General features: G+C 39.6%; 3 protein-coding genes across 5 annotated transcripts; all 3 read left to right on the plus strand.

The window, feature by feature from the left end:
* Positions 1 to 25,105: 25,105 nt before the first annotated feature.
* Positions 25,106 to 100,635, plus strand: epha6 (eph receptor A6). 3 transcript variants are annotated; one of them, XM_084936364.1, is made up of 21 exons: positions 25,110 to 25,840; positions 33,514 to 33,582; positions 39,962 to 40,026; positions 59,074 to 59,202; positions 60,229 to 60,378; positions 60,460 to 60,621; positions 60,722 to 60,950; positions 73,968 to 74,123; positions 74,768 to 75,118; positions 85,262 to 85,386; positions 85,728 to 85,890; positions 88,742 to 88,847; positions 91,807 to 91,877; positions 95,423 to 95,548; positions 96,125 to 96,310; positions 96,452 to 96,513; positions 96,610 to 96,819; positions 96,918 to 97,067; positions 97,226 to 97,419; positions 97,996 to 98,145; positions 99,832 to 100,635. In XM_084936364.1, the coding sequence occupies exons 1-21, from the start codon at positions 25,762 to 25,764 to the stop codon at positions 99,944 to 99,946; spliced, it is 3,048 nt and encodes a 1,015-aa protein (XP_084792490.1). In that variant the 5' UTR covers positions 25,110 to 25,761; the 3' UTR covers positions 99,947 to 100,635. The 3 variants fall into 3 exon arrangements, with proteins under 3 accessions (XP_084792482.1, XP_084792490.1, XP_084792496.1); XM_084936356.1 differs by having other exon boundaries at positions 25,106 to 25,840; positions 96,125 to 96,513; XM_084936370.1 differs by lacking the exon at positions 33,514 to 33,582 and having other exon boundaries at positions 25,112 to 25,840.
* A 2,063-nt stretch (positions 100,636 to 102,698) lies between these two features.
* arl6 (ARF like GTPase 6) lies at positions 102,699 to 111,082 on the plus strand. Its single transcript, XM_084936390.1, has 8 exons — positions 102,699 to 102,880; positions 103,739 to 103,892; positions 104,648 to 104,709; positions 104,865 to 104,933; positions 105,012 to 105,106; positions 105,279 to 105,408; positions 106,550 to 106,605; positions 109,930 to 111,082. Exons 2-8 carry the CDS (start codon positions 103,773 to 103,775, stop codon positions 109,953 to 109,955), a joined length of 558 nt encoding a protein of 185 aa, XP_084792516.1. The 5' UTR covers positions 102,699 to 102,880; positions 103,739 to 103,772; the 3' UTR covers positions 109,956 to 111,082.
* Positions 111,083 to 111,523: 441 nt separating this feature from the next.
* Positions 111,524 to 120,605, plus strand: slc5a7a (solute carrier family 5 member 7a). Its single transcript, XM_084936381.1, has 9 exons — positions 111,524 to 114,200; positions 114,973 to 115,198; positions 115,427 to 115,540; positions 115,856 to 116,011; positions 116,146 to 116,294; positions 116,485 to 116,628; positions 117,281 to 117,434; positions 118,310 to 118,527; positions 118,641 to 120,605. The coding sequence occupies exons 2-9, from the start codon at positions 115,015 to 115,017 to the stop codon at positions 119,313 to 119,315; spliced, it is 1,794 nt and encodes a 597-aa protein (XP_084792507.1). The 5' UTR covers positions 111,524 to 114,200; positions 114,973 to 115,014; the 3' UTR covers positions 119,316 to 120,605.
* Positions 120,606 to 144,179: the final 23,574 nt, after the last annotated feature.

Consider the following 144,179-nt stretch of genomic DNA (forward strand, 5'->3'; position numbering starts at 1 on the left):
AGGTTGTTTTGTTGCTTTAATTAATTTATTATTAACAATAATATGAAATTATGCACAAAAGGAATTACTAATATAAAAAAAGTGGTTTTATTTATATATGTTTATACATAAATATATGTGGTGGCCCCTAGAGACAAAGCACGTACAAACTCCAAAGCACATTACTAGCATGAACTGAACTTCCAAAACAGAGCTACCTTGATCACTTAAATTACACAATTGAAAGCATATGTGTATTGTTTGTGTATTTATACACAAGCACTCACATATATTCAAATAATTAAAAAAATGTTCATTTACCTGTTACTACCACACACCAAATCCGGTCGTTGGTACTTGCTGGCTTGTGTAGCCTCTAGGTAACAAACGCTGGGCCTAGCATCCTGGAGCACTTCTGTTGTGTTTGGTATGTGTTTTGAAGTTTGTACGTGCTTTGTCTCTAGGGGCCACCGTAAATATACTTTTATTTATTCACTCCACATAAAATGTAACAAATAAATCATATAATACAAAAACCAACTATTTACATTTCAACTTTTAACTATTTAAATTTTCAGCTTTTTCCTTTAAAACAAATTTAAAGTGAAACAACACAAAACAATGCAAACCACAACACAATTAAATATAAATTAAAATATGAAAACAAAAAGAAGATGCACATTCTCTGTCATATGGGCCTGCATGAATAAACTTTCTGAATCCTTTATCATCTGCAACCGAAAATAGTTGTGGATGATTACTATACCTTTCTAATGTGACGTTGTTGTCCCTGGCTCTCTTTCTCTCTCTCTCCCTCCTGCTCTGTTCCTGTGCTACTGCAAGTGTAACTACTGCTCCTCCCCCCCCCCCCCCTCTGCTCAGCACAAAGCACAAGGCTCGCATGCGAGAGAGAGAGGGTGAGAGAAGGGAAAAAAAACCCCACGGCTCGCGATAAGGAGCCAGCTCGCGTCATTCACGTCAAAGATCCGGCTCTAAGAGCCATTTCGTTCGCGACCGACACATCACTATTACCACTGATTAAATTAGTACTGGATCCCTGTGCTGCAGCAATAAATTCATTGTATTATGTCGATTTGTTTTCTTTTTCTTCTACAAAAAGATCTTTGTTTAGTTTCAAAAGTGATATTTTGACCGCTACAGACGTTTCAGACATTTAGTCTTTTACTGCTAACTGGAGTTTCCTGGTACAGTTTTGTGAAGTTAAACATTTTCGACTTGTTGTCTATATGTTGTAAGTTTTGGTTAGTCAAATTCTTTCAATTTTCTTTCCAGATGTCCTCAGTAGAGTCTATTAATTGCTTAATGGGAACTTGGTGGAACAGAAATGTTTTCAGTTTCTAATCAGGCATTATATATGTGATATGTGATTATAGAAAATACTAGTATTGTTTACAGTTAGGTCCATGTACTGGTTTGAGATCAGGTGACATTTAATAATGTTTCATTTCTTTCCTTTGAGAAACTCTTGGGCTGTTTTTGAAATATGCTTTGGATCATTATTCATTTGCACTGTGAAGCTCTGTGTGATCAGTTTTGCAGCTTTTGTCTGAATCTGAGCAGAAAGTGTGACCTCGTCACAATGTCACAATTCATCCCGCTACTTCGATCAGCAGTCAAGTCACCATTAAACTTGTACATCACACCTTCCTGTTCTTGAGTTTAACCAACTGTTTTCCACATTTCTGATTTTGCCTTTCCTGAAATCTTTGCTTTTTTCCTTATAGGTTCATATTTTTTCAGCCTAATCATGTCCTTAATTTGATCAGGAAATACTGAGGAAACAGGGCTCACCTGACAAGGAAGTGCTTGCCAGTAAAATATCCAGTTATATGTGAGCCTCTGACAGTGAGGGTCTATGTATAACTGGCTATAATGGTCAATAGTTAATGGAATAGTTTTGTTAAAGCATTTAAGTTTGAAAGTTAAGACTGTACTTTAATTGTACCTTTTTCACCTTTTTTCAGTTTTCATTGAAAAGAGGCCATGTACAATATTAACATAAATACTGACATTTCCATTGTACCAGAGCTATTTTACGTCTGCAGTCCCCTTGCCTCTTATATACAGCAGATCACAAAAATGTAATGTAAAAAGTCAAGCACAAAACACACAATACATCCACATACCTATAAGCCTCAAACAAGAAAAAACAGACATCAGTGTTTACAAGTCTGGCTCTCTTCCACACATTTTTCAGCCTGTTTTTAGAGGTGTTGATAGACCACAGTTCTTAATGATTTCAGTCAGGGCGTTGGATTCAGCTGAGGTTTTCAGAGAGAGTGCTGATCATTTTAAAGTGATTAAAAGATACAGTACACTATTTGTTTGAAAATATCCTTGTACTGTAGATTCTCATGCATGAAAGTTAATAAACTTGATTGTTTGATTTGAACACCGCAGTGGTGGAACACAGAGGCAAAACTAAAATCCAAAATCTTATGGACCTGTGTAAAACCTCGTTATGGCTTTCTATGTGTAGATTAACCATATTAGGTAGCTTGAGTGTAATTACAGTGATCTATGGCTCTTTTTGTTACTCACATCTTAACTGATGCGGGAGATGTTAAATGGACGATGCCATATATGTTTTTTCCATCCCTGTAGAAATGTAGTCCTACATCGTTCTTTGAGGAAAACATGATCACTGCAGGCTTTTTTCCCCCAATTAGCACAACTCAGTAGTCAGTGTGCTGACCAGACAAGTTCAGCGCCCGTCTTGTTTCAAGGGTTTCACAAGATTCACAACATGCAGAAGGTGACATGGAGGCCAATGCGGCGCATAAACTGAAGTCAGCAATAAGGCAGGTGGCAGAAGGGAATGTCTTCTATTTATCCTCCCTGTCGATTTTTTCTTTACCTGCCTTCCTGTCCCTTCTGTGCTTTCAGAACTCGCTATTCTCTCTGTCTCCTTGTCACTGGATGACTTTTTCCTCTCCATTCCTCTGTGTCTGTGTATTCTGGCTGTCTTTCTCTACCCCCTCCTCTCTCTCTCAGAGTCAGCCTTTGATCTTGCCAGTCCTAGCACACAGGTAGACAGTGATGCTGCATGGCTTTTCTCAGCCTATTAATGTCCTAACTCTTGCTCTGTCTTTTGCAGGGGGTCTACTGAGACATCATCTCCCCACACCACACTGCCTAATAACAGGACCTGGACACCTGTAATCACAAGTATAGTTCGTGTGTTTGTGTGTGTGTGATAGAGAGGAATAAGGTAAATGTAAATGAGGCACAAAAAGGTCTGAAATTCACATCAGCTGAAATAAATGTGGTGACAGCAATAACACTTCATATCAACGTCCATATCAGTGGCAAACAAAACAAACCATAGCCTGTTGTTTGTCTCCACAGATAATACACAGCTCACACAGCCCGATTGTAATATGAAGCTAATAATGATTTTGCTGCATATTAGAGATGGATACGATAAAAGTCTGTGAAAATATAATGACGCTGAAATGGAAAAACTGTCAGGAACGTATGAAGATTGATTTTGTAATTGTCTATCTTGTAAGCAGATGTAAATCCGGATTGAAATCAGCCTAAACTTTGAATCATCGGGGCATCATTGCATCATTCTGTTGCCTTAAATTTTAAAATTGTTACTGTTGTAAGAGAAATGTGAAGATACACACTTCTCTGCGGCAGTAAACAGGTATAATTAAGATAAATATCGATGGTTGTGGGTGCTGAGATTGCTTTCCCAGTGTCACCCCAAAAAATAAAAAACAATGCAAAGAAGTTTGGAGAGCTGCAGGTTTGGAGAACTGGCATTACAATGAAAGATGCCCAGCCAGGCTGACAGTTTTACCCTGCATATAAACAAAAAAGTTAAACCTGACCAAAACAATAATACATTTAAATATGATGCTGCATACAAATGTGCTCAAAGTAGCAAGTGTTTCCCTGTTAATTAAAAAGCAAGTACTCAATGATTCACTGTTGTGCTATGATGGGGAGCTTTTTTAAAGGATCAAATAAATTTAATACTCTGCGCACTTTTCTTTTTTGTCACAACCTGGCACCTTCCTTGCCCATTGACTGCTGGGATAAGGTGCTGCTGCTATAAGGTAAGCTGAATTCACATGTATTCAGTTTGAATCTTCTTGTCCAGTGACATGAATCGTCACAATTAATTTAGTGCACTCTTTTACTTTATGGTGTCAGAAACCGCAAGTGACACACTCAAAAATTTTGCTCATGTAAACAAACTGCCTGATGAGGTAGAGAACGCACATCTGTAAAGTGTGTCCTCAGCTGACTGCAGGTGCTATTCGTATAGGTTCAAGTTCTGCATGCATGTGTGCACATGCATCACAGGACCTGATGTAAGCTGCATATAGTTCTTCACAGCCTTGTGTGAATCTGTACCCTGTACTCTTTGATGCATTAAAAAGCAAAGCTGTTTTTGTGTGCTTCTCTTGTTTATTAAGTGGTCTCTATTTTGGTATCTTTAAGTTTGGATGGGAGAACTGTGAGTGAAGGTTATTTATATGTTAATATTATAAGCTGAGAAACTAAGATGAAAGTTCTTTTCAGTCAGTTAACTCTTTTTTTTAGTAAAAACTACGGATTAAAATCTAGAGGACAAAATAATGTGACAGAAATAAATAAATTCTGCATCTAAAATTGCTTTAAGATTGCTCAAATATGCTGAACTAAATACAGCCACATGAAAAATCAAGTACACTCTATGATTCATTCATTCGATTCAATCCATTTTTATTCATACACCACCAAATTCCTACAATAGTTGCCTCAAGGCGTTTGATATTTTAGGATAAAGACCCTACGATAGTAGAGAGAAAACCTCAACAATCAGACGACCGACTATGAGCAAGCACTTGGCCAGAGTGCCTCATTTTTAACCTGATGGGACGAGTTCATTGAGGTTTGCGTCATTCATTTATTCATACTTGTTATTAATCTCTGGCTCTCTTCCACAGCATCTTTTTTTATCCTGTCTTCCTTCTCTCACCCCAACCGTTTGCGGCAGATAGCAGCATCTCCCTGAGCCTGGTTCTGTCGGAGGTTTCTTCCTGTTAAAAGGTAGTTTTTCCTTCCCAGTGTCGCCAAAGTGCTTGCTTCAGACGTTTGCAATATAAAGCGCCTTGAGCAGACTGTTGTTGTGATTTGGCACTGTATAAATAAAATTGAATTTAATTTATACTCAGCTCTCTGAAGGTCCTGACACAATATTTAAGCCAGGTAGAGGTCTGGACTTTGACTGAACTAGTGCCACACTTTGATTCTTTTCTTTTTCAGTCACTGAGTTGTAGATTCGCTGCTGTACTTGGGATCATTGTCCTGTTGCGTGACTCAATTTAAATGTGAGTCAACCTGGCACCTTTGGTGCTAAAGTGTAACTTGAGTGTTATACTATGGGTAAGGAAGTTGTCAGACAGACGACTTCACATGTGTCTGTAGACTACTTTGATATATAGAAAAGTTCTTGGTCCACTCAATGACTGCAGGGTGCCCAGGTCTTGTGGTATTGAAACAAGTCCAGATTATCAGCCTTTGCTGTGTTTGGTATGTGTCAAATATAGCACTGTGTACTATGACCAAACACATCCATGCTCATCTGTCAAAGGGACATTGTTTTTGAAGTCTTGTTGTTTGTTTTGATGCATCATTGCAACCCTAATTTGTGCTGCCATGTTTGTTTTTGGCTGTCTCCTGGCAAACCTTCCAATTATAGTCTCTTAAAATTGAACATTTAACATGCTAACACAGGCCTGTAGAGTGAGGACCTCTGTTTTCATAAAGGTGCTCACACTTGCTGATGATCATTTAATCAAGATCATTTAATTACTTGAATTGTAGTTCTACTATTAATTCCTATGGAAGGCTGTAAGGGCGTGCTTCACTGTGAAAACTTTCTTTTACATGACTGTTATTATTCACAGCTGTATGTGAATCAGCATGAGCATATATACTGAACTCCTTGATGCATTATAATGCAAAATAGTTTTTACGTGTCTCTCTTGTTTGTAAAGCATTTTTCTTTTCTTTGTATTCTGGATTTTTATTATTGCGTCTCTTGGTTTGGAAAAGAGAGCTGCGAGTCAAGGTTATTTATATGTTAATATTATACCCTGACAAACTGTGATGAAACTTCTTTTTTATGCAGGGTTAGTCAAATATAACAGGAAACAAACAAGGCGAAGAAGTGTGGATTAACAAACAGGTTGGGAAAAACAAACATTTGAGATCTAAGTGTGGCATCAGATGACTGAACTGTGCAGCATGATAAAGATGATGCTTTTGTTCTGTTTTTAAAAACAGTTTCTGACGATTATTTTCCTATAATGGATTAACTGTTTTAGCCTAAAAATATCCATAGAATTTTGTTTATTACAGTCTCAAGGTAATGTCTTCCAACTACATGTTTTACTGCTGTATAGAAATATAAATATGACTTAAATCTATCCATCCATCCTCTCCCACTTTTCCTTACCAGGGTCACGGGAGGGCTGGGACCTATTCCAGCTACCATAGCATGAGAGGCAGAGTACACCACCACCCACTCACATTCACACCTCTGGTTAATTTAGAATCAGTCTGTGGAAGGAAGCTGGATTACCCGGAGAGAAGCCACGCACACAGGGAAAACATGCAAACTCCAAACAGAAAACTCTCAGATTTTCTGAAAATCTCGTGAAGGCAATAACTCAAAAAGTAAGTTACCTAGGATTCAAATTTATAACCTTTACTAAGCAAACAAACATCCATGTTTTCAAAATGTATCCTAAATATAATGTCCAACCCCTAAGCCTGAATTTAAGATTCTAAATAGATTAACTGACACTTTAAGATTTTTTTTAATCCAAATAATACATAACCCTAAATTTGCCACTGTTTTTTCCTCAGCTGGACAGTGTCTAATTGCCTAACCTTTGCACCACGCAAGCTTTCAAGAGAGTGAACACATAATGAAAAAAAAATCAGGTAGCGGGAAATTTGTTGCTAATTTTACAGGTTCAAATTAAGAAAATTTACAGAACATCAGTTTGATTCCTTTCATCTCACTCTGTGAGACAGTTTTACTTCATGTCACTTTTTCTCCCTTCTCGCTCTCCCTCCCTGCTGTCTATTCATCTTTCTCTCTTTCATGGAGTGATGGCTCAATTACCATTCCTCACACTCAGGCTTCAAAAGTGAACAAAATGAAGTAGGATTTCTTGACCATAAAAAAGAAAAAGAGAAAAGAGGGTAAAAAAAAGTTTTTTAATTTTCCCTTAATCCCCTTCTTTGGCTGTCAGAGTTCACTCAGCTCAGTAGTGAGTTGTGACACCAGTAATTTAAGAGGTTTCTGGGTTGGAGCTGAGCTTTGGATCGATTCAGTGAACTCAGTGCTTAATGAAGGAGGAGGGTAAAAACGTCTGAATGAATGTATGAGGGAATCAATTAGTCATAAACTCTACCTCCTATAAAAACTAATATGAAAAATGTAATATCATCTAGGCTTTGTATTAAAAGATCACCTGGTTTGAACAGTATGAAAGTCATGGTGGAAAGTCATTTGTCCAAAGCTTTTCATTCATCTATTTTCCTAAGTGCACATCCTTCTGCTTCCCTTTATATCTTCATCTCCCTGTTTCTGAAGTCCCTCCTTTACTCCAGCCTTAATCCTTTCTTTCCCTAAGTGCTAGCTCCCAGCCTCGAGCCTCGGGGATCCACACGACTTGATTGTGTTTTGATGTTCTTGTGAAACCTACAAGTGCACTCAGCACTCAAGACCTATAACATACATTTTGAAAACCGCTCACCCTGTGGAAAAGAGATGGAGGAGAATCCAAGAGTGTTTACCATTATTGTAGTGAGCACAACGTAAACACTAGCGGCTGCATAAATACTCACAAATCCCTATACATGCAAGAGGGAGAAAACATCCTGTAGTGATACCGATTCCTTTGTATCCTTCCTTTTTCATGTCATGAAATACAACCCCCACCCCTCCCCGCCTTTCTTTAATGTCAGGGAGTGATCTGCTTTAAAACCATGGAGGGGCCACGGTAACTTTAGATACACTTTTAATCATTGTAGTTAATTCAAAAGCACAATCATTTCTTAACCTTTACCAAAGAGTTCCACAAAAATGAATTTTGTCAGCTTGTCCACTGTTTGAAATCCAAGCACACGGGTGGTTTGAATTACTGAGGTGATTTTCACATTTATCCATGTTCAATTCACAGTGGAATTACTTTAAAGTTATTCTTCTTGAAAATAGTCATGAGGGCTTTAATAGTTATTATTAGATACTGGCTCGGGCATTGCTATGTGGAGTTTGCAAGTTCTCCCTGTTCTTGCGTGGGGTATCTTTGGGTTCTACTGCATGGGCCCACTCCTGAAGACCTTCTATGACTCTGTGGTGGCCTCAGCTATCTTTTATGGTGTGGTCTGCTGGGGCAGCAACATCTCTGCCGGGGACAGGAAGAGACTGAACAGGCTGATCCGAAGGGCCAGCTCTGTCCTAGGATGCCCTCTGGACTCAGTGGAGGTGGTGAGTGACAGGAGAATGGTAGCTAAGCTGTCATCCCTGTTGGACAACATCTCCCACCCCATGCAGGAGACTCTGACAGCACTGAGCAGCTCCTTCAGTGGCAGGCTGCGGCACCCACGGTGTGGGACGGAGAGATTTCGCAGGTCTTTCCTCCCCACTGCTGTCAGACTCTACAACAAAGACTTCAACTGATCAAACACACACAAACCCACACGTGTGCAATAAGACTGCTATAAGTGCAATTCTTTTTTCTGACAAAGTTGTACTTTTGTATTTTCTTACTCAGTTGTATATAGCATTTGTATTGTATTTTATTCTATTGTATATAGTATTTTATTTTATTCCATTCCAGTGTCTTCTAATTTCTGCTACATAACTTTGCACTTTTGCTGTAACAAAACAAATTTCCCACCTGTGGGACTAATAAAGGTCATCTTATCTTATCTTATCTTATCTTATCTTATCTTATCTTATCTTATCTTATCTTATCTTAAGTCATGACTCTAAATTGGCCTGGTTTGAATGTGAGAGTGTGTGATTTATTAGTCAGACTTGTAAACTTCTGCTGTGGCTGTACGCTGCCTCTTGGCCAGCAACAACTGTTGTAGGCTCTATTTTACCTACTTTTCTATGAAACTGACTAACAATAATAAAAATAAGCAAATTAGATTAGATCGTTTTAATATCACCAAACTCTATGGCAAGCCTGCTAACTGGTCTACCTCACAGATGCAAACAATAAGCACAGTGAGAATATCAGTGGACTACAGATGTATAGACCCTTCAGCTGTATTAGTTCAACTGGTAACCATAAGCAATGACAATACTTTAAATGCAACAAACAAGTTGTAGGTTGTGATTGTATCAATGTAAAATAACAAAAAAATTAAAATGATAAACTAATTTAATGTTGAGTCATAAAGGTTACTGAAACTATAGGAGTTTTGGTGGATTTTTGTCTCATTACAATCAATGTAATGTAAATGGTGCACATACCCCCTGGAGATGTTTTGACTAGTCACAGCAGAAAAGCCTCCATTAAGCTGCACCTTGTGACAGCGAGCCAGCAAAAACGCTACCAGAATAATTAAATGTAAGTAGGAAAATGGAATTTAGACATTGGTAATTGAATCATTCATAACTGTTCCTTTTGTGGCACATCAAATTAACCTCAGTGAAAAATCTCTTAGGTGACCATTTAGTAATCCCATTGCTGTAAAGCCTAATATGTTTAACCATAATATGAGTTTCCCAAGTTAATAGCAAGTACCAGTAACAAGTAGGTAGTGAAATATAAAGAATCCAAGTGATTTTCTTTTCTAATCCTCATCTAATACGCATATCCCCATGTGTAGCTCTGTCATTTGATTATTAGTCACAAAGGCATCCCTTGCTTAAAGACTGGTTGTTATATGAGGCACAAATATCACCATGTTCTGAATAACTAATATTAAGTGTAGCTGTTCTCCAAAATGTTATAATCAACTGTAACATCCAGGAAACAGTACAAAAGTGGATTTCTAAAGTTGAATGGACTTAACAATATCATAGTTTCTAATATATAAAGATTAATATGATCCATATTGTTCCATTGTTCCTGGAAACTATGGAGGCCATCTGATTGTCATAATCAATAAACCAGTTTAACATGATTTGAGCTTTGTGACTTAGTGGATTATTATGCTGCAAGCAGCCATCGGAAGATGGGTACACTGTGGTCATAAAGGGATGGACATGATCAACAACAATAGTCAGGTAGGCTGTGGTGTTTAAATGATACTTATATTGTACTGAGAGGACCACAGCCGTCAGCTGCTACCTGTACTGTTTCTACTAGCTCTGTTAATTTCTGTTTTCTTTAATACTGCCACTACTCTTCAGGTCTACGACTTCAAATCGCTGTTAAATATCCGTGCCACTGTTGAGGAACAGTACCGAAAGCCCCCAGGATGTGAGGATTTCCGTATTCCACCTGTGGTAGAAACCATAACTTTGTTTCTCCGCCGCTATCCACCTAGCCTTCCCCTCAGGAAGAAACACCACAGAAGGCGAGGGAAATGAGCCGGAATACTGGTCAAATTCATAAATTGCGTGGCGGCATGCATGGCGATATTTCCGGTGACTAATCCTTGTATTCTTCTTAAGAACCTTGCCCCGGACAACAAATGGTTTATCTCCTGGAGCTCCCTGGAATCGGCCCATTGGATTATAACGGTGACTCCACATTTTAATATCCAGCGCCCTCGGCATCCTTCCCCACGTCTTCGCAGAGCGGGAGTGGATTATCAAAACCCTCTCCCCCTATGCCGATCATCCCGGCCAGCGGGGCATTCCGCGCTAGCTAAACTGGCCCTGGTTAACGCTAGATCGCTAGCCAACAAAATCTTCATTTTGAATGATTTTTTCACCACTCGGAATTTGGACTTTCTCCTGGTAACCGAAACTTGGCTGAACTTGGGTGAGTTGAGCCCGTTCTCTGAACTTCTTCTTGTTCAGTCAGTCAAAGGCCCAACTCACAAACACGGTCATACCCTGGATCTTGTACTCTCTTACTCCATTGACACTGAAATCTGTAAAACATAAATTTTTCAGACCACATGCCTGTCCTATTTGAGTTTCCCTTTTTAGGTCAGCCTGGTAGATCTGTTGTGCACAAACTCCGATCTCATACGATCAATTCAGATGCAGATCGCTTCGCCCATTCCTACAAAAATCTAAATCAGGCATTACCTACTAACAGTACCACTCATTCGACCACTGATAGTCTGCTTTCCCTGTTCAACTCAGCTTGTCTGGAAATACTGGATTCCATTGCTCCTTGTACCATTAGGTATCTAAAACCTAAAACCCAACCGTGGTTAAATAATGACACCAGGGAATGCAGACGGGCATGTAGAAAAGCAGAAAGAAAGTGGAAAAATGACCGTCTCCAAGTGTCGTTTGAAGCACTTAGAGAATCCCTGTCAAGTTACCAGAAAGCTGTAAGAGCAGCTAAAACAAAATAATTTTCCAAGATCGTGTCCAACAACTGTCATAAACCTCGGATTTTATTTGGTATTACAAACTCAGTTCTTAATCCTCCCACTGCTGATCCTCATATAGCAGTGAACATAACAAGTGAGAATCTAATGAAATTCTTCATTAATAAAATTGTAGATATTAGATCCCACATTATTCCTCCCATTTCTGACCCAGGTGTTTATACTCCAACCTTGGCTGTTTTTGATCACTTCGAGCCAGTATCACTTTCATTACTTAACAAAGTAGACAGAAACTTGAGACCTTCAAAATGTACCCTGGATATCATTCCACCTAGGTACTGAAAGATGTTTTTGACACTGTTGGTACATGTCTGCTTTCTGTTGTCAATAGCAGTCTTCAGTCTGGGTCTGTTCCCTTTGATTTTAAACATGCTGTGGTGGAACCCATCCTTAAAAAGCAGAATCTGGACTCAACAGTTCTATCAAATTACCACCCAATCTCTAAATTGTCCTTTTCGTCAAAAGTTCTGGAGAAAATTGTCCTTCTGCAGCTCCAGACCTTTTTAGACCAACACAACATTGGTGTGTTTTGGTGGTTTTAAAACGCACCACAGCAATGAAACCGCTCTTTTAAAAGTTTCTAATGACCTTTTAACTTTTACCGACTTGGGAGATTCTGCTATTTTAATATTATTAGACCTCAGTGCTGCTTTTGACACAGTAGATCACAGGATTCTTATCTCTTGACTGCAACAATGTGCCAGAATTAAAGGGTTTGCTTTGGAATGGTTTAAATCCTACTTATCTAATCATACTTTCTCTAAAGACGACCCTTTTTGCGGGGTACCCCAGGGCTCTATCCTTGGCCCAATCGTTTTGTCAATTTATATGCTCCCGTTGGGATCTATTTTTAAAAAATATGGAATTTCTTTTCACTGTTACGCAGATGATTCTCAGATTTACCTTCCACTAAAATGAAAAACTGTGAATCCTCTGAAGGGACTGTTTGATTGTCTAGAAGATGTCAAGGCATGGATGGCTCTAAATTTTCTAAATCTAAATAAATAGAAAACTGGTCCTTCTGACCATTATGACCTTGGCCCCTTAGAAAATTATAAAAAAAAACCCTTTGCAAGAAATTTAGGGGTGATTTTGACAGCAATTTAACATTTGATAAACAGATAAATAATATAGTCAAAACCAGTTTCTTTCACCTTCGCCTAATTACAAAAGTTAAGCCCTTTCTCTATTTCAGAGATTTTGAGAAAGCGATCCATGCCTTCATCTCATCTCGCCTTGACTTCTGTAATAGTCTCTACTCTGGTGTCACCTCTTCATCAATTGGCCGACTGCAGCTAGTTCAAAACACTGCAGCACGGCTCCTAACTGGCACACGCAAGCAAGATCATATATCTCCTATACTTGCCTCACTATACTGGCTGCCAGTCAGCTTTCGAATTGACTTTAAGATCTTAACACATGTTTTTAAGTCGTTGCATGGACTAGCCCCTACATATCTTGCTGATCTCCTAACCTGGTATTCTCCCCCAAGATCCTTAAGGTCTGCAGACCAAATGCTTTTGGTTATCCCTAGGTCCAGATTAAAACACAGAGGAGACGGGGCATTTGCTGTGACTGCCCCCAAACTTTGGAATACATTGCCTTTGCATATCCGATCCTCCCCAACACTGGGTACTTTTAAAAGTCGTCTAAAGTCCCATTTTTATTCTCCGGCTTTTGATTCATCATGAGTTTGTTACTATTATTCTTTTTTATGATTTTATACTCTTCTAAAACACTATTCTGTTTTTTATGTTTATTGATTTGTCCATTTTATTGTACAGTACTTTGGTCAACAGCTGTTGTTTTAAAAGTGCTATATAAATAAATTTGAACTTGAACAATGTGCCAAGAAAATATCCCCTCACCATGGCAGGATGGGGCCATGCTTTTATGTAGTTTACGTTAAATTCGGACTCTGCCATCTTGATGTTACGGCCAAAATCGAGACTCATCAGACCAGACAACATTTTTCCAGTCTCCTGCCTGCATGAATCATTGCTTCACATTCATTTTCTTAGCTAACAGGAGTCACTCCAACTTTGGTCTTTTACTGGTGTAACTTATCTGTTTCAACATGATATACAGCAAAGACATCAGAATGTCATTCGGACTGAATAAGCGGATGGTAAGAAAAGAAGGGGATCGCGCTGCCAGAAGGCAGGAGTGTCTCAGGGACATGTTTACGGAGCCTGCACCTGGTGAGACAGACCCCAGCCTCTATGGATCTTGTACTTAGAGCATGTTCCTGTGCTGTCATGATTAGTGTCTCTGTGCTGTCTTTCAGTCCAGCTTTGTCCAGCCACTGGTAGGATTTCTATAACCCCCCATGCTAACCAAGCCTACCTCGGGTATGAGTGAGAGACAGAAAAATTAAGCCATACCAATTCGGACGTTGCCTGGATTAACATCAGGCGTTGAGGAACCAGGACAAACTGATGAGAAGTGGGCTACTGGAAGAAGAAGGCATAAGTGGGCAACATATATACATATACATATACACACACATATATATATAGTACTTATTTGGGAGTGATGTCAGTCCAAAATCCAAAAAGCACTGGGCAAAGCCTTGCATTAAAACCTTGAGAGTCCCAGCCAACGCAGTAAAGGCTCGAATCCAAAAACAGCCCTGATATTTCAAAGGTAACCTGCCTAGCACCACTGCTCCTTTCATATTATGCATGGGGACTGTTTCCTTGTTAAAATAAAACACCATGAGACTCTAAGTAATTGGGCCAATAATGACAATCATAGCTGAACATTAGCTGAACTGCACTGTGCACCAGAAATTAATGTTCTTGCGTACAAAGAGGTAGAGAGAGAGCGCATATCATGGACTGTGTACACCAATGTAGACGTGTTTTATTAAATTAGACATGTAACAAGTGCCTAATCAATAATCAAGAAGTTGTCACCCTTTCGAACTACGTCCTGAACTGGCACAATCAGAAATTAGATTATTTCTTAATTTATGTCAGCAGAAATGTGCCAACAAGCAACAAGAAGCGTAAGTGTGAAAGCCTTTCGGGAACTATCGGTCCAAGATTGAAAACAGACACAGACAGCCTTTTCTGTTGTTGCTGCTTTGCCACATTCATTATGCACAGCAAGTTTAAATGAATAATGCAGGTGACTAAATGGTTCTACAGAAGTAGTTCAATTATCATCATGAATAATAAATTTATTATTAAAAGGTGCTTGGAGATTTTAGTCACACTGTGAAGCAGTGTATAATCACTTTCCTAGACTTGTGTGTCAAATTAGCTCCTCTCCAGCATGACCTACACCAATTACAAACCCTCAGAATATCTCTTTTAACGCAGAGGGCAACATTTTCAAAAGTAAGATATTTACACACAAAAAAGAAAAATTACACTTTTAAAAAGGTGGCAGATGCATCACGATTGCTTTTACAGTCAGAAGCAGATTAGTTTAGCTCTGAAAGAAAAAAAATGTTACAAAATTGTGAAGCAACTACGACATCAGGATGTCTGAAGCAAAAATCAGGTTTATAGTTGTGAGAAATGGCTTTATTTCTTTTTCCTAGTTGTTCCTCTCCCAATTAAATGATAACATAAATCTTTTATCTTCTTCTACCATTTAAATTCCCTTCAATCCTTTTTCCTGGCCATGTTTTGTCCACTCCTTTGCCCATCAATAATCCGAAAATTAGAGGGATTAAATTATTAAAGAAGTTCCAGCTGTAGTTTTAATAGATACACGTTAGCGTTCCACATCACCCATTCATCATTTTTGCATACTGTACTCACTTAATGAACTTTTCAGGAATTCAGGTTTTCCCAGCATGCTTTTAGCAAGATAATGGGAAATGTGAGTTAGACCTTGTCGTATCAAGTGTCTTGGTTAGAACTTCAGCGCATTATCTTGGCTGTGTCTACTTGCCTAAATCCACTGAGCTGCAGGTATACCTAATAAAGTGTATTTTCAGTGTATATTTTTGAACCAGTATAAAGTTATTGTTTTGCTTTGCCAAAGGCAACCTAGTCCAATTATTCAAATCCAACACATTTAGTCTGATACACAAAATGTGTTGGATTTGCATTTTGCCCAATTAACACCTAATTAATGAGCATAATATAAAAATCTCAGTCTTCAACATAAAGTGAGGATGTATTGCAGTGCAGTGAAACGTTTTTTTCTCTGCTTTGTCGGATTTCCATGCATATGTTTCACGAACATTACAAAAAAGTCCAGCTGGAGAAAATAACTGGATATCACTGCAAATGTTATATTCTGAATCTTTACTCAGGCATGGTACAATGTATGACACTTGTTAAAGACAAATTGCAGACAAGTAAGGTTAATCATGTTAACTAAAAAGTAATGAGGTGGAAGATAAAGCGGAAAAGAAATAGCTGGCAGGAAGCAAAAAGAGACAGCGGGTCAAAAGAGCTGCCAACCTTTATTGCAACCAGTGAGCCAAAAGATGAATGTAAGTAAGGTGAGAGGAGGGCAAACTCTCATATGTTAGACTATACAAGAAAAACTGAACAAGTATGATGAAAATGAAGGCATTTTTTAAACAATACTAAGAGCTGCTAGCTGATCTTTATGCACAAAGTACTCAGAACCACAATCGCAAAGCTCATGTTAATGCTGCATTACACGTTAGAAGATCAATAAACCCTGTATGAGTCATCCTTCTGTGAGCCATAATTGCCCATCCATAAAGTAGATGCTGGGATTCTTCTTAGGATAAATACGAATTTGCACCGCTTACTAGAAGAGTCAGAGGTTCATTAAATTCATTAAGGTGTATGCTATAAATTATGAATATCTGTCTAAAATTTCATAGCTATACACTCAATACCTGTTAGAGATTTGAACCAAAGTGGCAGCAAACAGCAGCAAACAGCTGACATTTCTGTTAATTCAACTGCATCACTAGTAATATATCACATACAGCTGGTTGTTAACACAAATATCCAACCTGCTAAAGTTCAAATTGAACATCAAAATGGGGAAGAAATTAGATTTACGTGACTCTGAAAGTGACATGCTGTTAGTGACAGACTGGCTGGTCTGAGTATTTTAGTTCTGTTGATCTACTGATATTTTCGCACAAAACCATCTCTAGGGTTTACAGTGAATGGTCCGAAAATGAGAAAGTATCCATTGAACAGCAGTTTTCAAGGTAAAAATCCCCCGTTGATGCCAGAGGATAATGGACTGACTGCTTCAAGTTGACTGGAAGGAACCAGTAACTCAAATTAGCACTCGTTATAACAAAAGTCTGCAGACAGGTATCTCTGGTGTTGAAAAAAATTGAACCCTGAAGGATATGGATGATGGCAACAAAAGAGCACCTTTGGGATAAAATGGGAGATCCTCACGATGGATGTGCAGCTAACAAATCTGCAGCAACTGTGTGATGCTGTCCTGTCAATATGGACCAAAACCTCTGAGGAATGTTTCCAGCTCCTTGTTGAATCTGTGCCATGAGGAAGACAGCTCTAAAGGCAAAAGGGGGTCCAACCCAGGCATCATGTACCTACTAAAAATAACTGAGAACTCAGAAGAAGAGACAAAATCCATCCATCCATTTTCTAAACAGCTTATCCAGGCGCGTCATGGCGGGCCGAAGCCTTTGTGACAGTTCCCCAATCACAGAGTCGTAACATCACTCTCAAGTCCAAAAAAATTAATTAGGGAGATTTGTCATATTAGGGAGATTTGTTTTGTTTTGATGCATTGCTATCCGTGAATAGGAAAAACAGTATTGTGTGATATAAATTTAAAGGCCTTTGCTTGGGTACATGGAGGATCTGGCTTGCTGAGAGTTACTATGGTACTTTTCTCTCTGGTCAGCAAGAAGGCACAAGCCTGATGACACTTCTTTGCAGTATCCCCCTGGAGGACTGATACATGGGTCCCACTGGCTCAAAAAAGGGCCTGAGCTTAATCCTAAAGGAGAGAGAAAGAGAGAATGAGCCGGCAAAGGAGCTTTTCATAGATGTCAAGCTATTAACAATTTATCCAATAGTGCTATTTGGGCTTGAATAAACAGACTTACAGTGTTACACAGGAACATGCAAGCTGCAGGCCATCCTGGAAAATTGCTTTCAGTCTGACAATTTTAACACAGATGACTTCTGTTCAGAGTTCAGTTTTTGTGCTATCTGCTATATTGAAGAATAGTGTGTGCAAACCTGTAGCTATCAAATACTTTTGAAGGGCATGAAGCCTTTCACATCCTTTAATCACTCAGAGGATTCTGCATCCCACTGGGCCTCTTAGACACAGCTGCAATCCAATTCTTAAACCACAAATCTGGGCTTCCCCTCCTGCCACCAACATCGATCGTGTAACAACAGGTGTTCGTAGGTGCTCAAATGTGGTCAAGCATTGACTAAAAGCCTTTTTGAGCTTAAGAACAAAGGAAATTAGCTCAGTAGGCAGCGAGAGGGGGAACATTGCAGTTTATGTGATGTCCTCTAGATGTTTGATATCTCACCTTCTCTTTACTCCTGAGATGCTGAGCTGAATACGTAACACGTATTTGAAAGGAAGTTGAAAATTTTGTGAACTCTAAACCAAAGAAAGGTCTTATTTATTTTTTTAGTTGACAAATTTAAAAGTTTTCAGAGTATAAAATATAAAGATTGCATGCTGGATGCACTGTTCGAGATCTCAAAGTGGTCAAGTTAACATAGATGTTTTCATTAATTTAACTTAGTATTCATTTATCCTGTTTATTCCGTAATTCATCACTACATAAGACCTGTTGCCACTGATTTTCAGTTCAGTGCCTGTGTAATTTAGCATATCTCAGTCTTTTCTCCCTTTTCTCACCCCTCCACTAAGACCATTTCTGATGAGGCTTCAGTAAACAGTAGATGGATCGGATCTGGATTTGAAGGGACAGAATGATCTCTCAGGTCCTCTGTCAGGGCTTTGCTGAATTTTACTGTTCATCTGCTGTACATAGTTTTTAGGCCTGCCATGTCTCCTTTGCCCTGCATTTGTCCATGTTTTTTAAGGATACTGTAATTCTACCACTTCCACCCACACCTTTAATCAAAACTCTGAGCAACCCACACAAGACTAAGATGAAGCATTTCTTTTTGTTTTAACAAATTCTCTTAGATCTTTCAGATGATTTGCTTGTTGAAGTTGATTTTCATTTAAGAGCTTTATGTTCGCTACCTGATACACAGCGCTCCATTTTCAAGGTTTTTTTCCTTGCTTATGCGGAGATATAAGATCCATTTTTGTTAAAAAATTATAAAAAAGAAAACCAACAGAATTATAACAAACCAGATATCGATATTACCCCAATTAATTTGTTTTGTCCATTGTTTAACCTGACAAATAATAAAGGCTTAGAAACTCTGATTAAAAAAACAAACAAAACAAAACAAACAAAAATAGTAATTATATCCCCTCACTCAATAAAGATAAAGCCTCTGCTTCTACTGACTCTTAATGCTGTCACAGTGTTATTCAATATCTTAGAGAAGTTAAGGTCAGACTCAGTGTAGCCAACTTTATTAACACTCGTCTGCGCAAACTTTGTGATATTTCTTCTTTGGCGATGTGGCGATGGTGACTGATGTGAAGAGCGTCCTGTTTTGCATGTCTTTGAAAGGGCTGAATGTATGTTATCTGTACCGTGTCTATTTATTTTCACAGTTATAATTATTTTCCCAGGATCACACAAACATGAACAAGATGTTAATTGTGACCTTTCTGCTTTTGACTAAAATGAAACTTCCCCCTAAGGGGAAGTGAGATTTATCAAACATTACAAGCCTGCAAAAGGGCAGAATGAGCCGAGAATGGAAATTAAACTTAACGTACACATGACTTTATTTTCATAACCCCCTTTCTTTCAGCGCAGAGCTGTTTATTAGCAGCGGTAACTCGCTAAAATGTTGGTTAATAGTTATAGTTAAACAGTCCACTAAAGTGTAATGTTAAAAGTTGGATATGTCTGATGGTTTTATAACTTGTAAGTTCTTGGACTTGCAGGTGTAGATAATATTTTAAGTTTTGCAATACAGCCACTTCATAATAATTACAATTTTCGAAAGGAATAAATGTTAATGGAAAATGTAACAGAAAGGGCTGTGACTCAAAATGAAGAACATTTTGTTCCGACATAATTAAATTCATGATCTATAAAAAGACTGAGGTGCATTCAAAACAATGTGTAGAGAGGTGACACGGCCTTGGCGTGATCTGATGAAATAAAGAATAAATTTAAAAGAATAAATAAATAATAAAACAATCGATTCACTTTTTTGACATTTCGGTTTATGCACAGGTTACAGAAATGCAGAATTGAGTGATTGTTTATTTTCCATCCTGGGATTAGCTTTTTCCTCCTGGTACATGTTTTTATAATAACCTACTGGCCACCTGCCTTCAAGCGCCAACTTTAACTTTTACTAATTGACAATAAGTGGACTGAGGGCCAATAACAATCTATTACTAAATGGTCTGAGACACAGCTGTGCTACATTCAGCAGACCTGTGACCATGTTATTAGCACAACAAGGTATCAGCTGAAGCTTAATTGTAGCTGTTTGTCTGTAATGCTGTTGAATGGAAGAGTCTGGGATTAGCAAAGTTACTATACAATTCATTTTGTGGGGATCACAAATGCATGTGCAACTGTCTGTCACACAGTTGTTGAACTCTGGAATAAAGTTACTGAACATCAACGTGACAATGCATTTCCATCTATTTACTTTTTCGGGGGGAATCAGAGGCTGAAATCCGGCCTGTAGGGAACCCATGGATTACCCATGGATGACCTAACTGTATTCATTTGGATTTAATATGCCATTATTTCTTCAGTCTGCACACTGACTTCAGAGAAGTTTATGCATTGTAATTTCAGATCCAGTTAGGGGAAAATTAAATTTGTCTTTCTAAATCATATTTCCAGTACACAAAAATTGTTCATTTGTATGATGAACAAGTAAGAAACTTAACCTTTAAAGCATTTACGCACACATTCACACCTGCACCACAATCAATTTCCGTGCAACTTTTTTTTCTAATCATAGCCAATAAAAGAGTGTTGTCTCTCTGTTTCTGCGTCTGCTTCCCGTACATCAGGATAGCTTGTCATTTCTCTTTGCTGAGTGCTCCTCCTCCTTCCCCTAGCTCCACTTCTTCTTCTTCCCCTGTCCTCACTCTTCTGCATGACCAGTTCCATGTCAGCCCTTAATTGTGTTTTGATGTTCTTCCAGACCTGCAATTGAGCTCCATTCTCGCCAGCCAAAACAGAACAGACATTTGTCAATGCGCAGCTAACGTGAGATTCCCCACTCTCTAACACGTTATCTGCTGCTTTTATCCATTTCATCCTCTTTTCCTCCTTTCTCCTGTCCCAGTGTTATCCAACTTCTGTCTGTCTGTCCATCCATCCATCTATCTATCTATCTATCTATCTATCTATCTATCTATCTATCTATCTATCTATCTATCTATCTATCTATCTATCTATCTATCTATCTATCTATCTATCTATCTATCTATCTATCATCTAGCAACACTTCAGAGTTGTGCAATGAAGCAGTAAGATCAGAGAAGGATGAAACCAAAGACCTTCTTCCCCCTCTGGGGCCAATGTCACATGTAATAACTGTTACTTATAAGGCAAACTCTCTCTCTCTCTCTCACACACACACACACACACACACACTGTTAGACTGTCCTAACACTCAACTAAGCTCGGCTTGAGGAGTAAATATTTGTGCTGTGCAAGCTCTAGACATAGGAAGGCTCCTCACCTCAGCACTGTGCCACCAAATCATAAAATATTCAGAGAGAGGAAGACGGGAGGAGGGGAGAGAATGAGGGAGTGGGAGAATGAGAGGAAAAGAAGGATAGAGAAAGAGTGAGAGAGAGGGGGGGGAGAGAGGTCACACATAACAGAATGAGATGGACGGAGGGGAAGAAGTGCGGGCGTAGGTGGCTCGGTAAAACAGCACAAGATCTGAAGGGAAGGAGTGGGTTGTTTGTGGAAGGGAGGAGAAAGGGGAAAAACAGAGGACATGGTGAGGGAGGCAGAGGGAATGAACAACAAGGCTGAAGGGAGAGAGAATAAAACACAGAGAGGAAAGGTTGAAGAGTGTGACAAGACAGAACGAAGGCTAAAGGAGGAGAGTTGGAGAGGAGGAATGGGTACTCTAAAAGTAGAAGACAAACAAAAATGTAGCCTGACAGGCAGACAACATTAGGAATAATCACACAGCACAATGTGTGGTGTCCTACAGCAGAGGAGATGTGTAAGAGTAAATGGATTGCGGGAAATGATGCTCTAAAGCTCTTAATGGTCCCAGTCAGTCTGCAGCTGAAGAGTGATAATCCCTATCCAGGACTTAATGAGGGTTTATTCTTTCACAGGTCATTCTGTCCTGGGATCTTGAAAGACTTCTCACTGTTAAAGCTGCTCTATTCACAACCACTCTGCTCACTTTGTGACTTTGAGGAATCACTACACCACACTGCTATCCTTTTTGTAGTATTTGTTCTTGTGACTGAGTAATGTCTACTTTGAGTTAATCACAGTAATTTTACTAAAAAGCAAACCAAGGACTTTTAGCCATTTTCAGCCTTTATTTCATAAAATTTTATTTCCCCAACAAGGTGAGTCCCGAGGCAAAGGTGGTGTCAGTGCTGCTTGTTGTTATTGTTGACCCTCTAGTTGGCTGATATTCATGAAAATTAACACACAGGTGGAGCATTGTCAAAACAAGAACTAAAATTTCTGCAAAACTGCACCGGCCACACACTAGTGATTTACAGTTTTTAGCTATGCTGTCACAGCTATGGGTAATAAAGTCAGCCATTTAGATGGTAATACAGTATCTCAGCAACGATATGATGGATATTCATAACATTTTGCCAGTTAGATCCCCATGAATTAAAATAGCAGGTGCTTTTTCCGCTGCTGTGACCCTCAGTGGTTATGCTACGAGGGTCCGTCGGCAGTAATCAAAGAGACATGGGTTTGCTTGATTAAAGTTATCATGACTTTTACTTTTAAAAATCACCTGCTGTACAACAACAGCCAAGTAGTATTTCTTTCTATTCACACTTCTTCATTTGGCAGGTGCTTTAGTGTAAAGCCACAGCTGTGCTTTCGATTCAAGGTTGAATTGGTTGTGTGCTATTTTTAAAGTTAACACACTAAAACCATGTGCAGCAGGTAAAAGGTAAAGTTGAGAGGCGTTAATGATGCTGTTGTTACAAAAGGCAACAAGCCAACATAATTAAAACAATCACAACAGTGACATTTGCTGAGATAATTTGCCTTTGCACACATTCATTTGGTGTTTATACCATTTATGTATAATATAATAAATCTAAGAATTCCCCGTATGTGTATGAATGTTGTTTGCACTTCATTCATATGATCAATGTCAAACTTGACAGGGTTGTTGCTAGATATCATCAAATGTAAAGGTATGAACTGATAAAATAATAGTTTAAATAGTTCTGTAGGTTCATAAAGCCCCATCCTTATATAAAGCGATTCCCTCTCTGCCCATCACTTTTTAGTAGAAAACAAGTCACCAGTGGACACTCCGTCATCTGTCAGTCAACAATATCTACTCATCAACGTCACTTCAGAAGCAGTTATTTCACCTGTCGTTGCCACATGTCTCCAAATGTCATTGACATCTCAGGGTCTCTGGTGGCTACGTCAGCGCTAGTCTATTCCTGTGTGTACTCCCCTTTATGCTTGATGTCTCACTCCTCTGGTGCCTGCATACCGATGTCAGACAACATAGTTTATAGATTAAACCTCCACTCACTGTGACATCTAAATTCGCAGTCACAAACATGCCTGTAACAGTGACAACTGCTCTAGTTAGGAAATATTGAATATCTGCACCAAATTTCTGGGAAATGGATGATTTTAATGAGGACTCATTCTTTGAGAAAAAATTGTTTGTAGGAAAAATGCACTCACTCCGTTTGCTTATAGAGCAAAAATAGAATCATGAAAATATGGAAAGCAGTTACATTCAATTCCCTCTGCGGGAAGTAAATGGCTTAAAATTGACCGTTAGGATCAATAGCCACTAGTCTTTCAAACAGCAGTTCAAATGGAAGATACAAGAGAAAAACATAACGCTGAAAACAAGTGCAAATACTTTACTTTTTTTCTTTTTCTCTTTTTAAAATATATTGTAAAATATGGTCATTTTCAGGTATCACTGTCTGTGAGATTCAGGGGTGTTTCCATGATTTTTATGTGGTTGTTGTCAAGAAGGCTGACATGACTCCCAGAGACCTGCAGCAACATTATCAGAAGGCTTAAACTCTGTTGACTGGCAGTGTCCATATTATGTACATTACACTTTATAACGAACCAAGAAAGGCTGCTGTGTACAGCACCACTGTATCGTTAGTGCTGAAAGAAGCAGGCGATGTTACACTAGGTAACCACTTGAGTCATAGCCAAAGAACCAATGAGCTCTATATTTGTTATAAAAAACAAAGTTAAAGAAAGGGAGGTTAAAAAAGTTAATTTTGAAAGTTAATATTTTTTGTCTACTTAAAATTGGCTAAATTATCTAGAACTTTAATTAAAAGTAAATGCATTCTCTTAAACAAGAAGCCACTGACAGCAGATGTTCTCAATTCAGGATTCATTCTTTTGCCCTTTTTCCTGATTAACAACCTGATTTAAAAAAACTAACAAAAAAAAGCCTTGAAGTTGCTTTGGGTTATAAGAATTAGATTTACCAAAGTTAGTCTCAGTAATCATGGACAGGTTGTCAATCTATCGCAGAGCTAACATCGAGAGACAGACAACCATTCACACTCATAGTCAGTTTAGAACTGCCAGTTAATCTAACGGCATGCATGTCTTTGGACCGTGACGGGAAGGTGGAGTACCTAAAAAAATCATACAGGGAGAATATGCAAACTCCACTGAAAGGCCCCAGATTGGAGCACATTTACTCTCCCTCACCTGACCTGTAACTCTGGAGTCCATACGGTGATTATATCATCCCTCTGTCTGCAGACTCTAACAGTTGTTTCCACTATTGTGTTACAGCTTGAGGATCACAGGCCATTAATCAGGATGGGTCTTTGGAATCGAGATGAAAGTCTTCTCTACACATGTTTTATCCAGAGCTTACAGTGTAACTGTAAATCATTAATTTGGTTCATTTCTAATAAGACACCCACTGCAAGATCTATGTGTGTGTCTGTTTGAGTGCACATTCAGCCCATCATACTCTGCATTAACTTAAACCATATCTGTCTGCTTTCCTTCCTCCCTGACACCATAAATAGAAACTGCCCCAGACACATTACTATTCCAACAACATAATCCAATGCAGGTATAACCTACATCACAGCACAGAATTGATACACTAGTCTAATAATGGCTTCATATTTCCCTCTATATCCCCTAACGTCCCATGGAATCAATACCACAGCAGAAGCCGATGGAAATGACGCATTTTACATGATGTAAAGTGAGAAATGAGGTCACATATCAACAAGAACAAGTTTTATTTGCTTGCAAGGACTTGGCAGCTGAATGTCTGGTTGTGGTACAAAAAATCAGCTCCTCAGCCTGCGCCAGAGCATCCCTCCTATCCTGAGAGGAGGGAGAGGGAGCGCGAGATACACGCAGTGATACAGAAACACAACAGGGGATGCACCGGCTGCAAGTGAGGCGTTCGGGATTGTTCCCTTTTTCTTCTCTCGGTTGGGGATGAAAACACTGACTAACAAGCGCTGCCCACTGACTTTGCCACGCACACAATCGTCGGAACTTCGCTTTTGGACACTTTTGTCGTTTTGTGCGCTTGCAAACGTTACCCTGTGCGTGTTTTGAGGTTCACAGATCAATACTCATCGAATTAAGTATTGTTATCATTTAAGTTACTGCAGCTTAAGTTGTCGGGGTTTTGCGCACAATGACTGGCGGTGCACATCGCTCGTCTGCCCGTGCTCACACGGAGGTGTCCGGTATGCGTGCCTAAAAAGAGAGAGAGAGAGAGAGAGAGAGAGAGAGAGAGAGAGAGAGAAAAGGAAGAAAAAAGAACGAACTCCCGTGGATGCGACCGTGACCTCCTGAATCTGGATACTGGGTGGTGGGGGGGATTTCACTATCCTCCTTTATGATACAAACCTTACCTTTTCAGCGAGGAGATCTGTTTAGGAGTCTGTGCAACGTTTCACTTCTGAGCGCACTTGTCTGACTCAACGATGAGCTCCCGTGGGAAATACTGCGTGTTTTTGTTCTTGCTTAAAAGTATCCTGTCGGACCCGGGAACCTCAAATCAAGGTGAGTAAAGGGCGTCACAATGACCACACACTTAGAACAAGGGTGGATGCACCAAATTAGTCTCCTCAAACAAAAACACAACACGCACGCTCACACGCAAAACGCAAAGTACAGCCTTTTTCAACATTTGAGAACGTGTGCATGATGAATATTTAACGAAACAAGTTAATAATTTCTTCACCCATTAAAGCCTGACGGATTTGCTTTTTATTTGTGATTTGTGGAATTTTCTCTCTTATGCCAGCTTTCCGGCATTTGTCAAACAATAACAACAACATTAGCGTTTGACAAATGCCAGCTTCCCGGCATTTGTCAAACAATAACAACAACATTAGCGTTTGACGGATTTTAAAGTGCACTCTGCATTTGCAGCCTGAAATTTTCATTTTGTCGGCCGGACCCATAGATGTCAGTCTTGGTTTCAATACGTTTGTGTTTTGTCCTAATTAATGATCCTGTATTGCTTACAGCACACATCATCCAAAGGCAACATTAAGTCAGGAAGTTTTTCAGATCATTTGACTTAAAATTATACTATTGTTAATGTGAAATTTTCTAAACACTCAAAATACAGTCATTTCAGTGGAAAGGCACAGGTTTAAAAAGAATCAGCACTGCACATGCATTTCAGTTTCATAATACACAACACACCGAAAGTCACAGAGTTCAACTGCAAAAAACAACAACAAAAAAAAGATTCACACCATGGAGGCTGTCTGCTGCTTGGTCTACAGGCTGAAGCTCCTTGAGCCAAAATGACATCTTATTCACCTCCAAGTGCACAGAAACATCACCACAGCTATAGGAACCACTCAGTGCTACTGTAAATGGCAGCCCCTTATATTGCGAAGAGGATTCCTCTAAGGCAGGTGAATCTTATTATGCTGGGCCAGTGGTTGACAGTAGCTTCATCAGAATAGCTCTCCATATTTCAGGATTCATTTTCAAGTCATGCTGACATCAGTGTGCAGTTGCATATGTTTGAGAAAGACAGGAAATAATAGTGTTATTTCTCCTTCGTTGTGCTTGCAAGTCACATGGGTAAATGGTTGCCCTAATGCAATCTGTTCTTGACATCTTCCTCTTTGCACGTTTGCAAAGAGGTCAGTTTAATATTCCTTCCTGAATGTTTAATGTGTAGGATACACGTTTTCAAAGATGACAGGAGCTTCGGTAGCCAAATGTCAAAGTCTCCTTCACTACATTTTTCTGTCTTTTGTGGGAGTGTGTGTGTCTGTGTGTGTGTGGGCGCACACTCATTTTTCCCCACAGGATGTCTGTCTGCCTGTGGTGGTGACAGGCTTAAAGAAGAGGGGATGCACACAGGGGAAACTTGAAAAAATGACATCGTGAGGTGCTTAAAATGTAGTGTGAACAAGCTAATCTATGTTAGATGGTGCAATGTGTCTGAGTGAGTTTTCTAAATGTGAATCACATGTTTATGCCCTCATAGAAAAAAAGAAAATGAGAGTCAGAAGATAGTGTCTGTGGGGGTTTTAATTGAGTCATAAAACATATTTATTTTCTATAAAGTATATTGAAGATTGTTAAAGGGAGTGGTAAATTACCGTTTAAACTTAATTCTTCATAAATAATTTCAATCTGCTTATTTTCAAAAGAGAACCTTTTAGACGAGGCTCTCATACGGCATTTCTGTAAAGTCAGCGTTCTCACAAGAATAGGCGGTAATATGGAAGCAGCATTTTTAGCATTATAATGTATAGGAGTGGGAATTCAGCACAGACATCCACACTGTGGTGCAAAACTACACAGTTGATGTGCTGGTCAAAACAAGGCTATTTTGTAACATAATAGGTTAGGCTTGTTCTTAGCTAATGAGAGGCTCTCCAACTTGTGAGTAACCTTAAATAACTGTAGTTTGTAAGCAATTGAGCCTGACATGTTTGTGTTTCCAGTAAAGTATCTAATTCATTCCTTGGAGTCTTTCTTTTGTCAGTTTCGGTTTAGAGTCTAGAGTCTTGCTTTTATTAGATTCCTGTGGACAGCAGTTCAGCCATGGAAGTGTTGAGAAGAAGTGGATCCCAGACTCACGTGTCCCCCGCTGACTTAAATTAAAATTGCTCATCTGGTACATGAAGTAGAATCAGTCTGCAGTCTTTCAGATTGCATGACATACTCACTTTACTACATGACAAACTGCTAAACCTAAGCCCATATAGCCTGCTTATAGGCTCATTTCTACAACAAATGAATGCAGATGAACATGCAGAATCTCTAAAGGATAGGATTTTCACCAGAAGCTTTCTGTTTCTCTTTGTAGTCTCACTTCTACTGGCAAATTACATTTGTCAGGTAAACACTCCATGCAGAGAGTAAACGATTTTATTGGGAAAAATCTAGGTTTATTAATTTTTTTAACATACAACCTGTGGATGGAACAGGAACTCTTTTCCCAGGTATCCACTGGGAAGACTGGAAGCTCCAAACAGGTGTCTGTTTCCCTGAGGTCGTTTGGTTAGAATTATACTAGGAGAGTTGCACATAACACAGACAAGTTGTCATTCCTGTTATACTTCATTGAGGTCCACATGAAGGGTAGATAAATAGTTGGTGCACTGTTATGTAGTGTTATCACAGATAAGTCTGCATAGTCATGCATGCTTTAATTAAAACATGAGAATAATTATTCTAATGACAATTAACAATAAAAAAAAAAAGAAAATGTGTGTGTTCACCATCTGTGCCCTTTCCCACAAAGGGGTCCATAGAACAGATTAAAAAATGGGTAAAGTGAAAAGAACTGTAATGGTGGCTTGTGCAGATGCAGGTATTCAGCTCTCTTCTGCTGTCACCCTCACGTTTTCAGTTCTCTTAATCTATTGTTCATTAAAAAAATAGCAGCCTTCGTTACATATGCGTCAATTACCATCTTTCTACTATCTATCAGGGACTATGACATGGATCTTGTATTTGACGCAGTTTTTATCCTGCTGAAGATGTTGTGCACACCATTCTCCACAGGAATAACTGTCCCACTAATGAAGTGGCACGACCACGAAGAAAAGTGCAGGAAGTGGGCTAGGGTAACCGAGGGGTGGGAAATTAATTTTCCTCAAGGGGCCACATGAAAAACTGGGACTGTTTTGTAGGGCTGCACAAATAAGCTGAACTCAATTCTGCCTAATATTAATATTAATTTGATCTCTTTATAAACTATTACCGATGAGAATAAATATTACAATTAGCCAATTAAAATATGAACTAGGCAGAGGCAAAACACACACATTCTATTACCATTTAATCAACATGCACAACAAAAACAATTGTGCAAGTTCTTGCTGAATTTCAAATATTTTTACCTTTATACAAAGTGTTACCCTTTTAATTAATTACGTCATCTTTCTCAGTCTTATTTTCTATGTGAGACAAATTCAGTCTGTTTTGGGTATGAACAAGTGATTAAAGTCAGGTTCGATATCTGAGGTCGATATGGAAGCGCGATAACATCAAAAACTTTAGAAAGTTTTTGATGTATACCTTTCTTTTCACAAACCCGAGAATTTCAACTCTTATTAGGAATTTGCCAAGGCTGAGGAAACTGACAGCTGTGTGGTAGCCTATGTCACCATGTGCATTCTCATACTCCTCCAAATGTGAAATAAACTATATATAATTCAGTGCTTTCGCATTGGGGAAGTTAACTAATTTAGTTAAACAACATGGTTATTTTTAGCACTGATTTACACAACGTCTCCTGATGTATATTAAAATGCAATAATATGAATTAGAGCTCTGGGATAATTTCAGACACTTTTATTTTGCACTTGCTTTAACAGTGCAGCATTGTTCCCAGTCAGACTCGGGACAAACTGGCAGGTGTTAAAACTGATGGCTGTCTATTTCATAACCAGCCTAGCCAAGCGTGATGTTGCATCCATTGAGAAATCAGTCCCTGCCATATACTCTTTAAAGAGGACATAAAATGCTACATGTACAGAGGGTAATTTACACCAAGGAGCCCTGCTATCAAAAACTTACATAGATTTCAATTGTCTGTGAAGCTGAATTTAAGAAATAAATGTTGAACGTGAAAGTTTTTAGAACATATTTAGTACCATCTTGTGTCAGTACAGAACTTGACATCACTGGGTTGGTTGTTTGGCTGCAATCAATAGACTTACATTAGCTTATGTTACCTAAATAATAACAGAACTAATAATTCAGGGAAAAACAAAGGGACTAAACTAGATTGCATTGTAAGGGGATCACTTTTGTATTGGATGTAACAATGAGCTTTATGTTAAGAAACCGAGGATATACCGAGGATATCAACTTTCACTGTCTCTCTTTTAGCAGTAAGTGACTCTTTGTTGTTTGGCTAGCTGCACTGAAACACTTGTTTCCAACACCTGTTAGCTCTAATGTTTGCCTTTTCAAAGCACTTTATGAATGAAGATTGTGTGGAGGAGGGTCTGTTTGAGTTAGGTGACTCAAGTGGTTCACAGGACAAACTCAAGTCAGAAACTCTGATTTCTCCTCCTCTGGCCGGGTATACTGAGCGGCGCAATCAGCTGATGGGATCAGCACTATTTTATGAAATAAAATATTCTCTTTTTTTCCCTAAGCACATCCAAGCAGTTTATAACATAACAGGTTACTACACATCACACCACAGACATACTGTGTTTCTTACCAAAGCATGATGATGAATGGAATCAGCATATTAGCAGGAAAAATAGGTCGATGTGTGCGATGGACAAAAACATCCCCCCTAAAAACAGAGGCTCTGAGGAAGAGATACCACACTTTTTGGAGACATTTTTTTCCATGTCACATGTCACATATTAGAAGTGAGGAAAAGCAAAGTCCAAATTTAAGAAAAGGAGATTCCAATTTGGAGATTTTCTTTTTTTCCTGCAGACATGCTGATGGATGTTTGGATTGGATCAGCTGTGATTGTGTCGCACTCCAGCTTATCAGTCCAGTGACTCAAAAAGACACCGTTCTCAATTATAAAGTGCTTAACAATCCCGAACATTACGGCTAACAGCTGGATTTTCCATTCAAGTGCAGCTAGCCTAACAACAAAGAACTATTTACTGCTAAAGAGACAGAGGGTCCACTTTAACTGTGCCAGCTCCTTCATATTCTCACACTCTTTCACTATCCCAAGTACAAAGATACGTGCGTTGTGTGTCGTAGATATTCAAGGTTAACTAAAGGCCATTAGACACTATTGCATAAAAGTGATGGGCAATTTAACATTTTTCAGATGTGAACTTGTCAGATGACGTATATACACACTGAACTTATTGCATTTTTGCTGAAAATTCATCCTAAGACAAAAATTTATGAAAAAAATAAAGTCAACATCAAGCCATGATGAGCTGGTTCTGATGTTTCTAAACAAGAAAAGGGTGAAACAGAGATTTTGGGTTCACACAGTTCTCAAGAGAAGGCAGCAGCAGGAAGAATTTCATGGTTTGGTCCAGGAGTTTAAGCTGTACCCCGACTGCATTCGTACATATTTCAGTATGTCTGTGGAGCAGATTTAGCTCTTGTTAACACAGCTGGGACCACATTTGAGGAAGCAGAGAAATAATTTTGGAGAGCCGATTGACCTGGAGCAGTGTCTAGCTGTGTGTCTGAGGTAAAATAGTATTATTTTACTATTTCTATATGATTGTGTATTCAGTACTGGTGTGTCTTTGAGGTACACTTTGAGCTACACTTGTCAAATGCAGTGGTCTGATTGGTAAGATCTGTTTATTCACATGCAAAAATATTTAGCTTGGTTCAAAGAAATGAAAGGTGCATATTCATCCAGCGAAACCACGCGGTCAGAGGGAACGGCTGAATTAAGAATAGTTGAGCCTGAAAAATATTTTTAATGAAGTATTAATGGAATATTCACACGGATATTACTTATCCTGTAAGTAAAGGCCTTCAAACTCCAAAATTCCTGCAATGTCCTCTGTCCTTATGATAATTATTGTTATTATTGGTTCACCAGGAAAGAGCCAAATTCTCGAATGCATCCTTTTTCAGCATATTAGTGCATCAGAATCTAACAAACACACTTTGAGAAACTCCCTAAGAGATGTTTTTTGGGGATTTTGTAGGAAATGACAAATCTGGACTTGACTGCTCCATCCCTAGATGTGTAAAGCTTAGTAAAAAGTTCTTGTTGCTTCTGCAGATTTGCTAAAAAAGATTGAGATTCCCACTTTTCTCTTCGTGTTTAGTCTCTTAATGGTGATTCAAGTTGTAATCGTTAAACACAGCAATCTGCTGTTTACAAACTAACTAAGCACACAGCTTTACCTCTGTCTTTACAAATAAGTCCATGTCTTGTTTAAAATTCTACATTCTGTATCAATCTTTCTTCTTCTTGTTCTTCTTTTTTTTCTTTTTTTAAATGTGAGCTGACATCTTTCAGGGATTAGCAATCTCACAACTTCTATAAACATCTGTTACAATGCATTTATACTGAAGCTGCATTTGCTTGCATAAACATATGTAAATTTTTTTTAAAAAATATCGCCTTCAGAACAAAAGCAATGAAGTGAGCAATTCTGTGAGGAGTTTATCAAAGAGTATTTGATGGTTCAAATGGGACAAACTGAATGATTTATACTTATTTACATGGGAATCCTAATTTTCCATTGACCTCACATGGATGATCAGGGACAACCAAAGGGCCAGATGTGCTGTGGGGGACATATAATACCCATGATTGGGTGAACCTGTTTAAACCGGCGCTTCTGAGCCTGCTCCTTGTAGTTCCTGTTCTATTGTAAACAAGAACGAGATGCGACTGAGAATAATGATGCACAGTGTGACAGTCATTATAAAAGTGGCGCAGCCATAGAGCTAGATGCTAGTTTTGTTTACAGAGCAGACCAGATGAGGGACCTGAGGAACATTGAAAAACACAGCTGCCTGGACTGGGAGTTGTTATGTTCAGTTGCAGAACATTTTTTCTCTCGGATGAATTCATGACGGTGACAGCCATGGCAGTATTCCTCTGCATGCTAATGCTAAGCTAACACCAAAAAAGCTATATGATGGTAGTAATGATGAGCTGACAGGGACTTGAACCAGATCTTAAGCTGGTTATCCACTTAACTTTCCAACAAGAGGGAACAAGACCCAAAGTCTATTCTACTCAAATTATATTAAAATGTCTTATTTACACCTAGACCACATTTCCCTAAGTCTGACTCCAGCTTAAGTATAGTGAATCAACACCCCCCAACAAAAAAAAAAAAACAGCTATCAGGACAGTACAAGTACAGCCTGGGGAAGCCACCTCAGTGCTGCAGCACGATTTTGATAACACAGAGTGGGATTTGTTTGCAGAAGAATCAGGCCTAGAGGTACATGCTGGTTAAGTCCCTAGTTACATAAACTTTTGCACAGAAAATGTGTTAACATAAAAACACCTCTTAGGTGTTTCCTAGCCTGAGGCCATGGATAAACAGCAGTGTGAGGATACCACTCAGGGAGCGGGATGCAGATGTCAGATAAAGTGACAAACAATGAATCATGGGGAAAACTTTAAAGCGACATGAGCACATTGTGAACTATTTTTACAACAAACCATCCCACAGCATATGGAAAGGTTTTAAGTATAAACTGATGGACAAAAAGACCACCCAGTGATGACTGCAAGCTGTCTGACACTTTTCAGTTCTTTCCCCATTTGACAGACCAGACCAGCAAGTCTCCTCAACTGAATACCCCACCCTATGAGGACCCAACATTGGTCTTAATGCCAGGTGAGGAACATCTCACAAGTATTATCAATCAATCAATCAATCAATCTCTCGAGAAGCGTGCCCTGTCACAAATCAGAAGCATCTTCTACCACTAAGCTAGATACGTATAACTTTGCCTACCTCTCATCTCATCCTCAACTTAAAGATAAAACCGTTATATCAGTGGACTTCAGAGAGCTGCATCAAACACCATCATTCTTCAGAAATTGGTCAGCAAACTGCAAAAACCTGCATCATAAACTTTGTCTCTGACCAACCTCTTTCACTCTATTCTAAGTAAAGGGTACTTCACAGGGCTACATGGTGAGCCCAATGCTCTCCAAACGTTTGACCCATGACTGTAACCCCATTCGTGCCATTATAAAGTTAGTTGGAAACACAGTAGTGGTGCTTATAGGGGAGACAGCCTACTGCCCTGAGCTGAACAATCTCAGCATCACAACCATTCTACCAGCTGTGCAAATGTAGTGACGCATTTGTCCAGCTGATGATCATAAGGAATTAGACAGACAGATCATTAGGTGGTCATTCAACATGTTAAAAAAATGAAAGAACTGAATCTGTTTCCAAGGCCAGCATTAAAATAACAAATATAATAAAATGGAGTAAATAGAATAACACAACAACAATAACTGCACGGTGAAGGTGAACCAGACCCCCCAGACATAAACACAATTTGTGGCACTAAAAACATTCAACCCACTTCCTGTATGAACCTCTGCTGTGTGGTGGATGAAGGGCAACACAAACCACCTAAAAGACTGAGGAGCAGCTCATCTACAGAGCTCCATGCCTCCATCACACATGTCCTTGTGAAAGCACCGACTCCACTGTAGGCGATTACACATATGTACACACTGCACATCACACAGTACAAGTAGTAAAAACGTTCTAATATTGTCACTGCTGCTTCTTTTTAAGATTATGTATACTTCTACATTCTATTTATTTTACTGTGAGGCATGATTTTCAGTTTAGTTCAATTCAGTTACATTATATTTTTTTAATGCCAAGTCACAGCAGCAGCTGCCTCGGGGCACTTTATAAAAAATGTACAAAAACATTGAATTGTATAGAATTTCGTTGTCCGTAAACAGAGCAGATTAAAAGCTTTCAAACAAGTGTTAAACCTAACATAACAAGAAGAGGCCACAAGGTCAAGCTGCAACGGAGCCATGATTTCAGCTTGTGAAGAGATCCACAGTGTGACAGGCAAACATTGTGTTTACCTGTGTTGGTTAAACTATGATTAGACAATGAGTCCAGGAGTTTGAGTTCATTTTTTTGCCCTTTTTTTCCTCTGACCAATCAAAATAAAAATGCAAAAAACAAAGCAAATGTTCTTCCTTGATAAATGGCAAATCATTTATTGAAACTAGCATCTGGTACAATTACTGCCAATGAAATATTCACCAAATTAAAAACTCTTTTTTTCTTTATCCACTGATCTGCTTTGTACGAAGCAGGTATCTGACACGTCGTCCTTTCTATGGGATCATTTCATCTGATCAGCAGTAACATTTAGACAAACGCTGGAATGACTTTTTCAGGAACCTGCATCATCTGTGCTCAGAGTCAGATGAATTAGATGCTGCTGTCCACTTTTATTATCTCATAGAAAATAATGATTCATTTTTTTCCCAGTGGCTTTCTCTAACCACATCCAGGAAACTTTAAAAAAAAAAGCCAGGGGTCCTTATAGAACTGTCTGTCACCCTGGTGGAGCTCAGCCTTGTATCAGTATCCTTATCCTCATACCTTATATACATATCCTAAAATATTTAGGGATCCTGACTACTCAGTGTCTAGATAGTGTTAATGAACCACCTGCGAGGACACACACACACACGCACACACATATGCACGCATGCATATATGCACAGACATATTCTGCAAACTACTACTTAAAAGACAGTTTGTCTCTGCATTAGGCTTTCAAAAACAAAAAAAACCCCAAACCCATCTGGTCTGTGCACTTACTAGACAACAAGAATCAGAGGTCAAAGAAGGCTAAGCAACAGAGGTTCTTTAGTTCTTTACAACATAAAAGTGTTGGATGATATTCTTGTAAATGGAAATCTTCAAAGGAAGGTGCAGACAGTTAAGTGAGAAAATGGTAAATGGGTATTTCCTTACTTATCAAGCAATTGCAAAGCCTCTTTCAAAAATTCATGAGCTTGAAGTGTTCTTCTCCCCTGCCTTTGTCATCATTAGTCGTGTCTCGTTGCGTTACTGTCACCTGTAGATTAGTGAAAGACTGGGAAACCACTGAAAGGAATGTGCATCACATCGCCTTTTTAAAACAAGGACCGACTCTCGGAAAAACAGCCCCATGGCACTTCTGAACTCCGCAGGAAACCTCTGAGATGAAACAGCCTGCAACATAACTCCTGTAATGTGCAGACACCCAACGTGTCTCGGGTAAAGGAAGGACACAGGAGATCATTACACAGGATATTGTTTTACAGTTAGAAGCAGAAGTCCCCGATCACACTTTTGATCCCGTTCAGACCATCTGCTATGGCATAAAAAAGCGTTACAGCATACAGAAATATTAGAGCATGTTTCTGATTTCAGAAGGAGAATACTGTTGAATGTCCTGTCTGACGATGTACAGCCCTTTACCTTGGTATGAATAGCTGGTTACAGGAATGGCAGTTCCAGTTGCAAAGGTTTCATTGGCCGATGAAAGGAGATGTAACCAATCAACGTAATGCTTAAAATTACAGAACATACTCAAAACAGCCTGCCTTCAAATAGGGACAGCTCTTGTAAGCCATCAAACCCTTTCATTATGTTGCAGTGAGATTTGTCCCAAAAGCTTTGCAGAGCCACACCGTACATCTCCCAAAGTGTGCCGCTACAATAATCCGCTAAAAAAAAAAAAAACAGCTTCAGGTTATTATGCTTCTAAAGCAATGCACAGACAAAACTAATGTGATTTGGACTCCTGATAAGTGATTACCAGTGTAATTGTGCTTGCGTGAAAAACAAAAACGGTGTATCAAATTGCCTCCACTGTGGTCTTGGACCATTATTTCCTGGCTCAAAAGATAGTTGTGGAAGTTAATAGTTTCATTCCCACATTGCTATGCATGTATGTTTGTGTGTGCGCTTGGCTTTATGTATATGTGTAACAGAAGGAGAGACAGACAGAGAAGGGACTGCAGTCAGCTGAGCCTGAAGAAGTCACTTGGATGAGTGATGAAACTTTTCTCCCACTGAAAACGCTGCGTCCAGCTGAACAGAATCAACTTTTTGGGACAGAGAAGGGAGTTACTGGAAAATTTTGTGCTGCCAAACGTGCCGTGGAACATTTCTCATGATCATCAAAGACTCTTCTAATTTGGTCCAAATCAATATCTTTCTGTCTCCCTTGGTCTGTCTCACAGGCTCCCTCCCTACATCTCTCTATGTCCTCCTTTTGAACAGAGGCAAGGCCACCTTATTATAATTCAGACCTTAATTACCAGCTGGGAATCAAGGCTAAATGAAGTCTCTGTAAATACTAAAGTGGTTCATTAAGTCTCCCTCAAAGTGTATCTACTCTGGTTATCTAACTTGTTCTCAAAACAGTCACAACCCCATTAAATTAGTCCAGATTTGGCAAAGTCCGCCATACACTAGAGTGACAGGTCGTCTGAAGATGTGACTCTTTGGTCTATAATGTCGACCACTGAAGTGGGACATACTTTATTGATAGAGATTGTAATTAACTGGCTGTGTGGAGACAAAGGAAATTGCACATTCATCATATCAAATTGGCTCAGGGGGCTTAGCAAGGGCCAGATAATGGCTCTCTTCATGCCTGAGCCGTGACCAGAGTGCAGACAGCGAGGGATTGCTACATTTGTATACACAATGCAGCTGTGGATTCACACAAATAAACAGTTGTTAACATGCTCATGCAAAAACACCACCACTAACACTAATGCTGAAATCAGACTGCTCCGTGCTTTTGTCTTTTCAAATGGTCGCTGAGTCAGATTAGCTATTAGAGCATAAACTCTTGGCGTGACTCCATAATGGATGTGCAAAGGAGCAAAGGGACTGACCTGACGTCATACTGCTAATATTTTTGCATGTGATCACAGCTAAATGAACAAACACACTGTGTCGGAGGTGGGCTTTATCTCTTTCTTTTTCACTCACAATAGAGAGTGAGTGCGCCTGTGGGTAGGCGCTGTGACTATGCACTCACAGAGGTGATGTCACAGCCATAGATGGGATTTCATTGATTAATGCTCTTGACTGGAGGGGGGAACTGTTGTAAAGACTTGCAGAAATGGGATAAAATGTTGTTTCTGTTTTACCGTGCTATTTTTATAGCAAGAGCTCTCCGTGCTGCCATGGGTCACCGTCACTGAATACATTACACCTGTGAACGTTGTCAAATATTGCCCAAGAAGAAATTAATGGGCACCGCATTGGAAGTATGGAAGCACACTGTGAAGTGAATGTGAGTGCCTTTCAGCGTGAAATCATGGGGATCTCGCCACTTGCCTTATCAAGCACCAAAACTCTTCAGATTTTTAACATGTTCACAACTTATGCACAAATTCTGCGTTTTTTTTTAAACAAGGAGGTGCATGAAGAGGACACTAATCCATACACTACAATTACCACATATATCATCCCAGCTTCAACACACCAGCATTACTCTTATACTGTCAGGGGTGTTGTTCTGTCAAGCTCATGTCATAAACCGGGGGGCAAAGACAGGAATGCCATTTTAGGAAAAAACTATTTACTCGAGAATTTTTTGAAATTATTTTATTTTTTTAATTTTTTTTTTAGAATGAATCCACAGTAAAACCAACAAACCAAAAAAAGAAAAAGAAAAAAAAACAGGATGTTTACTTATGATTACAGGACAGTCTGTCCAATGAGCTAATAGAACTAATTTTACACAGTAATTTCTTATTATTTCTGCCCAAAGAGTCATGCTGACAGATGTTTTCCATTTATTACAGGAACATTTCTTTATCATGTAGACAAAGTGACATGCTGTTGAAACTGCACTTCTTTCACTCATAATAAGATATCTCAGGGAATAAATGTGTCGTTAAACATTGTTGCACTGACACAAAGGTGAGTTTCACTCGTCTCGCCCACCTAACATCAAAGTATGTGGCCCACAGTGTAAAATGTTCGACATCCCTGGTGTATGCAATGTTGTTTGGTGTACAAAACCAAACTGGAAAGCATCAAAAACGTGTCACAACAAGGAGAGCGACCCAGCAGCTGAGCTCTGAGGGCTTTTATAGACAGGGGTGCACATAAGTGGTCCGCAGGTGCGCATTCGCTGTCAAAATAAAAGACGCGCACCAGATAAGACGTTGCAATGCGCGTTTGCGTACATATAAAAGGCACTGTTTTTGTCCGCTAGAGTGGGATTTTCACGGCATATTCTGCACCACATCTGTTGTGATGTGCGTTCATCATTTGTTTGAAGCCAGCTCACCTCCTGCAACCACTTTTCTTTTGCGGTTCGGACTCCTTCTGTCATTTCTTTGGAGGTGGAGGAACACCAAAGTAATTGCTTAAAGGAGCTTGCTTCTTCGACATTTTTAAGAGTTCTAAACAAATGTCTGTCCTCCTCCAGAAAATCCGATGTAAGCAAACGCGCGTTGCAACTTCTTATCTGGTGCGCGTCTTTTATTTTGACAGCGAATGCGCACCTGCAGACCACTTATGTGCATCCCTGTTTATAGAGCCCTGGGACATTGGACCCAGCTATTGCCAGTATTGGCTGATTGCAAACAAGCCACACCACCTTCCCAATATCAGCAGATGAGGAAAGCAGGGTGGAGTAGATCATCACACTTAAAACGTAATGCAGTAGGATAATGTTATAACATGTTACTGAACAATTCATAAATGATCCCACACTGACCATATATCTCTTGAAGTAGTTTTTTAACTATTACAATTTTAATCTTAATTATTGTTTTGTTGAGTTAAATAAAGTTTGATAATACTTCCACCTGTCCCCTTTATTCTTCTTTGGCTCTGACCTCTGAGAAGGAGAGTACTAATTTTTCCAGACTTCAGCGAGGTAGAGAGCAGATTTGTGTTGGTGTTGCGCTGGACTTTCCTAAGAGCTGTTATTTCATAGGTGGTTGAATTTGATAAGGGCCTTACACTGCTGTCAGCTCCTCATTGACAGCTTGATAACTATTGTCTGCTCTCTTCCTGTTTTGTCACCTCCATTTCTCTTCTTTTTAAATTCACCATCCAACCTCTCTCACACACTCGCTCTCTTTCTCTTTTTGCTCTATCCTGTCATTCTTTGCGCCTATGCTGTTGTTCTTTCCCTTCTAACTTTTCTCCTTCATTTTACGAGACCTTTTTTTTTCCACCACTCTGCCCTATCTAGTGGTTCTGTTGGACACCACAACGGTACTGGGAGAACTGGACTGGAAGACTTATCCTGTCAATGGGGTGAGTGACCCTGGTATTTCTTGAATTAAGGCTATTAACTGTTTAAGGTTTTTACTGATCGAAAAAACTTCTGATATCCCCCCCCCCCCCCTTTTTTTTTTTTTTACATGGTAGACCAATGATGGCTACAATTTGAACCTCTCTTGTCCAAAATCGAATACTTGAGCCACAGCAGACTAGATTTTATTGCATTTGAGTCAAATGAAGACAGGAGACAAGATCTTGTGTCTTATTAAAAAAAATCCTGTGGGCATCAGGCGGCGTGTTTTATACGGCAGCCTTCCTGACAGCAGTTAGAGCAATGTGACATCCACTGAAGAATGATTTGGTGACTTGTGGGAGCACAAGGGAGCACAAAACACAGCACAGCAGGGGTTAAGAACATATGCTAAGTTTGCCCCTAGAGGAAGGTTGACTCAGAGGCAACAAGTGGATGCTGGGTTTGGAGGTGGACAGCAAGTGACAGCGTAGCTCGCAGGTCAGCCGTGTGGCAGATGTCATGCTGCAAAGGAGCGTACAGTACACTACCTATATGAGAAGGGTGTACTGGACATACACACACACACAGCTACAACATTAAAACCACTGACAGGTGAAGTGTACAACACTGATAATCTAATTAAAGTGCGATATTGTGCTGCAAACCATGGCTCTGACATTTATGCGGATGAACCCATCACACTAAAACCACCGGACTAGAGCTTTGTTAGTCCCCCAACGACATTAGATGAGAGCATGGGTAGGAGCAGTAAGAATGTAACTGAATACATTTACTTAAGTACTTGTTTAATGTACATGCTCTTTAAAAAAAAAAAAACATTCACATGTTATGCTTCCTTTTGCTTTTGTTGTTGTTGTTTTTTTAAGATTAATTGCATAGTTATAGATCAAGCTACCTACCAATCGGCAATTAAAATCATCAACAGCTGCAACATTAAGGAGATGTTCACTCTTTAACGTATTTAATCAAAAAAGCCCCAATCCACAACTATAGGATAGTTATAGTTAAACAATTAAATTAACTTAACTGAGTGTGCAATTGTCGGTCTAAAAAAAATGGGGCCACTCTTAATCCCGACAATATGATTTCCAGACTTCTGAAGGCTGTCTAACCATTATTAGTAGTAATGATAATACTAATAATAAATATTATGTGTGAATTTTGCTGCTGGTACGGAAAAATCAACACACTTTAAAGAAAATCAGTAGACATGGGAGCTTGTTTGCATCAGCATTATGGTTGATGCAAACACAGCAGCCGTTTCTGTAGGCAGCTTTTCACAACTTGCTGTGCTCGTTTTACACGTCTGAGCTGGTTTGGAGAAAGCAGAATGTGTGTACCAGTTTTCTCAAAAAGAAACAGGGATACTGTTACGCACAGAAATCTGATCCATCCTCAGGATTTCTGATTACTGTGTGGGTGTGCACATCTGCGACTTAAGTGATACAGGAATATCATTACATCGCATTCATATGCTTCTATTCAAAGAAGCTTCCACAGGGAAAAAGCAGTTTCACTCAAAACAGGAAATGTAACCCTTTAATCAGATAACTCAAAGTACCTTCAGTGCATTTAAAGAAATAAACTTAGTGAAGTTCGGTCTATATATTATTGAACGCAGGCATAATTTAAAAGTTTAAAGTGCAGACTCTCAGCTTCAGTTTGAGGGGCTAAAGAATTACAGCCATTATTAAACAGCTCCCCTATTTTCAGCTTTTGTCTTTTTGGAAAGTCTGATCTGGCTTTTCTGCTAGGGAGAGCAGTCATTAGTTTGGTGAACTTTCTATATTTTCTTTATGACAGACTTGAAAAATGGCGTACATACCATTGAAAAGATCCTGTGATCATCACTGTTTTTTTCTGTGGCTGTCTTTTTATGTTGCTCTGATCACCCATATTTTTTTCCCCTCAAAATATGCTAAATTGCTAATTTGGCCACTCCAAATTGTTCTGCTTTCTCTCTCTAATGGATTTGTGTTGTTCCTGCAGTCTAAATAGGGACAGTTTTACTTGCACTGAGGTCTCCTCTGACCACATGTTGATTAACAGAAACACCTCTCAGAACAACTAAACACACTTTGAATCATCTACAGACCTCTTAACGGCTTAATTTATGCTCAAATAATGAAGGAAGAGTCAGCACCTGTCTGAGAAACAGCTTTTGAGTCAGCTATCCAATTACACTGCCTATAAAAAAAGAGAGACTGCATATAAAAATAGCTTTATTTCCCCAACTCTTAATGCAGTTAGCAACACAACAAATACATTTAAGTTAGAGCTAAAATGCGAAACGTGTTTCAGCATCAAAAAAATATAAGGACCCTATAATTTCCCTATAGCTGTTTAGATGTCTTGTACAACATAACTTAAGAGTAGGTGCATCGTGAGCCAGTCCATCAAGAAATAAGTACAGGTCTGAAAAGTAGACGTCCATTCTCAAATACATGGTCAATGAGCAGCTCTCCTCTGACCCACTTCCACTTTGTACCAAACTCTCTGGATTTATCAAATAAATGAAAAGACAGCTGCTAAAGACTAAATACTCAAGTATTACACTATTAAAGCTTCATATATAACATTATTATTTATACCTCGTAACTATGAGTAAGTAAACATGTAGAAGTCCACTCTTCCTTTGATTTAATTTATTTATGCAATTAGATATTACGGTAATTAGGTACACCTGCTGCTCAAATGGTTTAAGCAAATATCTAATCAGCCAATCACATCGCGTTCATTAAAATTTAGGCATGTAGCGATAGTCAAGATGACGTGCTGAAGTTCAAACTGAGCATCACAATGGGGAAGAAAGGTTTAAGTGACTTTGTACATGGCATGGTTGCTGGTGCTAGACAGGCTGTCTGAGTATTTCAGAAACTGCTAATCACCTGGGATTTCCCCACACAACCATCTCCAGGGTTTACAGAGAATGGTCAGAAAAAGAGAAAATATTCAGTGAGCAGCAGTTTTCTGGCTCAGAGGTCAGAGGAGAAGCAAGACTGCTTCAAGTTGATAGGAAGGTAACAGTAACTAGAATAACCAATTGTTATATGCAGAATACCATCTCTGTTCTCTGCACAATAAAATAAACCTTAAAGAAGATGGGCTACACCAGCAGAAGACCATTTTTGGAGCCACATTCAGGTAGTTGTGTCAGAATTTGGCTTAAACATCACAAAAGCATGGAGCCACTCTGCCTTGTATCATACAATTCAGGCTGATGGCGATGTTGTAAAGCTGTGGAGGATATTTACTTGGCACACTTAGGGTCCCTTAGCACCAACTGAGCATTGTTTAAATGCCACAGGCTGCCTGAGTATTGTTTATCATTTTTCTAATAGTGGCTTCCAGCAGGATAAAACACCATGTCACAAAGCTCTAATCATCTCAGACTGGTTTTTATGAACATGACAATGAGTTCACTGCGTTCCACAGTCACCAGATCTCAATCCAGCAGAGCAGACTGGAAAATGGTAGAATGAAAGATTTGCACCATGGATGTGTTGCTGACAAATCTGCAGCAACTGTGTGATGCTGTCATGTCAACATGGACAAAAATCTCTGAGGGATGATTCCAGCACCTTGTTGAATCTGTGTCGTGAAGAATTAAAGCAGTTCTAAAGGGCAAAAGGGGATCTTACCCAATAACAGTTTGGCATATCCACTGAAGTGTCCAGGGAGTGTGAGCACTGCATTGTTCACGTTTGTTATGTGTATCTAATTCTCTCACGTATGTCGATTATTAAACCACATTTATCTAATATAAAATAATACATTTGAATTTAGTAAAATAGCACTTTGAAGCTGAGACCATTTGTGAAATGCTGAAGATGCGATTAACCAACTTCCTGAAGCCCAGAGATCTTAATTTAACAGAGTCTGGTTTTCTCGGCTTTTGTTGTTTATAGAACATATGCGACAACATTTATATGCAATGAATACAGATTCAAACAACCCATTAAAATATCTAGAGATTAAACTAATTTAATTGCAGTATATGATTCTTTTAGGTCTGAGCCTGAAGGAGAAGCGCTGCTGTAGATTTCATTCTTACAAATATTTCATTGGGGACTGAGTAACCATCAGCAGCAACAATAATTTTTTCATGACTTCGTGTCTAATTCGAGACACAAAGTGGTTGTGGGGTGGGGGCTGTTTGTGCTTTCAGGCTATTATTAAAAGTGTAATAAATCCTTTGGAGCAAAACCAATAAATAGCAGTAAAAGGCTGAGATATTTTCAGGGCCAAATACCAATATTGAAAAAGCTTCTCCTCCCTTGCACACAGCCTAAACAGCGTTTTTGCTATGGGGACCAGCAATGCCATTAATTGGTTGAACAAAAACACAGCAAAACTCCACCACCTAGATTCATATCAAATCAATAATTCATCAAAACTACAGAGATTTAATGACATTTTCATAACACCACTCTCTCCCTTCCCTTTAGTCTGACAATGACAAATTGCCTTGTTTTAATCAAAACCTCAAATCTCTTAGCCAGGTTGAGTGCCACCTCCGTTGTTTTTAATACAATGCTATCTGTCTGTGCAGTGTTGTTAGGTGTGCGCATGTGTGCACGTGTCATTTATCTTAATGTTTCAGCACCTATGAACATGAACTATTTATTCTCTGATTTTCACCTTAGGGGGAACTCCAGATTAACTTTTATTTCTGAGTTTGTGCACTAATTACATAAATTCCTGTTGATGTGTGACTAAAACATGGGTGGTTTTCCAAAAATAAAAACATTGCATGTGATAACCAAAAACTGCTGCCCCATCTTGACAATCATTAAATTAACCTTCCTTGTTAACAGCTAAGGAATACCAGCTAACCTGCTCCTTTATTTGGAGAGAATATGATGGCAGTCATCACAGCTGCCAATACCAAAATATCCTTGGAAGTGAGCTGAAGTGAAAATGGCCAAAAGTGACTCATTATTTGCACTGGCAAAAAAAAAAAGAAAGAAAAATCCTCGGGGGCATTTAGATGCTTGAGTTCAAGATACAAACCCAGCCAGAAGTTTAAATCAGTTCTGTACTTTCTTCCATGGTGAAGCCATTGCCTATGCTGGCTAAAGCTGGCATAACTGCAGGCTATGTATTATTTTTGGTTTTCATATTTGGTTAAAATCGGCTTCTTTGGATTTTTTATGATTTCATTTTTTTGTTATACTTTTTTTTTTTTTTTTTTTTTTAATAATTTACACTGTTTCTGCTAACTTTCCTTTGTCACTACATTCTGAGGCTCCCTGTCTGTCTTTAAGTTACTTTTTGTTTTATTTATTTGTGTAGTTTTTTGTTGGTTTTTTTACACTTCCTCTCCTTGTCTTATTCCCACCTCTAATTTCCTAATAGTTCCTGCCTAATAGTTCCCATATGCAGTCTTATGTCTCTCTTATCAGGTAGTTTCACAATTTGCTTCCCACTTGTCTGCCCTCGAGTTTCTCAAATTCTTCCACTACCTTTAATCTTTTTTGTCTTTCTGTTCTTTTATAAACTTTTTTTCGTTGTACCCAATTGGCTTCTTCTCTGCAGTGACTCAAATAGTTGTCCTTTATTTATTCATTATTTAGTATCCTTCTTCTGTCTTTTTAACTTTGAAACAGATATACAGAAATATTGTGGAAAAAATGAAGGAATAAATACTCACCCTAGTGGAGGCATTTCAAACACCTTTTTTGTAAAGAAAAAACAAAAGCCTACACTTTAGATACATTTTCAGTTTGTTTCTGTATTATTCTTAGTGTAGCTGTCATGGAGGAGGACCCAAATGTGGAATATTAAGGCAACAGGATAAACTGAAAAGATGCCTTTATTTAAACTGACAGAAAAGTCCAAAAACCCAACTAAAAACATCACAACATAAAAGACTCAGCAAAAACATACAGAAGTAAAATAAGACACTGTAAGAAGAACTGAGAGAAAAACACCTCTATATATACACAAGAGAGCAATTAGAAGAAGTGAACACAGCTGGGGGGAAATGAAACACAGGTGAAGAGAATCTAGGTAACGAGACAAGGAGGAAATAAAGTTCAACAAAGCACAAGAGACAAAGGAGTACCAAAATAAAGCAGGAAGTAACAAATGGGGGTGGGGGGCAAAGACTTAACAAGGGTACTGGGGGGATACACTAGACTGAAACACAAAGAATTAAATGTAAATCAATACTGAAGATGTAGACAGAACCAAGAATTCAAAAGTAACAAGAACTAAAGAATAAAACCCCAAAGGAACTGTAAACTTTATAAAACTCAAAACACAGGGACCCATGACTATGACAGAATTCTGACTAAAAGTCTGGTAAGGTGGCCAAAGATCAATAAACTTGTTCTTATCATAAAGAAAAGATGTTTAGAGCATCTGAAATACTGCTATAAATTGCATTCACATTATTACCCCTCTACAGCACAGTGTTGCCCTGGGAAAAGAGATTTTAAAGACTCGTGCTCAGTACATATGAACTTAAACTATGCCAAGAGTGTTTGAAAAAGCATCAAATTTCAGTGCAGTTGAAGTTGTGGGAGTCACTATCGAGCATCATTTGATGGTGGGGCATCCTTTTCTGACGCATGGTCACATGACCACATGGTTTGACAAGAACGTAAGAATATTTTGTAATTGACCTGCAAATAAAAAATACTGTAAATAAGTAACCGTATGAAATTTTTCTCAGGTTTTATGAAGGTTTCTGATTTTGCATTTTCGTTGCCTCAGGGCAATATGGTGCGATGAGGGATATTTCCTGTGGGAGAATGTCATGTACTTGTGCACATTTCACATGTTGCTGGAACAATTCAGTTCAATTCTGTTCTATTCTAATTTAATTATATAGCGCCGAATCACAAAAAGATCAGATGGCATTTTGAGATTTACATTGGGAAGCTTCCAGGTGTAGACGCAAGTGAAAACATGGTCCCAAATCCCAAATTGTCTGTAAAAATCCAAAAAAGAAAACAAGAAGAGAGGGCGAACCAATGGTGGTATATCTCGAAAGTATAAGAAGAAGAAGAAGAAGAAGCAGGCCCACAGCTCCCATTTCAAATCAAGATCTCCTCTTGGACAAAGCATCACTCTGGCCAACAAAATATGACAACCCAATCGGTCGGGGCAGATGGCCGCCCCTCCCTGACCCTGGTTCTGCTGGAAGTTTCTTCCTGTCAAAAGGGAGTTTTTCCTTACCTCTTCACCACATGCTTTCTCACTTGGGGCCATCTGATTCTTGGGGTTTTCTCTTTATTTTTTTAGGGTCTTTACCTTACAACATAAAGCACCTTGAGGCAATAAAGTTTGTGATTTTGCACTATATAAGTAAAATGGAGTCAAACAAGGGAAGATGTAGGGTACCTGGGTGCACAGATACACCAAAGTGTTTTTCAGATCTTTGTTTCATAATCTTTTGAGATGTTTGGAAGTTTTTCTGATGGTTTTATTGCTCTTGCACAGTTGAGTTATGATACATGAGTTAATTATTTTCTCTATTATTATGTTTTGTTTTGTTTTTTACTATTGTTGCACAACATTGCCTCTAGGTAACTAAAAATATCTTGGAGAAGGGGTGTCTGAAATATACATTTTTTTGTTTTGGCAATAAAATGGCCCAAAGTGAGTCAATAATTGATGTTGAATCATTTTCAGCATGTACCATCAAATTGTGTGCAGAATAGGGCTTTAGGTATATATCCTAGGACTGCAGAGGCTATTTGAGTACAGTGAGCTCATTGTCATGTTCAAGAAACCAGTTTGAGGTGATTTGAACTTTGTGATATGGAAGCAGCCATCAGAAGATGGACACACTGGATCTGATGATCATAAAGAGACGGTTGTCAGTTGGTACTGAGGGGTTCAAAGTGTGCCAAGAAAATATCCCACACACCATTACCCCAACAACAGTCTGAACTGTTGATATAAGGCAAGATAGATCTCTTCTTGCATATTGTTTATGCTAAATTCTAACCTTACCTTCCAAATGTTGCAGCAGAAATCAATACCTATCAGACCAGGCAACGTTTTTCCAATCTTCTGTTGTCTAAGTTTGTGAACTGCCCATACTAATTGCAGTGTCAGGTTTCTGTGTACTGCTGTAGCAAATCTGCTTTAAGATTTGACATGTTGTTCATTCAGAGATGCTTTTCTGTATACCTTGGTTGTAACATTTGGTTATCTGAGTTACCGTGGCAAAGACCTGCCACCAGTAGGTCAACCATTACTCAAACCAGTCCATCTGGCACCAACAACCATGTTCAAAGTCACTTAAATCACATTTCTTCCTCACCCTGATGTTTGATTTAAACCTCAGACACTGAGTTGCTGCTATTTGGTTCACTGATTAGATACTTGTATTAATGAGAAGCTGGAACGGTTTTACCCAAGGAAGTGGTAAAACTTCCTTGTTTGTTGTTCGTTTCTTCAGTGATTCAAGAGGTTTTGTCAGCATTAACTTCTTGTTCCACTGCTTTTATGACTTTGTACTCTCTGTTTTCTCACAAAGTGTGCCATCACTGACTTAAATAATTACATAAGTCATACGTTGGCAAGGAAAGGTCCAGATCTACTCCTAATTGAGGACATTAAATAGAAATAAATCTGCAACTAATGTTTAATTTTCCAGCTTAATTAAGTGCTTAACGACTTAGTTGGCTCTAAAAAAATATATACTTTAGATTGAGTATTAATGCTGCCAAAGGTGAGGTTCACTTCACCATTTGTAAAAAAGAAAACTTTCTTCTCATGCATGTAAGCCTGGTCTTTGTCCAGCCATCAGCTGATTTGAAAGATGATGTTTGTATCTGCAAGGCAAAAGTTCCATCTGTAGCAAGCTGTCAAATTTCTGTCAAGAGCTCAGTACATAAACTGCTGGAAGCAAAAAAAGAAAGAAAAAAAGAAAAAAAAACCAACATAGCAAGTTTTCCATTCTGAACATCTCTGCAAAATAAAATTGTTTTTCAGCTACTTCTCAAGCAGTTGCAGAGAGAGCTAAAGTGTGTCGTAATGCAGCGGTCCCCAACCTTTTTGGCGCCACGGACCGGTTTATGCCCGACAATATTTTCACGGACCGACCTTTAAGGTGTCGCGGATAAATACAACAAAATAAAACTAGTACCGGTACCGAAAAAAGGAGATTTATTCATAACACACGTGAAAAGACCCAGGAAACCCGAGTTAACGATAAAAACAATAGCAAAATGACGCTGAAAACCGATAAAAACCCTGAAAACCATACATTTCACACCTGAGCCTCAACTCTCGCGGCCCGGTACCAAACGACTCACGGACCGGTACCGGTCCGAGGCCCCGGGGTTGGGGACCGCTGTCGTAATGCATCATTGGTGTGTCAAAGCAGGAAGCGAACACTACTTAACCGAAAAAATAGGAATAGTTTGTCAGGCATCGTCCGGACAGGCTTTGGAAAAGATATATTGGGATATACACCAAGCCCCAGCCTCACCCACTGATTCATGTTGTGCACAGCAGCTCTCACAAAAACAGCTCCCAGCAGTTGGAACCCCTGGGGTGGTGCTAGTAGGTGCCTGAGACTGCATCTAACAGCAGCACATCCTGTGGGTATTTTGGATGGTGGGGTGGAGACTCCATTGTTCAGATATGGGGAGTGTGGAGGCTGGATAGAATTCTCACTTGCTGATGTTCCTTAGGCCATTCCTGAATACCATCCTGCTGGGCAGGCCAAAACCGTCGGTGAGTAACATGGAAATGGGTAGTATGCTGAGTTTGCAGTAATTTTTAGGTTGTACAAGTTAAGGTAACATCAACATGAATGCTATTACCCAGGGTTTCCTGGCTATTCACTTCACATGCCTTTGGTTTTATTGTGGCTGATCCGTGTACATGCACAAACTGTGCAGCTAAACTGACCTGCGGAGCTGTCCTCACTGAGGTGTCCTCATTCAGATAAAGTATCATCAATAAAATGTTGTGTTCAAACACCTGCACCGACAACATCCAAGTTGAACTGCTTGTTTTCTCTTTAAAAAAACATATCATCATTTAAAAACTGGATCTTTATGTGATGATATTATGAATCACTCAGGTAATCTTTGTCTAAATCTTTTTCACAGCACTGCATATGTTTATATTTGTTAATTTTAAGAGAATTGATAGCAAGAACATTTTAAAACATTATGAGCTGTTCAGCTGCACAGTCCCGATAAACATTATTAATTCCTATGGATGTAATTGAGCAGAACTATTTCTAAAGGTACATCAACCACAACCCCAAAACTCTTGAATACATTGATATGGCCACCATACTAAATTCATGTAAACTGAGCAGGTGCTATGTGCCTGTCTGTCTCAAGCCTGAACAGGTACTGCGATTCTTGCTATAAATAGTGATGAAGTATTACATGGTGTTTTCCATCCTCCTCTGTCCTTCTGATAACTATCTGTATGCAGATTGAAGGCGCTGGAGTTGGAGAAGGTGTATCTGGAGGACTAAAAGTCAGCCACATGTGTAATAGTTGCAGGTCTTTTAGCATCAAGCTCGATGTGATGACAATAAATGTGATTTCAGTTGTATTTCATATTAAGCGAGAGCATTTTTAATGAAATCAAATGCCGTAGCCCCAAACTAAGTATCAGTATTTCATTGTATGGTCCGCCTCACTACTAAGCCAGCAGCAAGCATTTTTATGAGGCAATTGTCGTATTGCTCCCTCACACTGCAACATTACTATGAGTTTGGTACATTAATTAGATCTACACTTTGTACATAAAACCTACTTTCTGCATGCCACAGTCTGCTAAGCTTTGGACTAATAGGCAGAGCGATTAGTAGGTGCATATCTGATTGCCTCGGAGAGCGTGGGTTGCAGCTCATCTTTCAAACTCAGGGTTTGCATTTTTGTTTTCCCTGCACTGAACCATGCCACATCCCAAGGGTGCATTTTAGAACACTGAGGCACACAGAGTGACAAATCACCATTTTCTCTCGTTTGTATGCATAATGGAACTCCAATTACTTAATGCTGATCTTATGCAAACCAGAAAGTCTGCTTCTTGTAATAAGATACTCAGTTTCTGTTTTAAGCTTTGTAAGGAGGGCAATGTAATGAGGATATACAGAGCACCGTATATGGTGAAGAAACTTCCCCGACTTTGTCTTTACGTCTGCTCAAAATCTTTTAAGTGACTGATTCAATGGCATGTGGCATAAGTCCTGCAGAGGACTTGCAACTGGATGCAGTCGAAGCATTACTGGAAATGTGTGAATTTTGGATTTTTCCTGAGTAATCACATATTTTTTTAATTTTGTTGGTCATATTCATGCAAACGTAACAAACAGGGTATGTCTGTGAATCATTAAACATATTAATATTACCTCAGAGTCCCCTTATAAAATTACAAGCACAACATATTTGGGAGGCCAGAGGTCCAAATGAAAGAGGGAGTGAATATGATTGATTAATCGTTTGGCCCATGAGTGTCACATAGAGCTTATTTAGATGGCTTAATTAATAGAAGATTAATTGCTTCTGCACACTCCAGTCAAGGTTAAAGTGTTGTTTAATTATTTATATTTGAGAACACTTAATCTGTGACTTTCCTGTGTGTGTGGATATGTGTGAGTGTGTTTTAAAATGTATGCATATCAAATTCTCAACACAGGAGCACTGCATATTATTTCTTTTTTCTTTTTGAACACCCATTTTGTGGATGTCACAGATACAGTTTTACATAATGGCGAAGTGTGAAATCAATAACCAGCCACAGAGTGTTTTCAGTGTAGACACTTGGGCTTTCTCACGATCTCCACGCTCTGGTCTGTGACTTGGAAATAATAGTGTGCAACCATGGAGGAAGCTTCAGCCCCGCCACCCTTTGAAGAAGAGGCAGAGGAGGCTTCCAGAGTGAGGCTTATTGGATAGTGACTCCCTTGCAGTCAAAATCTGTGTAGAAGTGCTGTCCAAATTCAGGGATTTCTGCAAAGCCTGTATTTCCAATCCAGAACCATTGTATCTGGCCAACATGAAATGCCCTATTTTGTAGAATTCTTCAACTCTCGCATATACAGGGAGTGCAGAATTATTAGGCAAGTTGTATTTTTGAGGAATAATTTTATTATTGAACAACAACCATGTTCTCAATGAACCCACAAAACTCATTAATATCAAAGCTGAATGTTTTTGGAAGTAGTTTTTAGTTTGTTTTTAGTTTTAGCTATTTTAGGGGGATATCTGTGTGTGCAGGTGACTATTACTGTGCATAATTATTAGGCAACTTAACAAAAAACAAATATATACCCATTTCAATGATTTATTTTTACCTATGAAACAAATATAACATCTCCACATTCACAAATATACATTTCTGACATTCAAAAACAAAACAAAAACAAATCAGCGACCAATATAGCCACCTTTCTTTGCAAGGACACTCAAAAGCCTGCCATCCCAGGATTCTGTCAGTGTTTTGATCTGTTCACCATCAACATTGCGTGCAGCAGCAACCACAGCCTCCCAGACACTGTTCAGAGAGGTGTACTGTTTTCCCTCCTTGTAAATCTCACATTTGATGATGGACCACAGGTTCTCAATGGGGTTCAGATCAGGTGAACAAGGAGGCCATGTCATTAGTTTTTCTTCTTTTATACCCTTTCTTGCCAGCCACGCTGTGGAGTACTTGGACGCGTGTGATGGAGCATTGTCCTGCATGAAAATCATGTTTTTCTTGAAGGATGCAGACTTCTTCCTGTACCACTGCTTGAAGAAGGTGTCTTCCAGAAACTGGCAGTAGGACTGGGAGTTGAGCTTGACTCCATCCTCAACCCGAAAAGGCCCCACAAGCTCATCTTTGATGATACCAGCCCAAACCAGTACTCCACCTTGCTGGCGTCTGAGTCAGACTGGAGCTCTCTGCCCTTTACCAATCCAGCCACGGGCCCATCCATCTGGCCCATCAAGACTCACTCTCATTTCATCAGTCCATAAAACCTTAGAAAAATCAGTCTTGAGATATTTCTTGGCCCAGTCTTGACGTTTCAGCTTGTGTGTCTTGTTCAGTGGTGGTCGTCTTTCAGCCTTTCTTACCTTGGCCATGTCTCTGAGTATTGCACACCTTGTGCTTTTGGGCACTCCAGTGATGTTGCAGCTCTGAAATATGGCCAAACTGGTGGCAAGTGGCATCTTGGCAACTGCACGCTTGACTTTTCTCAGTTCATGGGCAGTTATTTTGCGCCTTGGTTTTTCCACACGCTTCTTGCGACCCTGTTGACTATTTTGAATGAAACGCTTGATTGTTCGATGATCACGCTTCAGAAGCTTTGCAATTTTGAGACTGCTGCATCCCTCTGCAAGATATCTCACTATTTTTGACTTTTCTGAGCCTGTCAAGTCCTTCTTTTGACCCATTTTGCCAAAGGAAAGGACGTTGCCTAATAATTATGCACACCTGATATACGGTGTTGATGTCATTAGACCACACCCCTTCTCATTACAGCGATGCACATCACCTAATATGCTTAATTGGTAGTAGGCTTTCGAGCCTATACAGCTTGGAGTAAGACAACATGCATGCAGAGGATGGTGTGGACAAAATACTCATTTGCCTAATAATTCTGCACTCCCTGTATATGCATTTTCTCTTATCTAGGAGATACAGTAAAGTCCCCACTATTCCATAAGGCATGCATAAAGCCACTTGTTTTTGCCTCCCTTCTGATAGGACCCACAGTAAGGTATTGTTGTCAGGAGACACTGGTCACTGTTGAGAAATTTAAAAAAATCTAAACCTTTCATGATATGACAGTATTTATTAACAGAAAGTCTTTAATACAGTGCTAAGATGAGGCTTGTCAAACGCTTCACCTTTGTATTGGTTTTTGTCTGTGCCATGAATACATTTTATGAAACAGACAAGTGTAAAAGATAGAGACAGAAAGAAGACAGAGATAATGTTCAACAGTGCAGATCTGAAATGCAGTGCAGTGCAAAAGTTTCCAGGGTTCTTAGGGTTCTGATGTTTGTATGGAGGAGTTCGGGAGAGGGCTACAACACTGAATGTGTACAATGTGCCAGTGGTTTTGGGGATGTTGTCAAAAATGATGGAATTATGAATGAGGAAATGTACCATCAGATTTTGATTTACCGTCTAGAAAAAGGTTTGTCTGCCAATGACAGACAATCAAAACAAACTGCCAAAGCAGCAAAAGAAACTGAGGACTATTCTCCCGAGAGCCCAGACCTCAACATCATTGAAGGAAAACAGAACAAAGGGCAAAATCCAAATAAAGAGCGTTGAATGTCCTTCAAGAAGCCTGGAAAACTATTCCAAATAACTGCACCTATTTTCCATTTGCTTGCAAAATATCTAGACCAGGGGTCAGCAACCTTTTACACCCAAAGAGCCACTTGGACCCGGTTTCCACGCAAAAGAAAACACTGGGAGCCGCAAATACTTTTTGAAATCTAAAATGAAGATAACACTGTATATATTGTTTTTTTTACCTTTATGCTTTGTGTGAACAACTAAAGTAAGTAAGTAAAGTTTATTTATTAAGCGCTTTTCACAGACAGGCAGTCACAAAGCGCTGTACACAAATATTAAAATAAACAATACAATCAATAGACATTATACACAATGTAAAAGATCAAATGTAAAGAATGTAAAGAATATAAAATACGTAGATCAACAAAAGGCTTGTTTGAACAGAAAAGTTTTTAACTGCTTTTTAAAAGAATCCACAGAGCAACTAAGGTGTGTTGCTTATGAAATCCATGAAGTGCTACAGAGAAAATTACATTTTATTTATGTAATTAACACATTTTGAACTCTTAAAGAAATATAACAAAAGGAAAGACACCCAGCTGAACTAAAATGATCCAGCAAACAAAAACTGTTGTGAGCCGCCACCCTTATATCGCCTTTGGGCTTTTGGAGCCTTGACCTGACTTTTAAAAAATAATTGGAAAAAAAGCACTATGCTGCTAAAAAAAATAGATATTTGCAAAATTCTGCCTAAATATGTATTTTACCTGGTTAATGTGTGTGGCGGGGCGTGGTCTGCAGCGCCGCTGCAGGGGAGTCGGACGCACCTGAGCGGCACCCGCAATCACGCCTCGCCGCCTTAACGTCTGTGCCATTTATGCTGTTGTGTTGGTATGTGTCGGGCTGTGAGCTGAAAAGCTACAGCCGGCTGTATGCGTACAGCAACCGTGTGTGAAAAGTGGTCAATAAAGAGATGCTGAAAAGCATGTTCATGGAAACATCGTCCGGTCTGCCGTGATATGTTTACAATAAGACTTCTGCTCCTGAACCTCTGCACACAGCGTCTGCAAATCGGGGCTGTACGAAGTCACTTTCATCTTTACGCAGGACTGTAAGCTGTCGTCTGTGAGGCGTGAGCGGTGTTTGTCTTTAACATAGTTCACGGTGGAGAATAGCTGCTGACATAATGTGGATCCGAAGATCCATAACTGGCCTACCTGGGTTTGAAAGTCTCGATAAACGCACAGCGTTTTGGCGGGTACACCGGCTTCCGCGAGTGTGACGCTTATTTTAAGCGATGAAAAAATAATAAGGTATAATTTTATTTTTATATTTCAAAATCACAATAATCTTCCAATTTAGAACTACAAGTTAAAAAAGAACTAAACACAAATAAAATACACTTCAGCTAAATACTTCTAATTTTTTTCCCAAACCACCCAGAGCCGCAGTATAAGGACAAAAGAGCCGCATGCTGCTCCGGAGCCGCAGGTTGCCGACCCCTGATCTAGACTATAAGAAGTAGCTACAGTACGGTACTTCTGTTACACAGTTACACATTATATTATTAGCTATACTTTTGAGTCAATCTCAGATAAATTTGGTTATGAAAATTTACAACTGATTGAATTGATGAAAATGCTATTAAGTTTGGTTTCTGTAACACTGCAGTGACATCAAGGCGCTTGGTATTTTGAGGTAGAGACCCTACAATAATACAGAGAAAGCCCCAACAATCAAATAACCTCCTATGAGCAAGCAATTGGCGACAGTGGGAAGGGGAAAAAAATTTAACAGGAAGAGACCTTCAGCAGAACTAGGCTCAGGGAAAGGCCGAGCGGTTTGGGGTGAGGGGAGAGAGACGGGGGGGAATGGAAGCATGTGCTATATACGCATGTGGAGACTGAAAAACCCGAGTGAAGAAGAAATACTGAGTGCATCATAGGAAGTTCCCAGCAGCCTAGGCCTATTGCAACATAACTAAGGGAGGATTTGGGGTACCTGATCAGTCCTAACTACATGCTTAATCAAAAAGGAAAGTTTTAAGTCTAATCTTAACAGTAAAGAAGGTGTTTGTCTCCTGAATCTGGAATCTAGAAGCTAGATCTAGAAACTAGAAACTGGTTCCACAGAAAAGGGGGCGTGAAAGCTGAAGACTGCCTCCCATTCTACTTTTAAAACTTCTAGGAACCACAAGTAAACCAGCAGTCTGAGAGCCAACTGCATCTTTGGGGTGATACAGTGCTATGAGGTCTTTAAGATAAGGTGGGGCTTGATTATTTAAGACATTGTATGTGAGGAATTTAGGAAAGAGGAACAGGAACAAACACCACCCATCTCTGTAAGCAATGCAGACTCTGCACCCGGTTGATCTTTTCTAAGTTCAGTAATCCAACATTCAGAAGCAGGTCTGAACTAAAGAGCAGCTTTATTGCTTAGTTTACAGGTCATAAAGCAATTTACTGTAAAGCAGGAACTCAGGAATGCTAAATCGGGTGACAGGGAAAACTCCAAACAGACGGCTCACACAATCAGAGGGGATAAGACGACAACAACGGGGACAAAGAATTAAGGAAACTGAGGACTTAAATACACACAAGGAAGTCAGGGAGATTAAACACACCAGGGAACACAGATGATCCAAGTCTGACTAATGACACAAGGGAAGAAAAACTGAACACGATGCACACCGCATAAGTGACTATCACAATAAAACAGGAAATCGCTAACACTGATTCACAGTGATATGACAGAGGCAAGAGAGAGCAAGAGACAGCGAAAGAGACACGGAAACATAGGGACAAGACAGAGACAGACTAGATATGAAAGGGAACTGACTCAACTAAACAAGGAGCAGAGAACTAAGCAAACTCAGAAGCATAAGGAAATACCTATCTTAAACCTCAGTCCAGAAATAACTAATAGTCTCAGGAAAACACAAATTACTGTCATGGTTGCAGACCCAGGATCATGACAATTTGACCTTTTGACTTTTAGTCACAGAAAATAAATTATTTTCTTTTAGCGGAGTCATTTACAGAATGTCTTATCACCATTCATACAATAGAAATAATGATTTACATGCTGTAAGTTTCAGACTCAAGTCAAAGCACTGCCATGTCTTCAGTGTGTCTCATGTTCTTGAGTTATAACTACATGTCCAGCTGTGCATCTGGCACAATCACAGCTGCCCATGTAATGCCACAGGAGTTGTGAGAAAGAGGATCTGTCAATAAATGTTAGGGCTTTTGAAGCTCTGATCATCACACCGTTAAAGCGGAGCAGACAAATGAGAGCCTGGCTGATGCAACAGCTTGAAAACTTTGGTGAGAGAATTTGTGTCTCTTAAATGTCTTGTTTCTATACAGATTAAGTTTCACTACAAGCAATGAAGGCTTATATACATTATACAAAGCAGCTCAGAAACTAGATCATTCATGAGTGCATTTATTATAATATCCTAATATAATCTCCATTTTAGCACATTTGATGCTAATATGTTGCTATACCAATATAGTCCATACCCATATCCATATCAGCTAATCCTCACTAATCCACAAATTACTGATGGTTTACAGTTTTTCTGATTTTGTAAAACACTAAATCCCCTCAAAACCAAATGCTCAGTGTCCTTAACCAATTTATTAAATCACTCAAAGCCTTAAACAATTTATAGTTAACAAGTTATTGACTAATTTCCCCCCAAAAAAACATCTGTAAAACACATTTAACAGTGATGTATTGCACGTATGATGCGTGATGGTAACCACAAGTGGCAATGGTAAGTCCTGATAAAAGTTAAAAGTTAAAAGTTATGGATGCCAGCTATGGATGGAAACAAATCTGAGAGGTGGGGGAGGTGAGGCAGTGGATGAGGAAAAAAGCAAGGCCAGTAATTTCAGAGGAAATTTAAATAGCCGTGACAGACCAGGTCCTAGTTGGTGGAATGACAACGAGGGAATCGGGACAAAGACTACAATCCAATCTCAGCAGATGCTCTGTGGCCACCATTATCAGGAAATACAGAGAAGATAACAGGTCCTTTAAAACAAGGCAGCGAAATACAGAAACACAGAGGTGCTAAAGACAGTTTCAGTTTTGAAGGCACCAACAAGTGTCAGCCTTTTATCTTTCAAACATGTCCTCAGCTCAGCATGGTGCACAAGAAGGAAGTGTAGGGCACTCTCTTTGAGGAGGATGACAGCAAAGTCTGCCCTGTGTCCTGGCTTTGACCTGATGCTGACCTTATCAAATAAATTGCATGTTGCCTTTGATTTTACAGTTAAATTTAGAGTCTGTAATGTCCTGTCATGTCTCAGTGTGACTGATAAAATCCAAAGACGATTGTGTCATGAATGTGTTTGTGTTTTATTTTGACTGTGTGTGTGGTATAAACAAATTGTTTTGCTTTAGGGTATCTTTTAGCTCACCGGGTTAAGCAAGCGACCCATACGACATGAGGCTAATGCAGCAGCGCGGGTTCAAGTCTGCCCTGGGCCATTTGCTGCATGTCTTCCCTCTGCTCTCACTTTCCTGTCATCTCTCCCCTCAGTTTCTGTCATAATAAAGGTGGAAAAGTACTAAAAATATGAAAGAAAGATTTTATTTGGCTTTGAGTATGAATAAAACAGGTTTAACGAGATTCTTTTGATTACCCAGAACAGACAGGTCTTATGAATGTAGCTTGAACACTTTGTTTTATGTATACACCAGAATATTAATTTTCTAACAAAAATACTAGTTTTATTTTGCAAATGATAGAGTTAAAGTGTCGTGACACATTGCACATAATAACTTTATCCTTTTTTTGTTTTAATCAGTGGGATGCTATCACAGAGATGGATGAACAGAACAGACCTATACACACCTTCCAGGTTTGCCATGTAATGGAGCCAAACCAGAACAACTGGCTGCGGTCTGGGTGGATCCAGCGACAAGCTGCACAGAGGGTCAGGACTACATCACAAAACTTGTGCAAAGACACACACTTGAATAGAAATCTTTGTTTGTGGTTGTGTCACACTCCCTGGAGGAAGTTCAGTCTTCTGTATAACCTACCGGGAAATACAGACAAATAGCTATAAAAACCTGACACTTTGCTTGGGAGAAGGACCGATTTCTATTACAGTCAACACAGAGTCTATTGTAACAAAGATATAGCAAGATGTCTTCTGTGCACATTGGCTGGTGGGAAACACAACTATGTTGCTGCACCAAGTTTCACATTTACCTCTTTTTGTAGACTGAGAATTGCCCACGTACAGACTGTTAAATCAATGCACTCGCTCGAGGGGACTGAGCCGTCTGGCATCGTGACTTGAAATAGTGGCTTCTTGATAGAAGAACGATCTGTCCACTGAGCTTCAGGGGAGGAGTAATGATTAGCCAATCAGTGCCATGGGCAAGACTAACGCCATTGTCAAGCTGTTTAAAGGCATTGTGTGCCACCACAGCGGCCTGCGCTCACTCGGCTTCTCCACCCTTGAGGCACGGCTACTGCACAACAAACGGAGAAAAATGCTGAACTGTTCTTACTTTGCTCGGTGTCGCTCATAAAAACAAGTTTGTTAGCATGGCTGTGCATCAGTATTAACTTAAAAATTATGCAAGATTTTAGTGGATATGTTGATCTAAAAAATACTTAGAGAGTAATAAAAATAGTCAAATGAAGCACAATTTGAAAGTATAAAGCAATAATCTTCGTGTTTCTTATGGGGAAGGGGATTTTTTTTTCGTATGTGCTAATAGAGTCCTATTATGTTTGCATTTTTGCTTGTACAATATCCCCTTAAAGTGTGTCCTCTCTTCTTCCCAAAACCATTTAAATTTTGTCTGTAGAAGATAAAATGAGTTTGAAGAGAGCTTGTGAAATGGGCTTCGTTTTGTTAAATAAAGGGCTAAACATAAACACACTTGTATGAAATTATTGATGGTTATTATACTGACGTAATTGTTTAATCTATGTTTTACCTCAGGTATATGTGGAGCTGCGTTTTACACTGAGAGACTGCAACTCCATCCCTTGGGTTTCTGGTACTTGTAAGGAAACCTTCAATCTCTTTTACCTGCAGACAGACGGGCCGCTCCCCGACAGCACACGCTTTCGGCCTACTGACTATGCTAAGGTTGTCATGTTTTTATTCTTGCCATGTGACAGAACTGTCATTGTGTGACTTTACGTGAGTAAAGTGTGTGTTTGGTTTAAGGTGGACACCATAGCAGCGGATGAAAGCTTTACACAGACCGATCTTGGAGATCGTGTCCTTCGACTTAACACCGAGGTCAGGGAAGTGGGCCCCATCACACAGAAGGGATTCTACCTGGCCTTCCAAGATGTGGGAGCTTGTATTGCTCTTGTGTCTGTAAAGGTCAGTGAACAGGGTTGCATGACTCAGTCTCGCATAGACTGGGCATAAACTCAGTATTACTTCTTTAACCTGAACACTGTGTTTTCCTCTTTCACATAAGGTCTTCTACAAACGGTGCCCCTCAACTTTAAGAAACTTGGCCGCGTTTCCTGAAACAGTGCCACAAATGGACTCATCCTCTTTGGTGGAAGTGAGAGGTTCGTGTGTGGAGAACGCAGAAGAGAGGGACACGCCCAAATTGTACTGTGGTGCTGATGGAGACTGGCTGGTACCACTGGGCCGCTGTGTCTGTAGTATTGGCCATGAGGAAATGGACGGCTACTGCCAAGGTGAGAAGCAGCTCGAGATGTATCTCTGAGTGTGTGTGTGCGTTTGTGTGTGTTCCTGTCTGCACTCATTTTAGAGAAGTACGGTATGCTAACAGTGTGCTAAAAAAGCAAAGAGAAGAGAAGAGGAGAGGAGAGGAGAGGAGAGGAGAGGAGAGGATGCGTCATGCTCACAGATCTCCAGGGCCTCCCAGTCATCTGCAGGAGTTTGACTTTACAGGACTGATATTCCCTCCTCTCGTTCTAAGATCCTGCATCCTTGTCTGATCCTTTCCATCCCCATTTCTCTTCATCCCTTTTCAGCCCCGCCTCCCCCTCATCATCGTCTCGTCTCTCTTGTCCACTTTGTTTACTCTTCGCTTCACTCCCCATTCTTTCTCTCTTCTTTTATTTCACCATTTCAACTCACACTCTCACTTTCCTTCGTTGCCATCCTTTTCTGCTACGTGATCACAAACAATTCAAATAGGAAGGGATTGTGTGTATCACTTCATAGTTTTCGGAATCATTACTTTGGCTCTCATGAGATCCCTCTCTGGACTCTGTCAATTATGTGGCTGAAATGGGAAAGTAATTTCTTGTAAAATGAAACCGTTTGTGGATTTCTGGTATTTAGGTCTGATTTTTTGCCCTTTGATACATAAAAATGTACAGAAGCTTCTTGTTAGTATGCTTCATTTCCAATTAGTCCAATCAAAATAACCTAAATGTGATCCACTGAACAGATTACAAAGGACTTAAAGAAACTGTTTACTTGTTTCAGATGGTCTTTGGCCTGCTTTCTCAATTAGACACTGATGGAGGGCTAGCTGGCTAATTGCCTTCATTTGTTAGTTTCACAGCTAATTTAGCTCACACCTAGTTTTTTCTAAACCTTTCTTCAACCTTCCCTTTCATTACAAGACTCAGACTTACTTGTAATTATGGCAGGAGCTAAATTGAGCCGCAGCGCATGATTACAATTGAAGAGCACTCCGTGTTCCTTACTATATTTTATAGACTTACAGCTGATTGGGGTGAAATTCATGTAGTAACCCTGTGGTGATGTAGTTACTCAGAGCATTACAGAGAGAACTCCAGCAGTCATTAGTACAGCTGATATGTAGGATAGGCTCTAATATCGCCTTTATTTGCTCCTCGGGTGTAATTTTTTTTCTTTTTATCTTCTTCTCTTTTATCTTCCTTTTATTTATCTTTTCTCTCTCGCTCGCTCTCAATCATCTCAAGTTAAACAACACAGAAGCCTGTCAAGAGAGATTCCCGATGAGACGCCAGCTTAGGAGCAGCACTCTCATGGTGTCCCTTTTATATGTTCTCCATCTCTGCCCTCCTTTTTCATCCCCTCTGGCTGTCAGTAGTTGCTTCTCTCAAATGTACTCAACCCACTTGGCAGTTGAAAAAGATGTCTGTTTTAGCGTGTTTTATCACAATGTCTGATCCTCACTCTAATAAACCTAAACTGACAAATGCTGTTTACAAATTTAACAAATCAAATTAACTATCCAGAGATATGAAAGAACTGTGAAAGAAGAATAGTGATGAAACGCACTCACCAGCCACTTTAATAGGTATACCTACTCAATTACTTCTTAATGCGAATATCTAATCAGCCAATCACTTGACAGCAAGTCAGTGCGTTAAGGCATGTAGACATGGCCAAGGCGACCTGCTGAAGTTCAAACCAAACACCAGAATGAAGAAGAAAGGTGATTTAAGGAACTTTGAACCTGGTTGCTGGTTCCAGACGGGCATTTGTGTACATCAGAATTTGCAGATCTGCTGGGATTTTTCCACAAACAGTCTTGAGGGTTTACAGGAAAGGGTTTCAAAAAGAGAAAATATCTAATGAGCAGCAGTTCTTTAGGCTGGGATGTTGAGGGATAATGGCCAGACTGCTTTGAGCTGATAGGAGTGCAACAGTAACTCAAATGACCACTTGTTAAAATCAAGGTAAGCAGAAGAGCAACTTGTTGAACCTTGAAGCAGATGGGCTCCAGCTGCAGAAGGTCTCACCAGGTGCCACTCTGGTGAACTAAGAACAGGAAACTGAGGCTACAGTTCATGCAGGTGCACCAAAATTAGACAGTAGAAGACTGGAGAAACCACACCTGGTCTCATGAGTTTTGATTTCTGCTGCAACAGTTGGAGAGCTAAATACATCAAATATCATAGATCCATGAATGCATGGATGTATCCTGTCTTGTATCCTGCCCATCTGAGCATAGTTTAAACACCACAGTCAATCGGACAGTGTCCATCCCTTTATGACCACAGTGTACCCATCTTCTGATAGCTGACTCCAGAAGGATTATGTGCCATGTCACACAGAACAAATGCATGTTATTGAGTTGACTCAGTAACATGCATTGGCCTCCACAGTTACCAGATCTAAATTTAATAGAACACATTTGGGATATGGTATAAAGAGAGATTTGCATCTGCCAAATCTGCAGCAACTGTGTGATGCTATCATGTTACTATAGACACTGATCTCTGAGGACTGTTTCCAGTACCTTGTTGAATCTGTGCTGTGAAGAACTAGTTCTGAAGGCAAAACGTTGCAACCATGGACTAGCAAGCTGTAACTAATGAAGTGTTTTTCCTGTGATTTCTTTAGCAGCAACATCAGCTTTAGCATGCACGGCTGCATGCACATAATACTTAAGCAACAACCATGGTGACGTTAAGGTTAATTAATGCGAGTGCAGATGAAGGCTATGATGCAGTCACTGAATTCTCATATGTGGTACATCCTGCAATCAAAAGCATCGTAGGCATAAGAAAAAAGCTTCAACATATAACAACAACATCTTAAAAATTAATTAAATGATTAATAAAATAACTAATTAAATTTCAGTTGTTAATAACTTTTGTGGGCTGTAACTGTGGAATATTTCAAAATTTAACTTCAATTAGTAAAATCAATTAGTAAAATATTTGATCAGGTTTTTTTGTGATCAGCTAATCGAGTAAGTACTACCTCTATAAATCAAACAAAAAGAAAGAGGCAGGCTGAGCATTTACCAAAAGCAGTACCCTCCTGTGTGTTGTCTTTGCTTCGACTGGGCCTTTTCCCATCTCTGCAGCGGATGCATGAACATGAAACGAATATTGATCTTATTATCAGATTGTCTGAAGGAAAACAAGTGCATTTCCCAAAATGGGTGTTCCTCTTAGACTCACGCATCTACTGTATGGTCCCTAGTGAAGGAAACCAGTGTTGTTTTTTTCTTTGCTGCGGTTGTTGCTGTGGTCAGAAATGTCAGGTTATTTCTATCAGGGATGGTCTACTGTGGAAATCTGAAACAGCAAGAGCGTCAGCGAACTTACCGTTAGGGTTTAAAGTGGTGATGAGTAGAAACAACGCATAATGGCATGATAATTAATGATTTATGACCAATCACCCCTCCAACCCCCCCATCAATAATTTCCATAGGTCCGTCAGAGCATATGCAGTAATGAAGATGTGCACTTTGCTTGGAGTTGCAGGAAGTTTAGGCATGAACTTGCGATGACTTCTGCTTTCTCCTCGTTTTCATTTTGGAACACTGCTTCAAAGGGTACTGTGATCAAAGCTGTCTGAGAGGCAGCATGGGGAAAGAGCAAAAGAGGGAGAGAGAGGGGGAGAGAGAGAGAGAGAGCGAGGGCGAGAGATAGAGAGAGAGAGAGAGAATAGGGAAAGCCCCAGCCTCCCAAATATAAGCAGAGCGCTGCACTAACACGTCCATCTTTCCCTCCCAGCTGCCTAAACAAAGGCATCAGCGCTTATCAAAAGCTTCTTTCCACCCCAATAGCATTCTGCCAGACTGTTCTGACATCTCAATCGAGTGTTTTATTATTCTATTCCTTTCATTCGTTGTCAGCCACAAGAGGATTACTCAGAGATAGGCTGGTTATATCATGACCTAGATAAGGCAACATCATAGTGCTAATGCTATTTGTTCCACATCCTTTCGTCACAGCAGCATATTCATAAAGAGGCAGTGAATTGTGGGTGAAGCTAATAGAGATGTCTTTTCAGATTTCATGTGAATCAGAGTCGATATGCAGACGAAACCAGAAACCCACCAGTAGGATAAGTGATTAGTCTCAGAAGCTGAGAAATGAAAATATTATGGTTTCAGCAAAATCTTAATTTTCTTAAAAATGCATTGCATTTTTAAATTAAACTCCACCTAATCCAGCACAGTTTTCCTCTTTTTGAATAAAGTTAATGGTAAAAATGCAAATGAAGCAATTTAGGAGCAACATGCTGAAGTTGCTTAGTCTCTATTTTTGTTGCTTTCTGTCTTTTGCCCCTTACCCTGACCATGCCACAGAGCTACAGGCTTTGACAGTAGGTTGCTCACTGATGACTTCCAGCTTGAAGTTGTGACCTTTAAATTTGAGTAAAATGGAATAGGAAATGAGGAATCGATACATCTCTTAGGTGTGTCTGAGTGTTTGTGCCCCTCTTCTGTCCATTAAGGACTGTGTTTACTCTGGCCTGTAACGCAGCGCAGACGAGAGCATCACTCATTCTCTGTGAACTTCCTATCTGCATATCAAAGCTGAGAGTCCAGGGTAAACATACTCTTCAGCTCCATCTGTTTCTGACAACGTAAAGCCAAGAGAAAACTTCCAACCCCACACATCCAAACAACTCAAAATCTCTTGGTTGGTACGTCATTACATTCCTGCAAGTGTGCAGATGTTGCACTTCACCAAGCTACAGTAGGTTACCTGCTGAAACTTCAACAGTTGATGTGTTTTGAATAACTGTGGATAGCTTCTCTTATTAATATTTTATGGAACGAATCAAGATGTATAATTCATTGTAGCAATGAAACCACAGAGAGCTATCACCTAATGGTTGAATTTCACCTTATCTTAAATTTGTATGTCAGCAGCTTCCAGCTCAATGTTTGGTTTTACTTACTGTCCTTATTAGCAGTAATTTCAGCAGGCCAGCAGCAAAACGAATGGCACTTTAGGATCCTCAGCTATCATCTGATGATAGCCTGTGGGGACAGCGGCCATTATTTTGGGAATTTCTGTGGAGCCAGTTGTCAAGGTTTCACCCAAAGGACTCAAATGCAGGACACAGTCGAAACAGTTTTAATGAAAAGAAGTCAGGATAACAACAGTGAATGATCAGAGGTCAGTCTTCAAGCTGGGATTCTGATCAGGGAAGTATTTTCAGGTAAGTTGTTACTCTGGAATTTAACATTCAGACGCAGATTTTCCAAGTGGAATAATACTCAGGTACTGTAAGTTTCTTCAGGTAAGTGCAAATAGGAATTGGCGATCCTCTCATCTTTCTTCAGAGTTAGGGTTGCAGTACTTGGAGCTCCACTGCTAGCAAGCTTTCAACAGCAGTTGGCGTAAGAGCAGGTCAAGCAGGTATTCAGGTAAGTATTAGAGACCAGTCGGTGACCTCTTGGCAACCACCTGTTGCTAAAATGTATTTTCCCCAGCTGGCAAAAAACTGGTACAAAAAACAAGGCTTTGTCATTGCTGTGGTCGCTAGCATATTGGTGCGGTCATAGTTTGAATTGAAGTGACGGACATGTCTACAAACACGGCCCAGCTGCTCTCCAAACTGTGAAAAGTGCAACTCAAACAGGAAACAGGGATAGTTTCCCTTCAGCGTAAAATTTGTGCACTTTGAAACATGTTGGCTACAGCAGTGAGGCACAAGTTTTACTTTGAACCTTGCCTGTTTCCAATTTGTGAGCACTTTCTCAAATTTACAGACAAAAATAAAAACATGAAACTACAGGTAACCATGGAAATCTGCTACCAACAAAAGTAACTTTCTTTGCAACCTATTTGATCCAGTAAAGCCAGCATCCTCCAGGAACCATTGTCAACCAGTTGGGGAATACACATCTCCCTAGTAACCAGTAGCTGTATCATATCCAAAATGGCTGACAACTTTTGACTAAGTTGTGCATGATGTAATGTGAGAAACCTCAGTAGCCTAATATCACCCATGCTTATTCTCTACAGGAGAGGACCATCACAGTCCGTGCTTTGGTCACTTATTACAGATGAAGATAAATAAAATTATCATCAGTTTATTTACCTACATGCAACAAAGCCTGCTCCACAGTGATTGGCCAGTACTTCTCAGGCTGCCAGTGGACTTTAAAAAGCACATTATGCGTATGTCTTGATGTGCTGCCACTAGGGGGCAGGAGAATGCCAATCTGTTTTCTTTTTTTTACTTAAAACTGAATATATTGGGATTTTTTTTCAGCTATTGAACAACTTTTAAATACAAAATCCAGTAACAGTGTTGTGGAAATGACAGTCTTCACTAGTAGGGATAGTTACAAAGCTTTCTTCGTTATGAATTAGTGATGCATGTTTTTATTGAACATTTGAAGATAAAAAAAAAACAGAAACTCTTGCAGAGGACATAAAGTCAGAGATAGAAACGACAAGGAGCAGGTGCATCTAGTACTGGTAGAGCTGCTGCAAAACCCCACAGAGCTCAGCAGCCAGCGCAACAAATTCTGGATCCTTTGCTTTTAGTTAGCAGTTAGCATTAGCAGCACATCCTGCGTCAGATGTGAAAGGACCTTTATGCTGCGCACTGTGACTCACAGCCATGGTCCCGGGTCAGCCCTGACTTTGTGTTAAACTAATCCTAAAGTAATAATGGTATTTCTAACCACTGATATACCACAACTTTATCCTTTCAGCAGCTGCTGAAAGTTAGGGGACCTAGCTTCTATCGGATATTTATATAGAGATCCTCCAGCTTCAAACTGTATTACCCTTCAAGGACCTGCAGTTCAAAAAAGCGCCCCTCCGACAGCCAAACCCATCTGTTCTCTGATTGGATAGTTAAATTTGTGATTGACATGACATTGGCCAATCAGATGAAAGGAAGAAAAATGGGGTCAAATTCGTACTTGTAACTTGAAACTTGAGTTTAACATGTATTTTTTGGCTGAGTCCACACACAAATCTTTTTACAGACACACAAATTCTTTTTACACATACAAATCCTGATTTACAAGTACAAAATATTTATGACCACAATTTGAGCCCATAGTCTCCCTTCAGTGTAATTTTTGATTGTGCAGGATAGTCCCGTAGAGAGTGTAGCCAAATGTTCTTTTGGGCAAAGCTTTTTTCCCCTGTGGGTTCCCGCTCTTTGTTTTGGCCAGTTTTTTATTTTGGGGTTATTTTTTGTTGTTCTTCTTCTGTCTCTCTAGTTTTTACACTTCTTTGTACCTTCCCTCGTGTCCATTGCAATAGTTTCAACAATCTCCCTCTGAAATGCTAACATTTCTGAGTCTTTCTGTTGATGTGTTATTATTATTCTTTATACTGACCTGATGATTGTTATTCTCTCTGATCTGAAGAGGCCAATCACAACGCTTGTGTGCTGCGTTGATCCAACATTATTACATTTCTCTGGAGGTGCACGTCAGGCTACCATGTGGGGCTCAGAGGGGTTTGCTATTACTTTGTAGGTTACGACATAGATTTCCTGCTGAAGCATAAAGTGGCCAATAAATGTGAGAATGTACTGTTAAATGGGGAAAAAAGAAGCATATTATTCCTTTTAATAAAAAATACATGACATGAAGGAAGATTACACGACAAAATCCCCCCAAAAAGTGGTAGCAAACAAATAGCATTACTTTATATGTGTGTGTGTGTGTGTGTGTGTGCGTGTGTTTGGAATGTTTTTTTCTGACTTTTGGACAGAAATATCAGTATGAGTATTGTAATTGCTTTTTGGTGGTGATCTTCCTAGCTTATACTAGAAAGCAGGGAGCAGCTGGAATTTCAAATGAATCAGTGTGTTTGTTGCCTTTGGCAGGACCTCTGCATGGAAAGAAGGTAATATCCAGATGAAGGTGCCTCAAAAATTGAAGCTGGGTGACAAATTACTCTTCTCATTAGGACCTAAGCAGCAATGTGATTTTGGCAAGGATTTCCGTCTGGATGTCAATCTTTCATCTCATCCTCTTTACATCCAAATTTATGCTCATTTCTTTCCACCTATTTATCCATAGAGTTTTTTCCCGCCTCTTCCTTTGTTACATAGTATTTTTGCTTAACTATGCATCACCTGTCATTCAAAGTTTAGTTAAAAGCAAGAATTCAGTTATTGAGTTGCAAGGTATTTTTCTTGGAATTTGCTTGAAGTCATAGAGGGAAAAAATAGCAACAAAATAGCAGGACTCAGTAGCCCTGCAGTGTCATATATATATAATATGTATGCAGAATGGGGAGAAAGTAGCAGATCCTCACTCTCGGCAGCTCTATGCCTGTTAGAGGCAGGTTATATAGCAGCTTATGTAACTAAAGTTCAAGCTATGTGATCTTACTCAAATGCACCTTGGTAGTTGTGCTTACCATCTCATGTTTTTTATGTCCACATAGTGACTGATCTTTTTGTTACCTGGTGATTCAAATGGGAAAATTATAAGTTGATTTAAAAACTGTCCTTCACAGAATCACAATCAAATTTATTTTAACCAAGGGTGTTACACATACAAGGACACTTCAGTTGATGGTGTCTCCACTATATACAGTCCTGTGAAAAACTAAATATGCCCTAATTGAATAGAACCAGCAATAACTTTAATAATGTTCTGTATGTGTCAGTCTTTCACATCATTGTAGAGGAATTCTGGACCACTCTTCTTCACAATGTTGCTTCACTTCTTTGAGATTAGTGGATGTTTGTTTATGCACAGCTTTCTTATATTTTGTAATATAGCCAAACATCTCCACTCCCAAAGGACATTGTACCAGAGGTCTTGCAGTTTGCAAACCTAAGCCATGTTCTTTGTAGATAGAAGATGCTTTGTCTTGGCAGCTCTAACAAACAGGCCTTACTTGTTTAGTCTTTTTTTTTTTCATTGAACTTTAACATGCTAACTGAGGCATTCAGAGTCTTAAATGTAGCTCTTCTTGGTAGTTTCTCTAAGAATTGCATGGTCTAACCTTGTGGCTAAATTCTCATCCACTCCTGGGAAGCTTGTGGCATTGTGTTAATACACACCTGAATGCTCCAAGTCAGCAAACTTTCAAAGCTTTCTAGAGTTGCTCACACTCGCCGTTGGTCAATTAATCGAGTTCATCTGATTACCAGCAACTGGGTGTTTAGAAAAGTCTAAACAATATATGTTATATATGGATTTATTATACACAGAGTAGGCTTACTGCCAACCACAAACAGATAAAATATAAGACAAACACATGCGTAAAGAAGTAGACTGGTGCAGCACAACGATTATGCATTATGTGTGGAATGTAATGTTGTGTACATGTAGAACACAGTCATTGTAGATTCAGAGCAGAATGCAATAACTACCTAGACTACCTAATAATAAATACTTGGCATAGGTACAACTTAGTTGTTTATGAGGATAATGGCTGTGGGAAGGAAGCTGTTTCTGAGTCTGGTTGTTCTGGTGTAGGTGGATCTGTCACACCTGCCGGAGGGGAAGAGTTGAAAAAGTTGTGTCCAGAGTGTGAGGAATCTCTGATCATGTTTGCTGCCTGCTCGCTGGTTCTTGAGGAGTTCTGGAGGCTGGACAAGGGGACGCCAGTTATTTTCTCTACATTCTTTAGAGTTTATAGTAGCGCTAGTAGTACTAGGTAGTCATACTAACCTGTTTTGTGTCTGAAGCAGACTGCGCATGACAGACTTGATGACCGCAGTGTAGAACTTGATCAGTAGCTCCTATGATAGGCCATCCCTCGTCACCTGAAAGGACGTCAACTGTTGGGACTTTTTGAATAGAGTTGGTGTTGGGCTCCCACTTCCGGACCTGAGAGATAATAGTGAACAGGAACTTGAAAGACTCCACACTTGGCACAGGGTTGTTTGAGCAGAAAATGTCAAGTTGTAGTGTGTCTGGGGTGTTTTGATAAACATTTATGTGATATACTCATAAAAGTGGCTATTTTCTATGCTAGTTCTACTATTTTACATGCCAGACTTGGCAGAGGTACCAACTCTGGCATGGTATCCCTGCCAGGCTTACACTGGCAGGGATACTATGATACAATTTCAGTTTTCTTTGGAAGAAGAAATGGATTTTATCCCACACTCACAAAAAAATACCACTCTGAAGATCAGTGTTTAGTTAGATCAGTTTCTCCGTTTGGTGAATGGACGGGGGAGGTGTATTTAAAAGAGTCCAAGTTATCTTCTCTTTACATTAATTTTCCAAGATTATGTGACAGACTGCAGTTTTTCTTGTCTTATCTAGTGTAATAATATCAGTGACAAAGTTTCTAGCACTAGGTTGACTAAAGTAGCAGCAATCTAGCTTGAGGGAGGAAGTTTCTTTCTCAGTCACGCAGTACTCTCTTGAGTATTGAAAAGCTGATGTATGTAGATCCTGGAGAAACTGCACGAACAGATTTGGTGTCACTGCAAAAATGACTTTCATAAAACATTATATCTTACCATTACTATATACACACACAAAAATAATTGAATATAATTGATTTCAAACAGTAATAATCCTCCATCAGTCATCCTGTGTACAGCGCTGAGGACTGTGTCACAGCAGGACATCATTTATCACGCTTATGATAAAAAAAGGCTAGCGTCAATAGAGAATTTAAAGTGGTAGTGTATTTCAATGGAGGCATTAATGCATTAGACAATATATGAAGATGATGTGATTACAGAAAAATAAAGTCAGTTAACTACTATGTATTTTTGCTTACTTACAGAAAATATATAAAGATATTAAAATGAAGCTGAAATTATATAAACCTTCTGGCTTGATTGAATTTCTCAGTGTATATATACAGTATTTGCTATTTCTTTAATTATTATTCCACCCACAAGTATATATATTCTCACGAAAGAAAGAAAAAATCACTCAACTCAACTGCAATAAAATGGCAATAAAATCATCCACAAATTCCCAGAATATTAAATAACTGCACTATTAATGCTTTATTCTTCTGTGCCAAGATAAGTCTGGGGAAAAGGAGGCAATCTGCAATGGTTTTTCCATCTTCTGATAAGCCTCGAGGGAAAAGAGCGACGAAGAAGACGAGAGATGGGAAAAGAAAAAAATACATTGGAATAAAGATGAAAAACAAGAATAGGTGAAAATTGTTGCAGAGCATAACAGTTCGGGGGGGGGGAGAAAAATTTAAAAGATAAGGAAAGGAGAGTTGTGTGAGTTGATGGAAAGAAAGAAATGGGCAAGTAACACTGGAGGTAAAGTGAAACAGTGTAAGGATGGAAAACTGCAAATACCCGGTCAGCAGAATGGACTGTGTAAGTGGATTGAGATTTCAGCAGGAAGCAGGTTGTATTAACATTTTAATAATGAATTATTCGTATGTTAATCGTTCCTCTTTTACCTACTTGTAAGACTACAAAGTAACCTTAAACTGGGTTAAACCTGCTGATTAAAACAAATTGCTGCCAAAAATCGTTATTTAGACTTTAGCTACTACTCTTTTTTTGTCAATTTGAAGGACTTAAGCAAAAAATATGGTCACTGGCCACTTTGTTAGGTACACCTGTTCCAGAGTTAAGGAAAATATCATCTCAGGAAGTCAGTGCATTTAAGTATATAAACATGGTCATGACAGTGTGGAAGAATTATTATTTAAGTGACTTTGAGTGTGACATGATTGTTGGTGCCAAATCAGTTTCAAAAGCTACTAATCTACTGGGATTTTCCCAGTCTCTAGAGTTTTCATAGGGAATAGTTTAAAAAAGAGAAAATAGTGAGCAGTAGCTGATGAAAAAGCCTTGCTTAACTCAAATAACCTCTCAGTATAACTGAGGTGTGCAGAAAAGCATCTCTGACCACACGACACGTCAAATTTGAAGCAGATGGTCGGCAGCAGCAGAAGTCCACACTGGATGTCACTGCTGTTACCTAAGAACAGAAAACTGAGGCTACAATTCACACTGACAACATGATGACAACAGTAGATTGAAAAAAATGTTGCCTAGTCTAATGAGTCTCAGTTTGAGTTGTAACATTCAGATGGTGGAGTCAGAATTCAGTGTAAATAGCACAGTGAGTGCATGGTGTTCTTGCATTGTTTAGTTTTGAAATATTTCTCTGATATCGAGTCATCTAACAAACGTCTACCTACAGTAACTCTCATCTTCATTTGCCAGGAGTACTGTTCACCATCAGCCACTGTGTTGCATGAAAAACATTCAGAATAATATCTGGATTAATGTGCTAAGCTTAATCACGGATAGGAAATGTTTCTGGATGTTTCTGTGTCTTCTCACAGTCTGAAGACATAATTACGACTCACCTTTAGCCCATTTTCCGCTGGGATAAGCTCCAGCCTCTTGTAACATTGTGATTAAGAAAATAGATGAATGGACTGTATCAGCATGTGTTCTACTTTGTGTGCTAATGTGTTTTTAAACAACATATTGTCATATACAGTGCTTAACAAATTTATTAGACCACTGCCCAATGTAAGGTTTGTCACAGCTGCCCTAAATTAACAGTACTGGCAATTACCAAATATATCTAGATTTATAAAAATGTATTAAACATTATTATTATTATTATTATTATTATTATTGTTGTTGTTGTTGTTGTTGTTGCTGCTGCTGCTGCTGCTGTTATTTACTTGAAGTACTGATTCAATTGAATCGTGACATGAATTCAGTTTATTTGCCTGATAAATAATAACATATTTATTTGGTTAGTTTCGTACAAGTTTTTGACAGATTTCTAGAAAGCTTGCGTTTTCTTGTTTTTATGACAGGTGGCCTAATAAACCTTGTAAGCTCAGCATGTGGGTTGTGTGATTTTGTGATTCTCTATTCTGTAAAAAAGAAATGGCTTTACAGGTGTGTGCCATTTCTTAGAAGGGCCACTTTACGGGGCATGTGGCTTAGTGAGCTAATAAGAAGGTGACAGATAGTACCTCGGGAAATAAGGTCAGACCACAGGTGAGGAGCGAAGCAGCTGGAGTTTCGATTAAGAGTATGTGCGCTGATGGAAATGCAGTTGCATAAGGAGCACTCACCCTTTGCATCTCTTTTTTCTTCAGCTTGCAAGCCTGGCTTCTTCAAGGCGTATGCTGGAAACACTAAATGCTCCAAGTGTCCTCTACACAGCTCTAGCCATGACCAGGCGGCCACCATCTGTCACTGTGATAAAGGCTTCTACAGGGCTCTCAAAGACCCCACTACTATGGCTTGTACAAGTTAGTAGAAAGCTACAAAACCTTTCGTCTCTTTCCTGCTTGCAGAAATCCAATTTTGTGACTGCTGTGCCAACATTCACCCCATCGTTTCTGTTTTTTTTTTTGTTTTTTTTTAGTTTCGTTTTGCTGTTTAAGTTTTAACAGTGTGATTGAGTCACATTTAAATTTATGCTCACCAAGTTTGGACATTTCTGAGCGGTGTATCGATGAAACTGACAAGTAGCATGCTGGAATGAAACACTCTTACACTCTGAGAGCTATCCTCTCACACGCCTACATGCAGATATTTGAAGATACACTCAAACAGCTCAGATTTTTTTATTGTACAGGTGTGAAAACTGAAAAAAACCCTGAAGTTTTAGCCGGGAAATTGACACAAGTTGCTGGATAGAAGCCGGAAATTTTGAAAGCCAACCACCCACACACTTGCTGTACCTACACACTGAACACACATGCTAAGGAATAAAAATATGCTCAGCGTGCTAACTTGTCAGATTATGGTGATCATGTGCCAACCATTGCTTCATATTCAAGGTCGCATAAGTGTCCTGGAGAATATCCATCTCAAAAAGTGGCAAGTGCAGTCGCCAAAAAAAAAAAATTAAAAAATGTCTGTCTCTAAATACTTTTCTTCTCTCTTTCAGGGCCTCCATCAGCTCCCAGGAACCTGGTCTCACTCATCAATGACACAGCTCTCTTCTTGCAGTGGATGCCTCCCAGTGATACAGGAGGCAGAAAGGACATCACTTACAACATACTGTGCCAGCGCTGTGGTGGGAGTGACAGCAGCAGTGCTGTGACACAGTGTGAGCCGTGCGAGCCTGACCTGCACTTTATCCCACGGCCACTCGGCATTACTGGCACCTCTGTAGCAATACTGGACTTTGCAATGCACGCTAACTACACCTTCCACGTTGAGGCTGTGAACGGGGTCTCTGGGCTGGGTATGACTGCACGCTCGCTGGCAAATGTGACCGTCACGACACACCAAGCTGGTAAGTCCTGTTCACTCAGGCGGTCTTTCGTTTTGTTTTCCAGTTCTGGTTGTTTTGCTTTTTTCCAATGGTGGTGGTAAAAATAGTAAGCAGATGTAACCCTACCTGCAAATAGGATCTGTATTAATACAGTTTATTTATCGAGAAAGCATATTGATGAATTTATTAATATTTTCATAAGAGATTAAACAGAATTGATGATGGATTATAATCACCTTATCTTAAAGACCTCATACTACCGTATCACTCCAATAGAGCCCTTCACTCCCAGACTGCAGGCTTACTCGTGATTCTTGAGTGTATTTAAAAGTAGAATGGGAGGCAGAGCCTTCAGCTTTCATGCCCTTCTCAGGGGTAAAAGGCAGAGTACGCTTTGGACTGGCCACCAGTCTGTCGCAGGGCTAACACAGAGAGATGGACACCCATTCACACTCAGATTCACAACTATCGTCAATTTAGAATCACCAGTTAACCTAACAATGTCTCTGTACAGTGAGAGAAAGCTAGGGTACCGGAAAAAAACCCACACAGGCACAGGAAGAAGATTTAAACCAGGCCTCAGGATGACCAGTGTATTCAAACCCAGGACCTTCTTGCTGTGAAGCAGCAGTGCTAACCCCTGCTGCTCACTGTAATTTTCGCATTTTTTGAGTTATATATAAATAAATATCAATCCCCATTACATTTACATAATTGTAATTATGCTTGACCTATAGATACACTGTGGTTAGACAGGAACTAATTCATACTTCATGAATATTGTTTTTTGCATTGCAGTTTAGGTTATTCATTACAGTAATGAGGAAGGGGATTTACTTTCCTCTTTCCTGGGGACCCTAAGACCTCTTAAGTCTCCATCTCTCCCTCCAGCTTAATGCATCAATAAATGGAACGCACTCCTGACCTTTGAATTGCTGACAGAGTCAGTGTGACCTGAACCTATTCCTAATTAGTGAAACCCAGCAGACCCGGGGTCAACTAGATCTACAAGTTCACAAAGGAACATCGTCTCAGGCTTGAATTAGTAAAAAATAAGAGACCTGAAATTCAGCTTTAACCTTAAACTTCAAGGTCGGGAATAGTGGTGAAATAATAAATGGAGAAGGTTGAGATGAAGGAAGGGAAGCAGGTGGATTAATAAATTATGCTGGGATGTATGTGCACGTTTCCTCCCCTTTCAGTATGCGTATGAAGTTTGTATTGAGATTAAATCCTGATGAGAACTAGAGTCGTACTCAGTGATCTCAGTTATCAGCAGCTCAAACGAGACAATGAGGAGCTGTGAGTGTCTGTGCTAAATCATAGTTGTCATTGTTGTAATACTGCTTTGACATTTATTTAAGTATTTAAACCATGAGGAGTGAATGATGAAGATATTTGAAGCTTGGGAAATGTAAACAACACATAACTGGATGTAAGAATCTTTTGAAGGCTGATCCCTTTCCCGTGGTCGCTCACATTGACACACAATATTTGCCCGAATGTTGATTAAATGTATTTAATGTTTACCCAAATGTTGATTAAATATGTATCTAATGAACTCAAGTAAACGCTAAAGCCCTCTAAATATTTCACAACTCATTATTCATGAGCTGCTTGATCAAAATACTGATGACTTTGCACCAAAACTATCAAACTGATGAGCTTAAATAAATGATAAGTTATGAAAATGGAAGAGTGTGACTCCTTAAACTAAAGCGATGCAATCAAGAGTTGATGACACCGTTGCTTCTGAGAAAGAAGAAATACTCTTGGTTGCACAGCGGTGGTGCAAAGAGAAGCTTTTATTTCATAAACTCTTGTCTGCAAAGAACAGACTGCAAAAACCAACAGTAGGCCCGTCGTGTTTAGTCTCTCATTACTCTTTGAACTGATAATTAGTGACAGCTGGTTTGACCTGTCGCAGCCTCTGCTGGGTTAAACATCACCATCACTGCTGGCCGAACCATGTCCTTAACGTTCTGAACTCTGATCTTTTTTTAATGACAAAGAGTCCGAACAGACGTAATCACTGGTGTGGGCATGTAACTTTTCAGATTCACACGCTGTAATTTTTACTCTAGTGAAATGCTTGCAGCTCAGGGTCACCTCTAAGAACACTTATTCATATTCGGCTGTGAAAAATAACCTAGAACTGCAATGGTTGGAAATCTGAAAGACAAAAGGGATAAAATTTTAAAATAAAATAAAAAAAATAGGTGTTTTCAGTCCCATCACCACATATAAAGCGAAGCATCCAGCCATGCAGTCTGTCTTTGCAAACATTTGTCCTAACTCAGTGTCCTATAATAGGTTGCCATTAGTTCGGTTCCTTCTAGGTATTCCACCGTCAGCTGTAAGTGGTATTATTTCAAAGTGGAAGCCTTTAGGAGCCACAGCAGCTCAACTACTAAGCAGCAGATCACGTAAAGTTACTGAGCAGGGTCACTGAGTGCTGAGTCTTATAGAGCGTAAAAGTCACCAACGCTCTGCTGACTCAATAACTGCAGAGCTCCAAACCTCCTCTGGTGCTGGGCGCTTCATGGCATGGGTTTCCATGGCCAAGCGGGTCCTGTATTTGTGATACGTAGGCAGCCTGGTGCATGAATGGAAGTAGAATTCAGCAATTGTGTAAAATAGTACATTTAAACATTCATTGATAAAAACACTAATTAAATTTTAGCATTAAAAAAATGTTTTGATTAAAGAGCTTGCACATAGTGGTGGATTAACCATTACAGAACATAAATAAATTGGTAATTAACAATACTGTTAATTTAGGGCAGCTGAATGAAAATGAGTGAATATGATTCAGACTACTTGAATATGCTGAAAGGTTATTATGAATTATTTTTTTTTGGCCTATGGACCCCAAATCACTCTTTAACCATTTAAATGATTCATGAAGTGTCAAAATCTTGACCAATAATGTTCTTTTAATTGATAAATTGGCTAATCTTTATATTATATAATAGTGATCATGCGCATCATGATTTCAATTTAATAAAACAGAAAGTAAAGTAGTAATTTAATTAATTCTCCTCATTTTTCATTTTTTAAAAGTAGGCTTAGGAAAAAATCTAAACCTGTTAAAAAAATTATGCATCATTATTTTAACATCTCAAGTCCAATTATCACCAAAGTCAGGAGGATTCATTTCCTGGGAAATGCCTGTACCAAATTCCACATTTCACAGTAGTCTGTTCAATACTTGTTGAGCCTGTTCAGTCTGGACCAAAGTGGCGAGCCGGCCAATCAACCAGCTCATTAGGGTGACTCTTCAAACTGTGATCCAGATTAAAATTCTAAAACCTGTGCCCATGTGTAGAATTCGCTGGCTTCCTGTGTCAAAAGCAGTGAGACGCAGTGAGAATGAAGCAGCATTAATGATGAAGTGACAACAAGGAGTCCAGACAGTTATAAGATCATATTTATGCTCCTGATCATTAATACTTCGCAGTCATTCCTCATAATTCTCTTTAGTATACAGGGAGAAATAATGTGTCGAGGTTTTTATTTTTACAAACTGAAATGTGTGCTGATGGGCTGTCATCATACCATGCAAACCAGATGTCAGGTGTGTATGTGTCATGCCTGGCACCCATCTCTCTGGCAAAGGTAGCAAGCCCAGTGGGAGGAAGTTGGAATGCAAAAATAATCTCCATAGCAGAAGAGAAGCAGCCTGTGGGGATGTTCCCATTAGGATGTTTAGAGTGGATTAACTTGTCAAACTGCCTTTCCTCAGTAGACATACTGTACACACACACACAGAGAGAGCCAGGAACACACACACAAACAAGCAGGCAAGCAAATTCATACAAATAAGACATTTGCACACATGTATCACCCACACTTTTACATGGTGTGCTGGTCATTTCCTCAGCTCGTTCCTGTTATTTCATCTGCATTTTCTTATATTACTCCTCTGAAAAGAAACCAGAAATGCTCACTTTTCTTTGATTGTTGATTGATACAACACATATGCCATAGCTCTGTTACGGAGATTACAGCAGTTTCTTTGTTGTGGTTTGGATAAATAAAAGTGATCCTGTTCTGCATATTTTACATAACAAATGGGCAAAGTTTTAAAAATAAGAAATATATTCACTAAAAGATTGAATTATTGAATCTGTGCAATGACACGTTTGCTTGAGTCAGCAGCTGATTCACAGCATCACATGGAGTTTTTTATGCAAATTTAAATGAACATGTGACATTTAATATAAGCCACTTTAGTAGGGTCCCCTTAATAATAGTGTGTTGGAAGTGCTTTTGCCTTCAGAAGTGCCTTAATTCTTCATGGTTTATATTCAATAAGGTGCTGGAAGGTGATCCTCTGGGCTTTTTGGTCTATTTTTAGCTTGAGATTGGTCAGCTGTGTATTCATGATGAGGACACGGTCAGCAACATTACTCGGTACGCCAAGAAAATATCCCCCACACCATTACACCACCAACAACCTAAGCTTCTGATACAAGGCAGGATGTATTTATGTTTTGTTTATACCAAATCCTTACTGTACCATCTAATTGTCACAGCAGAAATGGACACACCAGGCCAGGCAACAGTTTTCCTGTCTTCTAATTTTTGGTGAGCCGGTGTGAATTGAAGCCTCGGTTTCATGTTCGTAATTGACAGGAGTGGCATACTGCGTGGTCTTCTGCTGCTGTAGCCCATCTGCCTCAAGATTCAGTGTCTTTTCCATTCAGACATGGCCGTATGCTTATAACAACTGGTTATTTGGTTTCTGTTGCATGTTACTGTTACTGTTACTGTTTCCTATCAGTTCAAAGCAGTCCGATGAGTCTCATCTGACCTCTGGCATCAGCAAGTCATTTTGGTCCAGATAACTGCTGCTCACTGGATGTTTTCTCTTTAAATGGTTCTTCTCTGTGTGGGAAAATCCCATCATATCAGCAGTTTCTGAAACACTCATGCAGCCCATCTGGCACCAACAACCATGCCAAAGATAAAAGATACTTTACCGCCTTTCTTCATTCTGATGCTCAGTTTGAACTTCAAAAGGTCGTCATGACCATGTCTTCACACCTAAATGTGCTGAGTTGCTGCCATGTTGTTTACTTTGTAACTAACAAAGGGGCTGTCGGTGTATGTATGAGTTAGCTATACATTAAGGAAAAATATTCCAGGAAGCTCTTTTATGGTGATGTTTAAAAGAAAAATTGAAAATCATGTTAAACTCTTCAAACCACTGTATAGGTTTAAAATAAATTCAACTAAGGTGGGATGTTCATGAAAAATGCTGCACAGATGCTGCAAGGTGATTCGTATAATTGATTGTGATATTATGGCAATTATGGAATAATAGACAATTAAAAGCAGAATGAAAAAATTAACTGGATTATTAAGTGAGAGGAAAGTAGCAATATATTTTCTGTTACCCTTCTATCATTGGTAAATTGTTTATTAATGACTCATTATGCTGCTAATATGTTAAAGCTATTAATCAGAATTAGTAATCGTTTCTCTTCTCAGTTCCTAGGGTGCTTATTTAACCTTGAAAAGTTAAATGCCTGGTTAAGGTGCCACTTTATCTTTAAATAGAATAGTTTTCATTGACTCAGATGAGATATTGTGGAGATATTTGGTTAATTAATTGTCATGCTGTTGTTCTGAGGGGTATTTTTTCAATTTCATGGTGTCTCAGTTGCTCATCTCAATGACTATTTTTGCATTCTCTGCTCCATAGTTGGTTTCACTGCACAGGTCAAAGTCATCAGCTGTTGTCCTCTCACCTCTAAAGGCAGCAATGCGTTGCAGAGCGAGCACGATGATCTCTGTATTTATGTAGAGTGAACTGCACTCTGCTCTGAGCTTGGTGTAGTTGATGCTCAGCAGAGGATTTCTCACTGAAGATGCCTCCCACAAAGTTCACTGCAGTATTCTGCGAGGAGGCACACAGAAAGTCACTGCATATTTGTGTAAGGTGTTCGGTGCACAGATTAAAAATGTCCACCTACAATATTTGTGGACAGCCACAAATATAGACCCACTCTGGGTTAATAGTAAACCGTACATAAAAAAAGAAAGCCCAGCAGAGGCAGAACATGTTATCTGTTAAGCCTGTCAAAATTTAGACTGCAGAATCACAGCACAGAAGAATCACTTGTATTGAATTATATATCAAATTGAATCAAACCGTTATCAGAATGCGAGATTGAATGATGCACTGAACCTTTGCTGAAATAATTGAAATCAAATAACTTCTGGTTTAAATTATGAAGTCACCTAAGATTTTTGCACATTGTTGTTTAGTTCATTCCAGACTGAATGACTTGTCTTCATCATAGTAGTTTTTAAATCCCGAAGATTACTTATTAATAAGAAATCACTAACAGCTTTCAGTGGTGGTTAAAACAATTCTATCTGACTATAGCTGACAAATTTTCCAAAGGGCACAATGTCAATAAAAATGTTATAAATTCATTCAAAATTTGATTTCAGTGGAGCTTTTCACCAAGAATGAGACTGTTTCACCAAATTTTACAGCACCTATATCAGAGGTGTTAAAACGCTAATATCAATCAATAGTTTAATTGACCTTTTTTTAAGGAGCGCGGAAAGAATGTTGAAGACATGAAAAATGAATTTTTCATAGGATTTTATGCAGTCCTGTGAAAAACTAATCACACCCCATCATTCAGTACCTTGTAGATCCACCTTTAGCACCAATAACTAAAAGTAATCATTTTCTGTGTGACTCTATCAGTCTTTCACATCAATGTGGAGGAGGGTAGGTCCACTTTTCACTTCAACATTTATGCACAGCTCTCTTGGGTTTCCACCGCAGCACTTCAGTCAGGTTAACGTTTGACTGGGCCATTGCACCGCCTTGATTCACTATTCAATTCTCTTCTATTTCAGTCATTCTGTTGTAGTTTTGCTGCTGTGCTTGGGTTCATTGTCCTGTTACATCACCCAGTCTGGGCTAAACTTGAGCTGTCAGACAGATTCACATTTGACTCTAGAGTACTTGGGCATACAAAGGAGTTCATGGTCAAATGACCTCAAGGTGCCCAGGTTCTGTTGCTGCAAAACAAGCCAAATCATCACTTCTCCACCCCCGTGCTTGACAATTGGCATTAGTAGTTTGTGCTGATATGTTGTGATTGGCTCAAATGCACCAGTGTGCATTACTGCCAAACATCTCCACTTTGGTCTCATCTGTAAAAATAATATTTTTCCAGAAGTCTTGTGGTTTGATCAGATGCAACTTTGCAAACCTTGCAGTCCTTCCAAACAGAGCAAGCTTATTCTTTTGTGGGATTTTTTTTTTATTGTAGTCTCATGAAATTTAACAATTAACATGCTAACAAAGGCCTGTAGAGTCTAAGATGTATCTCTTGGGTTTCTTTGCAGTTTCTCTGAGCATTGCACAGTCTGAACTTGGAATGAATTTGCTTGGACATTCCCTCCTGGGATTGTGTTAACACAATGAAATGCTCCAAACCAGAGACTGCTAAAATGTCTGCTGCTATAGAGGTGCTCACATTAGCTACTTACCCTGTGAATTCTTATGGAAGCAGTAAGGGTGCTCTTAGTTTTGCACAGGACTGCACAGAGTCCTGTGCAAAGCTTTGCAAAGCTTCGAATTACTGTACATTAGAAGTCCTGTCTGTTCCATGCTCTTTTCTCTGGCAGTCGATTTTTGATTTTACTCCATACCGCAGATGTCTTACTGTTGATCCGCCTGAAACAAGAAACAGACAAAAAAACAAAGATTTAGCTCTGTTACTGCCTTCATCATAATGATTTATTTTTGTAAGACAAAAACAACAGGTCACACAAAGTTCTCACATGCTGAATCCATGCATGTTGTGTCCTGATTCAGAAGATTCTTTCTCTCTTACTTTGCTGTTTCTCCTTTTTCCTCCAGTGGATTCTCTTCAGTTTTCATCCTCCTTTGCTCTGGGAATAAGACTGACTTCTATTTATATGCTCAGATGCTGGGGAGATGCAACCCCATGGGTTTTCTTTACAGCTTTTCCTGCTCACTTGCTCTCCCTCTCCCTCTTCTTCCCCCATGTCCTTTCTTTATTTCTTTGAGCATTTGAAGTTGAGGGTTAACCTATTTTTACATGTTGCCAATAAACCAACTAGAGCTTATAGAGTAAGCTCAATCGTCAATTATCGTTTGCCTTGTGACTTGTGATTAAACTGTAATGACCATAATTGTTCTCTTTGAGTCACTCATCCATAGCAGAAGGTGTCTGAGCAGCAGACTGATTTGTGCTGAACCTAAAATAACTTCTTCCATAAGTGCGCAGAAGGTTTCTAGAGATTTAGAGAAAATAAAAAAAAATAAAAAATCGAGCTCAAGTTCTCTCACACAGTAAAGGCATAAATTTATACAGTACAGTATGCTGCAAACAGAAATCCCTTCTAGTAACACGATGCTCACAAAGTTTTATCCCCTAAGTGGGTTATGCATATAGTAAAGATCTGCTCAATTACACTAAAGCCAACTGAAAAACATCTTTCTCAATTGCAACCTCGACATTTACGCAGACAACTCTCGTTTAAATGCATTTTTACAGTCACACATTTACCTCATTAAAATGTCACAGAAAAGATTCCACCAGCTGGCAGGTGATTTTTTTGTGTGGACCCCCATTTCTTTAGTTTTATGATAGTTTTAGCTTTATGGCGTCTTTATAACAAGATTATATTATAACAACATTATATTTTAAAAATTTATGACATGGATATATTTTTGAGTATCTGTATCACAGAAGAATACAGTCATCTGAAGTTACAGTCTCACACAGAAATACATTTTTAAACCACTTTGAGTCTGAAGGTGTGTGCATATTGCATATTTGTCACCCAGAGTGTGCATTTTTGCAGGAGTCAGCATCAAACACCATGTTTCACATGTGCACCATTTTTCTTTTTGCAAAAAAAAATACAAGTGGTTGAGCCGCTGGACTGTGAAGCGTTGTGTCTGGGCTGAGCTCCTGCTAGAACGTTTTGGCTTCTTAACAAGATGTAAGAGTCGCCTCTGCACCCCAATGCATCCGACTCGCTATAGGGACATGTCACCTTTTTGTGAAGTGCCGCATCCAGTCTGTGGACTTCGGTATAGAATAGGTTATCTGCTTCTCTGAGCATGAGGACAATTTATGACATCAATCTGCTCCTGAATTTGTATTCCAACAATGATCTCTTAAACAGCACGCACAGCAACAGGGGGGACTGGATCTGTTAGTTTGCCAAATCATATTGTGTTGAAGCAGAGGCTTTATGAATAATTGATGGTAAATATTTGACTCTCTGCTAGGTGATTTTATGATGTCCTCAGCAGCCTTGTGTAAAATATTCCCCCAAAACTCAGCAATAATGACAAACATGATAAACAGTTGGTGTAGGTCTAGTGGTTTCTGTGACAAAAATGTCTCTCTGAGACTGAACATTACACAGTAGCTGGACAATAAAAATGTTTCACAATCAATGTTTTTTCCCTGTCTTACTTTTATCTTGGGTATTCCTGTGATGCCGAATGCATTTCTCTGCCCTACTTGTGATATTTCACAACAGCTATTTTACCTGAGATTGTCTACTACAAACTGCAGAGCGAGGATGTACATAAGTTCAGCTTCAGATGTTTATTTAGCTTTTCTTTTGCAATTGCAGCCGTATAACTGGTTCTTTGATGCTTACATCTTTTCTCTGATGACTGAAGACACTTTTGAAATCCCTTTTGCAGTACCGACTCTAAATTCAGTGAATATACTTCAGAGTTCACCACAGAGGCTAGAGCAGGAAATAGCCTGGATCACTTGTTTCCTCAGTCTACTGGGCTTCTTGGCCAGGCGACTCTCGGTCCCCCAGATGTGCTAGAAACATATTGTTTATTGTGGGTTTTTTTCCTTGCTTATGCTTCCCAAAGTGTTAATGTGTTTACAGGTTCACCCTTTTGATAAAGACACTTTTCAATAAGCCAACCAATTGGAAGAAAGTCAGTCAAATAAGTCAAGTATTTTTTGTTGATTGTAGAAACACGGAGATGGATACAGACACTTCTTATCAAGAAATGCCAGTCATGTAAAAATGCATAATTTTCAAGCTTTGAAGCGCTGTTGTTCTCACAGCTTTCTTATCACAGCTGACTCAAAACCCTGCACTCTTTCACTTTACCCTCAGGTCCTGCTCTGGTGGGTGTAGTCAGGAAGGACTGGGCCTCTCAAAACAGCGTCGCCCTCTCCTGGTCAGAAGTGGAAAAGCCACCCTCAGACATAGTGGATTATGAAGTGAAATATTATGAGAAGGTAAACCCTTTTTGTCATATTGAATGACGTTCTTCTTCTTCTCTCAGACTATGTTTATGTACAATGTGTAATTCTCTTTGTGGCAAAAGCGTTTTTTATTGCCGTTGCTCTAGAATGCACCACAGTGAATAATTGAGAAAGCCAAACATAAGTGTAGAGCATCCATAATGTGTCATTATCCCTGCTTTGTTCACCATCTGCTCTGATAGTTAATAGGACAGAAATGATGTCTTCTGTTAAGACATTGCTGTGATAATGGGTTTATGCAAAAACACGTTTATCTCTTGTGCCATAATGTGGCTTTGTTTATCATGTTTGGCAATCTGTTTCTGCTTTTCTAGGAGCAAGAGCAGCTGAGCTACTCATCTACACGGACCAAAGCCCCCAGTGTTGTGGTGACGGGCCTCAGACCCTCGACTGTTTATGTTTTCCATGTGCGCGCTCGCACTGCTGCTGGCTACACAGCATACAGCCCCAACTTTGAGTTTACAACAGCAGCTGAGGGTATGATTGCAAGGGATGGGGCACTTGGGAGTTGTGGTTTGTATGTGCTAGGGAGGAACGGCACTGATAATCAGGCAGATTTGTTGTTCCAGATGGATTTGGAGTATGTTTTAAAACAATGCACAAGAGAGAAAGGGAGTTGGAAAGCCACAGATGTTGAGCCATCACTGTCGATTACCAACTCTATATAATCCTTGGAGACGTTTTATGATCATTCTTTGCTACGAGTCACTGAAACTCATCAGGGCTTATTGAGGCATGAGCCATTTATTTAAGTGCTTATAAGCTTCCATAAGTTCCCAGTTCTGATGGTCTGTTTAAGCATGTATGGCACCCTTTAGATGATGAATGTGTATATATTCACTTGAATATTCTCACATTTCACTATAAGAGTGAATTTGATATAAGTCTGTTGACATTATATAGTGCACCTCATAAGTCGCACAGTTCACGTTTACTTTAATTTTACAATAACTGTTGGAGAAATGTAAGAAAAGTTATCCACAAGTAAATGTTTAATATATGTGAAATGAAACATTTACATGTCAGTAAAGGAAATGTCCCTGTCTCCTGCTACTTCTTATTATTAACCAAATATATATCACCAAGCTGATACTGACAATGGATGCAAGACAAACACCGGAAAAAAAGGATGTTATTTTGCAGTGGAAGAGAAATTTTGTTTAAAGGCAGATGTGATTAAACAGTTTTTTGTTTCCTGTGCAGTCCTGTGAAAAAATAAGTACTCGTCATGATTCAGTAGCTTGTAGAACCACCTATAGCACCAGTAACTTGAACTAATTGTTTTCTGTGTGATTTTATCAGTCTCTCATATTTTTGTGGAGTAATTTTCTGCACACTCTTCTTTGCAGTGTTGTTTTAGTTCATTGAGGTTTGCAAGCATTCATTTTTGCACAGCTCTGTTAAGGCCCCAGATTTGCTGATGTGCTTGAGATCATTGCCCTGTTGCAAGAATATGATGTTATACAGAGGAATTTGTATGATGACTGCTAGATGGCCAGGTTATGTTGCTTTGCAACTAGCCCAAATCATCACCCCTCCACCACCATGCCATGGTCTGTTGGATTGTCTTCAAACATGATGCTGTGCATTATGGCCAGACATCTCCACCCTGGTCTTGTCTGTCAAAAGGACTTTGTTCCAGAAGCCTTGTAGTATGTATGTTTGGATGCAGCTTTGCAAACCTATTAGGGAGAAGAAACTTTTTCTTGTCATCCCTTTCAAACACGATACACTTGTTCAGTCTTTTTCTGATTGTAATGTCCTAAACTTTAACATCTAACATGACAACTGAGACCTGTAGCATCTGAGATGTAGCCCTTAGGTTTTCACAATTCCTTTGACACTGCACACTCTGACCTTGGGCTGACTGTCTGGGACGTTCACTCTTTGGAAGATTGTGACATTATGTTAACTCACCTGAATGCTCCAAACCTGCAAAATGCCTAAACTTCTCCTTTTATGGAGGTGACTACTCCTCCTGGTGACCCCTAGTTAAAGTGCATTTTCTTAGCAGCATCTGACAGCTGCTTACCCTCTTAATTCCTAAGAAAGAGTGTACTTAGTTTTTTCACAGGACCGCATTGAGTCCTGGAAAGTGCATTTAAGACATTCATGGAGAAATAAATATCAATGACTGTCACTCACATGCAATTGATAAAAAATAAATAAATAATAGTTCCAATGTACAGGAAAGCGTCTGGACTTCTTTAAGTTACTTGAAGACGTTTCACCTCTCATCCGAGAAGCTTCTTCAGTTCTAAGGTCAAATGGTGGAGAGTCCCAGATATAAACCTAGTGGGAGTATCCCCCCACAGAGGGACAAAAGGACCCCCTGATGATCCTCTAATCGCCTGAGCCAAGGTGTGAAACTGGGTGTGGGTCCCAATCAGCCAGAGTTTCGGGTGTGTTCATTGTGAAACCTGGCCCCACCTTATCATGCGAATTCCTGAGGTCAGATGGCCCAGGATGTGAGTGGGCGTTAAGGCGTCTGGGAAGGGATCTCAAAACTGGATTATAGATGGCAGAGAGTTGGTGTCGTAAACCCCCGCCTCTGTTCAAAGATGGTCGCTCACAGTGGACATAGATGGCGTCTTTCACTCCTCTTTCAAACCATCTGTCCTCTCTGTCCAAAATGTGAACATTGGCATCCTCGAAAGAGTGTCCTTTATCCTTAAGATGCAGATGGACTGCTGAGTCTTGTCCCGTGGAGGTACCTCCACGGGACAAGACTCAGCAGTCCATCTGCACCATTTGACTCTCCACCATTTGACCTTAGAACTGAAGAAGCTTCTCGGATGAGAGGTGAAACGTCTTCAAGTAACTTAAAGAAGTCCAGACGCTTTTCTTTGCAAGCTCCTTTGACTACGATGACCTGGATGACTGAGAACCTTCACAGACTTTCAATGTACAGCTGAATTTTCCATACAATATGATGAATTCCTTGCAATCCAGCCGCATCATGCACATCTCACTCTTTTAGATTAAGATTATAATAACCTAGTCAAAACAAATCAAATGTCAAAACAGAAGCCAATCAATTCAAATCACAACAATAATATTAAATAGGATTTTTCATTTCAGGAGAGACAACTAATCTTTTACAGAGGAAACTTACAAAATGCCTGGATCGTTTCTTTTCATTGGGTATAAACATTGATACTGTTTTAAATTAGTAACAAAGAAACCACAGTCGGTCTGTTCAGTACATTTTGTGTCGCAAAGCAGTTTGTCCTTCCTCTGGTATCAAGTCTGGGAGGGAGAGTTCGTAATATTCAGATGAATGATCTTTCCGCCGTTTTCACCGTCACTTTGTTCTCACTTTCCTCAGATCCTGATATTGCTGATCAGGGTCAAGTTCTGGTGGTTGTCACAGCATCTGTAGGAGGTTTTTCCCTTTTGGTCATCCTTACCCTCTTCCTTTTAATCACTGGACGGTAAGACATCCCCTGTTTTTTTGTGTGCACACGCACACAGACACACAGACACACACACACACACACACAGACACACACACACACACACACACACACACACACACACACACACACACACACACACACACACACCTTTTTCTCTCATAATCTCCAGAGTGAGGCCACAACCAGAAGTCTGTTAATGGACTCCTTTTTTGCCACCAAGCAGACACCCTTATTTTACAAATGGCTGAACCAATTTTCTGCCTAATTACTCAGCATGTAATGCATGTACCAGCAGTTTTCTTCATTCCATTAACCTCCCCAGGTTGGCTCACAAAGTTGTCTTCAGTCTGCCTCTGGTTCACAGCGTTTTTACCATTAGTGGCACTTATTAATAAACAATGAAAAATGGCCAGAAAGTGTGGATACTCTGTCTGGATTCTGACTTAATTGTGATACAAACCGAATGATAATCTTTGATTACACAATTTGCAAACATTACATTAAGCTGAACATATCTAAACTCCAGTCTACAAAAAAGCTGAAAAAAGGATGACATCACTATCTATGTTAAAATGACTCTGTATGGGAAATGAGCCACCAACATTGTTACTTTGTTTACTTTTATCTTTGTTTGCACCTGAAATGTAGTTAAGATATATACAGTAAATACAGTATTTCTTTTTTGCCAAGAATCCAGACTGGTTTGTAATTTTTTAAAGTGCTGGTGAGCAATAGTTCTCCAGACATCCTGAAAGTCTCTTATCTCTTTGGACACTCGCTGCTTTTTTACTCATTTTCAATCCATTCCTTGTACCTGAGCATTTCCAGAGTAATGTTTGGAAATTATTGTTGTTTCAAATTGACACTATAGGTGCATCTAATAATAGTAGGTTTAATGGTCAGAGGGTCATAGGTCAAGTTCTCTGAAGATCTTGTGAATGCAATAACTCAAGAACAAGATGATGTAATATTTTCAAATTGATGCTATAGGTCAGGGGTGGGGAACTCCAGGCCTCGAGGGCTGGTGTCCTGCAGGTTTTAGATGTGTCCGTGATCCAACAAAGCTGATTCAAATGCCTACATTACCTCCTCAACATGACTTGAAGTTCTCCAGAGGGCTGGTAATGAACTGATCAGGTGTGTTGACCCAGGATGTTACTTGCATCCGGCCCTTGAGGCCTGGAGTTCCCCAGCCCTGCTATAGGTGTATGTACTAGGAGATTGAGGGATAGGCCACTTAACACTGACCTATGAGATGAATCATCAAGAGATGAACCATGGTTGTCTCTACATATAACAGAAAACTTAGCAAAGAACCAATCTTAGATTTTTTTTTTAACTACTTTTGTTATTCTGTCACAAAAACTCATTATTTGTTCTCATTTTTACCCTTCAGCTGTAAAACACTGATGCATCATTGTCATCACCCGACTGGGCAGGCTGGTGGGTGAGAACAAGGAAACAGGTTTTTTAAATTCATACCATGGGTCCATCTACTAGACTCAGACGAGTTTGAATTTCAGTGACCTCAAGACCAAGGTCAGAGGTCAAGTTTTCTGAAAATTTTCTGAATGCAATAACTCAAGAGGAAGGTAAACTAGGATTTTTATACTTAGACATCATGTGCATTGACTAGGAGGCCAAGAGGTTAGCAGTGGCAGCTGCCAGTATCTTTTTATTTTATTGAATCTTTGAAGAATGTCAACGTTAACACAGTTTGAAAGGCATAACAATGTATTTTTGCAAAGACTGTTAGTTGAAAACTTGGCATTTCTTGGCACTTCCTCAAAACCCTTTAATAGAAAACTATAGCAGATCAATAATATCTGAAAGTCCTTAAGAAATATGAAAAATAAAATCCGGCACAGACCTGACACGTGACCATAGAGATGCATCTGGCCCTTCGGTTGATCCATCTACTGTTAACTGAAGCACACAGAATGAAACATTATCAATCATGGATTTACCTTTCCAGAGTCCAGACCTCAACAGTACTGAACATTTTGAACAGAACAAAAGACAGCCAGCATCCAAAGTAGAGCTTTCAATGTCCTTCCAGATGCCCAAAGAGCTACTCCTGAAGACTACTTAAAGAAATTACAAGAAAGTTCAGGCTGTGTTGAAGAATAAAGATGGTCATACCAAATATTCATTTTCAAGCTTTTTAGAATCATGAAATCTAAGATTTCTTATTATAGACTGTATTCCTACATATTTGTCAGTAAACTGATCCACCTATTCCCCATTTTTCTGGACAATTTGCAGAACTGTAACTGGCAATAAACATTTTGCAGAGGTAACCAGGTGTCTGCTTTAAACCTGTTATACTGTTCTGCAGAGATGATTTTCATATATAGTTGCAGCTTTTTTTATGTGTGAGGTGTGAACAATACCAATCCAGAAGAGTCGCAGTGTGTGAATTCATTATCTCATTGTCTTTGAACCAGGTTTACCTGCACCCAAATATCAATAAAGTATTATCTTGTGTAAGTGACTTGTAAAGTGTGTAAATAAAGTGCAACATTTCAGAAAAATGCAATCCTATGATGACATTTTTAAAGAGCAGTCTTCTTCTTGGATAGTTTTTGCAAAGAGGATCTAAATTGTTCTTTTTGCTGAATACAAGTGCTTGATTGTCAATTGAGTCAGAATCTGTGGAGCCTTGAAAGTTTGAACATGTGGGGATCTGAATACTAAAATGGAAGAAAAGAAGAAGAAGAAAAGATCTAAATCAAGGAAAGAGCAAAAATTGCTCTTAAAACGAGTGGTAGAAAAGAACATAATGGCATAATGTCGGTTTTCAAATAGAATTTTTTTGTAAACCAAAAGGCAGATTATGTGGGATCACAGAGAGAAGCCAAATGGCAAAAAAAAAATAGTCATGCTTCATGTTGATAATGTAAACTAATTTACCTTCATTTAGCATTTTCATTCAGATCTTTAACTGTTGTGTTAATCTGGCTTACATGTGCAGGTGTCAGGGGTACATCAAAGCCCGGATGAAATCAGAGGAGAAGAGGAGGACACGCTTTCACAGTGGACACGGTGGGTGTCTGTGTGTGTCTGTATTTAATGTGGGATTTCACACAGGTAAGATGAGTGCGGCAACATTTGTTGTAATTCCCAGGACTTTAGTTTTGCAAGAAGTTATACAAAGCGCGGTCACTGTTTGCCTTAGAGCAACAATTCTTATGCATTATGCATTTTTTATATTGTCATGAGCAGAATTTATGGACTCTCTTATTTTCTGTTGAATGAAACTCAGTTATTACAGTTCAATTCTTTGTAATTCCTGTTATGGCTCAAAAACAAAATAAGCCCAAAAGGATGCATTTAAAGACACTGGTTCATTACAGTCCATCCACGTGCTGGTAGATAGGGTGGATTGATTTGGATTTGGAGCTTGTTCAAACTAACATTAGGCGAATGTTAGTGTGCAATGAAAAAAGATCAAAGCCAAATAGCCTTTTAAAAGAACTGATTAAGGCAAAAAAATGAAAACTGCAAGTAATCTTAAAAAGCAATGTTATTTTTAAATTTATATTCAGGTAAGAGTCAGATATCCAGCCAATATAGGGCAAATATTAGGTTAACTGTACTTATTAAAAGAAGTTTTTTACAGTTAAAATGTCCTGCACCAATAACTACAAATCCAGGTATACACATATGTGGACTCTAAAATATATTTTTAAAACTCTAATGTCAGTCAGTAATCCAGAAAGCAGAAGATTAACCTGCAGCGCCAATGTTCCCTGTTTTTGTCGTTTTAATACTTTGAGTAAACACACACATTGCATCGTCTTACAAAATACAAAAAGAAATCCCTCTGTCTGGCTCACCATTGGTGAGATTTTGACTCTTAAAAAAATCCATTTCAAGTCCCCTCTCACTATGTTTGGGCTTTTGTCACACAGATTGGGCCTATTTTCTGTGCTAAATCACTCACAGTTTGCCAGAAACCCACTATTGGTTTTTTGACAAAACTTGCTGTTCCAGTTAATAATTACAGTGGTGCTACAATTACAGATAAAAACAGGGTTATAGATTGCCCCATAGGGAGGACGTATTATTGTGCCCTGTGTTTTACTTAGGCAATTCAGTGAGAGCTCTTGTAGGATCCGATTTGAGGCCTGCAGAGAAACAAGTTTGGCTCTCGACACAAATCTAACAATTTTACCTGTGTGTGTTTGATTGGGGATTTTTTTTTATTGATCGAGAAGAGCATTAAAGACTGTGAGGAAAATATTGTAACATGCTGACATACCATTTCCTTGTCCTTTGGACACAAGGCCCATCTCTAAGTGTGCACTGCTACTGTTTGTGTGCAGGTAACTAATCTGGTTCTTCTCTATAGTGCAGCAGGTAAATGACATTACAGGGAAATTGTTTACAGGTGATATGAGAACTAAAGTTGGTACATATACTCTTTTATGATCACTTACTTACTGTGATTAATACTGCGTGTTTGTTCTGAATCCTCTGAAGCATCCATCTAGGTTTGCATGTTAATGTTAAAAATGCATTTATGGATGGAGCTCATGCCGTACTTTGAGTGTTAGGTGAGAGTAATAAAGCACTCTAATAATTGCAGTCAGTTTACCATAGACTAAACTGGGAAAGGATAAAACACTAATGAACTTACGACAGTCAGATTAGTTACAGGACTTACTCAGTACAACACCGCAGTGGTGCCGCCAGTCACCTCACAGCATGAGGGTTCCAGGCCTGAACCAGTCCAAGGACATGCTTGTCAGGTTATCGGGTGATTCTAAAGTGTCTGCTGGTGGGGCGGTACATGATTATCTCTCTGTGTTAGCCGGTGAAAAAATAAGCCGTTAAAAACGTTGATGACAGAGTGCGCCAGTGTGAGAGAGCTGAGCCAAGGGTAAAGAAGCCTTCATGCACTGAATTCATAAAATTCACTCATTGGCACCAGATGAATGTTAAATATCTGAATCTAGTTGTATGTATGAGTAAAAGGATAATCCCTCAAGCTGGACAGCACTGTTACTGGACCACTGGAGCAGCATGTAACATATTATGTGTATCTGCAGTTATCTTGTTTTACTTCAAACAAACCAGCTCTGAGGAAGTTTTCAAGTAACACATCTGACTTGTTAAAATAATTCAAAATTAAGTGTAAAAATTACAAAATTGATCAGGTGTATGACATTCTGTAGTGAAAAATGTTGTTTCATAAAATGCAAAGGATGGCCAAATTGGAACATTTTGAAAATTTAAGTGGCTAATGGGATTTTGCAGAGGAACAAACACTCATATTTTGGTGCTTGTGTCCACATTTGATAATTATTTCAGTTATCTGCTGTGCTAATACTGCTCTCTGAGTCTTTTCCTTGATGGTGCTGGAAGTTGGACAGAGATTTTTTTCAGCAGCTTATTTAAGAATGAGTCTAATTTTACTTTATGCCAAACAGTAACAATGGCCTTGCTGATACAAATGTACTTTTATGAGTCATTTCTTTCTATCCAGTAGAATGAAATCTATATGAGTCGCACCAGTTTTTTCTGTGCTATTTGTTCTTTGCTCGTGTGTGCTTGGGAGCCATCACCCAGGTGGGGGGATGCCACCAGGCTCAACAAACTGGTAGAAAAGGCTTGTTCTATTATAGAGCTGAGCTTAGACACCCTGGAGACAGAGGTGGGTAGACGAAGCCTTCAAGCTTCCACAACACAAGCTGACGTAGCTATAAAGTACATTTAGTCCCAAGCTCATCTGCTTGAGGTGTACCACGGACAACTTCCAGTTATTATTCGTGCCAGTCATAATGCACACCACTGCAGCAGCATCCCCAGCCTCAGCCAGAGAGGACGATGCAGAATTCTAACTGTCTGCAATGTCTTTTTATACTGCTCTGGGGATTTTTTTTTTCAGCTCTTTCTTTCTCTTTTTCTGCCCCCTTTTCCATCCCTTGACAAAATAACAGAAAAACCTCGCAATATAAGAGAAGCAAATAGTCGACCAATTATGGACTAACACAGTTGAATAAAGAATCACCTTCTCTTGCACAGTCTGGCTTCAGTATAACAGAATATCCTGCAGGCTTAGAGAAGCCAGATAATGACTTTATGCTTGCAAATGCTTCAGGTTTTGAATAGATTAAGAAAATATGCACTGTGGTTGATAAAACTAATATCTGTTTGGGAAGAAAGTTTTCTCATGCAAGTCATGCAGGACGGGAATTTCATAATCAAATAACCTATCATTCAACGTCTCAGTCTGAGACAAAGTTAAGAGATCTTTTATACCCTCCTGGACCTGATTAGATAATGTTAGATATGAGAATTTCCATACCTTATGTGTAAAAATCAATCATTCACTCAATCAATAAAAATTATCATTTTTTTCCCTGGGCAGAATTCATCTTTAGTTCAGTTTGTGTTTAAAAACCCTTTAACAATCTAACACTGTTCTCTCTGTCTGGTTGTGTGTCCTTGTTGTGGAGAAATGTGTAAGAACTTTATCCTACTTGTACTCATGTATCAAAGCAGTTCAACCTCATTTCTAACTTTTATGTGCTACTCCACAATATACATAAAATAATACATTATATTGTCTGTTTCTCTTCTAGTCCCATTTTCTGGAATAAAGACCTATGTGGATCCAGATACATATGAAGACCCCACTCAGGCTGTGGAGGAATTTGCCAAAGAGATAAACCCCTCTTACATATGCATCGAGAGGGTGATAGGTGCAGGTAAAACAACTAATACAAATCAGTAAGTCGTGATAATTCATCGGATGAAACGGAGGAAATCGGACTTCAACCTGGGTGTTTTTTCCAAGAAAGTGATTAGTAGGCATTTGCAAAACTTGCCAGTAATGTTTGTCTGCTATATAAAAAGAAATGCTGAAGCATATTAGTATTGGACCTTAGAGATGCTAACACTGCAGGCTTTGAATAATGGAGTTTGATGGTTCATTAATTTGAACAGATTGTGTCGGCTTATAAACCCCTGAGTAATTATGAAGGTGCCCCCTTTCAGGGGTTTCTGTAATATGAGCTCCATCTGGTGGAACCCATGTGCATTTGCACAGTTTTAAATATGTCAGACAACTAACTGTACAGTAGGCCTAGTGGTAATGAATTTCATATATCTCCTCCAGTGATTAGGCTGCATGTCTATCTGAGTCATGTTCATTTTTATTTTGTCTGTCGTTTTCACTTTAGAGTAAGGATTCAGGAACAATACCCAGCATTTAATCTGTTTTCTAGTTTTTATTTTGAATATGTTTTTTGTGTAAGTGAAAGGAAATCTACTGTGTTTTGTAGGTGAATTTGGAGAAGTCTGCAGTGGCCGTTTGCGTGTACCAGGCAGGATGGACATCTCTGTGGCAATAAAGACCCTTAAGGGTGGTTATATGGACCAACAGAGACGAGACTTTTTGCGTGAGGCCTCGATCATGGGGCAGTTTAACAACCCCAACATCATCAGGCTGGAGGGAGTGGTCACTAAGAGTAAGCTCTTTACACAGCTTGACTTCCGTTTCTTTTTTTTTTTGGGGGGGGGGGGGGGGGGGGGGGGGGGTTGCATTTTTGCAGTTTGGTCTCTTTTCTTTCCGTTGAGCTGTCAAATCAAGTCCTTCTCCTTTTCCTCAGGCAGACCAATAATGATAGTGGTGGAGTACATGGAAAATGGAGCACTGGACTCTTTCCTCCGGGTAAGGGGAATGCATGTTCACACTGGTATGGTGCATTCCTGAAGATTGTCTTCTTCACACGCTGTTTGTACCCTCCGTGTCTTAATACCACCTCAGGCACGTGATGGTCAGTTCACAGTGCTCCAGCTGGTTGGCATGCTGCGGGGCATCGCAGTTGGTATGACCTACCTTTCAGAAATGGGTTATGTTCACCGAGACCTAGCTGCTCGCAACATCTTGGTTGATGAAAACTTGGTGTGTAAGGTCTCCGATTTTGGCATGTCCAGAGTTCTTGAAGATGACACTGAAGCAGCCTACACAGCTACAGTGAGTGCAACTCCTGGAAGATTTTACAGCATCAATAATGATAATGAAGTCTGAATATCGCCCTAACAAGAGGATCCTGTGTTTCTATTTTGCGTTAGGGAGGAAAGATACCAATACGCTGGACAGCACCAGAGGCAATTGCTTATGGAAAGTTTTCCTCAGCTAGTGATGTATGGAGCTATGGCATTGTCATGTGGGAAGTGATGTCATATGGAGAGAGGCCCTACTGGGAGATGTCCAATCAAGACGTAAGTTGCTTTTCGCTCTAAACTCCTCAGTATAGTCAACACTTCATTCAATTTCTTGCAATTCTGTCTCTTGTATGAGGAGTGTAACTCTTTAAACAAATCAATGAATCATTGTTTTATTTGAGATTCAACTGTATGTTTACTGACATTCATCTCAGGTCATTTTATCTATTGAAGAAGGCTATCGTCTACCAGCACCAATGAGCTGTCCTGTGACGCTGCATCAGCTCATGCTACACTGCTGGCAAAAGGAATACAGCCAGCGCCCACACTTCAGTGATGTGCTGTCGTTCCTCGACAAACTCATAATTAATCCCAGTGGGCTGCTGAATCTAGCCAATGATGTTCAGAGGTAAGTATCGGATAACGCAGAGACTGTTTCCATTGTTTATATACAGTATATACAGACACTAAGATAGTGTAGAATCTGGAAAATATGGAGCTGTTCTGCACTGAAAATAAGGCAAATTGATTTTTCCTGGTCTTGAGTACAATTACGACTATAGCATGTTGCTTTACATAAAAAACATCGAAAAAAAATACATGCAATCATGATGGCATATATGACTATGCATGCATTTAAAAAAACATACACAAAAATATGAGGACACATAACCACGGTTAAAAGCATTTCAGCATAAACATTCAGGATGCAGAATGGGTGCATTTAACTACACAGAAAGGAATGTCTAAGAATTATAGCTACATAATTACACTACTAAAATTATGAGGTTTGACATGTATGTACTGCATATTACTGTAGCGTCCCAGTGCATCACATCATAAACCAATAAAATGTTGAACCTGAAGGAAACTATCAGAAAAGAATAGGTAGGTAAAGGTATAATTTTGATTGACTGGTAATTCTTATGCATCTAAACTGTTTATTCAAAGAATATTTCCTGTGTTTTTCTCTTTGCCATGTCAGTTTCGCTGACTCCCCAGACGACATGCCAGATTACCCTCTTTTCATCTCTATCGGCGACTGGCTCGACTCCATCAAAATGAGCCAGTATAAGAACAACTTTCTTGCAGCAGGATACACGACGCTGGATTCTATTTCAATCATGAGCATAGAGTGAGCAGAGCCAAATTATACAGAGAGTAGCTACAGTATCAAAACGTACACTAAAAGGAAACTAAGTTGCATAAAACGAGCAGGAAATATTGACACTGTAAAAAACACGATTCAACTATTGAGTTTTGTCCAGCGCTGTGCAGTTGTTTTTTAAATATCCTATTTTTTATGCTGTGTGTGCCTGCTGGTTTAACCACAGCACGATCAAGAAACTTGAACTACAATACTGTGCTAAAAGTCTTAAATTTGCTAGGAAAACAGGAAATCGGTATAGGGAATTATTGGAATATGTAGTATGTAAAGTTTTTTAAAAAAACTTGGAAGTCATATTGGTATGACTACCTTACCTATTCTTCAACACAACCTGAACTCTCTTAGGTAAGCTTACTTGTAAGTTCTTTAAGTAGTCTTCAGGAACAGTTCTCCAGGTTTTTTTAAGGACTTTCAAAGCTCGTCTTTAGATGTTGGCTGCCTTTTGTTCTGTTCTCTATAGAGACGATCCCACACTGCTTCAATAATGTTAAAGTCTGGTCTCTGGGGAGGCCAATCCATGACTGGTAGTGCTCCATTATGTGTTTTTCTTTCCAGGAATGCTTTTACTTCATTGGCAGTGTGATTGGAATCATTGCCATGCGGAAAATTAAACTGTTGTCAATCGGATATTTTCTGGATGGCATTTTCTGTTTTCATGATTTCATTTGAAAACATCCCCAACACCACTGACTGAAATGCACCCAGAAACCATGACACAGGCTCCACCGTGTTTTACACAGGGTTGTACACACTTACTGTTGTGCCTCTCTGACCTCCTCCATAGATACTGATGCTGGTTCGACCAAAAACTTCAAATGTGGATTCATCACTCAATCAGATCTACTGACACTGATACCTCAGGCTTTTCTCCTCCTTCCCCTTTGTTAAGAATGCTTCTTGACAGGCATCCTCAATTGAGACCACTTCTTTGCTTGTCTTTGCTGAATTTCTTTTTGCTGATTCTTAAGAAATTTACTTTCAGATAGTGTTCATCTACTGTGTAGAGGGTTTTTTTAAGCCCTTTACTTCTTCTTTTGTACTCCACTTATCCAGTTTCCTCTAATTTGTTAAGAACACACTGCATATTATGCAAAGATATGCCAGGTTTTCAGCTAATAGCACTTTGGGAATCATCTTTTTGGTACAAAAAAAGCTCATGTTTGACAAACTGTGTTGTCATTGACATTTTTTAGACTGAACTAAAGAAACTGTAACAAATTATTTGTTTTTGCGACATACAGGTAGTAACACAACACTAATTCAGGTGCTTTTTTATGTTTGTACAATTTGTCAGTGTAAACCACCTTAAAAAATAAAGGACTTCACTGAAAATGAGTGATAAAGCAGCCAGTCCAAAGATGAGCTTTGGAGAACTATTGCTCAAGACCACTTTAAAAATTACAATGAAGTTTGCCTCCTTGGATGTAAATTATTAAGAAATGTTGGCTCAAGACTTTTACACAGTACTGTATGTCAAGTTTAATTCACATACGCTGACTGTGTAACATAAACTACAACACTGCCACTATTGTGCTTTCACGTTAAACGTGGTCATTGTTAACACCGTCAACTTTTTGCTTGTTACAGTTTTGTGTTTTCCTTGTTGTAGAAAGTAGGTTTGCTGTTCTTATCTCTTCTCTCCTCTTTCTTCAGTGACATCAGACGTATTGGAGTCTGTTTGATTGGCCATCAGAGGAGAATCATAAGCAGCATACAGTCCCTTCGCCTGCAGCTTCACCACATCCAGCAGAGTGGCTTTCAAGTGTGAGCCCATTGCACAGAGTCAGACTGTGTGTACAAACTGAGCTGGAAACAAGTTCCTTGGCATCGTCATTCAACTAATTGCACAAAACACCAGACTCTTAGGTGTAGCAGGTACCACATGCTGCTCGTATGAGAGCGGTCTGCTTATAGACCACATGTGGTCTAGTAAGCACACACATCATCATCTGGATCATTATCAATACAGCCTCCACAACAACCAACCTCTGGCGTTGGCCAAATGCGGTCTCTTTATTATCTCAGCAAATACTAGCATTCACTTGAATTTAGGACTTCTTTTCTCTAGTGTCTATTCAAGTGTTCACCAATACCTCTTCTCTTTCCAAGTGACAATCCAATGGTTTGTATTGACTTTGAATGGTCTAAAGTTTGTTACCTCATGATCAGAGAAGATGAGGACAGGAAAAATCATTTGGTGATGTGTGGTACAGTGCGTGACTTTAATAACTACCTTTCCAGCTGGTTTATGAAACACTTCACTTAAAAGAATAAAGATTGACCGGATGGTAAAATACAATCATGTTTTTTGAACTGAAGACCGCTGAATGTCAAAAGATTTTATAGAAATGTATGTTCTCTCTTCATGATGATGCAGTATGTCTTGTACAAAAAGTCTTGTGAAAATTGTATGTTTTATCCAGTATGTTGGTTCCTGAATAAACAACCCTATTTTAATACTTAGTTTTCTCTCAGACTTTAACCACCCCTGGCCTCAATCTCTACATGCGCCACACATTTCATTAGGTACACTTTGCCAGTACAGGATTACACCTTAAGTCAACAAGGTGTTGGAAACATTTTGATATATGGAATAGAAGTTTTCTGAATAGCTGATGCAAAACAGGATGCTATTTACATCAATTTGGACTCTATCATACTGCAACAGAAATCAAGACTAATCAATCCAGGTAACATCTATAAAAACTTTCTGCTTTTGGTGAACTGTAGTCTCAGTGGTGCTTTTCTGAACTGTAGCCTCCGTTTTCTGCTCTCAGCTGACAGGAGTAACAAAAGGTATGGTCTTGTGCTGCTGTAGCCCATCTGCTTCAAAGTTTTGATGTTTTGTGTTTTCAGAAATGCTCATCTACATACCTTGGTTGCAATGAGTGGTTATCTGAGTTACTATTGCCTTCCTAGCTGGTCAAAACATTGTGCCCATTCTCTTCTGGCATCAGGAAGGCATTTCAGCCCGAAGAACTGTCTGGATCGCTGGGTGTTTTCTGTTTTATTGACTGTTCTTTGTAAACTCTAGAGATGGCTGGGCAGGAAAATCAACAGTTTCTGAAATACACAGGCCAGCATGTCTGGCACCAAAAACCATGCCAAATCATGCTTCATTTAAATCATCTTTTTTCCTGATGCTCAGTGTGAACCTCAGCAGGTCTTATTGACCTGCACTGAGTTCCTGCTCTGCGACTAGCTGAGAAGATATTTGCCTTAACAAGCAGGTGAACAGGTATACCTAATGAAGTGGCAAGGGAGCCAATTTCAGACACTCACGCGCGTGCACACACACACACACACACACAGATGTCCATAGATGCCATCTCTCACTCAAAAACAAGTTATCTTAATTGTCACTCAGAAGACTGACACATTTTCTGTGTCACTGTCAGGTGAGTTTGTCACATGGGTGCTTATCGAAGGTGCTAGGTGAAAGCCATGTCTGGCCAAAGTAGGTGTTCAGTATGTACACATTTTTAGATTCTGTGAGAAATGTTGCTTTTTTATGGCTTAGAGTCATTATTTTATATCAGAACTGTCTATAGGGATTTGCACTTAACAGTGAAAATATGTAGTTACACAATAATTTAGACAGTGAAGGTTAACATAAAAGTAGTTTGGTTCTCAGTATGTTAGCAATGTCTTGCCTATAAGGCATCAGTAGATTAATTAAGACAATCAAACAGACTATTACTTCACTTTTAAAAAATGTTTCTTGTTTATGATAATTTCAGATTAATTATGATAATTTCAGATTAATTGTTTCATGGTTGTATTTTCTTTAATTGTGTTTTTGGTGTGTTTCCTTGCGTTCCCTTATTCTAGATAATAGAATAACTTGTTTTGGAAAGTGGATACTGTCAGTAAAGATCAGTATGAACATGCCATTGCTTGTGCCATAATGTCACCTAGAGCAGGGGTGTCAAACACCTTTTTCATCGTGGGTCACATACAGCCCACTTTGATCTTTAAGTGGGCTGGCCCAATGAAACTCCCCTTTCTGTCCATGTAAAGACAGTCAACTAAACATTTAATCCCTGAAATATTTAAACAGAAGAAAAAGAAGTACATTTCCAGCAGTATTAGTTTTCTTTACATGATAAATGTGTAAAAATACAGAAAATGTTCCGGCAGCTCATTCCCCAGACGGTTCTGTATTTACAATAGCCATAATGTATAATATAGTTATAAATAAAGGTATTTTTAAGCATTTGATAGTTATTTATTTTTTTTGTCTTTTTGGAATTTTATCGATTACTTCACTACTTTAGTGTAGTGTGAATGGCAGTGGGGGAGGTCCATATCAATAGAGAAAGCTGTAAAACATATATACAGTAAAATACAGTTCAAAAATCTTCACATTTTCCAAAGCCTTCCAGTGGGCCTGATTTCAGTCTTCGCCGGGGTGAATCTGCCTTCTGGGCCTTATGTTTGACACACCTTGCGTGCCTAAAACCTGGCTGCTAAAGGTATCAGATTGGAAGTAAGTTTATTTCTGCCCTGTAGGGGTCAGACTAGAGTCAATTCGGTGGTCTCCCAGCAACACAGTGTAAATAACTCAGTGGGTTTTTCAGCAGGTCATGGAGCTTAAGAGGCAAGCAGAGAAATGAATGCAAAAACGATTTAATATTAAGTGAAGTGAAGTAAAGGGAAGGGAAGTGCGACTCGAACGTAGGTACTCAAGCGAAAATTACAGGTAAAGTACATCTTCAAGATACACTTTACCACAGGATAATACAAGCTAACCATAGCTAAAGCATCACTAGCTGTCGTGGTAACGCAACGATGAACTATATTGCCTTGATGGCTGAGACTGTTCATTTAAATATCGAGTACCGCACAAGGCTTTAAAAGCCTACCGCGTTAAGAGGGCTCGCTGATGTAAAGCTTGTGAAAAGAGGTTGGCTAAGGCTAACTAGCTTCAGTAACAACAAGAGATTAACGAAGTAGCAGTAGCGACTGTTAATTATATTGTAGAGCCCACTAAGCACGTTAGCTGAGGCTAACGATAACAAGGTTAAATGTTGTTGGGTTTGGCGAGGCATAAACACAAACGCTGTGTATGAATGCTAATTATGCAGCAGAAATGTGAACTTGTTCAGTTTTCGCTGTCCCTTTGGTGATCTCAGAGCTAACGATGAGTACTGTAACTATGCTAGCAATGAAATATGAAACGTTTCCCACACAGGACACGTTCCCATTCCCATAAAGTCTAGATTACTCATTATTTTTGTAGAAGTGGCTTAATGTTATCGAACAACAACAGATTATGTCGCACAGCCCAGTTACCGTGTGATTACATTCGGGGTCACCAGGCTAAAGTATAACATTTAAAAATGTAGTTCCTAGGACTGACTTGTTTGTTTCTGATAGCCATTGCATGTGATTAGCAACAGGTGGGTGATCAGTGGGTGACCACAGCTTCTTTAGGGTTACAGGTGCTCATGTTGTGAATTTTCCAGGACACGTGAAGTACCCTGTATAATCTCCAGCACTTGCTGTAAAGTATTGCTGTATTCTAAATGTTTCTGTGTTTATGTTATGTTACTTGAAGGTCATAAAGACAGCTGATGGTTGCTGAGTAGCCAATGGGGTTGTTTGACAAGTTGGCGGGATGGCTGGGCTTAAAGAAGGAGGTGAACGTGCTGTGTCTCGGTCTGGACAACAGTGGAAAAACCACCATCATCAACAGACTGAAGCCCTCGAATGTAAGTCTTTCTAATACAAGAGATGTTGCATCACTCATCTTTATGTTGATAACGCTGATGAGAAAGGTGAAGGTGGGGTGTAAGGGGTGGAGATGGGTGTCGAGGGTGATTTATGACAGAAGGATACCAGCAATAGTAAAACGAAAGGTTTAGAAGATGGTAAATGGCCTGTATTTGTATAGCGCTTTACTAGTCCCTAAGGACCCCAAAGCGCTTTACACAACCAGTCATCCACCCATTCACACACACATTCACACACTGGTAGTCAGACTTGCTATGATGTATGGTTTGGAGACGGGGGCACTGACAAAAAGACAGGAGGCACAGCTAAAGATGGCAGAGTTGAAAATGCTCAGATTTTGTTTGCACTCACCAGAATGGACAAGAATAGAAATGACTACATCAGAGGGACAGTTCAGGTCAAGCGGTTCGGAGACAAAGTTAGGAAGGCAAGTCTGACATGCTTTGGACTGCTTTGGTGCAGAAGAGGGATAGTGGATATACTGGAAAGAGGATGTTGAATGTGGAGTTGCCAGGCAGGAGGAAAAGTGAAAAACCACAGAGAAGATTTGTAGATGTAGTGAAGGGGGGCATGCAGGGGGTTGGTATGACAGAGGAGGATGTCGAGGATAGGGTGAGATGTAGCCAATACAATGAGAAAAAGACAGTACTGTAGAGGGAATGTTGCTACTACTAAATACTGTGTTTTTCCCACCTGAAGCTGCTAATGAGAACATGGTGCCCTTCTTTTTCAGGCCCAGGTACAAGATATTGTCCCAACAATTGGCTTCAGCATAGAGAAGTTCAAGACATCCAGGTAGCTGCTGTGGTTTAATATTGAATTGAAACCCAGTAATAAAGTATTGTCATCCTTTACATTATTGAACATCTGTTACAGATTAATATATTTTGTTGCTTGTCTCGTTATTTACATAAACTTCATACACATGTGATTTTCTTCTCTTCTTCTAGTCTTTCTTTCACAGTGTTTGACATGTCAGGTCAAGGCAGATACAGAAACCTTTGGGAACATTACTACAAGTGAGTGTGATCCCAAAACAGCCTTTGCAAGATTTTTGTTTTGATATACGTTAATTAATATCTCTCATCTCTTCCCAGGGAGGGCCAGGCTATCATATTTGTCATTGATAGCGCAGACAAACTGAGGATGGTAGTGGCCAAAGAAGAACTGGACACATTACTGAATCATCCTGGTAAGGATTTTTTTTTAGCCACTTGTTCACATATTTATTTTGTGTAAAATTAAATCAGGTTTAAAGGTTTCTTTTTTAATTGCCTTTTTAAATTTAGTTTCAAAATATTGTTCATTTATTTGAAGCTAATAACATTTCTAACTCTGAAACTTTAATCTCTCTCTCCTTGCAGATATTAAACACCGGAGGATCCCCATTCTGTTCTTTGCTAATAAGATGGATATGAGGGATGCTCTGACTTCAGTTAAGGTCTCACAGCTGCTGTGTTTGGAGAACATCAAAGACAAACCCTGGCACATCTGGTATGAGCTTTTACTTTTATGTCATTGCCATTGAAGCAGTGTAGTTATTATAGACATAACAGCTACACTGCAGTCTGATGTGAGCATACCAGCACCATTCGCGGTTTTCCTGATGCATCACATCATACGAAAGTCAATTTCAAGGGCAGAACAAGTTTTATTACACAGCATGCAAGTTTGTTTTTTTGTTATTGTCTGTACGATCATATTGGACTAAGATTCCCAAACTGTACTGATCACTTCCTCTCGGCAGAAGTCCAGGATATTAATACTGGCACATTGATATTGTATAATTGGAAATAGTTTTGATGAACATCTATTTTTCAGTTCAGTTTTATTTATACAGCACTAAATCACAACAACACTCGCCTCAAGGCGCTTTGTATTGTAAGGTAAAACCTACAATAATACATACAGAGAAAAACCCAACAATCAGATGACCCCCTATCAGCAAGCACTTTGGCGACAGTGGGAAAGAAAAACTCCCCTTTAACAGGAAGTAACCAGTTGGGATGATGGGAGGAAGACAGGATAAATCTGCCATCTGCCACAAGATGTCATATTAACTCAGCAAAAATATTTCTATCTCTTCACTGTTACACTAGAACATTTACTTCAGTGACCTGAGACTAAATTACCCTATTGATTGACACAAGCTCGTTAACACTTGACAATGAAAATTAATATTTTTTTATCCTTCACCAGAACAAAAAACACACGAAAACTTCTGCGATTTTATATCTTTTTTTATCCTGGTTGCAGATAAGATATATTATATATCTTATTATATGTCTTATCTTCATATATTATGAATTATACAGTGTCACTTGGTGCACATTGTTAAATCTAAACATGGAAGAAAGAAATTAATTCCATGTTCTGTGCATGATTTTTGTGGAAAGGTCATTATATCTTTATTTGGGCAAGTGACACCACACACAGCTAAGCGTACTAAGAGTATCCCATGTTAAATCACAAGACTGACAAAAAACCCTAAATAGAGATTTGTTACACGGTGGTTAATGGATTTCTTTCGATTTGCCTTTGCACCCTCAGTATTAAGGATGTGGATTTGGCAAAGCGGTCACTTGAAGGTTTTCTGCTTTGTGCTTTTATCAGTGTGTATTTTGATATTTTTCAGTGCCACCAATGCTCTGACAGGAGACGGTTTACAGGAGGGAGTCGACTGGTTACAAGGTATAGTAGGAATGAATATACATGAAAATGGGGAAAGTGGACATCCACTAGTGAGTTCATCTCACAGTGTAGTTCACTGTTAACCATTAGAGTACATATTCCATATATTTTAAATGACTTTCAAGATTTATACAGTTAGTTTTTTGTTTTTTGGGGGGGGGTTTTTTGGTTTTTTTGGGGGGGGGTTCATATGACTGTATGCTGTACTGTGAAACTAACAAGCGTGTTTTTCTGTCTATAAGGCGCACTTAAAATCCTTTAATTTTCTCAAAAACCAACAGTACAGTACAGTACTGAAGTCGGGAGCCTCGCGGAGTAACGTGGGTCCGAACTCCGCTTCAGGTCCCCAAAGTCAAACGATCACTGCGGCATCACTGAGCATTAAAAACTGTCTAAATTCTTTCATCTTTAATAAAATGATCAGTGTTACTGCTTTACCAGGTGTAACAATTAAGTTTAACATCTAGGCATCCATGAAAACAGAATTTATTACATTTTAATGGAGTTGGAAGTTAACAGGAAGTTAACAGGAAGTTAGCTTGCTAGTTTCCACCTAAACATGATATAGCATGTTCTGACTGAGAGATTTCTGAAAAGAATTAAAACGTACAGCTCTGCTATCACTTCCAACATAAATGAAGACAGAAAACTAAACAGCAGTGACTTCTGTAGTTGTTACTAAAGTTGAACTAGCTGGTATATAATGATGTGCTACGTGATCGCTAGCGACACAGCTAGGTTTGCATAACATAAACACAGTGAAGCTGGAGGATGAATGCTAACTTTTTTCCACTCGATAAAAGTTAACAAGAACATTCCTGATGGTTAGAGACAAATGCAGTCGCATGGCAGGATGCTGTAAACGGACCGAACTTCAGTCAGGAGAACAACTGAGATAATCCATCCACAATATAAAGTTGGTCATTAATATACTGCAACAACATGGGAATAGAGCAGCTGCAAGAGAATTCAACATTAATAAATCACTGGTACTGAAGTGGAGGAAGCAAGAAGAATGAGTTGAGTAAAGTTTGACTTATCAGACTGTTTTGTTTCACTTAATGCATCTTATAATCCGGTGCACCTTATGGTCTGAAAAATATGGTAACCCCATAATTCAGCCACGTGTAAAACTACGCTTAGCAGGAGTAACTTGAAGTAAACCTTTTCTTTATGACTTTATCGGCCTTTCACATGAAGGAGGAAATTCCAGTCCACTTTTGGTTCACTCTTCTTTACAGTGTTGTTTTAGTTCATTGAGGTTTGCTTGCGTTTGTTTATGCACAGCTCTCTTAAGGTCCCAATAGATTCTTTTCTTTTTCAGCCGTTCTGTTATAGATTTGCTGCTATGCTTGGGATTATTGTCTTGCTGCATGATGCAATTTCAGCCAAGCTTTAGTTTTTGTACAGATGGTTTCCTCTGTAAACTTTGATATAGAGAGGAGTTCATGGTCAACTCAGTGACTGCCAGGTGCCAAGGTATTGTGGCTGCAAAACCAGCCTAAATCATCATCACCCCACCACCGTGCTTGAAAGTTGGTATGAGGTTTTTGTGCTAATATGCTGTGTTTGGTTTTCAGCAAACATTGCGCTGTGCATTATTGCCAAGCACCTCCATTCTGGACTGATATGTCCAAAGGACATTGTTCCAGAAGTTTGCAATTTTCTATTTAGACAGAATAGGCTTTTTCCTGGGAGCCCTTCTAAGGAATCCATTGTACTGTTGAACTTTAACATTTAGTATACTAAGGCCTGTAGCATCTCAGATGTAACTCTGACCTTTGTGTGAATTTACTGGGAGATCCACTGCTGTTAACACACAACAACTGCCAAAAACTTCTGTGTTTATAGTGGTGCTCGCACTTGCTGATCATCAATTAATCAAGTGTATTCGATTAGCAGCACCAGGCTGCCTCTTATCCTCTTAATTCTAACGGAAGCAGTAAGGGTGCACTTAGGCTACGTTCACACTGCAGGCGAAGGCGCATCAAATCTGACTTTTTTGACCCTATGCGACCCATATCCGATCATGGTATGACAGTGTGAACAGCACAAATCCGATATTTTCAAATCCGATCTGGGTCACTTTCGTATGTGTTACTGAATCCGATACATGTCTGATGTTTCAGAAAGCGACTGCTGTTTGAACGGTCATGTCGCATTAAATCCGTCTTTTACGTCACTGACACAAGACAGACGCCAATTATCAGCGCCCGAGAAGACACCACGAACGCTTCCTGGCCATCCAGTGTAGATGTCAGTGAAACTGTTGGGAAGACAACGTTGGAGAAACGTGAACATTTTATTTGTACTGTATAATCTGCAGATTCTTACAGAAATCTGCAACTATCCTTTGAAGCACCGCTCCTCTCTAAAACAACAATAAGGATAATTATTAGACCATATCTAAATAACAAAATAACCTTATAATTTAAAGCAAAATTGGGAAACATAAAGTCTGAAACAGTCAAACAATACTGTTTGGTCTGGGTCTAAGCAGAGTGCGTTTTGTGTGACGTCTTCTTTAGCGCATGCGGGCCGCTTTGAGGGTTCACACTAAAGTGCGTTTGCTGTCACATTTTATTTGTAGTGTGAAGAAGCAGACAAAAAAATCGGATTTGATCAAAAAATCGGAATTGAGCATTAAGACCTGCAGTGTGAACGTAGCCTTAGTTCTTCACATGACTGCATACAGTCCTACGAAAACTGTCTTGTTCACACGACTAGTTGATAATCTTATTTTTTCATGCCTTTTTTGGAAAATTTTCAAATATCTTTTTGTTCAGCATATCAGAATGGTCATGTGTTTTATGTCATTGAGCAAAGCACAGTGTGTTCTGCATCATCATATTATTTTTCTTTTTATAACATTTAATGCTCTCACTAAAATCCTGCCATAGATCAAATTATGCAGTGAGTACTAAATGCTGTGTTGTCTTATTGTTTTGCTGTCTTGTAGATTTTATTCAAAATTAGTTCTACCTTACTGGTTTACTGTCAGTGTGCCTTGGTTAGTGGAGAATAGGATTATTTGGGTGTAACAGTGAACCATGCCTAGATGTGTACCCTTTCCTATATCCTTAATAATGATGTCAGATTCATAAAGGAATGCTCTGCTCTGACGGTTATCGCTTAATTATCGAATCGTCAGTTTAACGTGGAGTCAGAACGTTCATAGAATCAATGTGTTACTGCAGCATATGCCATTTTCTCCACAGACGACTTGGTCAGTATTCTGGTTTCCTGCATCATAGGTGATAGCAGAGCATAAATGAAACCTGTGCTGTATATTCCTTCTTAACCATACTTCTCACTTTTTTCCAGATCAAATCAAAACAATGCGAACATGAGGGCGTGAAGGGGCATCGGCCAGAAGTCGCAGTCTAGTCTTTTATTAGTACCAAAATTCAATGTTCGTAATGGGTTTTTGTTTTTTTCATTAATGTATTTTTGTCAGTCGGAAAAACTTGGTATCAGTAAAAAAATGTAAAGAATGAATTGACTGTGAGGAAAAGGTCAGTGAGAAATCTGTGACTGAAGACATGACAAAGTGCTCATGTTTAAAATTCCTAATGGACGTTTTGAAAGGAAAAATAATATTTAAAACATTCTCTCACTGAAGAAGTCTGTTTCCATTTATATCATCCCTTATTGTGTCCTTTTCCCCACTGACTCACGATTCATTTCCACTGCGCCATCACAGCACGAGATAAATGCTGTGCTCTGAAATTTTATGGACCCTTTTTGAGAGCCTCCATATATCACACAAATTTCTAAAAGACAAACAATTTTGGGAAATTAGTGAAAGATTTTTTTCCCACCTCTGACATATGCCAAATGCTCTCTTATTTTCATTTTTTTGTGTTTCTCAGGGCCACCGCGGATACATTTCAATCTATTGCTCGCATATATATCTTCAGCATAGGCAAATCTTCTGCTGTTTGTGTCATTAATACCAAATATTTTCACGTATTCCAGTGCGTCGCCTTTTTTCAAGTTTGCATAGAGGGCCATTTCACTGCAGCATTAAAAAAAAACAGCAACAGCTGTTACCTTATTGAAGCTAACATCACATGCAGCTCTGCTTTGTGTTTGATAACCATTGTTCCAGTTGTAGTCGAAGTGACAAAATTGTAAAATAAGTCGTGTGTATTTTTGTTCATGGGTAACAGTAACTGTAGGGTCTAGAGATCAGTTACCGAGCTGTAAAATGATTTTCATACACGATTGTAATGCTAGCCTGTAATGTTTGTTTGAAAGTATTTTAACGTTTTCCTTTTTTTTTGCCTTATTTCATTGCTGAAAGGAAAATGTATCAAACATTGTGCTTCTTAGAATTGACTGATGGTACTTGTGATCAGAAGGCAGACCAGCTAAACAAAACATCTGCTCAGTCTGCACCAAGTCAAGAACGCAAGCCTTTTGTCCTGTGCTTTAGCTGACTGAAAGCTTGCATTAAAAACAAGTACAGATCTGACTGTGTGGTTGCATTTTTGGGGGTGTGTGGGTGTGTTTGTCAGGTTCCATCCCCTAATTGAGCTTTAAATTAAGAATGAATCCTTTTCAGTGTTTTGGGTGCTTTCAGGGTACAAATCTCAAATATTGTTTTGTTCACTGCACAGTCTGGAGTTCTGCTTCATACATTTTCCTCTATAAATTGTAATTATACAGGTGTTACATACTGCAGAAGATATTCTTTGTATTATCCAATGAAAGAAATGAAAGGAATTGTAAGCTTTCTGTGGTTGACAATATCGAACAACTGCGAATGTCAATGCAAATTTAATCCTGTGAGTTGTAAATAAATAACAGAAAACATCACAGACAGATTTGATATGAAGCAAGCAGAACAGACCTCATTTGATCACTTTAGCTTACAGAAAAGGACAACAAGCTTGTTGACATCAGGAGCTTAATAATCTATGACCAGTGATGTTTTTCACTGCACAGAGTTGGTGTATGTGTAACTTTCAGCCCACTTAGTCTCCACAGACACTGAGTACTGGTTCATATTAGCTTTAAGGACATCACATTGAATTGCTACCTTATAGTGATGGTTAAAAAAAAAAAAAGTGCACTACCTTCAATTTTAAGGTTTTATGTATCGGCACATAAAATTAAAAATAATTACAATATAATTATTTAAATACAACTTTAGATGACTTATAAAACATGACTTTTTACACCATCTAATTTTTTAATTTGGCATAAATGAAGCAAAAGCAGCGTGTCAACAACTAAATACACACTGACAGCTTGTAGAACCACGTTTAGCAGAATAACTTGATGTAATCGTTTTCTGTGCAACTTTATTGCGACTTTACAGACTTGCAAACCTCTGCTTGCATACAGGCGCGCACACTTAATAAATAATAATATGTAATATGTCATGTTCATCTCAGGTTCTATTAATCTTGTTTCAAGACCTGGTTAAGGACAGGATTTTGTCAAGTTCTGATAAACCTTAGAAATGAAAGAGAGAATACTTACTTTTTTACCTTGACTGTTTATTTTTATAAGTTTGGTCAACTCTTCAAATTCTCCGAAGGCCTGCATATTTTCTAAACAAGCAGATGTTCCCTGAGAGATCAAGTTTCTTATTCACCAGACTGTGATTCAAACTCAGACTTTTTAGATCCTCCCAACAAGCTGTGTGTCTCACAGAAGCTCTGTTTATTTATTTTTTTATTATCTTTTTTTATCTATGTGCTAACTTTCAAAGAATGCATTTTGTGGAGAAAAAAATTGTTTCATGTTTTGGAAATTGATGGATGTTTCATATGGAAAATCCTCTCTACACGTCTCTGTGAATCTCTGACTTCCTTAGCGCTCGATTTTCCTCTCAGACATCTTGAACTCTGCCAGCAACAGCTGCTCATTAAACCTCCACTCCTTGGGCCCTGACCAATTTACTTTCTTTAAACATAAACATTCATTCATGACAATTATTAGGCTTGCTCTTATTATGCTGTATATCACACCTGATCTGTTTTAGGTAACAATATTATTAGGAATGTGTATGTAATGAGACTTCAACCATTAAACAAAATGTAGAGGCTTAGCTTCAGTGTTTAGCTTGAAAATGTATCGGGGTTGTGTCCCAGCCATCTGTGAAACATGTCGTTAGAAAGCTTTCCAGTTGTCTGCCGGATGTTTTAGTTTTTGGCATCAATATTGATTAGAATCAAGTTAGATGTCAACAAAAAAACATACTTTTAATTCAGTCATCATACAAGTACTCAGCTTTTCACATGCTCCTGTGATATATTGTCGCCGTAATTTGGCCTTTAAACAAACAGTATTTGATTGTGTTTTGCAGAATTAACCGTATATTGAAAAGACATGTTAGACTCCCTTGTTACTCTTAGACTGGGTAAGTTCCAAAGTCATATTACTAATGTCTAACTCTGTTTTGTTGACCGTATGATTTAATCAAATGAAATAAAAGAGCTCAAAGAGAAATCATGGAATAACAGCTGATATAAATATTAACTTTATGATAATTAAAAGGAAGTAGCAATCATACATATCAGATTCTCACGCAGCCTGAGCGGTTAGAACATTGTCCACTGTCCTTGGTGCTGAAACGAGAATGTTGTCTTTCCCAAAGAGGGCGCTGTACATGGGTAGCAGTTAAAACAAGCTTTTGTCTTGCGTAAAAACCACAGCCCTCTATCAGATATCAGTTGTACTTATACGCGCGCGTGTGTGTGTGCTCGCCAGTCAGAGCGTATCGTTAAATCTCTCCGCTGCTCTCCAGGATCCATCCTAATTGGATGCCTCAGTTTTGGCAAGAGGTCCAGATTGAACGAGTTCGTGCAGAGGAAGCCATTAAGTGGTCACAGCTCAAGTATATCCTGAAGGGGAAGTGGCAGACACACTTAAACGAGTTCTAATAGGTCCAAGATGGGAGTATCTTCAAGAAGGTTTTAGGAATTAAAAATTTGAGTGATATATATATAGTAATTTTTTAGTTGCAGATATTTGTCTCTTTATATTTTTTCGCCTGCAAGGACATTCGGACAAGCTTTCTACGTCCTCGACGCTCAAAACTTGCGCGGAGCAAAGCTGTTTGCGATTGTGAGACGAGGAGATGACGTCGGACAAAAGGCCGTGAAGTGTGGCTGCGCAGTCAACTGACTATCAATCACTTGAGTTTGGAAGAGCAGGAGCCACTGGAAGCTTGAAACTCCCCCACAACATATTGATTATTTGGTGCGTAAAAACGCCACATTCAAATTCATGTCAGGCTATTCAGCTTCTTTAAAAAGTGAACGATGTCCGTCCATCCTCCTTATGGCGTAAAGGAATCTCTTCCGCCCTCCCACCACTCACATCAGCCATTACACTGAGACGCGTTTCAATACAAGGTGCTCATTAAGAGGGACGTTTGGTTTCTCTGACGTAGGTTTCAGTTCTCTAACGGCACCTGCCCCCTTTTATAAGCCTCAGTAAGTCACCCGGGAGACCTCCACCAACAGTTCAATTTGACTGTTCCTCACTGTGCGGCGGACGGTCGAGGGTCTTCAGAAAAAGCCTGTTACGCGCTCCGTTACCCTTAAGTGCCCCAGCACATGACTCTAAAAATACTTCAGGTAAGTTCTGCATGTTTTTCAAGTTTTCCTACATTTTTAGAAGCATTTAGCAAATAGCTTTTTGCACAGGACGCTTTCTTGTTTTTTTAACGTGTCAAAAATGGGTAATGATTTTTTTTTTTCATGCGCTCTGTGCGTAAATTGAATTTTACGTACATGATTCATTACAGGAGACAGACAAAGAAAAGGACAGACCAAAGTCTATTACCATAGGACCGCTGACCATTTTTTATGTTTAAAATGAATTCTGAACCATTTGTTTGGTTTATTTTTTATTTAAAGAATCGTTACTTTGTTTTTTCCCCAACAAGGCAACATGCATCTAGGGCTGTATCATGTTATTTTGATAAACCGTACCAAGAAAACATGGTATTTATTTTCAATACATTTTCATCTTACGCGATAACGTGGAGATGATTTTACCCCAAAACAGCCAAAAACCATATTTTTATAAAGAGCTTTTTGTGGTTAATCTTTACCTCGATTTTTTTTTCTTTTGTTTGTTTGCTTGTAAAGGTAGAAAAGCACGTGAAATTTGCTTCTGTATCGGCAACAGGGAATAAAAAGTAATTTACCATTTTAAAAGTTAAAGTAGTCATTACATCAAATCGAGCAGCAAACAAGAAAGATGTTTATTTTTTTTATACATTTATTTCAAACCAACCTAACAATTCAACATGTTGCTTCTGTCACTTTCTTGTCCAAAATCGGAAATAAAAGCCAAAGCAAATAATAATTTTTTTTTTTTTTTTTTTACTTTGACTCCACACAGGTCTTGATGCCTTCCCGTTCCTAGCGGAAGACCGCTGCGACGATGACCATCCATGTAGAGGGGCTTGTGGCTATCGCGGTCTTTTATCTGCTGATCCTGTTCGTCGGCATCTGGGCGGCATGGAAGAACAAGCACTCCGGAGAGGCGGAGGGCACCGACCGCAGCGAAACCATCATGGTCGGAGGGAGAGATATTGGATTATTTGTGGGTGGATTCACCATGACAGGTGAGGTTTTAACTTGTTATAACTAAGTGACACAAAGGAGATTGGTGTCTTTTTTTAAAGACACTTTCTTCTTTTAATAAGTGGAATGAGCTTAAATTAATATTTTCTGATAGTTTTAATTAGTTCTGTAAATGTATTTCACTTTGGCCAAGTTTGTGTTGAGATTTTTGCTCGTTATAATTCATATTGGAAGCTTTAATCTGATGCGTGTATGTGCAAAATTTCCAGCGACCTGGGTTGGAGGAGGGTACATCAATGGCACTGCTGAGTATGTGTATCTTCCAGATTATGGCTTGGCTTGGGCTCAAGCTCCATTTGGATATGCACTCAGTCTAGTTCTGGGTGAGTGTTTCTTTGTGTTTAAAATAATGCAAATTGCTGATTTTATATTGCTTCTGAGATATTATATTGCTTGAGAAAGGATTTGGGGCAATTTGGACACAGATCTGATATCTTTCTACTCATTTACATTTAAACAAAGCAGCACTTTAATGCTCTTACTTACTGGGTGCTAATCAGACCTCTACAAGTATTATTCTGCTAAAGAGTCTGAGGGGGACTCTTTAGGTTTGTTTTTTTTGTTTGTTTGTTTGTTTGTTGTTTTTTTCTGCCAGGGGCTGTGGACATAATATGTAATGTGTGCACCCTTTGTACCAGGTGGTCTCTTTTTTGCTAAGCCCATGCGCTCACGAGGTTACGTCACTATGTTGGACCCGTTCCAGCAGCTGTACGGGAAACGAATGGGAGGCCTTCTCTTCATACCTGCTCTCATGGGCGAGATTTTCTGGTCTGCCGCCATCTTATCAGCCCTCGGTAAATTTTACTGTTGTAATCAGTACAAGATAAGCGATCGGTGTGGTCAGTGAAGTCAAGCTTCATCATTTGACTTCATGATGCTGCAGTGATCATAACATCCTTTCAATCTGTTCATCTCTTCACGATCTCAGGTGCCACTCTGAGTGTCATCGTGGACATCAACATTAAGATGTCCGTGGTCATCTCTGCGCTTATTGCAATCTTTTACACCCTGGTTGGAGGACTTTACTCTGTGGCCTACACAGATGTTGTGCAGCTGTTTTGTATCTTTGTCGGTCTGGTAGGTTCACACCAATCTGAAAATTAAATCACCCTCATTAATATAAGGTAGTGTAACAAAAAACATGCAAATATATACTGCTTCACCTCTATATATTTTTTTAAGAACCCTCTTTTATTTGGATTTTCTTGTATGCAGCGTCTCTCTTCTCATCTCCTTTTCCATCGATACTTGTTTTTCTTGTCTGCAGTGGATCAGTGTCCCTTTTGCTTTGATCAACCCTGCGGTGTCAGACATCACTGTTACTGCCGTGAAGCACTTGTACCAGTCACCCTGGATAGGCAGCGTCCAGAAGGGGGACACTTGGGTCTGGATTGACAACTTCTGCCTCCTGGTACTGTAACCACGAGCTGTTGATCTCATGTTTTATCTCACTGCTTTATTACCCTGGAAAAATACTGACACTAATTAGATGGATAAATTAAATTGTGAGACGATTTGTTGATCAAATATTCCAAAATGACTGAAATGAGCTGAAAATAGTGAATGCTGCCAATCAGAGGCTTTTAAAATCTGTGAACTATAGTAACCACTGATTTACATTTGTATTAGTTTCTTCTTTTATTTTGGAGACAAATTCTGCCAGCTGATTACTCTGATAAATCATCTAAAAGTGAATTTGCCATAGTAATAACTGCTTGTTGCAGCGATAAAATGTATTAGACTCTCAAAATGAATCTTCCGCTTACCAGCAGCTGCTGTGAAGCTGTAATAGTTGACTGTAATGTGGTTTTACTTTATAGCACAGTTTGGTTTTTTTTTAAATGTTTTTATGCAAACTCAAATTAAATGCAAATGATTAAAAGTATTTTTCTCCTTCAATCATGACCTCATCTTGTGCTTTTAATAACTTTCTTATCCCCCCCAGTTAAAAATCTTTTTGATTAGAGGATTTTGCTTGTTGTACAGATTTGTGATTTGGGGTTATAATAAATGAGATTATATTGACCATGAGTGCTATTCACTTGATTTGAACTGTGCTGCAGATGTTAGGAGGAATACCCTGGCAAGTGTATTTCCAGAGAGTCCTGTCAGCCTCTTCGGCTACGTACGCCCAGGTCCTTTCCTTTCTGGCTGCTTTCGGGTGCCTCGTCATGGCTGTGCCCTCCGTTCTCATCGGGGCCATCGGGGCCTCCACAGGTTAGAGACAATAATGTATGGTGTATTTATATATGTATGTATGATGAGGGTCAGCAGATCTGTCTTCTGTCATCATGGTAAAGTGGAAGTGCTGTCCTGAATACTGTGGCAGGTGTTGATACTTCACAATAGTGTCACATCTATACAAGAACCTTCAGATGAAAAACGAAGGTTGGATTCAACAATGAGTGTATTTCAGCCAAAGAGTGCCATGGGTTTGCCTCCCAGTACTTAGCCATAGATGCCAAGTACCTGATGCTGCTATCTTATATTCTTTTCATGTCTTTTGTGAAGTATTTCTATGTTGTGTATAAAGCCAGAAGAAGGTGTCATTCTATGTCTGTTTGTGTGTGTGTGTTTGTTTGTTTGGGACTGCTCTGGATGGATCTATGTTGCCCTTAGATCTGAGAGAACCTGGTAAATAGCAGCTGGTTCACCTCATCCATAATGAAACAGCAATCAGTTTAATACCCATGCTGGTTGTGTAAATATTACATTAGAGGGAGGCAAGGGACCGAATTAGTAGTTTGATCTTCAGATTTTTTCTGGCTTCAGATTCCTCAGTGAACAAGTGATGTTGCTCTGTTTTGTCCTGTACTAAAATATATATTATTTATATCTATTATTTGCAGAAGCAAGAAATTTAAAAGAACAAATGTGATTCTCCAGTGCAAATATATTTAATATTTAAAACGTTGTGCATGTCCAGCTATGGCTTTAATGTTTCTCTGTTTATTTGGTTGAATCTTGTTGGTGCAGAATTGTGAATTTCTCTGCATGAATGTGCTTGTATAGATTTATAGATATTAGTGGGTGTATTTTGCACTTCTGTTCATCACGGATGTCTTTTAAAATGTTTATTTTGCCGTCCTCAGACTGGAACCAGACATCCTACGGTGCCATTCCCCCTAAAAACAAAACTGAAGCAGACATGATATTACCCATTGTCCTCCAACACCTTTGCCCTCCATTTGTCTCCTTTTTTGGCCTGGGAGCAGTTTCTGCAGCTGTCATGTCGTCTGCAGACTCCTCCATCCTTTCAGCAAGCTCCATGTTTGCAAGGAACATCTACCAGCTTGCCTTCAGACAGTCAGTAAGTGCATGTCTGGTCCTTGGACACATGTAATTATGCACTAACAGTTTTCTCTTTAAGTTTAAATAAAATTCATCTTGACGTGTATTTTTCGCTTCTATCTTTCTGCTTAGGCATCTGACCGTGAAATTGTGTGGGTGATGCGTATCACTATCTTTGTATTCGGCGGTCTTGCCACCTTGATGGCACTGGTAACCGGCACGGTTTACGGCCTCTGGTACCTGAGCTCAGATCTGGTTTACGTCATCATCTTCCCCCAGCTGCTCAGTGTGCTCTTTGTCAAAGGAACCAACACTTACGGCTCAGTAGCTGCATATCTGTTCGGTATGGTGCTGCGTATAGGCGGAGGTGAGCCCTACCTGCAGCTTCCTCCCTTCATTTACTACCCTGGCTGGATGACTGAGCAGCGGAAGCACCATATAACCGGAGAACTGGAAGAAATCGTTGTCCAAAAGTTCCCCTTCAAGACCGTATCGATGCTGGCCTCCTTTCTGGGTAACGTTGCCGTCTCATACCTGGCAAAGTACCTGTTTGAGAGTGGCAAGATTTCACACAAATACGACTTTCTTGATGCCGTGGTGTCCAAGCACAGTGGAGAGATCATGGATAAAACTACGCTTGTGACTCGTGGCAATGCCATCGGGCTGTCGGAGATGGCGCCCATGAAACCGCGGCTGAGTGTGACCTTGGCGGCTGCCTTTACACGCCGTGATACGTTGCCAACAGAAACAGTAGAGGAGGAAGAGGAAGAGTCCAGCCCTGACTCCTCCCACCACGAGGAAGAATGACGCAGTAAAATGAAGAAAATTAAATAAACAAAAAGTGAGCAATTGACTGAACTGACAGAGAATCAAAAGACAGCAAAGAAACATCCTCTTACAGGACTACAAAGTACAGCACCCCGCCTGACTGGATAACAGCTACGTGCCAGGATATATAGTGTAGCAGCTTGCTGATTGTCAAGACATGAAGCGGTCTTTCTGTGAAGTAAAACAAACACGCCTACATACATACATACACTCAGAGTATTTATCAATAGCTGTTTCTACTATATATTCATTCTTTTTTTTAACTGGTTTGGAGAAAACTGTGTTTAGAGACTTTTTAATTGATTATTAATTTTCCATCGATAATGAGAAAGGCGCTGCTGTTCACACAGAGCAAAAGAGGGTGAAATATTCAATCAGAAGTACAACACAGACTGACAGCACAACCATTGTTTAGACTCAATGTACAAATCAGATGAAAGCAATAACACACACACACACACACACACCTTAACAGCTGTACGGAAATGATTACAGAGCTCCGCCTGTGAGAGTGTAACTGAAACAGATCAGCAAAAGGAGATGATGGATATGATTTTCTCTTTTATTAAACTGGGTTTTCATATATAAATTAGTTCTCACACAATTCCACATAAAGACAGACAGGAAGTCACGTCTCTCATGTTCGTTATAGATCAATGAACCTATACTCATAATTACTGTGAATCAAGAAAGGCACGAATCATGTGCCACGCCGTGTAGAAAATATACAAGCAGTAGTGATGGTAGCCGACTTGAAGCATTAGCTAATATTCTCTTTAATGTCAGGTGTAGACACTGTTTTAAAGTATGTAAACTAGTGTTTAAAATTATCTTGTAATCAGCTGCCTTAATGAAGCTCGGTAAAACAGATGCTCTCGTTTCCACAGCTCTGATGCCGGTCAGACTGCAGTGAACTAAGACTTGAATATGAATGTAACCTCTACCAAAAAAGAAAAAAACATAAAAAAAAAATCAGATTATATCCGATAGTGTACTTCTAGCTTTTATTCATGATTTGCAAAGTGTTGCAGAACAATGTGGCGGCAGGTTCAGACGGATCTGTTGTTTGCTTGTTGTCAGCAGTGTACAGATTATTTTCTCTGTGATGTGTATCTTTATGTACATACAAGAGTGGAGAAAAAAAATCAAGGATGACAAATAATGCTGGTTAAAATTATTCATATACGATAGGAAGGATGTTTATTTATTTTTGATGTCATAAAAAATTGAAACAATAAAAAAAGCAAATTCTAAAAATATATAAAAATAATTTTTATAAGAAGAGAAAATTGTCACTTCACTTCTTTCTTGTCTGTTTTTTTAATGATCTTTAATACTGAAAATTTGAAGTTGTCATATTTCCATTAAGCACGTCCATTTCTATATTTCTTTCTATATTTCTTTTAGCTGCTTTCTCTGTTTTATTCAGTCGGGAACGAAACGCACAGAGAACCGTGAGCTTTCAGGGATGAGGTCTTGTTGTGGGGGTTTTATGGTAGTGGTTTCCGACCTTAATGGCATGTGATTGCTGTGACTCATATTGCAGGGGTTCAACCAAAAGGGTTATTATTCACTCACACTAAATTAGAAAAAAATAACCTATAATTTACAAAAAGAAGGAACAAAGACCAGAAAAAGCCTCAGATATCTATTTCTTCTGTTATTTTAGAGTATTACAGCCAATTTTAATCATTTCCTTATATTCTGGCGAGCTAACCACTTGCGACCCCCCTGCTGTCAGTTATTTTGATATGTAGACTTTCTTTCATGCAGGGACAGGCTGAACATGAATTTGCTTCTCCAGACGTGTTGTTGTTTGTTAGGCCCTTCAGCTAGCTGGATGGCAGACTGAGGAAAAAGAAAACGTCCAAAAACGTGACTGAAATTACAATCGCTTGGCTTGCATCTTTGTTCCCCTCCTTGTCCACAGTGAAAGATGGCATCTTAAAATAGCTCTCCTCTCTGGTTATTTACATTACTTTAAGTGCTGGACTCTCTCTCATCTGGACTCAGGGAGGAGCCATCCGAGGGTGGGCAGACTTGCTCATGATCAGGCGGGGCAGATAAGACTTGGGTGGTGTACCTTAATGGCGTCCGATGCCATAAAATTCACCAGCTCCGGAATAGCGCAGGAATGACGCAGGTGCCCCACCCATCCGCCGCACCGCCTCCCTACATTATCAGTGTCCTTTCTTGACGTCCTTGAGGACTTGGAGCAATCCCATAAAGAGAACAGAGGGTGGAGAAAGAGAGCGAGTTCCATCTCCATTCATAGAAAGTACCTCAGAGAGCACTCATGATAATTAACAATTATGGGGGGGGAACTGTCACTTGTCCAAAAGTCAATCCATTTATCCAGGCCTTTACGGGAGGAGGAGATTGTTGGGGGAGGGTTTTCTGCAGAGGACTGTCATCTGGAGAGAATTTGGACACAAACCAAAACAGATTTGTTCATTCATAAGCACTAGATATATTTAGAGTGTCCTGGGATGTCTTTGTAGGCGTCATTGATAGTTTGGTCTTTGTTTCCATCATGAAATTCTAATGTTTTTTTTTAATTGTTTCTTTTCATCTGTTCTTCTACGAAGGGATGTTGTTAAAATATGCACTTAGATCTCAAAAGGAGACCAGCAAACAAAGAATTCCCTAAACTGGATCAATAATTTTTGGGGGAGTAAAAAGGTATTTTCTTTTTTCTTTTTTTTTTTAATTAGAGGTTTTCAAATCTCACTGCAGTCTAGTGATGTGACTTTTTATTAAATTTCTCCCAAGTAACACTTACTGTACTGAGACCCCAACATTCTTTATATCGGTCTTACCAACAGCAGCCGGTGGAAATTTCTTTCATTTATAAAAGTCTTAAGACACTTTTCCTTCACTGCACTTTATCTGCTTCAGCTGTCTTCTCTGATTTCTTTGTGAGCTCATTTTCCCAGACCAACCTGAAGAGATAAGCAGGAATTCTTGGAATCAAGGTCCCGCTTTCCCTGAATGTGGACACAAGGAGATGAGATTACAGACGGCACATTCAGATACACATCTCACGTGCTGCAGTCGGGCATAACTTTAAAGAGCAGACTCGAGGTAAGGTAGCTGTTCAGGTATCAAACCATTTGCTGGAAAATGCCATTTGCTGTGAGGATTGGTTATTATTTTTTTTTTTTAAAGCTCTGAAAGAGACTGAGCTTCCAGCAACCAACAACAATACTGTGACACCAAAACAGCTCACAACAAAGCGCATCAACACATGTAAAGCCACGGCGTCACAAGGATAACGTACAGTAAAAATATAAACATTACAACATTAACATTAAACAAACACTATCTGGCAGAGTATTTCTAACAGTAATGCAGCAAATAATCAAGCCAAAGGAATTTTCACTTTAAGACTTTTAGATTTTTAAAACTATGTTATGGCAAAGAAGGAAGTGAATTGCATTTTAGGATACCCACTTTTGAAGACAAATTCAAATAACCCTGAAGTGATTAAATCACATTTTAAACTATTTTTACAAGTTAATAAAAACTGAATACAAGCTAGCCTCATCATCTGGAGCCGTGGCACTGTGAAGGCAATCTCAAAAGCCCTTTGCTCATTTATTAAGACTCTAATAAGGAGAAATCTTACTTTAGTAAAGCTCCTAGCCCCAATCACTTAACCCTGTCTTGGTGCTGAAACACAGACTAGAAAGCAGCTAAAATGCTTGATACCTCAAAGAAATGTGTTTCTTATTATCTGGTATTATAAAAACATTTTTTATTTTTTTTTATTTTTTTTGGGGGGGGGGTCCCTGTGCATCATCCTGCTCAGTGATGGTCAAATACACCGATATACAAAGTGAAGTAATAATATAAAATGCACACTGTGGAGGAAACCTTTGATGAAATCTGGACATGCATTCTCTATCTCCTCTGCACACAATGTGACACAAGCTCATATCTCATCTAAGGCTCATGCACCATTATCATGTCTGCTATTTATGTCCTTCTTAAGTAATGTCCCCTAATTTAATCACAAGGGAGCTAATTGAAACATGGGAGGAGGGGATAAGACAAACAAGCGATGTCCATTTGAGGACAAATGTGGTGCTGTGTGTGTGATGTAGTAATGCAAATTGAAATAAAGAAATAAAAATAATGCTTTTTCTGCTTGTAGGTACAAACATGATGCTTTTTTTCCAATGCATGAACAGATGTGTACACACATACACACCGTACAATAATGCCACGTCTAGTTGTTTCCCATATATCTGTCCATCTCCTCCATTAGTCTCTCCAAGCAGCTGAGGAACATCTGCAGCAAAATGAATGCAACGGCTGCTCTAATCGAATCAGCCAGGAGAACTTAATTATACAAGCAGCTTTGTTCCACTCGCGCTGGCTGCAGGTAGACTGTCTAGAGCTCACCGCAGGAATGAGACAACTGCTCTGCAATCAGCAAACCTACTAATTCTTAATGAGTCAGAGCCATGAATCAGCTTCAGCTATATGGAATTATAGCTGTGGCTGACAGACTTGCTCAAATCCAGATTTTACAAGTGGGGGAGAGCCATCAGCTCTACTCGATCAATGAGAATCAAATTGTTCCGATGCACCATGGTCAGTGTGTAGAGACAAAAAAACAAAGAAAGAAAAAAAAACAAGTGCAACATGATGATTAGTTTTACATTTTTGCTTGTTTTGGTTGAATATACTGCTAAGTTTACATATGGTTTGACTACATTTGACAACATTTTGCTGGTAGGTAACCCAAAACTGGCTGAAATATTCCACTTTTCTTCTCTTAATCAAAGACATCTTTGTCGATCCTGGTGAACAGGTGCCTTCAAAATGAACATTTGTCTCAAATTCTTGGCAGTACTTTCAAATTTGCAGTCATCTATTTTCTTGTATTGATAACCATGATACTCATTAACCCAATCACACACATTCAGCTTATTATTATTTTTTTAATGTCTATACCTAATGTATCTTCCCCAGGGATACATCAATATGCAGACTGGAGAAGTTGGGGATCGACAGCCACCCTCATATGAAGCATACAATGTATGTACAATGTATATTTTAATATTGTGTCCTGAGAAAAATGTGAGTTGGACCTTTTTTTTTGAGAAAGTCAGTTTGGAAAATTGAGCAAGCTGTACAATGCTGATGCGTCTGTAGTATCTTTATTTCTCTACGTGTCTTGTTGATCTCCTGAGGGCTGCTCTGCTTCACAGCAGGTTCGCCTTCAACCCATCTCTTTTCTAAAGACAGGAAGGAACGGGTGTGCTGGCTGGACCGTCATTTTTTCCTCCCATAGAAAGTCAGTGATGAGAATAATGTCATGGCCATAGACTCCACACACACACACACAAACATTAAAAAAACACATTAGCCCCAAGGGATGTGTGCACTCTTTGAATGAAGACGCAGAGGGTGGAAAGGACTGATGTGCACCTTTCATATACACACTTAAACACAAGAGCCTGAGTGGGGATGGGGGTGGGTGACCCAGGACTAAAGACGCCACATTTTAGATAAAAATTCAGTTCAGCTGTCCTGTAATTTTAACTACAGCTATGATTTAGCGGTATTTTAAGTAGCTGAACAAGATGAACTATTGTTTTATTAGATAATTATTGGGATTGTATTTGATTAAATTCAATACAAAACAGTAAAGTAACACTGTGGTTCAGAAATGGTGCAGCATAGGAGACGAAACAAAGGACAAAGAAAGAAGGAAAATGTAAGAAGGGTCATCCTACCTCTGAGCTCATCGTGACGTATATCTGCCCGCAGCTCCGCCCTGGCCTACGTGTGCTTTATGCGTGCGTATTGGAGTGTCTTTAGTATCACAATCAGTGCTCGAGCTGAATCTGAGCCAGAAGATCCATTAGAGCTGATTGAGGAGCATCAGGGTGCAGAAGTAAGCCTGAGAGAAGGTGAGACGGAGAAAAGACACAACCAACATGAGCACGAGGACAACTGGAGCCACACACAACTTTATACAAGTAAAGACACACATACATGTACAGTAGTGCAAAGAATATTATGTAAAGCCGCTCGACAATAGTGGAAAGAATACCAATAAAGTGTATCAATATGAGTCAAAGTGTGCGTCTGCAGTTCAGCATCAACAAATGAAGTTAATAGGAGTTCATGTGACTAGTTCACATGACATAGAAATCAGCTTTTAAACAGAGTGCAGTTATGGGTTTCTTCAAATATTAACTAGGTGACAATAAATGTCCTAAAACCAAAATTATTTTGCAGGTGACAGACTAACAATTTAAAGACTGAGCTGGCACGTTGAAGCTCCAAAGACACAACCACAGATCCACCAATTAAACTGTAACCAAGACATGATCATTTTTTTTAAAGAAAAAAACTTAAATGAAATTAAACATGAATTGTTTTTGAAGTTTTTCAAAAAAATAAAATCCATGTTATGCAAAAACATGCAGGCAGAAAATGCATTACTTCAAAGATCAATGAGGAGAGAAGCAGAGGCCCAGACTTCTGAATCAAAACAACAACACATGCAGATGTTTGACATCAACCCCAACTACAGAAGTGACTTAACAGCAGTGAATCTTTGCACTCTGATGTAGTAAATAACCGGATGCTTGGATGTGATCACTAATCTTACCACACATTCACAGATGATTAAATACACAACTTCCTAACCACAGAAATCTGTGTGAGGTGGCATACATGAGATAGTGGCTTCACTCTTACTTGCTGTTTTTGTTACAGTGAAGGAGACACAGGGATGATGCCTTTGTTGTTTTGTCATAGATGATGTGAAGGTAATCATTTTCATCAAGGCCTCATTCTTAGAACAGATTACAAATGGTAAAGATGAATTACACTGGACTCACTGTTTCTTATACGAAGTAATTTTGATTATTAATTACATTATTGATTAACAACTGACTGAAAAGCAGTATCAGATAATTAAAGGTATTTACAGGTTTATCTGACTTTTATACATCACATACACAGCTTCAGCCAAAGTGCCCACTAGAGGGCACACTTGTTCAAAAGTCTACAAATATTCTAAATCACAAAACTAATGAGTCATAATTCTGGTTTGTTTTTGTCAGATGTCAAACAAATCCAGATGCAGCCTGAGAAGGGAACATGAAAGAGCCTGTGCATCAATCATCCAGGGATGAGGGAAATCTCAGATGGTTGATTCTGTTCATCGTTACATTTATCACTGAGGCACAACTTTCAGCATACTGGTTACTTAACAGCCTTTTGGAAATGATTTTCATACTTTCATGCAACAGTAAAAAAGAAATAATCCCCCTTTTGTTGTAGATGCGTAGTATTAGATGGTGGGCTCAAGCCTGAAGCCATCAAATTGAAGAGGTGGAGGTGGAAGGACGTCTGGTTGGTGTACTACAACCCTCCTAGCTGGCTGTGGATGCTGGGAGGAGACAGGACTGTCTTATGAAGCCAAGTCAACCAGTGATGCATGCAAACTTGTATCCTGGTGATAATTGGAGAGATGTCTGCCAATAAGTCTTTTGTGCAATATGAGGACATCTGAATAAGCAGCTCCCCCTACAGCCTCCTGTAAGGTATACAGATTTATTTGCTTCTCTTTTCTATCACTATGTCGATCACCTGTTTCCCTATCCATCCACAAACGACACTGTCTATTTCTTCATGCTTACTCTGCACGATCACGCACACACATGCGTTTAAAGGCAACACATTTACAACAGCCACACAGCGCACACAGATATAGGACACATGCACACATTTGCTCATATTAGTTATTATGCACACACATAGTCAGACCTATGGAGCTTCTTGCCGCGCATTTTCTTCTCTTTACTTACCAAAAAAAAAAAAAAAAAATGATGTGTTTGCCTGTCACAGGTTTGAATAAACTTAAAACACCTGAGTTTCCTAATGTGTTCTCAGCCTGTTATAATTCTAGACAAAGAGGAGTAGCAATTCTAATACATAAAAATATTAATTTCACAGTACTCGATACAGTTATAGATCCAGAGGGCAGATTCCTAATCGTCAAACTATCTATACTTAACCAAAAGCTAGGTATTGTAAGTATATATGGTCCAAATGTTGATGACCCCTCATTCTTCCACGGTTTTTTTAGTACACTCTCCAAACACCTAGACTGCACAATTGTTCTGGGGGGAGACCTCAACCTGGGACTAAATGAAGAAATGGATAGGCTCAATACAGCAGGAACTCAGCGTAACTGGCAGTCCACAAATATAATCAAACAGTATATGAGCGACTTTGGTCTTTGCGATGCATGGCGCTCCCTTCACCCCAACAGTAAGGAATATTCTTTCTTCTCACATGTCCATCACTCCTACTCTCGTCTGGATTATTTTCTGGTCAGCATCTCACTGCTGAGTAACATTACAGACACTGAGATTCATCCTATAGCTGTCAGCGATCATGCTCCTGTATCTTTAACACTAATACAGATGAATAATACTACACCAAGAAAAAACTGGAGATTTAATACATCACTGCTCAAAGACGAAGAGTTTATCAAATACTTTAAAAAAGAATGGACTCTATATTTAGGCTTTAATGACATTCCTGGAACATCAGCATCTGTCCTCTGGGAAGCAGGGAAAGCCGTGATGAGAGGTAAAATAATCTCTTTCTCATCACATAAGAAGAAAGAAGAAAACAAAAAAATTCAGGAACTAGAGAAAAACATCAAATCCTTAGAAAAAGCCTATGTGTCACACCAAGATCAAGAAATATTAAACAAAATACGCAAGACAAAACTAGAATTAAATGAAATTATTAATAAAAAGACTAAATTCTTAGTACAAAGACTTCGCCTGCAAAATTATGAACACGGTAACAAATCCGGACAATTTCTTGCTAACCAGTTAAAAATCAATAAAGAAAAAACAACTATATGTGCTGTTAAAGATTTATCTGGGAATACAATATATGATCCTAAAAAAATAAATAAAATTTTTAGGGATTTCTATGAAACTTTATATACACCACAAATAAACCCATCTAAAAACGAAATTGATCAATTTCTCGACAACATAACTCTTCCAAAATTATTAGACACCCAAGCAATGGCACTGGATTCGCCACTGACGCCAGGTGAACTCCAGGAAGCTCTGATAAGTATGCCCAATAATAAGGCTCCAGGTCCAGACGGTTTTCCAACAGATTTTTACAAAGAATTCTGGACAATTCTGGCACCAGTTTTTCACAGGATGTTGCAGGAAATCAAAGAAAATGGTAGACTACCACCAAATATGAACTCTGCAAATATCAGTCTCTTACAAAAACCAGGCAAAGACCCTGTATATCCCTCAAGCTATCGTCCAATATCCCTTATTAATGTAGACCTTAAAATAATCTGCAAAGATCTCTCAAAGAGATTAGAGAAAATAACCCCCCTTTTAATTCATCCTGACCAAACTGGTTTTATAAAAGGTAGGCACTCATCAACAAATACACGTAGATTACTTAATTTAATAGACTACTCATGCAGTAAAAACACTGAAACCATAATATTTTCTTTAGATGCAGAAAAAGCATTTGACAGAGTTAACTGGAAATTTCTATTTGCAACTTTACATAAATTTGGTTTTGGACCCTCTTTCATAAACTGGTTAAAAATATTATATAACTCCCCAACAGCTTGTGTCAGAACAAATGACCAAACATCCTCCCGCTTCTCTCTTCTGAGGGGCACCAGACAGGGATGCCCACTCTCCCCTTCACTGTTTGCAATTTTTATTGAGCCATTAGCAGCAGCAATTAGACAGGCTACAACAATTAAGGGCATAAAATGTAAGAATATAGAACATAAAATCAGCCTTTATGCAGATGATGTGTTACTTTTTCTCCAAAACTCACAAACCAATATCTCTGGGGTAATTGCATTGATAAATTCCTTCTCAAGTGTCTCAGATTATTCAATTAACTGGTCGAAATCAACAGTTCTTCCGATTAATTGCTCCTTCCATAATTCTTCTCCTTCCCCACTGCAATGTGGAAATATAAAATATTTAGGTATTAATGTCTCTCCTAAACTTTCAGAATTAACTAAATTAAACCACATCCCACTTTTAAAGACAGTAGAAGGCGACCTGGCTAGATGGAAATCTTTACCCATATCACTCATGGGAAGGGTCGCCGCTATAAAAATGATGATCTTGCCAAAAATAAACTATTTATTTTCAATGATCCCAAATAAGCCATCACAAGATTGGTTCAGATCTCTAGACTCGTACATTTCTAAATTCCTTTGGAAAGATAAACCCCCACGTATCAGCTTAAAAACACTACAAAGGACCAAGGATAAAGGAGGATTAGATCTGCCTAACTTTAATCACTATTTTTTAGCCAACAGGCTTCAGTTCATCTCTAGATGGTTTAAACACACCCTCTTAGATGAACCTTGGATAGATGTAGAACAGGCACTATGTAATAACCTAGAAATTTCAGACCTACCATTTATCAGCTCAAACATCAAACGACATGAATGCTTTAAAAGCATCAATATTAGCTCTTCTCTGACAGCATGGTGGGAGTTTCTAAAAATGACAGAGTCTTCATTAATCCCATGCAAACGTACACCTATCTGGAACAACCCGGACATATTACAAAACAATAATATGATAAACTTTTCAGATTGGAGTTGCAAAGGAATTAAATACTTGAAACATATATTGGAAGGAACAGACTTTATTTCGTTTGACAGACTAGTTATACAATGTGGGATCAACAAGAAACGATTTTTGGAATATCAACAAATTAAATCCATAGTAAAAAAGAAATTTAATCCCAGTGAAGCTGAATTACAAACACCACCAAGTGTGGTACAATTTTTTTTAGTCTAAAACCCCCCAAATTATTGTCTAAAATATACAGAACACTTTCTAAAATAGATGAATCAATATCCCTTCCTATTGCAAAATGGGAAGCAGATTTATCAATCAACTTAGACCCAAACCTTTGGTCTCAGATATGCTTAAAAACCTTTCAATGGATCAGAAATCCCAGTTTGCAATTAATACAATACAAAATATTACACAGAGTGCACTATACTGGTCATAGGATGTTCAAGATGGGCTATACGCCTTCCAACAACTGCTCACACTGCACAGCAAATACACCGGACAATTACATCCACGCTCTTTGGTTCTGTCCACCAGTTCAGAAATTTTGGCGTGAGATATGTGAAGATTTATCAAAGTGTCTGAAATGTAACATTCCAGCCTCCCCTTTAGTATGCTTGCTGGGCAACTTGGATGAGGTCACTGCAGAAATAAACACAGCCCACGTTGTTTTTACGGCCCTATGCATTGCCAAGAAAATGGTCCTCATTAACTGGAAAAATAAAAATAATCTTAATTCTAACCAATATAAAAACCATCTAATAGATCACATTAGTCTTGATACAACCTCTGCCATCACATTTGATCAATCCCTTTGGGCTCCTTTGATCGGCTTCATCACCTAGTGGGGGTGGGGGGTCATGGTTTGGTCCTGCCTTCGCTATTGTGGTTGATATGGGGGTAGGGACGGCCTTAGGGCGTCTGGGGAGTCCCTAGGGACGTTTCCCTGGAGGGCCTAACCTGGGGGATGTGGCCATGACCTGGTTAGAAGCTCTGGGGCTCTTGGATGGTGTTTTCCTTGTGGCTGCGTACAGCGGAGATGGGGGAGGGTCTGTGCTGGCGGACGTTGGTTACTGGCCTGGTAGCCTGGCTGCCCCTGGGAGGGTCCGGGACGGGCGTGGAGGCTTAGGGGTCTGGGGGTGCTCCGCCCACCGGTCTGGGGTGCTGGCCGGGCCTTGGGGGCTTGGGTCCTGGCTGTTGTGTCGCCGGAGCAGTGGGCGGGTGGGTGCAGGGGAGCTCAGCCCCAGTGCAGGGGACCTCTGGTGCATCGGCCCAACTAGGGGGCTCTCTAACTGGTGGGGAGGTTGTTATATCTTTGCAGGTGGTCTCCTCACTACAGGAGCTCACTCTGCAGGTGGGGGGAGAGATATAGGAGAGGGGGAGAATGAACTCAACCTGGGTGTCTATTGTCTTGTGTAGTTTGGGAGATGATTGGATGATGGGGTGGGTGCAGTTTTCTCTGGGGTGGGGTCGGGTGGGCTGCCCCGACCCCCCGGTGGGCTGGGCGGTGCTGCTGCTGCGGGCCCCGGTCCGGATGGGCCTGGGCCCCCTTGCCCTGGTGGGTTCCAGAGCGTGGGGGTGCCTACTGGGGTCAGCGGGGGAGCTGGCCCCAGGGAGGGGCCGCTTGCCCCTCCCTTTCTTCCCTCCCCATCCTCAGTTGCCTCCCTATTCCCGCTCTACCACACCCACCCACACACGCAGGGCTTGGGGTGCAGGTATGTCACCAGGGTGCAGGGGAGGCACTCCCCCTCTGTCCCCTTCTGGCCGCCTGTGCCTCAATTTTATTCTGCAACCTAGACATCCACATTACTCACACTCTCACATAACACATACATATAGGGCCTTGGGGGTGGGCACGTTTTACTGCATCCAGAGGATGGTCGTTGTACTCCAACCCACCTCTGGCACTGGTGCCCTACCCTCAATTTTAAATGCATTTGGACACTAAGGGTTTTCGGGAGGAGCCGTGCTGCTCTCTGAGAGGAAGCTAGTACCATGCTCTCCTGAGTTTTAAATGCACTTTAGAACAGCACACAGCAACACTACATATGAGCGGGCGTAGGGAGGTTTGAGGTCTTCACTCACCCCAGTTCTGTTAGCCGTCAGGGCTGGGGGGCTGGGAGGAGGTGCTGGCCGTCAGACTGGGGTCTGGGATGCGGGGCCTCCCTGCTACTGCAGATAAGGAGGTGGTCCGCTTGCCTCCACCCCAGAGAGAAGGGTTACATCTCCTGGGTCTAGGTGCGGCTTGCCCCTCTGGGGGCGGGGGTACCTGGACCTGGGATATAGTGTATGTTTGGGGAGTGCGACTGTCTGTGCAGTGTCTATTTGTGTCTGTCTACACGTTGGGTGAGTGCCGAGTATTTGGTTGTGCATATGGGGATGGGAATGCACGTCTGTGTCCGCGTGTGCCTGTTTGTCTGTGTCTATATGTCAGGTTGGGTCTTAGACTCAACCTCTCTGGGTACATCTCAGGCCCTCTGAAGTACGGAGGCCTATCTCCCCTCACCACACTCCCTGCCGGTGGCTGATGCCCTCAGACGTTGGTGTGTTGGTGGTCCTTGTCGTCTGGGGCTGGGCGCTCATGCATGTACCGGCTCACTCCTGGTGGCCGATTGGCGGGGCCGGGCGCCTGTGGCCCGGCTGGGCTCCTTCCAGGGGGTGGGATGCCCTCAGGCCTCTGGCCTCTGGGCCTGAAGCTTGGTCCTCTCTGGCACAGCTGGCTGCCGGCAGAGCCCGCGGGCACGCCACTGCAACCCCCTCTGGCCTCTGCTCCGTAGCTGCGGGGTGACCTCTCCTTTGGGGCTCTACTCAGCTCTTCCCAGGAGGGTGGCACGGTTCCCCCCCCTTTGGTGGTCCTCCTCGGGTCCTTGTACTCTGGGGCCTCTGGATATCTGGGGCCTGGATCTCCTCCATACCTGCTTCATACCCTGGTGGACGGGGCTATGGCTCCCCACACTCCCTAGCAGATCGTTACATGGAGAAACCTTTGGAATACAAGCATGCTGATCCACACAGGTATGCACACAGGTGTACACACGGGTGTTCACAGACGCGGACTACACCTTTCTTGGCTGCTGCCTCAAAGCACATTGTGCGCTGTCTATCTTGCGTGCTGCACAATATCGTTTATTATTTAGTATCTACTGTTATCTACTGCTAGCTAGTTTATTGTGATGGTGCTGTTTTTATTATGTTGCTCTTTGTTGTTTGCTTTCTCTTCTGTTTTTTTTCTCCATACAGGTGATCCAGGTGTTTTGTTTGTTTGTTTGTTTGTTTGTTTGTTTGTTTGTTTTTTCCTTTCTTCCTCCCCTTCTCACCGTCTCTTCTCCCCTTTGGTTTTCTTTCTCTCCCTCTCTTTCTTTCATTCTTTCTCCCTGTCCTATCCCCCAGTCATGTCTGTCTCGTTTGTAGCAACCGAAAATAAAATAAATTCATAATTATAATAAAGGTCAACCAAATGGACCAATATGGCAAGGCCATGATGATCCACTTGGTAAAATAAATCCGCTTGGCATCTTTCTTGGCCTTAAGACAACAATTCTGATGGCTAAAGATCCAAACGGGACACAAAAAAAGAAAAAAAACAACAAAACAAAACAAAAAAAAACAGTGAAGTAGAACAAAGGAAGCTTTTATCACAAAAAAGTACATTTGGGATGTGTCCACTAATAAAAGGCACTTTTTTCTTGTTTAAAAACAAAAGTGAGAAATAAACTAATAATGCAGGTAAAACAGAAATATTTCCTGGATTTTTTCTTCTATGGTAGTGAGGTGCAGCAGGGTGTGTACTGATGAGGGCAGCCTGGCTCCTTCATTTAAATTTGGTCAGACTTTGACGTCATATTGTGAGTTGCTAACCTCTGGATTAGCTCGCATGTCATCACACAGAAGATCTCAGAAACTGTAACGTCAATGTCAATGTTTTCATCCTGAATTGACTGAATAAAAATGGCAGTTTTATAAAAGTTACACCTCCCTATTTTTGCCGTTTCCTGTCTTGGCTGCTTCATTCATGTTGGAAATATCATATCCACTAGCAAGCTGACTCTGAGGGAGACCATCAGCCTCAGCAGTGAAGGACAGAAAGGTGCACGTGGAATACACATAACGGTATTCTACCAATTATGTAAGTGTTAAGAAAGAAATGATATCTCTATGTTTTGATAATAGTTTTTCAACATCTAATATTTGAGATAATTCTGATCTTTTTGTCATTAATCTCTTGGATGAGCCCCCAACTGTGCATGGCCCCCTGGGCAAGTGTCCAGCATGCCCTTTGGGTGATCCAGCCCAGCCTGGATAGCAAAATGACTCTGGACCAGTGTTGTACCAAAAAGTGATTGTCTGTTCATATTTATTCTACTGTAAATGCCTTTTTGGTATAGAATATATGAAACATATGTCAAATGTCTCCTCATGAATGATATCATCCCTTCTATCCCTTTGAAGAAGTGAGGCTCCATAAATGCTAAAGAGGTAAGTATTATTTCTCAGTTGCAATGAATAGAAAATAAACTGTAGAAAAATAAACAGAAGAAAGAAGAAGAGAAATAACAATTTAACATAAACCAGTGACACACTCCAGGGTAGGGCTGGGCTATATCATACCGTTCTCGATAATACCAGTGTAATGTTGGGCAATGATAAGAAAATGAAATATCGCGATAAAATATGGGTAAAACACGCATGCACAGTGCCTTTTTTACATACGCACATGGCGGCGACGCGGAATGAGAAGAGCGAAAGTAGATCGTTGAATGAAACGGATGAACCAGAATTGGTTCGTAAAAATGCTGCAACTTCAGTGGTGTGGAACTGGTTTAGCTTTCGCCCGTCAGATAAACAACAAACATACACAACAAAGCACTATTTTTGGTAGCGCATGCTAGCGGGCTGTCGTTATTACCGTGTTTTTTGGAAAATACGGCACACTTAAAATCAATCCTTTGATTTTCGTGAAAATCGACAGTGCCTCTTATAATCCCGTGTGCCCTATGTATGAATTCTGGTTGTGTTTACTGACCTCGAAACGATTTTATCTGGTACACGGCGCTCGAAAATCTGTCAAATGTTTCAGTACAACTTTGCTAAGCTAGGAAGCCACACCGCTTGATGGATTGTCGGAGCATTACGGCTATCGTAGGCAGGAGCCTCGCGGAGGCTGAAAATGGCCGAAACGCCCGATGAATCCAAGGTCCACTACTGACGATATGATAATCTAGATCAGATCTCTAATCCCTAAACCTAACCAAGGAAGAAAAAATGACAGATTAGCCTGGGTAAAAGACTGAAAGTTGAGGCACACAACGATGTGTGCTGCTGGGAAAGTTTCTGGGCTACCTTTCCTCATAACAGCCATCCCTCAAGAGTCTCTCCATTTAAATCGATGCATTATCAGGGACTGTAACATCTAATCCTTTTTACTGAATCAGCAAACATAATTCCTGTCACAAGGCAGAAGCTGCAATCACCTTTTGCCAAAGTTACATATCTTATATTCATCCAGTTAAAAAGTGTAATTGACATTAAAAAGTGTTTTTTAAGAGTGATCTGGCCAAGAGCAGGGCTCTAGTACGGTGTACATTTTAGGACATCGTCAGGTCTCAGGAAAAAAGTTGTCAGGTATCAGTCTCAGACGAAAAAATGTCAGGTCTCAGAACACGAGCTATCAGACAGAGAGAAAATCTTCCTGCAGGTGGCGCTGTTGTCATGTCCCACCAATGACTGTAGCGACAGCTGCAGTCACGGAGAAACTTGCGTATCTCTGTTCGGGAATAATAATAATGGATTGGATTTATATAGCGCTTTTCAAGGCACCCAAAGCGCTTTACAATGCCACTATTCATTCACTCTCGCATTCACACACTGGTGGAGGCAAGCTACGGTTGTAGCCACAGCTGCCCTGGGGCAGACTGACAGAAGCGAGGCTGCCATATCGCGCCATCGGCCCCTCTGGCCAACACCAGTAGGCGGTAGGGTAAAGTGTCTTGCCCAAAGACACAACGACCAGGACAGAGAGCCCGGGGATCGAACCGGCGATCTTCCGGTTACAGATACGCTTCCCAACCCCCTGAGCCACGGTCGCCCCAATAGCAGATAGAGCGTAGGCTCTGAGAGGAGGGCCAGTGTTTACGCTTCAAAAACACGACTGAGTGTTTTAACCTGACAGCCTGAGGTGTTCTTCAGTAAACTGGACTACCCGACAGAAGGACCCGAGGCCCCGCTGCACTGTTTCGGTAAGTTAAATATGTTTGTAAGCTACTCCGTAACTACCGTCCTTAGCTAGGTCCTGAGACCTAGCTAGCTAAGATGTCAGGGTTCGTTTAGCTAATCTGTGCAGGTGAATGCATTTACTAAAGAAATCAAGAGAAACGCCCCGGGCTACTCAGTCACTAATTACTGTTACTGTACTTTTATTACAAGTATTATACTGTAAAAGCAACAGGCTGCACCCTGCTTCAGAGCTGAATATTAAAGATGTGCAAACAGCATGTTTTCAGTCTCTTGCCATATCTGTAAAGACAGTAACATTTTTTTTAAAAGCTTGTACTTCAGTAACTCCTCATTAATCAGGAACTATGGATTAAAGTACTATAGTGTACTGTAATACTGAAAAAAATGTAAGAGAAGAACTTAAGATCCTGAGTGTGTGAGGACAGAAGAATCAGCTTTATTTCAATTTTGAGGGATAAAATTTATATCTGAGTTTGATGGTTCTGTTCTCTTTGTGATTACAGGAGCTGCCCTCAGATTCAGACCTCAGCCCCATCGAGTGACAGCAGACAGATCATCCAACATGTTCACATGTTAACTGCAAAATGAACTGATGAAAACAGTACAAAGGTTAGAGTACCACGTGCTGTAGTGAAGGCTGCAGCTTTATTGATAAAGTTAAAGACAAAAAAACAAAAGGATTAATCGCTCATGAAACTGTGTCACTATATATCAGCATTAACAGGACCTCAGTTTGTATCTCAGACCTGCACACCTTCCGTTTAAACACTTGATGTACTCAGCTGCATGAAGAGCATATGAGAGTTTGTCTAACACAATTAAATAAAACCTGATGAAGGTCAAAGGTCATCACTTGTATGTTGAACTACAAACTTGTCATCTGGAATTCTTTCACAGTTTTTTGCAGATAGTGTGTTATTTACCATAAAGTGATTCAGAGTTATTCATACCAGAGTAACCAGAGAGGATCGTATAACTTTCTACAGGACTAAATATCATATCTTTATATAAAAGTCTGGAGCCTTTGGGGAGTATCCGAGTATTTATAACATTACACAAAGCAAAGGTCTCATCACAGTGTTCATGAAATGCTGGGTTTATCGATTGCCTGGGGTGGGCCTACAGAGGAATGCTGAAGATATCCCTGTGAGGGAGCTGCTGGTGAAGATCATGAGTCCTGCTTGATCAATGCGATGAGCTTCAGTGTTCCTGGTGTTTCTTAAATGATGCCTTTTTGAGTGGGTCAACAGAACTTCTGGCACAGGACAGCTGTGATGAAAGAAAGGGAAGAAGTTTCTCCAAACCTCTGGACCCAGGAAACCCAGCTTGGTCCTGATGGTCTCCCTCACTAGTTTCTCTCCAGGGTGAATGTAGCTGTTGATATAATATGGACTCTATTATTAAATGAAAAGAACAAATTAGACTACACTACTGAAACGTTCTGCTGATGTTTTTAAAGTTTCCATGTTACCAGGATGTAGAGGGCTCTGAAGATTTAAACAGTTTTAGATCCATGACACTCACAGTCTTATGTTAAAATCTCAAAGGACAGCTTTATATTTTTGATATTAACAATAACTCTGGGTCTCTGTAGAGTGTGCAGATGATCTCATCGCTGTCTAAAAATGGATAAAAAAAACATAAGAAGTGCTGAATCCTTCAATAACACAGACTATTAGAGTAGCAGGTGTGTAGCATCGCTAACTAGCTAGCAACAAGCCTCCAACACAGTGCGTATGCTAGCGGCTAATCTAGCAAACGAATTAACAACAGAGTGATTTTAGAACTATAAGATGATAAACTGTGTGTCTTTTTTTATAACAGTGACATGGTTGTATTTGCCTTAATTAAACGACTCGTCAGTCTCGGGTGTGTGGGCGGGAGCGTTACACAGTCGCTCCACCTCAAGTCGCTACTCCAAATTTGCAAGATGGCAGCCTCCATCTGAGACTGAGACCTGACATTTTTTCGTCTGAGACTGATACCTGACAACTTTTTTCCTGAGACCTGAAGATGTCCTAAAATGTACACCGTAGCGGTGACGCTAATCAGAAGGCTGAACCGTCCAATTTCCCCAGCCGTTTACTTCCGGCCTACCCGACCTTCTGAGGACCCGGCCCACGCAGATCGCGAAGGCCGGGTCCTCAAGAGGATGCAGCCCATGAATTTGGACACGACCATAGTTTCTTTCCACTGTGTTCCTGTTAGAGATGGACCGATCCGATATTACGTATCGGTCCGATACTGACCTAAATTACTGGAGCGGATATCGGAGAGAAATAAAAAATGTAATCCGATCCATTAAATATCAAAAAAGCACCTCACAAAACTTGCGACACGGCGTAACTCGGCTCATAACCTTAGCACTCGGAGCAGTGTGCTCACGTGATAGAGCGGCTGTGTGTATTTGGAGCCTTGCTACCAAACTCTGAGGAAGTTATCCCAGAGAGAAGTTAAGCAAGTGTGTAAGTTCATCTCTAAATGTTTGTAAAGCATTCCCACGTTAAGTTTATATGGAGCGACTGCCTCTTCTCTCTCCCTCCCTCTTCTGCTGCTACTTCAATCATGAAACTGCTTAATGATCAGCTGATCGGCTTTTCTGTCGGGACTCCCGTTTCTCTTGTTTGTTTTTGGCCCACTTTGCACCAGAAAGAGGAAACCAGCGACTGAATAACAGCAGCACGTTTAACCTCGATAAGCTGTTGTTAGAATTTATTTAATATTACTTTCTAGACCAGGATCCTTTTCTACGTAGCTGACGGCTGGTAACTGTGCAGGGGCGGATCTAGCAAAGTTTAGCCAGGGGGGGCGATAGGGCATTAACAGGGAAAATGGGGCACAAAGACATACTTTTCTTTCTTATTCTCATTTAAAATGTCTAGCTTTTAATAAATAATTATCCGAATCTTACACCCAAAGTTTTAATCTGATGTAAAATGTATAGAAGTCCATTACTGTATATAGTAACTGTTAAGTCTAATATACCCTAGTAAGCTATAGTACTTTTTCCTTTGGGAAGGTACGATCTGTGCAGTCTGTAATTCTGTAGAAGAAAGATGTTGACTCTATTTAATTATTCTTGAAAAACAATTGATTTCTGTGCATTTTCTTTTCACACTGCATCAAATTAAAGTTGATTACTTCAATTAAGCATCATGAGGTGGAGGGTGGGGGGTGGTTCCCATACTTTTTTTTTTTGCTGGGAGTTTGCAAGTTAGGTTGCTTAATATTTCTGCTAAGTACTCTTTAAAATACCAGAATAGGGAGGATGGAGTAGGTTTAAGTTTATTAGATTGATCAGTTTTGCTGAACTATGAAATATTTTGGGTGCAGTGTATTTTTTATATACAGGTATAACAGAATAGCTTTAGTGTTGTTGTTTATTTAAACTTGAGTATGAACTTATACAAAATGCAGCAAGATATTAAAAAACAGTTTTATTGATTAAAAAACACACTATATCGGCTTCATATCGGTATCGGCAGATATCCAAATTTATGATATCGGTATCGGACATAAAAAAGTGGTATCGTGCCATCTCTAGTTCCTGTTAATGATAAACTACAAATTTACTCTAAATTACTAAAATATCGATATTTTAATGTGAGAATCGATTCTAGAACATAAATGATTGGTATCGGAGGAATCAATATTTCAGGATCGATCCGCACATCACTAGTTGGGAGCCGAAAGATCTAAAAGGAGCCGGATCTTTCGGCTCCTTTTAGATCTTTCGGCTCCCATCATTAGCATCACTAGCAGCATGGCCCTTTCTCAATTCTAAGTACGCAAGGACATACTCGCGTTCTCGGTGAGACTGGACTTGCCGAGACCGCACGGGAGTACCGACTTGCCGAGAACACGAGCACGGCCTTGCGATTTGATGATGCGTACTTGATGATGTCACACATCCGGAGTTTTTACTGCCGTACCCTTTTAATTTAACTGTGAGTAATATGTTATGAAGCTTAACTTTCATCACAGCCAAACCGAAATACTCAGGAACAAATAAAACACTGAAATAAACCAAACTTAACATTTAGAAGTTATCTAATTTACTTATATATCATGTTTAACCTCAGTAGCGAAATATCTATTAATAAAAATAGTGTACATGTATGCCTTAATAAAAACAAGCAAGTGAGATGTTAGAACGCTTTTATTTTAATTTTAGTGGACACTCAATACAATAGACAGCTGCTGGGGTTTGGGGTTTGTTTAACCTGAGTAGCAAAAAGACCGTGGGGGGTTGAAAACGATGTGCCAGGAGTCCGCTGTTCTCGCCGGCTTTAGTGATCCTCGACCTCGCTGTCTGCTATGGAGCTGGCGGGTCACAGACATCTCCGAAAACATCGGAACACGTTTGGAAATTAGGGCTGCCACGATTAGTCGACTAGTCACGATTACGTCGACTATTAAAATCGTCGACGCGTCGTTTGAAGCTTTGTAAGATCACAAAAGACGCAGGAATAAGTAGTAGGATTTAAGAGTGTAATAACGGACTGAAACAGAAGATGGCAGCACTGCATGTACAAGGATGCCAGCTGCCGTTAAACCCCGAAGAAGAAGAAGTAACTCTGTCCCAGAATTCATAGCGCAGTTTCCAACAATGGCGGCAGCTAGTTGATTTTAATATTACTCTTATTATTCACAAAATAAAAGTTTAACATATTTTCAGGCGAGAATGTAGCTGTGTAAACCTCAAATATCTGTTCAGTTTATCAAGACACCACATATTTTCAAAAGCGCATTAAAAACGTTTTCGGAGACGTCTGTTACCCACTAGCTCGATAGCTAGCCGGGGGCAAGGCTCACTAGAGCCCGTGAGAACACCGGACTCCCGGCAAATCGTTTTCAAACCCACCGCCGTCTTTCGCTACTCAGGTTAAACATATATAAGTCACTTAGATAACTTAAAAATGTTATTGTTTGGCTTTTTTTTTTAGTATTTGATTTGTTCCTGAGTAAATCGGTTTGGTTGAGATTAAAGTTATAGTTTTTACACAGCTGAATAAACGTCAAGCAGACAACTGATTATCAGAAGTGTGAGATGCTCGAGAATATACTCCGGTGTCCCGTTATATTTTAGATAGCAAGGAGTTTATTAAACTTCACCGAAACAATCTGGAAATTTCATTAAAATTTAATAAACTATCATCTTGTCTTTATTTTTAGTTAGCACATACCTTAAACACTTAAAGCTGTAAGCTAATGATAGTTATATAAGAGCAGATGCATGCTGGTGCAATAAGCTGTACGTTTTACGTTTTACAAAATTCCAGAATCTCAGGTGAAACGTCACAAAATTTTGACAACCACCAAACATTTAAAACAGTAAATGAGAGCAGGTACACGGATTCTGCACAGAGACGTAAACACAAAGCGCTGACCCGCGGATCAGAATCAGCCTTTCTCACCCGATGGCACGGACACGGTTGGGGCTGAAAGCCGACAGCTCGCTGATTCTAATGTTTCAGCGGGTCCACGCTTTGTGTTTACGCCCTTTTTGTGCTGATTCTAAAGCTGTTAGTTTGATCTCTCTCCAAACAATATTGACTGAACCAGCAGCAAAAGAAGATCCAAACTAAGCTTCACATAAACATCGTCATGAATTCCCTCTTACTTTTGCTGTTTTGCTTCCACCACAATAAAATCACACTTCATGCACAGCTCTCTCTCTCTCTTTCTCAGTGTATTTCAAGAACAGTTTCCCGTCTATCCCTGAAATCTGTTTTCTTCATTATTCGCTTGCTTGTTACGCACAAGACTACCGTTGTTTACAGCGCTGTCGGCCGATGTTTTTTTTTTCCTTTTACTTACTTCTGAAAAGAAAACGTAATTTCTGCCGTTCAATAGGCTTCTGAACAAATTTAAACTTTTTAAAATTATACAAAATGCAAAACGCTTAGCCGTGTCTCTAATAAAACCGCTGTAACTTCAGAGTTAATGTTCATAAGTTGATTAATGGTTTTCTTTTGTTTTTGATGTACTGCAGAATATTTTTATAAAATCCCAGGCCAGGAAAATCACCTTCATGTTTTTCTGTGTTTTATCTTCAGCTACGTTGACACAAAGGCATCTGCTGTGATGCTCACACCTTTGATAAAGTCTGGAAAGTGTCAGCTTCCTTTTTATAGATACAAAAATATGTAAATGTACTGATCTGAATTATAATATTTCTGACTGTCTGAGGCAAAATTTCCCAGATTCAAATCAAATTGAATCGAATGGAATCGTGGATCAAATCGATTCAGGACCTTGTGAATCTGAATCGAATCGATTCTAGAAATCAGTGACGATACCCAGCCTTAACGAGAACGCAAGTACGCATATTGAGAAAGGGGCCCTTTCTCAATTCTAAGTACGCGAGTACGTACTCTCGATTTTTACAATTGGAACACCAGCGTACTGGATAATGTCACAGGTCCGGAGTTTTTACTGCTGCTTTAGTGGACACTCAATACAATAGACAGCTGCTGGGGTTTGGGGTTTGTTTAACCTGAGTAGCGAAAAGACCACGGGGGGGTTGAAAACGATGTGCCAGGAGTCCGCTGTTCTTGCCGGCTCTAACTCCTCGACCTCGCTTTCTGCTATGGAGCTGGCGGGTCACAGACGTCTCCGAAAACGTCGGAGCGCGTTTGGAAATATATGATATCTTGATAAATCGAGCAGATATTTGAAGTTTACACAGCTACTTTCGCGCTTGAAAATAACTTAAAAGTTTATTTTGTGACCCAGAAAGAGTAATATTTAAACGTTTTTAGCCCCACTCGTCCGCCATTGCCGCGTTTGAGTTTTGGACGAAATGCATTCTGGGATATTTAGCTGTACCAAGTCCACACGAGTCACCACCGATGCATGCTCGATTAAACGGGCGGAGCGAGAACACATCCGGGACTTTTTTGCGTTCTCGGCTTGATGCGTACTTCGAATTGGAACAGTACTTGGTCTCCGACTGATGACGTATCACGAGTACACGAGAACGCAAGTACACACAAGTACGCATATTGAGACAGGGCCTTGGCCCCAGTCTACATGCGGTGTCTCACTGAATAAAGCCCCACTACAACAGTGACATGTGGAACCTTATTATTACAAAAAAAAAATAAATAAATTCACATAATAATAAAAAAAAACTATATACAATGCATTTTTGAGAATGTTCACTGTGACTCACTCAGTACATTATTTCTGAGCTACAGAAGCACAGACCCTATTTACTAACAGCTTACATTAAATCCTTCTGTCAGGTTGCACTGGCCAAGCAGAGTCTTAAATAAGAAAGGAGGGTATGAGCAGCGCTGGACTGCACCCAGGACCAAACCGAAGTTGCTGGCTGCAATTCTCCTCTTGTGATATACTGAACTTTTATAAACAAAGACAAATTAAGAGACACAGTTAACTAAAATTTCTTGCTTAACACCTAACAGACTTAATTTCAAGGTACTTTCTTACTTCAATGCATTCTTCGTTTGCCCAACTGTTGCTTCCTTGACCTGTTTCTCCTCTTCCTTAGACACAGCCAGTGATGCCAGTAAATAATTAGCCTTGTCTTCTGCTTGGGCAAATCGCAGGTTCCTTAGCACTCCATCAAATGTCTTTGTTGGTAGAGTCAAGATTTAAAGCAAAAAGGATTTTAAAGGTTTTAATGGGACCAAGCAAACTTGACCACAGAGTAGACAAAGTCGAGTGTAGAGTACACAAAATACATATAAAATTAAAGTGGGGACAGTGGAGGCAAACACTATGATCTGTAGTTTACAGGAGTTTACATAAATGTATAATTTATACCATGTGTTAAAGTAAATATCAAATTCCCTGAGGGCCTTCTGGACTCAAAATCCACCCCATCCCTGTAAAACGCTGAAGTTTTGAGAGAGATGCCATTGCCCATTCTTTGTCCTCCTGGGTGACAGGTCTTTTGATTCCAGCTGAAATAAAACAAAAAATACTTTTAATAAGTGGTAATTTTAAG

Source organism: Perissodus microlepis, chromosome 1, assembly GCF_051167445.1.
Source record: "Perissodus microlepis isolate ML-2025 ecotype Zambia chromosome 1, ASM5116744v1, whole genome shotgun sequence".
Taxonomy (NCBI): domain Eukaryota; kingdom Metazoa; phylum Chordata; class Actinopteri; order Cichliformes; family Cichlidae; genus Perissodus; species Perissodus microlepis.

Coding starts and splice junctions, on each gene's coding strand:
- slc5a7a (XM_084936381.1), top strand. CDS start 115,015: ATGACCATCCATGTAGAGGGGCTTGTGGCTATCGCGGTCTTTTATCTG. Junction 115,541..115,855: donor TGCACTCAGTCTAGTTCTGG/GTGAGTGTTTCT, acceptor CCTTTGTACCAG/GTGGTCTCTTTTTTGCTAAG. Junction 116,295..116,484: donor TTTGTATCTTTGTCGGTCTG/GTAGGTTCACAC, acceptor TCTTGTCTGCAG/TGGATCAGTGTCCCTTTTGC.
- epha6 (XM_084936356.1), top strand. CDS start 25,762: ATGAGCTCCCGTGGGAAATACTGCGTGTTTTTGTTCTTGCTTAAAAGT. Junction 75,119..85,261: donor CGTCACGACACACCAAGCTG/GTAAGTCCTGTT, acceptor CTTTACCCTCAG/GTCCTGCTCTGGTGGGTGTA. Junction 97,420..97,995: donor CTAGCCAATGATGTTCAGAG/GTAAGTATCGGA, acceptor TTGCCATGTCAG/TTTCGCTGACTCCCCAGACG.
- arl6 (XM_084936390.1), top strand. CDS start 103,773: ATGGGGTTGTTTGACAAGTTGGCGGGATGGCTGGGCTTAAAGAAGGAG. Junction 104,934..105,011: donor CTTTGGGAACATTACTACAA/GTGAGTGTGATC, acceptor ATCTCTTCCCAG/GGAGGGCCAGGCTATCATAT. Junction 106,606..109,929: donor GGGAGTCGACTGGTTACAAG/GTATAGTAGGAA, acceptor ACTTTTTTCCAG/ATCAAATCAAAACAATGCGA.